Source organism: Myotis myotis, unplaced genomic scaffold (genome assembly GCF_014108235.1).
Source record: "Myotis myotis isolate mMyoMyo1 unplaced genomic scaffold, mMyoMyo1.p scaffold_m19_p_5, whole genome shotgun sequence".
NCBI classification, from domain to species: domain Eukaryota; kingdom Metazoa; phylum Chordata; class Mammalia; order Chiroptera; family Vespertilionidae; genus Myotis; species Myotis myotis.
This window is the reverse complement of record NW_023416357.1, coordinates 29,815,377-29,958,964: the sequence shown is the minus strand read 5'-3', so window position 1 is coordinate 29,958,964 and position 143,588 is coordinate 29,815,377. Positions and strand designations below refer to the sequence as shown.

General features: G+C 47.9%; 2 protein-coding genes and 2 pseudogenes across 2 annotated transcripts; all 4 read left to right on the top strand.

Annotated features, from left to right (window-relative positions):
- The first annotated feature begins 54,599 nt into the window (after nucleotides 1-54,599).
- Nucleotides 54,600-133,405, top strand: PLEKHG4B (pleckstrin homology and RhoGEF domain containing G4B). The gene is made up of 24 exons (XM_036310697.1): nucleotides 54,600-54,810; nucleotides 82,626-82,823; nucleotides 92,991-94,110; nucleotides 98,269-98,448; nucleotides 98,984-99,107; nucleotides 101,933-102,026; nucleotides 106,088-106,174; nucleotides 108,082-108,198; nucleotides 108,552-108,650; nucleotides 109,264-109,406; nucleotides 109,929-110,067; nucleotides 115,070-115,186; nucleotides 115,267-115,428; nucleotides 116,184-116,935; nucleotides 120,070-120,322; nucleotides 121,910-121,999; nucleotides 122,076-122,306; nucleotides 124,482-124,652; nucleotides 125,297-125,477; nucleotides 126,697-126,813; nucleotides 127,010-127,237; nucleotides 129,925-130,091; nucleotides 131,058-131,118; nucleotides 131,240-133,405. The coding sequence occupies exons 1-23, from the start codon at nucleotides 54,763-54,765 to the stop codon at nucleotides 131,097-131,099; spliced, it is 4,860 nt and encodes a 1,619-aa protein (XP_036166590.1). The 5' UTR covers nucleotides 54,600-54,762; the 3' UTR covers nucleotides 131,100-131,118; nucleotides 131,240-133,405.
- On the top strand, nucleotides 59,705-60,137 carry LOC118655890 (annotated as a pseudogene).
- On the top strand, nucleotides 70,343-71,731 carry LOC118655889 (annotated as a pseudogene).
- Nucleotides 133,406-135,691: 2,286 nt separating the features above from the next.
- LRRC14B (leucine rich repeat containing 14B) lies at nucleotides 135,692-141,514 on the top strand. Its single transcript, XM_036310957.1, has 2 exons — nucleotides 135,692-136,612; nucleotides 139,970-141,514. The coding sequence occupies exons 1-2, from the start codon at nucleotides 135,723-135,725 to the stop codon at nucleotides 140,613-140,615; spliced, it is 1,536 nt and encodes a 511-aa protein (XP_036166850.1). The 5' UTR covers nucleotides 135,692-135,722; the 3' UTR covers nucleotides 140,616-141,514.
- The last annotated feature ends 2,074 nt before the right edge of the window (nucleotides 141,515-143,588 follow it).

Sequence of the window (143,588 nt, the reverse complement as noted above, 5' to 3'; positions counted from 1 at the left end):
TCAAGATGAAATATAACTGGCCCCCAAACAATCAGACTGCAGATAAATAAGTAAAAATCTAGAGAATAATATTACCCTATTATGTTTTTCTTTACTGGCAAACTCATACATTAAAAGCTGTTATTGTGACTCATGGAAGTAACTAATTCTGGTTTGGCAGACAGAATGGCAAATATTTTAGGTTTTATAATCCATGTTGTCTAATCACAGCACTTAGATGCACCATCTAATTGGAGTCCTTTCTTGTTGCAAGAGGAGCAAAGCAGCAAAGGGATTCTCTTGTTTATGAGAGCAAAGGTGATTTTCAAGGTTGAGGACATATGAAGAGAAGGTGCCTGTGAAAGTCCAGGCCCCACACGGAGGCAGCACTTGGCAGAAGCCAGTGTACCTCTGTCACCAGCCAGTCGGGTGGTTTCCCATTTGAGGTTCCTGTTGCTGGGGTAAAGGCACCATCATACATAAAGTCCCATGTCAGAAACTGCTTTTTATTTTTTTGCTGTGGTGTTTTATTACATTAATTTCAGATGCTTGGGCAATATTTTGAACACTTAAGATCTGATCCTTTTCTTTGCAGCAATTTATTTTGTCTAGTTAGCCTCCAATGATTTGCTGAGAAAGCAAATGGAAATATTAATATAAAATGCATAAATCAACACCGAAGTGGAGACTCCTTGAATTTGATTACAAATCCTAACATATTGTCAAATTCTTGGATAAGAGGTAAAGTCCAAAAGTTACTTGACAAGATCAAATTCAGGAGTCTCAAAATCCAAACTCAGATCTCCTTCTAATGGTTTCAAAAAACACTTACCTTAAGACTCAGATGTTCCACTACTAGATATTTACCCAATAGAAGTGAAAATTTATTCATACAAAAACAGTACGTGAATGTTTATAGCAGCTTTATTTTAGTCTCTCTACCCCCTAATAAAAACAACCCAACTGTGCCTCCACTGATGAATGGATAAACACAAACTGTTGTATTCAGCAATAAAAAAGAAAGAACTCTTGCCCTAGCCAGTTTGGCTCAGTGGATAGAGCGTCAGGTCCTGGGTTTGATTCCAGTCAAGGGCACGTACCTTGGTTGCAGGCTTGATCCCAGCCCCAGTTATGGCATGTGTGGGAGGCAAGCAATCCATGTATCTTTCCAGTCGATGTTTCTCTCTCTGTCTCTCCCCCTCCCTTCCACTCTCTCTAAAAATCAATGGAAAAATATTCTTAGGAGAAGGTTAACAAACAAAAAAAGGAGGAGGAGGAACTATTAACTAGATGCAACAAGAATGTCAGATGCACCATGCTAAGTGCAAGAAACCAGACTCACAGGCTACATACTATTGATTCTATTTATATGGAAATCTGGAGAAGATTGTATGGACATTCTGGAAAAAGCAAAACTCTAGGGACAAAAACTGATCAGTGGTTTCCAGCTGGGGGTAGGGTAGGGCTTGACTACAGAGGGATGATGGAAATTTGTTGTATTTGATTAAAATGTTCTATATCTTTATTGTGGCGGTGGTGGTGGTGGTTACACAACTTGTGTATTTGTCAAAACTTCTAGAATTCAAAGTAAAAATGTCTAAGCTTTATTGTACATAATATTTTTAAATGGGAAAATTTATATGTGTAACCCTAAGTCATTGGCACAACATCTGACATGTAGTCAAGCACTCAATAAATGTTGAGCGTCATCTTTATTTTTGTAAGTGTTAAATGATACAAACACCTAAAACAAAAGTTAAACTTTAATTTGTTGTAGGTTATTGACATTTTCCTAGCAGCTATTGAGATAATGAAAAATTCCTAAGATAGTAAAAAGAAAAAAGAAAGGAACTAGAGTTGGGAGTGGTTGATTTAAAAGTTTTCATGACCTTTAGATATCTTTGATTTGTGGCAGATGTTTAATTTTTTTCTTGATTTGTGTTGGGCCAAAAGGAGCCCAGCTCATTTCGATTTATATAGGAAGGAGGGAGCCTCTTAAAAGGAGTGACTGGGTCACTTAAAGGAGCTGAAGTTTCCAACTGAGCCTGTCAGAGCCACAGCGCTGATTGGAAGTAACATGGGAAAAGTAAGCATAAGGTTAGGAATTTTTCCTAAAACTACATCTAGTCAACCTAAAGGACTACCCTTTATTCTGACATCAGGTGCTTTCTTTTTGTTTTGATAGTCAAATGGTTTTTATTTTTTAAATTGTGGTTGTAGTGGATAATTTTTTAAATATTTTGTCGTGTTTAAATCTAATAAAAAGAGTCTGCAATGCTATTTCAGTCATTGTCTGTGACTCTGTCTGTCTCAATCTCTGTTTCTTTGTCTGTCCCTCTCTTCCACTCATCTATCTTAACCAGTCAGTGAAGTCTAAGAATCTGTTTGGAAAATACCAGGTAAGCGCAGAGATGATGGTGTTGTGGACTGGGGTTGCTGACACTGGCCAGCCCCACTACGGTCATGGTTTTCATTCTTCACTGTTCCCGGGCTCTGCCCAGGACCTTGCACCAAGCTGACGTCAACAAATGCAGCAGTCTAGCAGGTCTCAGAGCTGTTTGAAAATCACAAGGTATTTTCTAAGTTTCAAGGACGTGCTCAGAAGTGTTGGATTTAAGTGATCAGAATCTAGGCTTTACAAGTCACATGTTTCCCCACATGAAAAACAGAGTTCACACCTCTTCAGATACTTTTCTCTCCCCCCCCCCACCCCCTCCCCACCGTCTGCCTGAAGAACAAACAAAGCAACCCACTTCCACCTAGGCCATGTTCGGATCATGCCTTTTTTCAGGGGCTCAAACAAGGATTCCAGTGTACACAAACCCCACAGATGCTGCTTTCCTGTTAGTAGACTTCACCTGCCGTAGAGAGGTCCTTCCACAGGCCTGTGAGAACATGCTGCCACCTTTATGTAATCCTTTTTAAAGGCATTCTCTGAGTTGAGTATCATCCCACTGCTGCTGTACTGATGGTCGTGTTTGTTTTTGCAGCCTGATTGAGACTCACTAGACTGCCTATGCCATGTGACAGGCTACCAGTAAGGGAACCCAGAGTTCAAACTCAGAGGTAGTTAGTAAACAATACTCACTGACTGCATTACTCCTATCTCTGCCTCTGTGGATATAGTGCCTTCCATCTTCTGTCTGTGCCCTATTTCTCGCTGCCTCCCATTTATAAGGATGCATGTGATTGGATTTAAGTCTCACCATGATAAACCAGGATAATCTCATCTCAGGATCCTTAGCTTAATCTGAGATGGAAAGACCTGGTTTGCATACAGAGTAACATTCACAGGTTCCAGGGGTTAAAATATGGACGTCACTGGGGGAGGAGGACACTTTCTAGCCCAACACAAGGAGACAATTGTATGGCTATTCTGCATTTCTCTGCTCCTTCATAACAAACCTCTATCACCGAAGGCCTCTTATTGACGTTTTACTCCTACCACACTACATGCAATGGAGGATACAGAGGCACGAAACCACAGCCCTTCCTCTCAGGAACCTTGCCATCTATTTTAGGAGAACTACCCTGTGCTCAGCAATAAGTACTCAAATTAATAGAACTAATTTCCATTGACACTGGATTCTTATAGTCCTTATATTCCAAGAGGAGGTAGAGAAAGTCAGTGGGCTGGAATGGTCAAGGGAGGCTTTAGAGCAGCGGTTCTTAACCTGTGGGTCGCGACCCCTTTGGCGGTCGAATGACCCTTTCACAGGGGTCGCCTAAGACCATCCTGCATATCAGATATTTACATTATGATTCATAAGAGTAGCAACATTACAGTTATGAAGTAGCAACGAAAATAATTTTATGGTTGGGTCACAACATGAGGAACTATATTTAAAGGGCCAGAAGGTTGAGCACCACTGCTTTAGAGAGTTAAGACTTGAACCAAGCCTTAACATTTTGTTGAACTTGGCTATGTAGAGGGAAAGAGAGTCTCTTAATCCATTTTGGCTGCAATAACAAAAATAGAGGCCTGGTGCACAAAATTCGTGCACAGGTAGGGTCCCCAAGCCTGGCCAGCAATCAGGGCCGATCAGGGCCTTCTGGCTGCTGGGCAGGCCTTCCTTCCTCCGGCTGCCAGCTGCTGTTCTGCACCACTCCCTGGTGGTCAGCACATGTCATAGCGGGTGGTCAAACTCCTGAGTGGACAATTTGCATATTAGCCTTTTATTATATAGGATGCCACAGACGGGGAGGCTTATAAACAACAAAAATGTATTTCTCATAGTCCTGGAGGCTGGAAGTCCAAGATGATGGCACCAGCACTGTCGTGTGAGGGTTGTCTTCCAGGTCAGCAGTCACCAACTGGTGGTCCGCAGACCACTGGTAGTCCTTGAGGTCCGAAAGGTTGGCGACCACTGTTCCAGGTCACAGAATTCTTGTTGTATCGTCACATGGTAGAAGGGACTACAGAGTCTCTTTTGTTAGATTAGTAACCCCATTCCACCCTTGTGATCTTCTGCCACCCTTATGTTGAGCTTTAGGGTTTCGATGTGAATTTGGGGAGACAGTAACATTCAGGCTATAGTAAGAGTTCAATTTATTTTCTCATTTGATTTTTACAATTGCCCTTCAGGGTTGTATCTTTCAAACATTTTTGTCCCAGCTCATATTAAGAAATACATTTTACATCATGACTGGGTGTTGAAATATATTTGTGAAATAAAAATTTCATAAGGTAACATTTCTCTTTAACACCCGTGAGGTCTGATTTTTTTTTATTCTATTCCATTCCATTTCATTAAAAAATGCTGACTGAGGCTCACTAGCTCACTAAATTGAGTCGTGACCATTAGAGTGGTTTGAGACATGGACATTTGAAAAATACCACTTCAGTGCAAATACTCTCTGTCATGATCTGACTATTCGGTTTATTAGTTATCTATTGCTGCATATGACAAATTATCCCAACACTTGGTGGCTTAAAACAGTGCCCATTTATAATCCCAGTTTCTGTGGATCAGAATCTGTGCATTGCTTAGGTAGGCGCATCTGCCATAAGGTCTGTCACAAGGCTGCAGAGTGTTGTGCAGAGCTGTTGTCTCATCTGAAGATTCCGTTAAAGAGCAGAAGGACTCACTTTCAAGCTTACTCACTTGGTTGTCAGGATTCAGTTCCTTATGGACTTTGAGGTTCTCAATTCTTTGCTGGCTATTGGCCAGAGGCCTCGCTCAGCTCGTTTCCATATGGACCTCACAGGGCAATTAGAATAGGACACTGGCTCTATCAAAGTGAGTAAATGAGAGAGTGAGCAAGACAATGCTAGCCTTTTAGTAGTCTCAGAAGTGATATACCACCACATTTTCTGTATTCTAGTTGGAAAAGAATCACTTGGTTCAGCCCACACCTAAGGGGAGAGAATTATGCGATGGTGTGAATACCAATAGGTGCGAAATCACTGGGGACCATCTTAGAAGCTCCTACCACACTGGTAAATCTGGTATCAGCAAGAGGAGTTAATGGCACTTGGGGGGATTGAGCATAACCGGTAGTCTAACTCGCTTAACCCTTTAGTTAGCTGTACTGTCTTGTCATAGTATATCCAAGGTCTGATTGTTGTTTACAGTATGACCCTGAGGAACAAAATGACTGGGAGTATGGCTTTAAGATAATAGGGAAGCAAGAGTGTTCCCTTAATTTAACAATTGTGGAAAATGAGTTGTGATGATTGATTTGTTCATGCTCACATTATGAGTTAGTGATTATATTGTAGTTACAACTGAGTTGTCCTATCTAGAGAGATTAGTAACTTAACTAAAGTTATCCTGTCCTCCTGACTTAATAAGTTATTAATTTGACCATGGTTACACAGCTAGGTGTTAACACAATACCATACTGTCTCATACCAAGCTAGAAGATCGAATAAGAGGAGGAACTTATCCCTTTTGAGTTAGATTTGCCAATTTAGGAAATTTTGCTTTCTCTGAGGCAAAGGAGAAGACATAAATTATGTTTTTTTCAGATTTCACTGCAAGAGGTAGGCACTATTCTCTTCCACCTAACCACAGTCCATTCTTTATTGATAACAAGAAACTCTATTAGTCTTTGGAACTTGATAATAATTTTTTTAAATCTTGAGAAGTCTTAAGAACAGGATGCTATATCACACAAAACCTAAGGTCTTGCTATCTTTTATTTATTCAGGGAATTGAAAAATTGGCTTTTGGAAAAATGATTTCCAATTCCTAGATTCCTCCTTTCCAATTCTTAGAGGGCTCCATTTTAAGCCTATCTAGTGTTTTAGGAATGTTCACATGCGTAGCTGGTGACTCACTGACATATCTATTTTATATATAGTATTTTGTGGTACAGGGAATGCAGTCTAGGTACAAGGAAGGTGAGGGTGACTTCCAGCCTCACAGGATATGGAAGAGGCTGAGTTTGAGAACTCAAGGCCTTTTCTCTAGCATCACCCATGAGGGAACAAAAACACTGCTCTTTGCCCTGTTCATGTTACCATGGCAATCTGGTCTCTACAGTCACAGTAGCCAGAGACAATTGTGTTCGGACTCATTGATGATCCTCTCCTCATGACAACCGACTAGAGAGATTTCAATGACAGGGCTCACCAGTGATGCAGGCTGCATTCAGATAATGACATTAATGGCTTTGAATAGAAGGTGGCGCTGTCATGGAGTGACAAAAAAGAAAAGGAATTTTGTAAAGAATTTTTTTCCTTTGAACTAGGAATAACCCTGGGGTTTGAGAGAACTTCCTATCTTTTCTTCCTGTTCTCACTATGATCATGACTCTGAGGTCCTGGTAAAAAAAAAAAAAAAAAAAAAATCTGCCCTGAGCTCCCAGTTGGGGAATGAATTGAGTGGGAAAGAAGATTGAGGCATGAAACTAAATGAATGTGGGTTGTTTTGGGGTGTTTTTTCCTGTTTTTCAGAATTATAAAAGGGTGGGAATATAATGGTTTCTTTTATCTTAGAGAGCCTTCCTTTTCTCTGGATGACAAGACATGGAAAAATGGAATAAAATTGACCTGTGAGTTCAAAAAAGGAGACTGAGAAGGCCAAATAAAGAAAGTTGTGGGTTTTTTTAAGGTACTTTGAAATTTATTCAAAATATAATAAAAATAATCTGGAATGATTTTTTTCAAGTAACATAAATTTACCCTTTTATTCTTTGTTTTCAATAAATGATGATTCTTTTTAGTGAGGGGGTCTCTGGAATGCAAGGGTCTTGCCTGATAGAGATATTGATAGAACATCTACTCACAAACAATTTCTTGAAACTACTTGAATTTTTCTTTCAGGATCTTCATTCTTATCTCTTTTTTTTCTTCTCTCCTTTTTCTTCCTTTCTTCCAGTTAGTTAAGCATTTTGTCCTCTTTTATTAATATGGGTTGGGAATGGAGTTTCAAGTTTTGCCAATGGGAATCTCAGCCAATAGCTAGCTGGATCTTATGGAAACTCAGGAAGAGTTGAATCATCAGGCTCCACAAAGAGAACAGGAAGACTGGTAACACTGAGCCTCATAGGAGGGGTCAGGATAGCAGTTTGGATCCCACACACACACCTCCAGGCACCTCAGCAGCAGCATGCAAGGTTTCTTCACTGTGTACGCTGGCTTTCCTATGGTTCTGCTATTCTCAGTTTCTGTTTATCCTTGTGTCTTCTTGCTTTTTCCCCGCTGCTGATTCTCTCCACATTTTCCAATTCCATATCTTAAGGAAGGTTTGGCTGGCCATCTAATTATCATCATCTCTCTTTTCACAGGTTTTTGTGCAAGACCACATCACAGGTCCCGGGCCAATCGGGGGATTGGTAATATCTATGCCAGTCAGTCATGTGGCCTGAACATTGCCAGTCCTTCTGGAATTACTGGTCAGGGCTCCTTTCTTCAATGGGGCAGTTTTTCTCTAAGGGACTGGGAGTCTTGCACAATGACTGCCATAAATAGCAGTTTTCAATGAAAATGCCCATGGCTTGGACAAGTCTTGTCCCATATGTTTTAATGTGACATAAGAATGATTTTTCATTCACTTTATGACATTTCCTTTTAGTGATTCATTAAGCTTCCTTGAAGGAAATATTCAGGGGGGCAGGGGCAGAGAGGGAAAGGGAGGCAAGATTTTATTTCTTTACTTACAAAGGAACACAATTTCAAGTGAGAGAATGCCAATGGGATTTTGAAAAATGTTAGTGAGACCTCCTCTAATCTTGCTTTAGATTGCTGGTTACACTTAGCTAATCTCTTCCTTGGTGTGTGAGTGGACATAGGATAAGAGACTGACGCATGAGCTTATGCATGGACACTGTCACCATCTGTTTAGTCCAACAGTCCACCTAAACGGGATTAAATTATAATGACCTCAAACTGTGAAGTAATCTGTGTCTTTACGGGTGTTTCTCATTCCAGGTCAGTTTGTAACCACCTTCATTGCACCATGTGGCCAGGAGGCAGCAAAACACGGGAAAGGCAGGGACGGAAGGTTGGGCAGTGCCGAGGCCAGGTGTGCGTGGCAGACTTGGATTTTTTCTTATATTTCTCCTTGCATGGCTTCCTACATATCTTGTTTGGGGGTCAGGAAGGATACCACTTGGGAAAACATGCTGTCCTCTTGAAAATGACTGCTATAAAGAATAATGTTTTGAAAAGTCAGCCATTTCAGGAGGTTTATCAGAGTTTCCTCCTTGACCTAGTTTACGTCCTTTGCTGGGCTTCCTATTTCAGCCGTTAAGAATTAGGTTGCTGTTAAATATCTTCCGTTTAATTTGCTCCAGAGGCCAATGCCCCAGCATCTGGTCCACAGCAAGTGACAGAAAGACCTACATTTCTCAGGTTGTCCTCAGTGTAACCAGCATCCCTCTTCTCACGGAGGCAATCAGCTTTGAGCCCTGTGCTCTCAATGTGAGCTCATCCTTACACAGGGAGAGAATACATTTCTGTGAACTTGTGTTCTACACCTCTATTTATACATCCACGTTTCCTACTTCCTTTCAGCATAGCAAAAATGGCTTACATGACCTCATTTCATCTGCTTGCTGCTGCTTGTTCTTCAAGATTGTATTTAAAGAGTTAAAAATGGGCAGGGGGTGGCCAGGATGAGATGCAGGTAGAAATTTGCATTTGCAGTTGAAAATGCAAAATAATGAAAAAGTGTCTGGGTAGAAAATTGGAAATAACAACTGACGGCAAAATGCTTAAGACTGTCCAATAAATCATTTTGTGTAGACTTAATGTTTCTGAGTTCCAGTTTAGAAGTATTCGTCATTGGTCCCTTGTTACAAATGCAGAATCTCAGGTTCCATCTCACAACTGAATACAAATCTGCATTTTAATAAGTTCTCCAGGTGATTCTTAAGCATGTTAAAGTTTGAGAAGCACTGCCCTCAATGCCTTATTAATTCTCAGAACAACCTGATCACATCAATTCCAACAGAACTGATTTTTGATCCGGTACGATCACTCCCTGCTGGATAGTCTGCATGACCTCCTCATTGCCGGCAAACCAAGCCCAAGTTTTTGGTTTGGCCATGAAGGTCGGGCATGATATCTGAAGCCTATGTTTCTAGCCTTGCCTTTCATTGCTCCCCATACACACATTTATCTCCAATCAGACCACGATACCTCATTATGAGTGTGTGTGCCAGAGCACACACTCATGGTTGCTTGCCTTTCATTATGCTGTTTTTCTGTCCGATGCATCCTCTTATCCATTCCTTTGTACATGCTGACATCCTGTTAAATCTACAAGGACCACATAAAATCCCAAATTCTTTGTGAAGCCTTTCCACGAATAGATGGGGTTTCTCTCTCTCTCTCTCTCTCTCTCTCTCTCCTCCTATAACACTTGGAGTAATGCTCTTTTATGGTGTTCTTCTCATTATGGCTGATTTTACTCATAGAGCACTCATCTGGACTTTTTCCACCCCTGCGCCATGTTATAAGCTCTTTGAAACGATGGCTCCATCTTAACTCATACTTATTGTCCCTGAAGGGATGGGCTTCGTACCTTGCACAGAAGGGGCAGTCGATACATTAAATTCCCAGACAATATAATTTGGTGAATATAAAATAATCATATATTAGGCCTCACCTATAAGGAAGATGCTGCTCAGATTATCATCTGTGCACATCATGAGCTGGGCTTTTAGTCGCCGAAAACATGCTCTTGCTCAGTTCCCTTTTGGAGTAATTGCTTCAGTGGCCAAGGACAAGAATGAACTCTTGGCCTTAGGATATTGGGAGGCTAATTGGTCCCAATATGCACTTAGTCTATGGTTTGCCTCCAGGAATGTGGGGTGCTAACCAGGATAAGGAGCCTCATGTGTGAATCTTGGTTTTGTGGCTTCGTAGGTTCATCCCCTTGAGCTCTCTAAGCCTCAGTGTTCCATATAATGCAATGGGACGCGGGAAGCATTTGATACGGTATCTGGCACACAGAAAGCACTTCAAACAGTCGCTATTTTGATGATTTCAAAAATAATGATCATTATGATTAAATTAATATTACCACCTATTTTATTATCCTAAAATTTTTTAAATCATCAGATATTAAGATCCTAGCTAGCCCTAACCTGTTTGGCTCAGTGGATAGAGTGCCGGCCTGCGGACTCAAGGGTCCCAGGTTCGATTCCAGTCAAGGGCATGTACCTTGGCTGCGGGCACATCCCCAGTAGGGAGTGTGCAGGAGGCAGCTGATCGATGTTTCTCACTCATCGATGTTTCTAACTCTCTATCCCTCTCCCTTCCTCTCTGTAAAAAATCAATAAAATATATTTTTTTAAAAAAAGATTCTAGCTGCGCCTGCAATGTTCATCTTCTATGGTGGACAGTAGCAGACAAATCTGAGCCCATGTTTCCTGTACAGTTAGGTGGAATTACTCCCAAATGGTACAGTGCTGTTAATCATGGAAAAAAATATTTTTCTCTCACACCATTTAAAATTTTCTCTGAATAATGTATTTATTATCTCTGAATCAAATACTAAACAGAATAACACCTACAGTTTCCACCAACTTTAAAGTAGGAAAAATCTATGTGAAATAAAGTAAATGAAAAAAATTTACTATCGTCACTCTGAACACGGAAAATAATGGAGGTGGAGAAAATAATTAGATTTATGACGTTGTCACCATCACTTGCTTCCCCTTGTGATGTTGCCATGGTGATGGAGGAACCAGTTAGCTAGTAAAATCTTTTCCATTCTTGTTTGGCTTATCCTATCACCTGTCATGTTGGAAAAAGCAGCATACTCACTAGCTCGTCAACTTTAACATAGAGATCTTGATTAAGTTGATAGATTTCTGCTTTTTTGAAACATCCATCATTGACTAGTTCTTCCTTCTCTGACATCTCAATTTTCCAAAAGGATTTCCTTTTCCTTTCTATCCTTCAACTTTGCTCATTCTCTTTGACCTCAGATCTTTGTTAAACTACATCATCTTCTCATCTTTCATGTTTGTTACTTGCTTATTAAATTTCCAACTATTTAAAAACGTTATTTAATATTTCCCCTGAAATCAATTTGTTTCTTAGTTAAAGCACATGAAACCAAAAGGAGAATTTCAAACATTCTTTGCTGGCAATTCTCGTTAAGTAGGGTCTCAAATTATCACTGTATTTGGAGGGGACTAGAAGTTTATAGTAAAAGTGAAGCCAGTGTAATCTTACCGGGTCTAAATAGCAGAGATTCGAAGATTCTATGGGGCTCTCAAAACCTGTTTGCTCTGCCTACTATCCAGTTCTTCCTTTAGAAACTGCATCTCGGTTTCCTTTTAGGGGTGCTACTTTCCCACTCTCAGATCATGTGATGGACGTGGGCTGACTGCATCCCCCCTCTATTGGCTGGCACAGGGCCCAGACCTGGTCAACGAGGTCCCTGGCCGGAACTCTCTCTGAATCCAGTGCGAGGCATTTTTCCAGCTGAGAAAAGATAGGTACGTTATAGCGGGAGTTGCTAGTGTCTGTCCTTGTGGTCACCTTAGAATGAAGCCACACAGAGAGAAAGCAAAGCTGAGATGGAGTGAAAGTGACCCATGGGCTCAAAACCAGGCTTTTTAGTTACATAAGCTGTGTAAATTCCTGGCTTAAGTCAGTTTGAGTCTTGTTCTATCTAATAATGTAACTTTGATTCATTCATAGCTTTCCGTGGCCTGAAAAATTGAGGAGGAAATTGAGTGCTTCCGATTCCCCATGTGGGTTTTATCACATAGGAACCCTAGGAGAGTCTGGCTTTGTCCTGGAGGCAATTGAGTACAGTGCAGGCTTTGGAATAAAAAAAAATACTTGGTTTCAAATTCGCCGTTGCGGCTGTGTGGCCACGGGCACATTACTTAAGCCCTCTGGCCCTCTGATCCTTTCTGTGTAAGTGTAGCTGTACAGATGAACTGCCATGCCCTGTAAAGAGCTTAGCATGTGAATGAATGGGGGGTGGGAGCAGGGGGGCATTCTGGGAGTGGACGAGAGGAAACCCCGGGTCCCAGGGGTGGGAAAGGACTCTGTTGCCTCACGCCCCAGGAGCCAGGGTGGTGCTCTCAGTGCGGAGCATTTACACCCCGGGTCAGTAAGCGTGCTCGGTAGAAACCTTTGCAGTCAGAGGGATCATTCAAACACCTAAATCCAACCCTGTCACTCTCCTTTTGAAGATCCTAAACAGCCACCCATCGCCCAAACTTCTGAACTTCTAAATAAGCCTCTCCCCCATCTGCCCCAGGGCCACTGATAACCCACCGATGGCCAATGAAAGACAGACGGTATCTTTGTGCAAACTGCATAAAGGTATGTAAGGAAGGGGTTGCATTACAAAACGACCCTTTCCTGGGTGAAGGCAGAAACTGTATGCCGTGGCACAAACAGTTCGACCTTGGGCAGGAGGCCCTGGCTCGCCTTCATCTGGCACTTTGGTCTCTTCTCTTACGCAGGGGCTCCGCCTTCCTGGAGGCTACCGGGCTGAGTGAGCGCTCCTGGTGCTTGCTTCCCCGTGATTGTTTAAAACCAGAAAATCCTCACTAGAGCCTGGTCGGCAGAGAGCGTAGAGGGTGCCCTCTGGCGGTCACTCCGTAGAACTGCAGCATTTATCCCACTGTTTCTGGGACAACCATCTGTTATTGTATCAGAGGTCGCCCCTTCAGGCCTAGGGAACAATTCCAGAGAGAAAGGTAAACTCATTACACAGCAATGCTTGAAGGAGAGAGTGGCCCAAAGGAAACAAAAGGGTGGAAGAGACAGAGGAGAACAGGGGAGACAGCAGACAGAAGAGCAAGACCGATGGCTACAAAAATACAAATCTGTACTTAAAGGGCTCAGTGTGACTAAGACACTGCCTCCTGGGTTCGACTTAGCCACACCCATCACCAAAAAACCAAACAGCCAGAATGGAGCAGGCCTGGGCCATCTCTCTTCCTGCGTCCAGGGTATCATCACAGAACAGGAATGCACATGGCTAACCTTCACCTCCCTGAGAAAGAAATTCTCTTTCAAAAACTTGCTACCTAATCGCAGAGAGCAGAGCCTGAACTGCTCTTCTCTGCCGGAGGAATGACGTGACTTCTGCTGCTCCCGATCCTGTTCATCCTTGACCAGTTATTCCTCTGGGGGAGTTCTGGCCGCCAGAAGGTTTGAACAGACACAGCGGTTTTCTTGGGCAGCTCAAGGTCACTCGCCATAACGTCAGAGGAAGCTGCTCCTTGGGAAAATGGAACTGAACAATGGCAATTATGCTTCCCAACAGATGCCTGTGTCCTTAATTTGCCCGCTGCGGAGTGAAACCGCAGAGATTGGAATGGTCCCAGGATGAGGTGTCAGGACTGTCTGCTTTGATTAAGATGCATTGGCTTATCACAAGGAGTCTCCCCTCCCCTTTGAAGCACAGAGGGATAAAGTACGTCAAGGGAAGCTGGCAGAGAAAAGCAGGCCAGGGAAGAAGGGAAGTGATGTCTGAGAGAGGGAGGAAGGGAGGCAGGGAGGGACCGAGGGTGAGAGGAGAAGAGAGAAGGGGCGGCGGGGGGTGGCACAGCACAGCAGGAGTCCCTGTTCTTGAAGATAGAGAATTTCATCAGAATAGCAATTAGGAGTAGGAGAGAGGAGGGGGTTGGGAGAAGGGCCCTGCAGAAACAATCACCTTCAGAACAAAGAGAGAACAAAGATCTGGGGATCCTCAGGCTTCTGTGACAGCCCCGTGGGAGTTTGCAGGATAGCAGAGGCATTGGGCTGGCAATTCAGGTCTAAAACTGGAGGCGGAGCTGGAGATGAGCAGATGGGGGTTTCTACCTCAGTGTCTGTGGCTCGCCCTGGCCCTGCGGGGGCTGCTGCAGGAGCAGGGTGAAAGCTGGGTTAAATGTGCAGACAGTCTCCTGTGAGCCACATGGAGGAGGGTCATTGGCCTTGCGGAGTGTGGATGGGCAGCAGGACAGAGTTGAGGTGACCTCCAGGGTCCCCGCTCACTGAGTTTTACTGTGGTCATCACCCAGGGGAGACAGTGGTGTGGTGGATGGGGACCAGGATCTGGGTGCAGGCCACCGCTTCACCTCGCATTCAGTTTGGAACCCTGTCTGTCTCATAACTCCTCTAGCCTCACCTCTGTATCTGCAGACTGGGTACGCTCCCCTCGTCTCCTTATGTACTCGTGCCTGACTATCCAGTGAGCAGCAGCCACATGCGCACTCTGCTCCATGCTAGGCCTGTACAGTGAATCGATTCTGCCCTGTGTCCAGTGCTCACCCAGCCCTGGGCACTTCGATGTATCGACTCACTCCCACAGCCCTCAGGGGGCACTGTTAGCATGATCTCCGTTTCACAAGGAAAGAAGCTGAACACAGGATCCGTAAGCACCATGCCAAGGGCACACGTCGGCTAAGAGTGGGAGAGTCTGAACTTGAACCCAGACAGCCTGTACCAGAGCGCAGGCTCCCACCCTCCGCTCTACCTCTGGGTAATCACAGGCTTGCCATTTTGTCTGGAAAACGGGTGTGCTTGGCCACATGTTCTCTGAGGTTGCTTCTAACCTAAGGCTTAGCAGGTTCCACCAGGAAGTATCATAGGTTTAGGAACAACCGCCTGCAGCCGAGGTTACCCCACTCTCCATGTCCACGCTGGGCTTGCACCTGCAAACTGGAGCAGACACTCTCCCTGCTGCACTACAACTCCCAGCCTCTGAGCCCTGTCCCCACGGGCTGTGGCCAGGAGTGGACCACAAGTGATTCTGTTTGAGCACAGAAGTGAGTCATTGTAGCTTTTGAAAGGGAAAGAGAGAACACTAGGTTTGGGGGCTGCCTAGGAGACGTCTATCATACTTTCAAAAATGTTGTGCTCAATGTCATCTCATCTGTTAAAACTGGGGTTTAAAGGCTGACAAAATTATATACCCTAAAATCGATGACAGTAAGCTGTTACTTGAAGCAAAAAAGCAGTAAGTCCACTTTGCTCAATGTTCGTGTTTTTCTCTTTTTCCAGAGCTAGTTACACTTCCAAAAGAGGACTGTTTTAGCTCTAGCCCAGAATCCCTGGTTTCCTGGTCTCCGCGTGTGGATCCCAGAGTGGCCGGGAATAGGTCATCAGTTAGGGTGGATGATGGAGGAATTTTCAGACAAATAAGACAGCACCAGCACTGGCCTACCTCCAGGGGGGTGGGAGGGGGGCATACCCAGCACTGTATGGCGTGTGTGTGTGTGTGTGTGTGTGTGTGTGTGTGTGTGTTGTGGTGTTTGAAGGAGGAAAAAGGGATGTGTGGTTGGAAACAAACAGTCAACAATGCAGTTGTTCCAATGTTTTTAAAACCCCGAGAGGAGATCATCAGGACTTTTTGAGGAGGAGGATGGTTGTCCTCCACATGCATTTCTACTAGACACAGTTCTCCTGCAAACACCCATTAGAGAAACATGAGGAGGAGGCTCTGTAACTGGGTTTGGACACCCTAATCAGGGACACTAATGACTGGGGAGGAATTCTTGTCAGAGTGTTAATTGGCTTTTTTTAAAAAACTGATTTAGCCCAGCTGGCATGGCTCAGTGGTTGAGCATCAACCTATGATCCAGGAGGTCGTGGTTTGATTCCGGTCAGGGCACATGCCTGGGTTGTGGGCTCCATCCCCAGTGTAGGGCGTGCAGGAGGCAGCTGATCAATGACTCTCATCATTGATGTTTCTATCTCTCTCTCCCTCTTCCTTCCTTTCTGAAATCAATAAAAATATGTTTAAAATAATAATAAAACTGATTTATCTGAGGCAAAGAGAGGCTGAATAGGTCCAGCAAGGGGTACTAGGGACCGCCCAGCGTCAGAGGCTGGGGGCGGGGTGTGGACAAGAGAGAGGAGATGGAACACAGACAGGCAGGCTTCTGGGAGCAGAGCCCAGAGACCGGCTGCCAGGGTGAAAATGCCAGTGGCTGCCCAGACAGCGTTTGTGCCCCAACGACAAAGAGCTTGGATGTGAGGCCAGCAGGGAACGGTTCAGCCACATCAGAGAATAAAGTTCTGCCGTCAGATTAGAGGGTGTAAAGCTACGGGTGACCCCTCACCCCACAGCAAGGCGTGGGCCCTCTCGGAGGGAATGACGGTGCACAGGCTGTGTCAGAGGCCGCCTGAAGCTCTGAACCCGGCCTGGAGTGGGCTTGCGACCTGCGTCTGCCTCCACCAGAACCCGCCCACCCACCCACCAAGCCAGCTGCGGACAGGAGCTGGTGACAGGGTGTGCTAGAGAAAGGGAGTCCAGGGCAGCTTTCCACGAAGAACCTCCCCCCGCCCCGCCCCGCCACCCCGCTTTTAGCTGAGAAACCCACAGAAGCAGGGAGCAATCCGGTGGCTGTTCTGGGCTTGGGGGACACCTGAAATCACTAGACGCTGGGAGTAGAAGGACGACACGATAAAGATAACCTTTAAGTCAAAATTACAGCTGAGTTTAAAAAGAACAAATGCTCCTGGAAAGCCAATGATATCCTGAAATCAAACTGAAGAGTGAAAAAACTAAGTCAGGTCCCCCTCCCCCAACCTTTAGGGTTTGTGGGGGGAGAACTGTTATTAAACCCGGGGCTGGGCCTCAGAGGGCAGGAAAGTGGCAGTGCCGGCAGGCCGGGACCACAGTGCGCCTCCTCAGCCTTGGCCGAGGGTGCTTCTCTCGCCCCATCAGGAGGGAACAGGCACATTTGGCCTCACGGGAACCTAACCTAACCAGGCTGCTGACGTGCCTTTCGGAGGTGCTGTGCCATTTGCAGATGAGCATGGCTCTCCCTGCCCCGGCCCTGGGTGGTAGCTGTGACTTGCCTTTTCTCTCTCTTTCTGAGAGAATAGACACACACACACACCACCTCCTTCAAAGTGTCTCAGTGTATGATCAATAACACTCTTCAAACCCAGTCCTGACAACAGTGGGGACCAGCTTCAGGCAACTTGAAAAGGAGAGACAACCTGGCTGGTGTGGTTCCGTGGTTGACCGTTGACCTATGAAGCAGGAGGTGACGTTCATTTCCTGGTCAGAGCACATGCCTGGGTTGCAGGCTCAATCCCCAGTAGGGGGCATGCAGGAGGCAGCCAATCAGTGATCTCTCATCATTGATGTTTCTCTCTCCCTTCCTCTCTGAAATCAAATATATATTTAAAATAAAAAAGGAGAGACAAACTCCAACAACCTTCCCACAGGAACCTTGACTCAAGATGGACTTCTGATCGGTAAATCCATGGGCCGCAGCCTCGGGGTTTGGGGTGCTCTCTGTGGACCTATGTTTGCTGGTACCCAACAAGAACGCATGTGCATCTCTGTGGGTGGCAGCCAGAAACACCAGCCTCTGCAATTCCAGTCTGACCCCTGTGCTCCCTCTAGTGGCTCTTCGGAGCACTTCTTTTCATTGCCAGCCATTAAATTTAGAAACAGGTAATTCCAAAGACAACCCCTGTGTGAGCTCCTAGATCTCTGTTTAGATTCTTTCATTGATCGTGACAATTGCTAACTTTTTAAAACACTAATTGCCTATCCGATCCTACATGTATTAATCCTCACAGTTGCCTCCCCACTTTACAAAGGAGGAGATGGAGGTGCAGAGAAGCTCCCTAATGTGTCAGCAGCACACCAGGTGCTGGAGCGGCTCTGAGCAGCCCTGCTCTAGAGCCCAGGCCCCAGCCCTGCCCTCTCCTCGCTCCCTCCGCTGTGTGCGGAGCCCAGGATGCCTGCTCACCGCACAGACACTCAGCCTTCAACAGAGGGACACTCAACGGATTCTGTAACTAGTACTTAGGTTTCCTTGTGAATCACCATTTTAAGCTAATGTGTAGCCACACTTACTGTCAAAAGATGGTTCCCTTTACAAGGCAAACTCCTTGGACAAGGCTCTAGGTTTGATTTTGCTATTATAGCAAAAAGCATTTCAAAGTTAAAGAATTTTATGTTTTTTATAGGGGTAGTACGTTACATAATGTAATATAACACATTGTTCCCGCTCTCCCCTACAGATACGTTTTATAGACAAACTTAATGAATCTTTGGTTTTTGAAGGGCCAGCTATTAAATAAAGATTTGAAGCTATATTGTTCCCCTGTTCTTTGGAGAGCTAGATTCCTGAGATTTGAAAGTATACTAGTTTGGGAGCCAAATAAAATCAAGCTTGCATCTGGCTTTGTGTTTTAGCAACTTAACATTTCTGGATTCGTTTCCTTATCTATAAAATGAAGGAATTTAACCAGATGAATTTTAAGCCTCCTGTTAGTGGAATGTTGTGAGTTGGTTGGTTGTGAGAGCAAAGATATTAAGAACAATAATGTAATGATTAGCAGATGTTGATAACTTTACTCATGCAATTATATAGAGCAGGTCGTGGAATATTGTTTAGCTCAAATGTTGATGAGATGCCGTAAGAACTTAACTCTTGTTTATATCACTTAGTCTATGATATGATCAATCTCTTTAAACAGGCATACCTCAGAGATATTGTGGGTTTGGTTCCAGGCCACCACAATAAAGAGAGTTTTGGGCCCTGGCCGATATGGCTCAGTTGTTGGAGCATTGCCCTGTGGACTAAAGTTGCAGGTCCAGTTGCAGGTCCAATTGCATATAGTCAGGGGCACATACCTCAGTTGCAGGCTCAATCCCTGGCCCTGGTCGGGGCACGTGTGGGAGACAACCAGTTGATGCGTCTCTCTCACATCGGTGTTTCTCTCTGTGTGTCTTTCCCCCTCCCTTCCATGCTCTCTAAAAAAAAAAAAAAAAAAAATGGAAAAAATAACCTTGGGTGAGGATTAACCAAAAAAAAAAAGGGAGTTTTGGTGGTAAAGGGTCTTGCCTTTCATTTGTAAGAAATGAAGCATCTGTGAAGTGCCATAAAGCGACGTGAAATAAAATGAGGTTTGCCTGTATGTCCTTTTACCTAGACACATTTCTCCTGCAAACACTCATTAGAGAAACATGAGTGTTTCAGAGCCTCAGAGCCTCTTGAGGACAGTAAGCGAGGATTTACTGCACCGCATGCTCTATCTTCTAGATTCAGATACGTTTAGCTCCTTATTGTCTAGATCCCTATGTGAAATGGGCTAACTGGGTTGGGATTCCAATAAGGAATCTCAAGGTAGAAATGGAATTTCCCCTGTTCAGTCTCTGAGTAGTTCACGTGAACATAAAGAAATTGGAATACATTCTCCAGGCCCAAGGGCGTAAACACTGATATGTACATAGCTACATGTGTTCTTCAGTTACTTGTGCACAGTCGAAACCCACAGTATATGCACAATAATATAGGCGACATGTGTTCCTTTAAAAGGAGTTTCCTCCTTTTTTCGTATTTGAGTCACAGTCAGCCTCTTCTGAAAAGCGGCAAAGCCCAGGGCCAGAAATAGTGCTGTCTGTGTGGCTGTTCATGATTAAGTTTTATAGAACGAGAGGGCAAGGAGGCAGGAATAGGGTTCCTCCGGGAACCACTAATAAGCAGGGTCAGGCCAGAGTTCCAGGGAGGAGGAGGACATTTGGAGACGGGGTGTCCTGCAGACCATGCCGTGAGCAACTGAGTATTGGTTGTGGAGGGGCAAATGGAGACCATCCACCCCCTTTCCTTTCCTCTCTTTCTAAAAATCAATAAAAAACATATTCTTGGGTGATCAATAAACTAACAAGGATTTATAAGAATCTATACCTGAGGCAATGCTGGGGCCAGAAACAAAGTGCTGTAAAAGGAATCATAAGCTGCAGGTGCTGGGGGAGTCCAGGGAGGGAGGGGATACCCAGCCCCAGTGGGGATGGCTCTGGGCAGAAGTGGAAGTGGAGCCCAGCAGGATGTAATCCTTCTTTCTTGGGTGACATTTGAAAATATCTTAGTGGAAGGGAAAACTTCAGCAGGTGGAAAGGAGGGTTTTCCAGCTAAACGAACATGAATCAAGGCTTGGTACAGGATATGGTGAAACACATTTGGAGAAGGAGGAAATGCCCAGTTGTGGAGGGTTGGGTGAAAGGGATTAAAGTGAGTTCAGCCTCTAGCTATTTTTGTGTGTGTCTTTCAACTTCATTGAAGAATAATTGAAAAATATGATTGCAGTTTGTTTTCAAAGTGTACAACATATGGAGATATATATATATAATGATTGCCAAGGTCAAGGTAATTAACACAATCATCTTCTTACATAGTTTATTCTATTTTTTCTTGTTGTGAGACCACTTACGGTCTACTCTCAGTAACTTTCAAGTCTACAATAGCATCTCTATGATTAACTACAGTCACTATGCTGCACAAGAGATCCTCGGGACTTACTCATCTTATAACAAAGTCTGTACCTTTGATGACCTACTTCTCCCCATTTCCCCCTCCCTGAGCACCTGGCAGCAACCACCATTCTGTTTCTATGAGCTCATCCTTTTCTCCTCCTCCTCCTCCTCCTCCTCCTCCTCCTCCTCCTCCTCCTCCCCCTCCTCCTCCTCCTCCTCCTCCTCCTCCTCCTCCTTCTTCTTCTTCTTCTTCTTTTCTTTATTGCACATATAAGTGGTACCATAACAGTATTTGTCTTTCTCAGGCTTTTTTCGCTTAGCATAATGCCCTCCAGGCCCATCCATGTTGTCCCAAATGGCAGGATTTTTTTTCTTTTTTTATGGATGGGTAAAAATATACTTAGTACAATTTAAAATTTTCATTTATCCTTTGAAGGACATTTAGGTTGTTTCCACATCTTGGCTGTTGTGAAAAATGCTGCACTGAATATGGGAGTGCAGATATTTTTTTAAGATCTGATTTCATTTCCTTTGGATATATACCCAGGAGTGGGATTTCAGGATCATATGGTAGTTCTAATTTTAATTTTCTTATGAACCACCATACAGTTTTTCATAATGGCTGTATCAATTTTATATTTGTATAAACAGTGTATAAAGGATTTTTTTCTCCACATTCTTGCCAGCATTTGTTATCTTATGTCTTTTTTATAATCATCCAAAAGTGTGAGGTGCTATATCCTTGTGGTTTTGATTTGCATCTCCCTGGTCATTAGTGATGTTTAGCACCTTTTCAAGTAACTAATGGCCATTTGTAAGTCTTCTTTGGAAAAAATGTTTATTCAGGTCCTTTGCCCAATTTTTAATTGGATTATTTCTTTTTTACCAGTGAGTTGTATGGATTATTATGGATATTCACGCCTTAACAGATATATGTTTTGCAAATCTTTTTCCCATTCTTTAGGTTGCCTTTAATTTCCTAACCTCTTCTCTGCAGAAACTTGTTAGTTTGATGAAGTCCAACTTGTTTATTTTAGCTTTTGTTGCCTGTGGTTTGGGTGTCTTATCCAAAAAATCATTGCCAAAACTAATGTCAAGGAGGTTTTCTCTGTGTTTTCTTCTAAGACTTTTGTGCTTTCAGAACTTACATTTAAGCCCTTAACCCACTTCAAGTTAAATTTTGTGAGAGGTGTGACTGGGGATCCAGTCTCATTCTTTCCCATGTGGATATTCAGTTTTCCCAATACCATTTTTTGAAGAGGCTGTTTTTCCCAGTGTGTGTTCTTAATGCCCTTGTCAGAGATTAGTTGATCATATATCCAATGAGCTTGTTTAAGGGCTCTTTTTTCTGTTCCACTGGTTTATATTCTTGTTTTTATGTCAATACCATACTGTTTTGATTACTATAGCTTTGTAATATAGTTTGAAACCAGGAAATGTGATGGCTCCAGCTTTGTTCTTTCAGTTATTTGTTTTTGATTTGGCTGTCTAGTGTCTTTTGTAGCTCCACATAAATTTTATAATTTTTTTTACTTCTGTGAAAAATGCCATTGGAATTTTAATAGAGATTGCATTGAAACTGTATATCAGTTTGGGTAGTATGGACACTTTAAAAAATATTAATTCTTCCCAAACAAGAACATGAATATTTCTCCATTTATTTGTGTTTTCTTCAGTTTCATTCATCAGTGTCTTAAAATTTTCACTATACCAATCTTTCACCTTCATAGTTAAGTTTATTCCTGAATATTTTATTGTTTTTGATGTAATTGTAAGTAGGATTGCTCTCTTTATTTCTCTTTCTGATCATTTGTTGGTAATGTATAGAAATGCTTTCATTTGTTAGGAGATTTTTTATTCAATCTCTTTGCTTATTATTTGTTCAGATTTTCTATTTCTTCATGACTCAGTTTTGGTAAGTTATGTTTTTAGGATTTATAGATTTTTTTCTAAGTTATCTAATTTTTTGGCATATAATTTTTCATAGTAGTCTCTTATGATTCTTTGTATTTTTGTGGTACAAGTTGTAATGTCTCCTCTTTCATTCGTTATTTTATTTGTGTCATCTCTTTTCTCCTAGTCCAGATAAAGGTTTGTCCATTTTATCATTTCAAAAACTCAACTCTTATTTTTATTGATCTTTTCTATTGCCTTTCTCTTCTCTATTTCATTTGTTTCTTTTCTGACCTTTTTTATTTCCTTCCTTCTGCTAGCATTGAGCTTAGTTTGTTCCTCCTTTTCTAGTTCCTTGAGATATAAGATTAGGTTGTTTATTTGATATCTTTCTTTTTTTCTTAATGTAGGCATTTGTCACTATGAACTTCCCTTTTTGAACTGCTTTTGCTGCATTCCATAGTTTTGATATATTATGTTTCCATTTTTGTTTGTCTCAAGATATTTTTTAATTTCCCTCTTGATTTCTTTTTTGTCTCATTGACTCTTCATGTTTGTGTTGCTTAATCTCCACATTTTTTGTGAATTATCAAACTTTCCTCCTGTTATTGATTTCTAATTTCATCCATTGTGATCAGAAAAGTATTTGACTTGATTTCAATCATCTTAAATTTGTTAAGACTTCTTTTGTGACCTAGCATATGCTATATCCTGGATAATGCTTTTTGTACATTTGAGAAGAATATTCTGCTCTTATTAGATGTAATTTTCTTTATTTGTTAGGTCCATTTGATCAAAAGTGTAATTCAAGTCTATTATTTCCTTATTGATTTTCTGTCTGACCTATCCATTGTTGAGAGTAAGATATTAAAGTTTCCTATTGTTATTGCTTTGCTGTCTGTTTCTACCTTCAGATCTGTTCACTTTGAATGCCTGGTGGAGAGTTTCAGATTCAGTTCACTTTGAGTCCTGAAAGTACATGAGCTAGAAAAGGATGCTACTATAGGATGCTTTGAAAGGGGAATCCATCATCTTGGGTGAAGCTGGGGTTCAGTCCAGAGTCATTCCAAATGTACAAATAACAAGTAAATCGAGCCTGGACCAAGGGAGCAGAAAGGGGAATGAAATGAGGGGCTGGTTTTATGCTATGGATTTATGGCCACCAGCCATAGGTGCCATAAGTCCTTAGCAAATGACAACCTAGCAAGGAAAGAATTTAAGATTCAGGCTTTAGGACTAGGAGAATTATGATGCATTAATAGAGACAAGCCAAGAAGAAAAACTAGTTGGAAAAAAAGATGTGCTGGTAGTTATTACTCAGTTTACAAATGTAATCTTTTGCGGAAAGATCCAACAACATGGTTTTTACTTTTAGGAGAGATGAGGCACACATATATAACAGGACAAAAAAGTAGAGGTTGGTGAATGACATATGAGTGGCACAATAAAATTGCTATGAGAATCCAAAGGAAATGGAATATATTATAACTGAGAGAGAAGGTTGCATCAGAAAGGTGGGATTTAAGCTAGGCATTGAAGAATAGGGAGGGTTTTGATGAATACATATTTGAAAGAAGACATAGGAAAATCAAGTTGGTCACATCTAGTAAAATTGAAAATTGCACATGGTCAGCAACATGCATTTCCACCTATAATTTTGCACTTTAGAGAAAACATGACTTTTATATATACAAGTATACATACACAAGAAAATTTAATGAATAAAACTGAAATCTACCCAAATGTCCATCTACATTGTGTTTCATACAATAAAATACTACATACCTCCTAAATTAAATAAACTAAAGCTTCATGTTATCACCATGGATGTATCATAAAATTATTCGTAGTGAGAAAAAAAATATCCATCTCATCAGAAAACGTGGTACTCTCATGGAGTTTAATTGAAGATAATTCAGTGAAGAGACTATATCCAGAGGTCGTGGATGGGTTAAGGGAACAAGGGGTTGGTAAAACACTAGGGAACTAGTAACAAAGGGAAGGCTTGACTACTTCTAGGCTTCAAGTGGTAAAGGGAGAGATTAGAGGTAATGGAAGCTGGTGGAGCTAAGGCCATAGAAGAGAACCTGCTGGAAGAGGGTGACTGCCAAAAATGAAGCCACTGCCAGATATGCAGCCAGGCAGGGAGATAGCAGAGGGAATAAACATCTTGTCTGTATTCATTTTCTATAGGAGCTGTAACAAATTACCAGAAACTTAATGGCTTAAAACTTAAAAATTATTCGGCTAACAGTTATGGAGGTCAGAAGTCCAAATTAGGTGTTATTGGACTAAAATCAAGGTATCAGCAAGGCTGCATTCCTTCTAGAAGTTCTAGATGGGAATATATTCTTTTCCTTTTTCTATCTCCTAGAACAGTGGTTCTCAACCTTCTGGCCCTTTAAATACAGTTCCTCATGTTGTGACCCAACCATAAAATTATTTTTGTTGCTACTTCATAACTGTAATGTTGCTACTCTTATGAATTGTAATGTAAATATCTGATATGCAGGATGGTCTTAGGCGACCCCTGTGAAAGGGTCGTTCTACCGCCAAAGGGGTCGCGACCCACAGGTTGAGAACCGCTGTCCTATACGCTGCCTGCACTTCTTGGCTCATGGGGGGTTTTTTTCCATCTTAAAGAGCCAGCAATGGTTTGGCTGGTGTGGTTCAGTGGTTAAGCGTCGACCTATGAACCTGGAGATCACGGTTCAATTCCTGGTCAGGGCACATGCCCAGGTTGCAGGCTTGATCCCCAGTGGGAGGCATGCAGGAGGTAGCAGATCGATGATTCTCTCTCATCATTGATGTTTCTGTCTCTCTCTCCCTTTCTCTCTAAAATCAATAATTTTTTTTAAGAGCCAAGTAGCCAGTACTGTAGCATCCTCCAATCTCTCGCCCTAGAACTGACTCCTTTGCTTTCCTTTTACAAGGACATTCATGGTAATCCAGGATAATCGTCCCCATCTCAGGGTCCTTAACTAGTCACATCTGTGAAGCCCCCTTTGCCATATAAAGTAACATACTCGCAGGTCCTGGGGGTGAGGACATGGACATCTTTGGTGGATCATCATTTTGCTACCACATCATACTTGCTCTTCTGCCACTCTTCTGTCTTCTGTTGTTTCTCTCCAACCAGCAGCAGAAGGCAAGGCAGCCTGAAGATGCAATCTGTGGAGGTCACCTTCTTGGAATGGAATTAAAGGAAAGAGCTGGAGTCTAACCACTGAAAAAAGCTACTTGTATAATGAAATAAATCTACAATATAATATAATTTACACAAATTAGAAGATATATGGAACATTTAGAACAGCGCTATATTCTGTCAATGGTTGTATCCATAGGTGGTAGTAATGTTTTCAAGATAATCTTTTTATGTTAGAATACATTTAGATAGAACAATTATGAGAACAGTGCAGATTGTTTCCATATACCTGTGCCCAGTTAATCCTCTTATTAACATGTTACATAGCATGGTACATTTGTCACAAATAATGAATGGATACTGATGAATTCTTATTAGCTAAAGTCCATAGTTTATTGACATTTTCTTTGCCATTTGCTAAAGTCCTTTTCCTGCTTCAGGATCCAACTAGCATATATTACATTTATTAGTAGTCATCACATCTTCTTAGGCTCCTCTTTGCTGTGACAGTACCTCAGACTTTCCTGTTCTTGGTCAATAACAGTATTTAAAAGTGCAAGGAAGTCGCAGACATTGGTTACCTCTGGGAGGTTGTCAGGGCCCTGGGATCAAGGGAGGGATACATAGGTACTTCACATGCATCTGTAATATTTTATCTATTTAAAGAGATGTGAAGCAGGTGTGGCAAAATATTTAGACTTGATAGCATTGAGTAGACGTTAAGTTTATTATATCTTTGCTATGTCCTGTTTTATTTGCTTGAAATATTTCAGTTAAATAAAGGAATGGGCTGTGGTTAGATGGAGCCGGAGCACGGGGTTGGCAGATGCTGGCTGAAGGACCTGTGGCTGGAACTGAGATGGGGCCTGTGGTAGGTGCTGCTGGCAGAGGGTAAACAAAGCCTCTCCGTGAGCAGGGGCCACTGACAACTTGTGGGCAGTGACGTGGGATTAGCAGGGTTAAGCTTTGGGATGTGGAATTGCATTGGGGGAAGATTAAGGAGTCAGCTCAGCTAGGAGGATGGTACAGAGGTTCAGGTGTTTAATCAGAAAGGCCCGCATTGAAAAGGTAGCAAACACTTACTGTTTACTTTTCTGGTGCTCTGTGTGTTATATAATTTAATCCTCAAAACAGCTCATTGAGGTGAGTACCTATTATTAATACCATGTCTCTTGTGCAGATGAGGAAACTGGGCCACAGGGAGGTTAAATAACTGCCCGGCGGCCATCCACCGAGGACCGGGGGGCACTGGATGGGAATGCCGCCAGGCTCCCTGGGCGGCGGGCATGCACCTGCCTTTCATTTTCTACTCCCGCCCTAGGCAGAGGGCAGTGGCAGGAGGGAGGAGACCTAGGCATTAGGGGTAAGGAAGAAGTAGGTAGGTATGGGGCAATTAGTGGCTTCAAAATCAGGAGGAAAACCTTGAGTAGTTGGCTAATAAGAAAAGTTGTGTTTCATGATCTCACTCATATGTGGAATCTAAGTAACAAAATAAACTGATGAAGAGAGTGGATCCAGAGGCGTGAAAGCATGGAACAGAGTGCGGGATCTCGGAGGGAAGGTGGGGGAGGGTGGGAGGGTGGGAAGTAATCAACCAAGAACCTTGTATGCTTATATGCATGGCCCATGGCCACAGACAATGGGGTGGTGAGGGCCTGGGGCGGGCTGGAGGGAGTCAATGGGGGAGGGGGGGGTAATATGTAATACTTTCAACAATAAAGAATCATTTTTTAGAAAAAGAAAAGAAAAGTTGTGTTTGAGAGGCTGAAGCAAGGTCGAGCAGGCAGTTGTAAAACCAGGGGCCAGCTGCTTAGCAGTAGGAGAGTTAGTGAGCCGGAGTGTTTCTTTATGGAGGAGAGGAAGGAAGGAAAGCAAAAGGCAGGAAGCAATCAAAACTGTAAAGATAGAAGCTGTTTTATAAACTTGTTTCGTTAAATATTTAGTAGGCTTTTTACTTAAGTAGGCAACTTCCTCCCACATGGGTTTGGGCGAGCCTGAGTGAGAAGTAGTTTCTCCTTTCTTTTACAACTCCATCCGCTTACAGAAGGCGTTCTTGGTTTGGAGTGAGTTCTAGAAGGATAAAATAGCATGCTTTACCCCAGTTTATGTCCTTCTTATTTATTTATGTTATTCTTTTTAATTTGGCCCAGCACTTTTCACTTTCATTTACAAAATAGTACTTTTTTTTCAACATTTTTGCTTTATGTAAACTATACCTATCTTGAGGTGAGATAACAAATAGAAGTTGAAATAAACAATTTAAACATATCAGGTGTTGTGGGCAGAACACTGTTGACTTTTGATATTTTAAAATCCATATTTGATTTCAAAATGAAATTAAGATTTTATATGCTTAGTTTATTGTCCACCTGAGGAGATAGTTGGAAGGGATTCTGTAGCTTGTTTCTTTGTCCTACAATGGTACAAAGGTGAGGGCTACTAAGATTCATTTAAAACACAGTAAGGAATGGCCCTAGCTGGTTTAGCTCAGTGGATAGAACACTGGCCTGTGGACTGAAGGGTCCCAGGTTCGATTCTGATCAAGGACATATGCCTGGGTTGCAGGCTCAATCCCCAGTAGGGGGCATGCAGGAGGCAGCCAATCAATGATTCTCTCTCATCATTGATGTTTCTATCTCTCTTCCTCTCTGAAATCAATAAAAATGTATTTTAAAAAAACACAGTAAGGAATGAACATCTTTTTTCATGTTTATCAACAAAGTGGTGAATCTATGCATGTCATAATATGTTAGATTACTGTAAAACATGAACTTGCTACTCAAGTATGTTGCAAAAGATGCATTTACTGTAAAACTACATTAGGGGGCTGTCAAACACAAGTCAGAATCAGGTAGGAGTCTTTTTCTTCAGTTATTTCTGAAGAAAATCTAAAAAGAGGAAAAGTTGAGGGAGGAAAGTGTTGATATAAAACTTGACTTTTGTTCTTATTCTCACAGAAAGAAAGATTTTGGAATGTCAGTTATTAGTCAAATCACTTTGCAATCCCATGTAGAATTACAAAGGATTGTAATTACATGGGATCAGAGAAAGTAAAAGCCAGTAGCAAGGAAACATTGAACAAGGAGTCAGGAGACTTAGTTCCATCCCTAACTTGCTATAACCCTGGACAAACTAGGATCATCTCTTTCACCCTCAGAGATCCCATTATTATTGAATGATCTTGGGTGAGGCCTCAGCTCAATATGTTTAAAAACACTTCCCAAGTGATTCTACTAGGCACCCGGGGCTGAGAGCCATGGCACAGAACAGCAGTTTGGTATCACCGACACACTGCTGTGTAATGGAAGAGGAGCTGTGAGACCGCCAGTGCTTATGAAAGGAGAGACTGAGGCAGAGCTGGAGGGGGAATACAGTGGGCATTACAATTGACACCCAATATCCATTTCACTCTAGATGCTTAGTCTCAGCCAACCAGGGGACCCTCATTCTCTTGACCATGACAAGCTCAGGGTAGAGCATAGAACCCAATTCTGGTCAGTGAGACCTGAGAAGTCTGCTGCTGCTGCTGCTGCTGCTGCTAGTTGAGGACCAGAGGCATTGTTCTTGGAAAGGTCTCTCTCACCTGAGAGAAAGTCCCTGATGGAGATATTCTCTTTTCTTCCTCATGAAATTTGTTTGGATTTGATGTTTGGTTCCACTGAGGCTCTCTGGCTCCCCGCCTATGGAGGGAGTAAACATCAAAGCTCAGAAGATCCTGCATCTTGATAACATTGTTAAACCACTATATTGACCTGCTCTGGAGCCCATTCTACTTATGAGATTTTTACTAAATTGATATTGAAAGCCTCTTTGAGTTCGATTTTGTTATTTGCAGCCAAACGCACTCTAAATGACACAGCAGAATATAGTTCATTCTGGCATAAATTCAAAGGAGAGTTTTCTATTGTGGTTGTCTCTGGGGCCATGTCAGAGACTTCTTGTGGCTTTGGTTGAAGGCAAAGTCTGGGTCCTGGACACAGTGGTAGACTTGCCATATGATTCAAGTGCCAAATTCGGGGGCAGGGGGCTGAGAGCCATTGCATAGAGCAGCAGTTTGATATCACCAACGCACTGCTGTTTAATGGAAGAAGAACTGTGAAACAGCCAGTGCTTATGAAAGGTGAGCATGCTGGGAGAGGGCAAGGGGACATGCTGGGAGAGGCCTGGAAAGCATCTTGCATGAGGATGTCCTAGCTCATGGAAACGATCCAAATGTCCATCACCACCAGGATCAATAACATATGATATAAGCCTAAAATGGAACACTATACAGCAACAAAAAAGAATGAACTACAGCTACACACAAACATGTAGATGAATCTTCAAACCTAATGTTGCCCAAAGGAAGTGAATACAAAAAAATACATGCTACATATACAAAATCAGTTAAAACAAAACTATAGTGTCAGATGCCCTATTTTTATTGAGTTATAATTGATATACAACATTATATTAGTTTCACATGTACAACAAAATGATTTGATATTTCATATATGTGAAATGATCATCACAATAAGTCTACAAACTCCCTATTTTTTGTGAGTAGGCAGGAACCAGAGAGGTCATTTGACCTTCCTAAGCTCACACAGCAAGTTGGTGATATGACTATGTCTAGAAAATCCAAAAGGTATTGTCCAGTAAAACTGAGTAAGAAGTAAATAAAATATAAAAAATAAGCTGTATACTTTTAATATGCATCTATTTGTTGTATATTTTCCATGTGTACAGCAATACCATGTCCCCGATATACACAGTGATACTAAAAATGTTTCTCACCAAGCTTAGATAGCCTAAAATATGGGGTTCAGGTTGTCAAGTTATTATTGGGTCTTACTGTATCAGAAAGATTTAAGTCTGAATAATCCATATTTGCCAATCAAGAATAATTTGATTGGCAAATTATTGCTCATATTCCTTTTGTTCCATATTAGAAGCCACCAGGGCTTGGTTGAACCTGTGCTCTATGCTGGAGTGAAGTGGGTGTCAGCCTCCCTTTCATGATTTTGCAGAAAAGTAAACAATACACCTGCCTTTCAGATTGCCTTCCCATCCTTGATATTACACTACAGTTAGCAGTTTATTCTGAGGCCCAGTCTGATATGAAAATGCAAATGGCTCTGGAAGGGAGGGTATTCAAACCCATGCTTCCTCACTGAGGTAATCACGCACCAATGCGACCTCCCAAGGAACAACATGGCACACCTTCCTGGAGAACAGGCTGGGCCTGGTGGTAAAGATTAAAAACAAACAAATAAAAAGATACTGGACAAAACCCCATTTTACAGGGGGGTCTGCTCAGTTCGTTCTGCCTGGGGGTAGTTTGGGTGGAACAGTTTAATAAGCACTGATAAGTTGCTTTTCCTTTTTGGATAACTTTTTTCTCTCTAGAATTTTCACTGAATATTGGCTGAACTTAAATACGGAGCTGGCTATGGTCAGAGTCCCACTTACTATGTGTAGCAAATTATGTCAAAACGTAGTGGTGTAAAACCACAATTTGTTATGCTTATGGATTTTGTGGGGCAGGAACTCGGACGGGTTGCACTGGGACCCAGATGTGAGCCCTCATCAGGAAAGCTCGCAGACCAGCCTGAAGGCAGTGTCATTCAGAGGCCTGCTCACTTTCGCACCTGGGGGTTACTGCGGACTGCTGGCTGGGAGCATGGGTTCCTGTCCACATGGGCTCACGTGACCTTCCTCACTGTGGCCACATAGTGGCCCTAAAAGACAGAGCCAGGCAGAAGCTCTTCCTTTTTTGATAACCTAGCCTCGGAAATCACTCCTGCGTGTGCCCAGGTCACCTCACGGTGCTTGCCTGAGGGGTCCAGGCGCGCCCCGCTAGCACTGCATCTGCACCAACCCGTGGCAGTGAGGCAGTCCCTTCCTGCTAGGGACCCAGGGACCTAGGGACTGAAGGACCAGGTCATTTCTTGGAGGGTGGGGCTGGGGTGAGGGGTTGAATAGTGATGGTGAGGGGCAGGTCGGTTGGCGAGCTGGGGAGCAGAGCTGTGCTGGGGATGGGGTAGGTGCTGGCGGGAGGGCGGGGTACGGGGGGAGTTTCATGGAGTGGGGATTTGAATGCAGAGACCCACCCTCCCCCAGGGACATGCACCTGGCATTATAGAAGAGAGTAGGGAGCCCGGAACCCCCATGGGAGCCCGGAACCCCCATGGAGGAGGCCCTAGCCAGGGTCTGTGGCCAGGGGCCAGAACTCTCCCACCACCTATGAAAGCCCCTAAGTAGGTGACCGCCTAGAGAGCAGTTCTGTGGCCACCTCCGTGTGGCCACCTCCGTGTGGACGAGCAGAGCTCTGCCCTCAGTCCTCCCCCTCGGAGCAACCGTCTCTCCTTTCCACCTGATTGAATCGCGCAGGTTCCTGCTCCTCTGGGTCTCTGCGGAAGGACCTGAGGGTGAAAGGTGGGGACCCTGGGGAGCGGTGACCTGAGGCCAGAGTGCATGGGGTGAGGAAGTCGGGGGCCAGCGTGCCTTCCTAATCAGAAGTTTGTGGAGCAAGGTCGCTGTGTCAGCCTAACACCTCGGCCTTCGTGTGGGGTCATTGGGGGAGAAAACCCCAGGGTCATCTCCAGGCAACTTGTAACCCTTTTCCTTGTAACTGGGTGGAGGTGCGGAGCTGGAGCTCAGAATCCATTTTTCTGTGGAAATTATAGGGCCTAGGAGAGGTAGAAACACTGTGTTCCATCACTGCGTGGGTCAGAAAGAACTGGTCTGGAAAGGCCTGGAAAATTAACAAAATCTGACCTTATTATAGGGCGTCCCTGCTGGTAGGTCTATCAGCAAAGGAAAGGCTGCATCGCTGGGAGCACGGTGCTCCCCACCCACTGTTTGAAGGAATGGAGACAACTTTCCAACTCCCCGTAGTCAGTAAGCATCTCTCAGTGCAGTGTAAGAAAATAAAAGTGCTGTGGACATGCAGCATGTGCTGAACCAATGGCGGGACATGGAGGGGGCTGTCCATGTGAGAAACTTCCAAACTTGTAGAGGATTTTTATGACTTTATTTGAGCCAAACTGATGACAGTTGATGGGGAGCAAAATCTCAATAGATTGAGAAAATGCTCCAGGGCATGGCAGTTTTGCAGCTTATTTTATATATTGCGCTCAAAGGAGGACATCTAAGGGGAGGTTATATGAAATTCACTGGTGGTAGATTAGGAAGGCGGGAGAAAGAAAAATGGAGAAATCTCTGAGATTGGATAAAGTAACATGGAGACACATGTGCTTATTTTATACTAGAGGCCTGGTGCACAAAATTCATGCACTGTTAGGGTCCCTAGGCCTGGCCAGTGATCAGGGCTGATTGGGGCCTTCCAGCTGCTGGCTGGGGCCTTCCTTCATTCCACACCACCCCCTGGTGGTCAGCGCACGTCATAGCAAGCGAACTCCCAGTCTCCCGGTCAAACTCCCATGGGGACACTTTGCATATTCGCCTTTTATATATATAGATTGGTGGGTAACTATCCTGTGATAGTTAACAACATTTGCATAGAGATGGTATTCAGGGAACTAGATAACAAGGAAGGATTCTGTGGTCTGGTGCTCTGGTGCAGTGGATGTACCCTGAGGGGTCCTGAAAAAAGGGACCCCCTCTGACATTCCAAAGGTATGTTATCTTAGATGCAAAAGGATAGTAGACAGGCTCACTTAAGGCAAAGATTGACCTTTATCAAGGAAGCTACAGGCCTAGGATGTGACTATCACTGACTTGCTTTCACTTAGGAATTTTTATGCTCAGACTATCTTACAGCTGGACCTGTTTTGCCATCCCAGGGGAAGTGAGCAGGGGATGAGACCTCCTTAGGCCTCCAAGTGTCTTGCATACACGCAAGCTGTTATGGCTCTCAGAAATGACCCCCAGCTATGTGCTACCTGTAAACTAGATTTCTATAATTGCTACAAAGCCCAAAATAAAAATATGCCCAAATGGAAAGAAACATTCCAAAAATGACTGAATAAATTTGTTAGTCCTCTGCCAACATTTGCCAATCTTTAAGTTATTATAAATAAATTTCCTTTATTTTTACAAATAAAGTCTTTACAGGGCCAGAGTTGTGGCTCTAAAACATCAAAGCTCAGTAAATCCTTTCACCTCCCCTATTTGACTCAAAATGCTTATAATTGTCTTTATGAAACCAGCATCCTTCTAGGAAAAGCTTGCATTTCTTCCCCTGTACCTTCGAGATACAAATACCTGGTCTTCTTCAAAAACTCTTATCTGGACCATCTTTTAAAATGCCATTTTCTGGGAGGTAAGCCTTATGGAAAGCAAAAAAACCTTAGCCATCTGAGCAAATCAAATTAGCTTATTTCAACTATTAAATATTGATTGCTAGACATGTCTTAAGTTCACCTACTTTTGTAGAAAATAAATTTGGAGCTTTTAGTGAATGTCTTATATTTTATTAGAAGTGTCTTTTAAACGTGTGTTTGCTAGTGGAGGAAACGTATGTTTCTAGAAGTTGTAAAATATATTTGCCAATCTGAAAAATGCTAATTGCTTACTTTTTAGTGGGCACTAAAAAAAATTAAGGTTTCCAAGAATTAAGAATTCTAATTAATTGGAAATAAATTGTATGATTTTGGTGATAGAAGTTATTAGGTATGGAGATTTTTTTTTTTTTGAAAGGAAGAAAGTTGTTATTTCTGAATTGATAAGAAGGTTTGTAAAAGTTATAGAAAGGTTTCTCAGAGTTGTAGAAAGGTTTATGAAGAAAAATCTTAAAAGGAAATCTATAAAAGCCTAAGCAACTGTTACGACCGATAGACCAAACGACCGGTCACTATGACGTGTACTGACCACCATGGGGCAGACGCTCAATGCAGGAGCTGCCCCCTGGTGGTCAGTGCACTCCCACAGCCACCTCCCGCAGTCCTGCCCTCTGGACTGGGTGAGATGGCCCCAAAAGGCCCCAATCGCTGGCCAGGCTGAGGGACCCCACCCATGCACTAATTCGTGCACCAGGACTCTAGTTATAAATAAGCTGAATGCTCAGCCAGCATGGCTCAGTGGTTGAGCATTGACCAGTGAACCAGAAGGTCACGGTTTGATTCCCAGTCAGGGCATATGCTCAGGTTGTGAGCTTGATCCCTGGTGCGGGGGGTGCAGGAGGCAGCCAATCAAAGATTATCCCACACCACTGATGTTTCTAACTCTCTCTCCCTTTCTCTCTGAAATCAATTAAAAAATTTTTTTTAAAAATAATCTGAATAATAAGTTTAATTAAGTAAATAAATTTATAAAGAACAGTAAACTAATACAGAATTAGAGTTTGTTTTCTTTGTTTTGTTTTGTTTTGTTTTGTTAAAAGGACAAGACTTTTCCTCTAGCTTTTCAGTTATAAGAAGACTTTTCTTAAAGCAATTTATATATTTATAGATTATATATTTTACTAGGGGCCTGGTGCATGAAGATTCATGCACTGGTCGGGGGGGTTGGTGGGGGGGTGAAGGGGGGTCCCTCAGCCTGACCTGCACCCTCTCCAATCTGGGAGCCCTCAGGGGAGCCCTCTCCAATCCGGGAGTTTCTGTCTGTCTTTGCAATCATATGAGCGAATTGTCTGAGACCCCCCTACCCAGTTTGGTTTGTTGCTCACAGAATAATAGAGGCATTTTTTTTACTTTGCTCCATTGGTGGAGATTTGCTGGAAGTTTTAGGATATCTTCCCTTTAATTTTCCTTAGACACTCTGATTTTACTTATGTCTCTCACCTTTGCTTTCTCTCCATCCCCAACTGCAACAGTAACTTGCTCCAGGCTCACTTTGCTGTAGTGCAGTGATGGCGAACCTATGACATGTGTGTCAGAGGTGACACGCGAACTCATTTTTTTGGTTGATTTTTCTTTGTTAAATGGCATTTAAATATATAAAATAAATATCAAAAATGTAAGTCTTTGTTTTACTATGGTTGCAAATATCAAAAAATTTTTATATGTGACATGGCACCAGAGTTAAGTTAGGGTTTTTCAAAATGCTGACACGCCGAGCTCAAAAGGTTCACCATCACTGCTCTAGTGTCTAGGAGAACTACGATTCCCAGCATTAGTGGTGCTCCCTGTGCTCTGGGCTTCTGCTTCTTGTCCTGGGGCTGTCATCAGAACTATGATTCCCAGCATTCCTGGTGCTCCCCTCACTCTGGGTTTTCCCTGACCAAGAGAGCCACATTCCCCCAAGCCTCTGGCTCTCCTGCTCTGCTCTCCGTCCGGTGACCAAGGGAGCCATGTCCCCCCAAGGGAGCGACCAAGGGAGCAACCGAGGGAGCCACATCCCCCCAAGCTGACGGCTCTCCCACTCTGCTCTGTGTATGCAAATTACCTTCCATCTTTGTTGGATTAATTTGCATACTCACTCCTCATTGGATGGTGGGCATAGCTTATGGGTATGGCATATGCACATGGCTTGAGCATAGCTGAGGGATGGTTAATTTGCATGTTTCTCTTTTATTATATAGGATTTTTCTCCCTACCTTATCCCTTCAGAATTTGGCAAATCTTAATGAGTGAGTTATGGCAATATGTTTCTTTGCATGAATTCAATAAGATCGGCTTCCAATTGTGGTTTTATTAACCAAGACTTTTTCTGGAATGTCATGTCTGAGAAAGACATGCCTGGCTCTGGATGTCCTCAGAAAGTCTTAAGGAATGAACCAATAAAAACCCCTTTAAAACCAATAAAAGCCCCTTAGATTAGAGAAACAGCCTGGTACCTTGCTTGGTCATATGGTTCATGACAGTCCTTCCAGATAAGAAGCGAAGGTTATTTTCCTGAGAGATGGCAAGGAAGGAACCTCAAGAACTTGAGGAATTCACCCAAGTCTACCTGTATTGTAGGCAAACCTGATGGCAACTAGGTGGCTTGTCTTTGCCCTGAAAGGTTAAGTTTAATCATGAGATTCCAGCAAAGCTGATTTAAAGGAGCCTATATAATAAATTGCTATTCTTATTGTGTTCATGCAAATAATCAGGCCAAATTGAAACTAGATTTAATGCAGTAAATTGTTCTTAATTTTGCTCTAATAAAAATGAGGGTAATTTTAGGGGTAAATTGTGTTTCAATAGTTTCTATAATACAAACTTGTAAATATTAGACTGTTATGCCCAGATTTCAAGATCCCCAATAGACCACCAGGGAGCCAGCTGAGTCTGATGCAAAAGCAGAGAGTCTTTATTCAAACTAGTTTGGGCCCCCCGTCAGCCACACTCGCCGACGCAGCAGCAAGCGGCCGAGAGAGCGCAAGAGCCCTGTGGGAAGAGGGTTTTAATAGGGGGGTTGGAGTAAGGGGAGGAGAGAGGACTGTGGGCCCTGCCAATTGGCCAGGCGCAAGTCGGTGTCTTGTTACACAGGATGTGGTCATATCTATGGTGCGCATGTCCCTTGATTGTCATTGGTTAGTTTAAAGAAATCCTGGGTGTGGCTAGCAGAGGCTTGGGCTTCCGGGAAGAAGCTCCTTGCCGAGCACATGGCTAGGGCTGCTGCCCAAAAATGGAGGATCCGGGGTAAGATGGAGGGCGTAGCCCTCGCCCTTTCAAGACTCCAGTCCAATTAAAAGCTTTATTTTTCACCTATAAAGTAAACTGGATCCTGAATTTTTCTAATTTTCTTAAATATTTGATTACAACCCTGCAAACTAATGCTTCCCTTTTCTCCCGTTCTTTGACTTAGAACTAAAACTTTTTTCCATGTGTCAAACCATTTGTCAAAATTCTTTTTGTTCTAACTTTTGCCCCAATATAATTAAAATTTATAACAGTTTGTCTCCACCAGGTTACAAGTCCTACTCACACTCAGGGAATACCACCTCTAGGCACCATAGCCACCTCATTCTGTACCCAGGCCTCATTGTCCCTCTAACAGAGAGCAAGGATCTCTTGGCTCTGAAGGAAAACTTTAACCTCTCATCAGGGAGCAGCTACAAAAGGGACCTTGTTCCCCCTTTCTCTGAAAGAATTCAGAGCCAAGATCCTTTAGTGTGTGTGTGAGGCGGGGGGCACAGGGGGGTGGTAATGTGGTAGGAAGTTAGATAGACATGAGCAGAGCAAGGACATAGGCCAAGTACATAAAGTCACCAGCATGGAAAGCCCCAGGTGCCTAGCAAAGAACAAAAGCCCCAGGGTGACCTTTCCTCCCCTAGCATACCACTGGTCCTTTGGTTTGGAACCCTTGACCTTTCTTCCCTAGAGATAACATTTAGGCCTCAGTTGTATCTCAGCTCCAGTCCCAGAAAAGCAGCAAAACCAGATAAGCCACACCAAGGCTGACTTCTGGACCAGCTGCATTGAATAATGACCCCCAGCCCTGACACCGACCAGTCAATCAGTGGAGACCCTGACTTTGAAAGGACACACCTGTAAAGCTGCTGAATATTCTATTGAGATCTTCCCCTGAGACCTCCCCTAAAATCTCCACCCTGAAAACCCTTAGGACAAGAACCCAGTGCACTCTCCATCCCAGGAGCACACCGGTGCCTTTCCCTTTCCCCTTTTCTTCCTCCGTCCCCTCCCCATTCCCATCCTCCCAGGCATGTTACCTTTATCTTCCTCACTTATAAGCTCCAAGGGCACTTCCTTTATTTCTATAATTTATTCCTAAACCCAGTTCTTCTACAAGCTACTTCTTCTACCTCTGTGATTTTATAAATAAGCTAGAGGCCCAGTGCACGAGATTCGTGCACTCAGGGGTCCCTCAGCCTGGCCTGTGCCCTCTCGCAGTCCGGGAACCCTTGGGGGGATGTTGGACTGATAGACATCCTTAGCGCTGCCTCCGCTGTGCTCACCACCCATAAGCCCGGCTTCTGGCTGAGCGGCACTCCCCCTGTGGGAGCACACTGACCACCAGGTGGCAGCTCCTGCATTGAGCGTTGGCCCCCCGGTGGTCAGTGCACATCATAGCGACTGGTCAGTCCACATTCGGTCGATTTGCACATTAACCTTTTATTATATAGGATGCTTTTTTATAGTTTGAGTCTTAGCCAGAGCTCAAGTACAGAGGTTGCTGAACTCAGGTCCGGTCTGACTCCACCAGTCTAATGCCTGGTGCCATTCCCACCTTCTACAATAAGACCATCCTATGTAGTTATTTTTGGTCCTTGAGTTTGTAGGGCCCACCATGCTGGCCTCTCCTGAGTTTGTCTGGTTTAGTAGGTGGCCCCCTTTTCGTCCACACTGCTGGTTACCTGAGGTGAGCCTGTACTTCTCACCAGTGACTCAAGGCATCCACATTCTCTGCTGGTTGGTTGCTGCCAGCAAGCTGAGGCTGCCTCGGGATTGTAAGCACAGTGCATTTTGGGTCAAGGGGATCATTGGGGCTACAATGAGGCTAGAGAGCCAGGGGTTGCCTGTCTCCTGTGTCTTCCATTTCTCTCACTCGTGGTGTCGGCCACATTGTCCTGGGAACCAAGTTACTCAGAGTGGTAAGTTCCCTGAGAGGGCACCAGTGGCCCCGAGGTCTACGCAAGGACAGCACAATCTCCAGGTTGCCCTCCCTGTTCTCCCAACCCCCAACATGATATAGTCTTTCTGAGTTCTGTCTTTTCTTTGACTTGCTCTCCTTCTCCCAAGTTCTGTGTCCTGGGTTTTTGGTGTTATTATTATTGTTTGTTTATTTTTGGTTTAACTTCCCTCAATTTCTTTTCTTTCTAATTCTCCATACTTTTTGCACACTCATGTTTTCTGTGAAAGGAGATGATTATAAGTCTTGTTACTATGAAGGAGTGTCTAAGGAATGTGCTTGTCTAGCATGTATATGAGGCAGGGATTTGCGGGAGGGCCAGTGTCTGAGAATCTGTGTGCATGTGGTTACATGATCAAATTCATGATCCTAAGGGAGGCCAATGTATTTATGTGGGTTTTGTGGGGTAGGATATTTCCCAGGGTGGGTGAATGATATCGAGGGGAGTTTGGGGAGACTCTTGAATCCTGGGCCTCCCCCCATCCCTGGGTAAGGGAGGAATGGGATTTTCCCTCAGGTTGGCCAGGTGCCAGGCAGTGAGTTAGGTATTTCCTATTTCAGTGTAACTTAGTTTTCATTGCAGTTTTCATTCCTGTGAGTCAGCCTCAGGAAACAGCTGAGAGAAAGTCACCCAATTAAAGAAACACATCACTCCCTGCTGTAGCCTCTTGGGATTGGGGAGACATCCGCTTCTACCTCATCTCACTGGACCTCCCATTTCAGGGCCAGACCCCAAGCTCTGTCCCACCAGAAAACATTCCTGGAACTGGTGCCTGTGTGGTCAAGGTCACGACCCTCCCATCTAGCCTTTCTTCCCTTCCTAACTTGCAAGTCACCACTTCCCCATGCCTCCTGGCTGGGCCTGTGTGTGATCCCACAGGCGTGTGGCTGTGATCCAAGGTCTGCAGGTACAGTGTGGGGCAAGCTTAGGCAGAATCAGGGCTATGGTATTCAAACCAAGGCACCTTTGGAAGGAGTGTTGAGTCTGGAGTCAAGAAAATAAAGATTCCTTCCTGATGTGGGTAGACAGTTGTGCAGGTTTGGAGTCCTCATCTCTCAGAGGAGGGGTTCAGATGATAAAATGGCTAAGTCCTGCAGCTCTAACACCTTTCAACACTCTCTCAGGCCAGGATCCTTGCTGGGTGCTGGGGAGCCACCCAGGAGGAGGTGAGAAGAGGAGGCTGGGGCCCGGTGGGGGTCTGGTGCAGGGAGAGGCAAGGCACAGGCCCTGGGAACAGCTGGCCATTCAGACTCTGGCTGTGATGCCCACAGTCTCAGAGCCTCCCCTGTCGCTTCCTCAGGAAGGGAGTTGCAGGAATTAACTGATGGTGCACAAAAAGTGGTCTATATAAGACCAACACCTGGTTGTTAGGGGAAACCCACAGTTCTATTAGGGTAAGAGGGAGGAGACACAAGACAGGAAGAGGGGATGGCTTCTTTCCCACAACGTGGGGCTCCCAGGATGGCCACTCAGAGAGGGGGATGGTAGTTTGTGGTATCAGCCCCCCCGTTCCAGCCCAGAGGGCAGGTACGTCTATCTGTATGTGCATTTGTGTTTGCATGTGCATGTGTGTTTGTGTATGCACTTGTGTATTTGGGTGAATGTGTACGTTTGCATGTGCCCTGTGTATGTTTTGGAGAGGGGCAGCTCCCAGCCTTAGCACATGGCTCCCCTGGTTGGCTTGGCTGCCCCTGAACTTTGGGGTCTTCCCCTTATGGCCTCTGGGACCAGCCTTGCTGAAAGCGGGGTGGGCCTGGCCTGGAGGCCCCATAAAAGGTGTAGGTTGTAGCAGTTCTAGAAAGCTGTGCTGCTTTTCATCCCTGCAGCTTTGGTCTCAGCAGGGCGCACCCTGAGGGCTAGGATTCTCCAGGGGCTGGGACAGACCTGGGCCTGGGAGGAGGAGTGGCCTCAGTCCTGCCTGTCCAGCTGCAGCACATGTGCCTGGGGCTTCACAACTGGGGAGAGTCTTAATTTGTGCTCTTTCGTCATTTCTCTGTTTGGGCCCTGATCTTTTCCTTGTCCTATTTTCTTCCCCACCATTTTATTGATTTGCCTTCAGAACACCTGTTTGTAAGCTAGCACTGGGGTTTTCCAAGGAGAGCCTGTCGGGCTCTGCTCACCAGGAGATCTCTGTCCTGTCTTTCCGACTCTCCCTGCCCCCTTCCTTCAGGAAACACGACCACCACCAGATTGGAGCTCACAAAACGTCCACAAGTTTCCACACTTGGTCTTCCCAGGCCCCGGGGACTGTTGGGCAGGAGTGTCGCTCCATCCCGCTCGTCCCATCATCCCCTCCTGGGTCTGCAGGTTCTGTTTCTGTCTGGGCCTTCGCCTCCCCCCTCACTACTCACGAGGTGCACTGGGTCGTGCTAATGCCACCCCCACGGGAGGAGCATCCCTCCAGCTTCTGAGCATGTCCCGAATGGAGGCACACCGGCTGGGCTCTGCGGCGGAGTGGCTAGCGGGATGTTGACTATGACCCATGCAGGTGCCGCTAAGGAACGGAGCGGGTATCATCGAGGGAAGAACACCATTGGGAAGGACAGCAGAAGCCCCTGGGTCAGAAGAAACACTGTAGATCCCAGGTGCAGTGGGGTGAAGCTTCTGTAGAAATAACAAGCTGTTGCCCTGGCCAGTTGCTCAGTGGTTAGCGCGTCGGCCCACAGACCAAAGGGTTGCAGGTTCGAATCCCAATCAAGGGCACGTACCTCGGTTGCAGGTTCAGCTCCTGGCCCCGGTTGGGAAGCAACAAATTGCTGTGTCTCTCTGATTTCTCTCTCTCTCTCTCTTTCTCTCTCTCTCTCTCTCTCTCTCTCTCTCTCTCTCTCTCTCTCTCCCCCTCTCCCTCTCCCTCCCTCCCTTCCCCATTGTCCTTCCTCCCTTCCACTCCTTCTAAAAAATCAATGGAAAAATATCCTCAGGTGAGGATTAAAAAAAGAAACAAAGAAAGAAGCTGTTTTCCACAGTGAAGAGGGGAAACTGGGCAGAGAACTGAACACATTTTTTTGTGTGTGCAAAGCCTTTCCTTGGTTGCTTAGCCTGCATTCTGCTTCTGTGAGAGACTCAGAGGAACCCACAAGGGCTTGTTGTGAAGATAAAGACTGGATGACAGGACCACAGAGGGGATAAAGGGCCCTGTGAAAGGGAGCAAGAAACAGTACATGTGGGGGGAAGGGAGAAAACTGTGCTAGGAAACAGCATCAAAACTACCACCCAGGACAGTGGCAACATTTCTCAATTCACTGGAGAGCAGCACGGTGCTGATTCAAACCGTCAGCATGAAATCTGCGGTGATTTTCAGTGTTATGACATGTTTTGCATGATGTGGTTGCTCTAGGAATGCATACTGATCCACTTGCCTGTTCTGCTCTAGACACGTGATTATGGAAAGGTTTTCAGCAGCTTAAAGTTCAAACGCTTCATCTCTGTCCCTTTCTTGCTCCTGTCTCATCATCACTCCGAGTGGCCTCACTTCCCATCTTTGGGACCTTTAATAGGCACCTCTACAGGACGGTCCCGCCTTTGACAGCAGAGTTTTTTTCAATCTTCTTCTTTTTGAGCTTCATCCAAACAGGAGCCAGTTGTGAAATCCAGAGGGAAGTGTTGACGTCGCATAATTAGAACCAATGTTTCCAGAGTAGAAACGTTCAAGAAGTTCAAGAGGGACTGTTTGAAAGAATTAATAGAGAGAAAGTTGTTTCCTCGCGTAGCATCATACGTAATTGCCACGCAATAACGGTTTTAATGAAAATCGTTAAACTCATGTTTCATGAATAAAATGGTTATAGTGTAGGAATGTTCAAATCATTGCACTGAGTTGGCTTTTAAATTGTATTTTAGCTCCGAGCGTCAGATTGAACTGTCAAGGTAGTTTTGTAGCTTCATGAAAATTCCTTCCTTTTTGACTCGTTAACAGGACCAGGTGTCAGTAAGCTCAGGTGGGATCCTGGAGGCTGGCAGTGGGGAAGGGACAAGGCCAAACGGTGGGAGGAAGGTGCGGGGTTTGGGTGGAGTGACATGTCCTCAGTACGCAACCAAGGATTAAAGTCAAGGCAGGACCCCTACCCCTCAGCAGAGCAGGAGGCAGAAATGGGTCAGGTGGGCATGGCCTGGGGGTGCCTCTGTGGCTCCAGGCCAAGTGTCGTGGGCAATCTGAAGTGCAGCATCCAGGATGAAGCCACAGCCACACGTGCTGCTGAGCAGTGGAAGTGTGGCTGCCCCAGCTGTGAATGTAAGAGCCACTTGGACTTTCAAATCCAGTGTGAAAAACAGGACGAAAGAGCTAAATCATTTCTGTATTGACCACATGTTGAATTCTGTTATTTGGCTGTTATGTTATATAAAATATGTTATTAAATTATAACACATCTGCTTATGTTTACTTCTGTTGACCTTTTTATAATGTGGCTGACACATTTTCAGATGACAGCTGTGGTGCATTCTCTTTCTAGACCCTGCTCTGGGATGAAGGGCCTGACTCCCTCACCCGAGGTCATCGCAGTACATGCTTCCAGCTAGGATGACTTCTGAGTGACCGAAGGTCAGTGTATACATCAGTGTGTTGATTGACTTGGGCCCCAGGACACACTGCTGGTTGCCACTGGGAGCCACTGGATGCCTCTCGGATTGTCCACCCCGTGGGGCTTGTAGCATCTCTCTGTTAACCTCCTTTATCCCCATGGCCATCTTCCTGGAGCACCTGTTTTACTTGATAAGAACTCACAACATTATAATCATACTGTAGAAACTGCAACTGTGTCATGGAAGCTAATGCCAGGTTCCCACGGAATTTCAACATTAATGTCTGGGCTCCACATACGTTCTTGAAGTCAGAGTGGCCTGTGGACAGAATGTGTGCGGAGCGTCCCTGCAAGGTCATTTTCAGTGTGTTCCTGACTTCCTTCTCCAGCAGCCCCTTCACCTCTCTGCTCCTCACCCATCTTTCCTCCTCCTTTATCTCATCTCCCTTCTTCATCTATTTTAACTTCCCACCACTTTCCCCATGAAAGAACCTCTAAGAATCAATCATCCCAAATCCACTACAGACTATTTTGGTCTCGTGAAAAAACATGCAGGAAGCCACAGCCTTTCTGTCCCTTTCTTTAAAAAAAAATGATTTCAGAGAGGAAGGGAGAGAGAGAAACATCAATGATGAGAGAGAATCATTGATTGGTTGCCTCCTGCTTGCCCCCCATTGGGGATTGAGCCTGCAACCTGGGCATGTGCCCTGACCTCCCTGACCAGGAATCAAACCGTGGCCTCCTAGTTCATAGGTCGACCCTCAGCCACTGAACCTCGCCAACTGGTCTCTGTCTCTGTCTTGTGGTTGGTTCTCAAACCACCTGTTCCAAGGAGCAGTCGTTTGTCCTGTGCAGAAATCTAACTTCTCATGGCTTCTCCTAGTGAGGTGTCTGTCACTCTGTGTGAAGAGTATTCATGGTGCCACTATTCTTAACAACCAAGAAATGGAAATGACACAAGTTTGCCTCTGAGGAGGATGGGCAGAGTGTTGTGTCTCATATCATGGGCTGTGCAGGTACTGAGGAGGAAGGAGCAGCTGCAGCTCAGTGTGGATTCATAGACGTCCATGTCACATAATCACATCCGTCAGACACAGCAGAGGGCTCTACTGTGTGACTGCATGTGTGGGTGGGGAGGCAAGGAAGGGCTTCCACCTTGAGGACAGTGATGGCTCGTTGTGGGGAGAGGGAACTGGGACCATGGTGCATTCCCCTGAGTGATGGCTAACAGAGGAGGTATGGATCGAGTTATGTACTTTTCTGATTCCATGACATGTCACAATAGAAGAGAAAAGATAATTAACAGGGACAAAAATGGGGCTCTGAATTTGGCTCCTCACAGCCAAGCCTGTACAGTCAGGACGTGAGCTCTCCCCGCCCCTTCATGCAGGAGCCACTTCCTGTGTTTACACACGCAGGCCCCCCCCCTCCCAGCCCCCCCCCCCTCCCATCCCCACCCCTCTGCCGTGAAGTCTGACTCTCCAGATGCCTCTTGTCCCACCTTTGTGCTCCTGGAGAAGGCTGAGTACCCAGGCCTGCAGTCAGGGGTCAGGCCCTCCCGACCACAGCTGTCCATCTGGAAGGTGGCACTGCCGCCCTTGCCACCTGGGCTTTGTTTTGCCTGGGCTGGCGGCTCTCTCTCAACTCCCTCTCTCAGGGGTGGTGTCAGCTGGCCTCCCCCCTGAGCTCAGCAAACAGGTCACATTCTTAACTGAGGGGGTGTTTAAAATACACAGCAAAGGTTCCATTTCTGCCACACCTCCCTCCACGTTAAGTACTTGGGATTTTGGGAGGGAGGACAGGTGCTGCCCTCCTGGAGCCAAAGTCCGAGACGGGGAGGCAGACGTTAGTCCAGTGGTTGTCAACCTTCTGGCCCTTTAAATACAGTTCCTCATGTTGTGACCCAACTATAAAATTATTTTCGTTGCTACTTCATAACTGTGATCTTGCTACTGTTATGAATCGTAATGTAAATATCTGATATGCAGGATGGTCTTAGGCGACCCCTGTGAAAGGGTCGTTCGACCTCCAAAGGGGTCGCGACCCACAGGTTGAGAACCGCTGCATTAGTTAGACAACAAGAGAAATAATGTGCAAAATTACACCAAGGCCTGTGCCACCGCAGCAGGCTGGTTGGGGGGGGCAGGGCGTACTTTGCAGAGAGCTTCAACTGACACCTGCAGTTGGGTGAGGGCAGGGGTGGACAGCAGGAACAGCCTATGCAAAGTCCCCATGTCACAGAGTGTGCTGGTCTGCAGGCTCTGTGAGCCCTTCCAGTTGTTTCCTCCCCCTCATGCTGCACTAAAGGCAGCCAAAGTTGGCAGGACCAGCAACTCAGACCTGACTTTAGGGCAGTAAACTAACTTCTGTAGGAATGGGAGGTGGGTCATCGCCTGTCTCTGCTCTTCAGACCTGGCTGATGTGCCCTGGCTGGGGCCGGCAGAGTCTGAGCCCACAGCACAGTGTTCATTTACACAGGCCTCTCTGTCCTCCAGGCAGGTCTGCCCCTGGGGGGAGACACAGAAGGCCCTGCTCTGAAATAACTCACATTCCAGGGCGGGCAGGGCCTGAGTCTCCCTTTGTGTTCTGCTGCCCGATTCTGTCCGAGTGAAATCCTGTGTATAATGGAATCGGTGTGGGCAGCCGCCGCAGACTGCTCCCCATCTCCCACTGAGCTCCCTGGAGGGGCCATGGGTGTGCGGGACTAGCACAGGTGGCTTTTCTAAACCTTCTCCTAAGATTTGGTTTTAACTATTTCTGAACTGAAAACAATTTTAATTCATATGCTCTATGATTTACTGCTAGTGATTGAGAGGTATAGCTGCTTTTTGTTTCTCAGAAGAATTAGCAAATTAACATGTTAAAACATTTTGTCACACATTTATCTCACTGGATTTAGAATTTTAATATTTAAATGCAAAATACCAATAGTTTGAGAACAATTATTTAAACATCACAGCAAGACTTTTAAGAGGTGCCCCTCTTCCTGTATATCAGTGAGACGTTCACTGCTTCAGACAGGCATTGGCTTGGCATCTGTTTCCCTACTTTGTCCGCACTGAGCACATATTTAAGTGGTTTTTAAAACAAGCATAATCGGGTAACAGAGGGCATAAAGGGTTCCTCTCCAGGCTCCATGTGAGCTGTGTGAAAAGGGTTCTCAGAGACAAACCTTCTCACAGAATACCCAATGTGATCGGTGACCCGTGAATGGGGTCAGGGGCCAGCACTGCCAGGGACAGGGACAGACCCCAGGCCTAAGATCGCTGCGCTGCTGGGACCGTGAGCAGCACTCCTATTTGTCTGTCAGAGGTGCTTTCTGTGGGAACATTCCTCTGGAAAACTAACATTTTCTGTTATTATATTCTTTACCAGGGGTCCTCTAACTACGGCCCACGGGCCACATGCAAATACAAATATTGTATTTGTTCCCGTTTTGTTTTTGTACTTCAAAATAAGATATGTGCAGTGTGCATAGGAATTTGTTCATAGTTTTTTTTTAAACTATAGTCCGGCCTTCCAACGGTCTGAGGGACAGTGAACTGGTCCCCTGTTTAAAAAGTTTGGGGACCCCTGTTCTTTACTGTAACCTACGAGAACAACAAAGGATAGAAAAACATGAAATGAATATGCCCCTTGTAAATTTAAATGGTATCTGTGAAATAAAAAATGTGGGGGGAAAAAATTCTATGAAAAGTATGTAAAGGACAGAGTTCACAACAGATTTGGGTCCTGGTTGCTCAACACTTCTCTGTAAGACTTCTATATGCACAACAGCAGAACCTAAATGCTCCGAAAGTGAAAGCCAAGCAGTAGCTTGGCCCGCAGCCCTGTCCCAAGGAGCCCCCCATTCCCAGATAATTCCTCTTCCTGCCACAGACAGCCAAGGGATAGCCAGGGTCACCTCCCCAAGGACAGCCCAACGCTACACAGGCCATGTCCCCAGCCCCTCACCCCACCCCATTCCGCTGGCAGCCACACTAGCCCTTTGTAGTCCCACAATACACTGTGTCCATTCTGCCTCCAGGCCTCTGAGCGGTGAGCCCCTGAGCGAGAGCTCTCCGAGCTGCAGGTGCACAGCTGAAGGTGCTGGGCCCACAGGTGTCTTCCTCATCTCCTTGCTGCTTCTCTGGGAGGCCAAGCCCAGGCCGGCCTGGTGTGTGTGGGGGTCATGGGTGAGCTGCAGTCACACTCACTCCCCAACACACTTCCTCTGCTTGCTGCCCTCTGCATTTCCTTTATCGTGGGGGATAAACGGTTAAAAATTCATTGGATAGAGAGGGCCTGGGAGGAAAGGCCTCTGAAGAAGGCTGGACCTGGATGGGGCTGGCGCGGGCTGGGAGCAGGCAGCAGCTCCACAAAGCGCACCAAGCCCCGCACGGGTTCCACGGATTCCACGCAGCGACTCTCCGCACCAGCGAGTGTGCGCGGCTCCAAGGCCACCCTCCTTTGTCAGGCGCTTGGGCTAGGGTGTCCTCCCCAGAACAACCAATCGCACACGTAATTGCTGTCTGTGACAGTATATTTCCCATCATAATCTCCGGTTAAAACTTAAACTCATTAACACTAAAACTAGAAGCTGGAGCAAATGCAGAATAGAATAATAATGAGGGGCTGAAAAGCAATTGGAGCCCTGAGCCCAGCCTTTGGCAGTTCCCACAGCGGAACCGGCACAAACTTCCCGCGCATAGAAGAGCATTGCACGCGGTACCCGCAGCCGATCTCACAGAACCCTCTTGGGATAAACCTCCGTGTGTTGTCATTCTAGTGACGATTTTATGCTTTAAGAGTATGAGCATGTGCTGATAAACAGTCCAGAGAACCTGGGGTATTTCTAGGGTTTACATAAATACGGGCCACCGTTCTGATCCTTTTGTAACTTGCTGGGTGTTTCTCACTCAGCATTGCCTTTGAGGCCTCTCTGTGTTCATTTGTTTTACCTGCTGTGCTCCTTCGTGTAAGTGTCACAATTCGCTTTTCCATTCCCAACTTGATGGGCATTTAGGTGTCTCATCCTGGGCCTTCACTGTGCTGTAGTGAGGACTTTGTCCCTCTCCGCTCTGCCCCTTCAGGGGACTTGATAAATGTGAAGTTTCATGGTCACGTCCACCAACACTCTCAGCAAACAGCAAACATTTGGGAGTATTAGACCTTAATATTTTAAACTATTTATATTTTAGCTTTATATTTTATAGAAATGTTTAAATTTTAAATGTTTTTAGGCCTTAAACACTTTTCCAAAGGAAAGGTTTAAAATGAGAATTGTTTACACTTGCATTTTTTTAATTACTGGAAAGATTGAACATTTTTTAGTGATTAGAGTTTAGTCTTTTGAAATGACGATTCATAACCTTTGCCAAATATCCCATTAGGCTCTATTGTTGTTGTTGTTGTTAGTTTTTAGGAACTCTTTATATATTCTGGAATCTGGTCATTAACTGGCTATAAGAGTTCCAAACATTTCCCATTGTGTGGCTCATCTTTTAAATTTATCAGCCAGCAGTAGAAAACTTTAATGTAGTCACATATATCAATCATTTTACTTATAGTTTGTGGTTTGTGCATCTCATTTATTAAATACTTCCCTATCCCAACTTCATAATGGTCATTTTTTTAAGCTTTAAGATTTTTCTTTTTATATTTAGTCCTTTGATCTACTTGCAACTTATTTTTATTGAGGTAAAATTTATATAGCGTACAAGGTCACCATTTTTACCATTTTAAAGGGTACAATTTAGTGGTATTTAGTACAGTCATAATGTTATGTAACCACCATCACTATCGAGTTCCATCAGTTTCACTAACCCAAAAGGAAACCTTGTACCAATCAGGCCCTCACTACCCATCAGGCCCTCTCCCCAGCCCTTGGCCAACAATCGTTTACTTTCTATCGCTATGGATTTGTCTACTCTAGGTAGTTCATATAAATAGAACCGTACAAATATGTGCCTTTTGTGTCTGGCTTCTTGGAGTTGGCGAAATGTTTTTAAGGCTCATCCATGTTGTAGCATGTGTCAGAACTTTATTCCTTCCTGTGGCTAAGTAATATTCCCTCGTAAATGGCATTTTGCTTATTCATTGATCTGGGGACACACACTGCATTGTTTCCACCTTTTGGTGGTTGTAAACAGTGCTGCTGTGAACATTTGTGTATAAATTTTTGTGTGAACTTATATTTTCACTTCTTTTGGGCATACACCTAGGAATGGAATTGCTTGGTTAATGGTAGCTCTATGTTTAACTTTTTGAGGAAATAAAAAACTGTAAAATTAACCATTTTACATTCCCAAGAGCCATGTAGGAGGATTCCAATTTCTCCATATCCTCACACTTACTATTTTCCTCTTTTTATTACAACCATCCTAGTGGGTATGAAGTGGTGTCTCATTGTGGTTTTGATTTACATTTCCCAGTGACTAATGATGCTGTTGAACATCTGTATTAGTTCTTTGAAGAAATATTTATTTCAGTCCTTTGCCCATTGTTCAATTGGATTATTTGTCTCTCTGTTGAGTTTTAGAAGTTCTTTATACTAGATTTTTTTAAAAATATGCTTTTATTGATTTCAGAGAGAAGAAGGGAGAGAAAAAGAAACATCAATGATGAGAGAGAATCATCAATCAGCCACCTCCTGCACACCCCCCATGGGGGAGTGAGCTTGAAACCTGGGCATGTGCCCTGACCTGGAATCAAACTGTGACCACTTGGTTTACGGGTGGATGCTCAACCACTGAGCCACACCAGCCGGGCTATATATTCTGGATTTTAATCCCTTGTTGAATATATGACTCAAAAATAATTTGTCCCATTCTGTGTGTTGTCTTTTCACTTTCTTGATATAATCCTTTAATTCATAAAAATTTTTAATTTTTATGAAGTCCTATTTATGTATTTTTTTCTTCTGTTGCATGTGCTTTTGGTGTCACATCTAAGAAACCATTGACAAATCCAAGGATATGAAGATTTTACCCCTATAATTTTTTCATAAGAATTTTATAGCTTTAGCACTTACAGTTAGGTCTCTGACCCATTTTTAGTTAAATTGTGTATATGGTATAAAGTAAGGGTCCAACTTCATTCTTTTGCATGTGGATATCCAGTTTTCCCACAACCATTTGTTGAAAAGACTGTCCTTTCCCATTGAATGTCCTTGGAACCCTTGTTGAGAACCATTTAACCATATATGTGAGTGTTTATTTCTGGGCTAATCTCTTTCATCGATTTATATCTCTGTCCTTGTGCCAGAACCACACTTTTAATTGCTGTTAAGTTTTGAATTCAGGTTGTGTGAGTCCCGCAACCTTGTTCTTTCTGTCGAGATTGTTTTTGCTATTAAGGGCCTCCTGCAATTCCATGTGAATTTGAGAATCAGCTTTTCAATTTTCATGAAAAAGGCTGTTGAAATTTGGATAGAAATTGTGCTGAATCTGTAGATCACTGTAGATAGAATTGACATCTTGAAAACGTTGTTTTCCTATCTAAAAAAACCATGTCTTTCCATTTATTTAGGTCTTTTTAAACTTCAACAATGTTTTCTAGTTTTCAGCATAAAAATCTTTCTCCTCCTTGGTTATATTTATTCCTAAGCTATTAATTCTTTTAGATGCTATTATAAATGGATTTATTTTCTTAAGTTTTTTGAATTGTTCATTGCTGATATATAGAAATACAACTGATTTGTGTGTGTTGATCTTGTACACTGCAATTTTGCTAAATTCATCCATTAGTTCTAGCAACATTGTGGTGGGTTCTTTGGCATTTTCTATGTATGGGATAATGTCACTGTGAATAGAGATAGTTTTACCCCTTTCTTTCCAAATTGAATGCCTTTTCTTTCTTTCTGTTCCTCTAACAGCTCTGGCTAGAACTTCCAGTACAATGTTGAATAGCAGTGGTGAAAGCAGGCACCCTTGTCTTGTTCCTGATCTTAAGGAGAAAGCTTTCATTCTTTCATCATTGTTTATGATGTTAACTGTCTTTTCCATAAATACTGTTTATCACATTAAAGAATTTTCTCTCTGATCCTAGTTTTCTGAGAACTTTTATTATGAAAGAGTGTTGGATTTTTGAAATGCCTTTTCTGCATCCATTGAAATGATCATTCCTCCACCGCCCCCCCCCCCCCGCATCGTTCTGTTACTGAGAAGTATGACATTGATTAATTTTCCTATATTGAATTACCTTTGCATTTCTGGGATAATTCTCATTTGTTCATGGTGAATAATCCTTCTAATATACTGTTGGAATCTATTTGTTAAATTTTTGTTGCATCTATATTCATCAGGGATATAGGTCTGTCGTTTTCTTGTGTCTTTATCTGGGTTTGGTATCAGGGTGATGCTGGCCTCATAGAATAAATTAGGAAGTGTTTCCTCCTCTTGCATTTTTTGGGAGGAGTTTGCAGAGGCCCATGTACTGTTACAACCTCTAAGTGTTGGCATGTTCCCCAGCTCAGTCCTGGTCCCTTTTTCGTTCTGTTCACACATTCAGTTTCCTCATCTCTTTACACAGCTATGTGTAGATGCTTCCAGATCTGTATTTCCAACCTTACCTCTCCTCTCAGCACCAAGCTCATTCAGTAACTAGTCCACTCTACAGGTCTAACAGGCTTCTCAATGTTAATATGTCTTCTCCTCCAAAACTTGCTTTTCCCCTAGTCTCTCCTATGTGAGTAAGTAACACCGACTTCCAGCTGCCAATCAGCCCCTGAATCCTTGAATTGCTGTCTTGGTGCTAATTCTCACCTGCAGACGGGAGAATCCACTGGAGCTAATTTATGCAGTAAGGGATGTAATAGAAGATATTAGGTAGATTATAGCACCAATGGGAGGGCCAGGTAACAAGAACAGCCAGAAACATCAACAACCTGGAGAAACACCTGCCCATGCTGTGGGACTGTGTTAGGAAAATTCCCACTGCCTGCTCCCTTCTACTCAGCACTGCTGCTGCTGGGACCAGGACCTGAACTGCCCCAAACAAACCAAACACGTCTACCACCATCAGCTGTGACAGCTACTACTTCCCGTGGCTCCTTCCACATCTTATGTGGTGCACGTCTTAGCAAAAACAGGCATATCTGTGACCTCAAACGCAAGTGACCCGAGGCATGTAGCTTTGCAGTCTCCAGCTTCTGCGTGCAGGAGGGCACACTAGAGGCAGTGGGCATGGGTCACGCGCAGCTCATTCGTAATGCCTCTCAATGTCCTCCTTGGCTTCTCTCTCCCTCACTCTTCACAGCCGGCTGTCAGCCAGTCCTCTCCGTCCTCTCTGCCTCTAAGCATATCCTGCTTTGACCATTTCTCACAACCTCTGTCATCACCACTTTGACCAAGCCCCATCACTCTTACCAAGATTGTGGCAGTTGCTTCCTGACTGCACTCCCTGCCTCAACCATCTGTGGTCTCCACACTGCAGACAGGGGTGAGATATTTGGAATGTAAATCAAATAGTGTCACTTCCTTTCCAGACTCTCCCCACAGTGGTTTCCCACGACACTCAGAATAAAACAGAACCCATAACCACGACCTACTTATCCCTGCAGCCTTTCCAAGCTTGTCTGCTTTGAGGAGCCCTCATTCACCGTGCTCCTATGTACACCAGCTTGCCCCAAGCACACCAGATCCGTTCCCAGCCCAGGGCTTTGCACAAGCAGCTCCCTCGCTTTCTTCCGGTCCCTGCACAGTCTGCCCTGCCTTGACCATCTGCTTTATCCAGACTTATGCTCTCTGTTCATTGGTTTATTATTTGTCTCCCTCCATTGGACCTGACGGGGGCTGTGCAGCAACTAGCCAAAAGTAGGTGATCAGTCAGTACCTTTTGAATAAATGAAACAATCTCAGTTGCCCAAGTTTTGGGGAAAACTTCTTAGAAAATATCCTTGACTTTGTGGATATAGCAAGGAAGAAAACAGATGCCTAGATATTGTGGCTGGAGACAGCACATGGAGGACTCCTGGGCCTGCCCTGTGCAGGTCCAGCTTTCCTCTGCACAACAGAGGTGTGGCAGGACGGGCTCCACCTGCAGGCCCCAGTCTCCAGTAGGATGAGAGCCCAGCCCTGCCAGTGGCTCAGTGATTGAGTGTAAACCTATGAACCAGGAGGTCACGGTTGGATTCCTGGTCAGGGCACTGTGGGGGCTCAATCCCCAGTAGAGGGCGTGTAGGAAGCAGCCCATTCATGATTCTCACCATTGATGTTTATATATATATATATCTGTCTCCCTTCCTCTCTGAAATCAATAAAAAATATATTTTAAAAATTAAAAGAATGAGCGTCCAGGACTGCACCTTGACCAGGGGTCCAGGTCACTGTTGACCTGCCTACAGTCAGCTTCCGGATCCTGGAGGAGCTGCTGAGGGACAAAGCCACCTGCTCTGGGGGTCAAGCCCCTTATTCTGGGACAAGGCCCGGAGGGCTCAGTGGAGAATCCCCGTAAGCCATGTGCTCACTGGGACGGGAAGAGAGGCCCGCAATCGAAGTCCACTTCATCTACACCATCTATACCGGTGGAAATCAGGGGTCCAACTGCCTTCCCCTGCCCATCTGTCTACACTGGGGGAAACCAGGGCTCAATAGTCTTCACTGTTAGAAATCAAGTCTGTTGGGTCTACACGGGCAGAAACCGGGTGCAGAGCCACAGCCACTAATCTGATAATAAGATGGCAAGTCCCGAGTCTTTGGGAGAACAAAGTAGAAGCAAATGCCCCCGTCCCGCCACCCCGCCTCCCCCGCTCTTCACCCCTCCCCCGCCCCCCTCCCCAGCTCCAAGAGGCAGGAGCCCGCGGCCCCGCCCAGGGAGAGCGCCAGGTCCGGGCGCTGGCACTCCGGTCGCCCCGCACCCGCTAAGCCCCCGGGTGGGTGGGAGGTCAGGCCCCGCCCCCTCCCTCCAGGGAGCCCCGCCCCCTCCTGGGAGCCGCGGGGTGCGGGGGTGCAGACCCCGCCCCCGCCGGGGAGACCCCTCGAGGTGAGGTTCCGCCCTCGGGGCCCGCCCACCGCTTCCGCCGCCGCAAGGGCCGGGGGCGCGGCCGGGAGGGTCCGCCGGCGGACTGCGGGCCCCACTCCCGCCTCGGCTCCCGCGGCCGCCTCCGCGGGGACACTGGCCCCCGAGGCCGGACAAAGGCGGCCCGCCATGGCTCTGAGCGCAGACGGCTCCGGCGACAGGGGCGCGGGCGCGCAGGTAGGGGCCGGCCGCGGGTGGGGAGAGGGGGGAGAGGGTCCTGGGCGCCGCCGCCGCCGCAGGGGAGGAACCTTGGCTTTCCGGTCTTTGGAACGCAGTTTAGCAAACTTTTCCCTTCGCCTCATGAATATTTATGAGGAAAATGCGCTTTCCGAGACGGCTGTGCGTTCCCGGGGTCCGGAGGGAGTGCGGAGGTGGGGGTGTGGGACCAGAAGACGCTGTGGGGTTGTCGCTGGGAATCTCCCAAGTTACTCCTTAGCCCAGCGGTGGGACCAGCCGGTGAACGGCGGTGCACCGGGCACAGAATCTACACCGAGAGAACTGCCAGGATTGACTCAGGCTGGGAGGTCAGCTGATTTAAATAATGATCATTGACGAGTAAAACAAGACAGCCGTTTCCGATTTGGGAAAGTGCGATGGAAGCTGCTTGCATGGCTCCGCGCGCAATGCAGAAAGTGGATCGGGTTTGTGCTTCCCTTTTTCCTGTGAAACGAGATGGGAGAGTTTCGGCGAAGTAATTACCCTCGACTCCTGTTGCCCAACAGCACTTTTACTTAAAAAGTTTGGTTGGCACTTTCGGGCGTCTAATTAACAATTAAAACATATAATTCAAAATTAAATTAAATGGAGTTGAAACTGTGCATAATTAATACCTTCCGAGATGGCTGTGCTAACCGGGCATCCGGCGCTGGCAGGAGGGTGAGCCTCTCAGCTTCGTGCAGAGTTCAAAGTGGACAGAAGTGAGGCCGGGTCTCTCGGTCGGGAGGAACTTTCCAGGCACTTTATGGGAAATGTTTGCTCTCTGAAGCATGTTCGGAGGCGGAGATGTTTAACCGCTACGCGTTTCCATTCACGGGATGGGATCCTGTAGGCAGAGCTGGGCATCTGCCACCCGGACAACAAACCCACTTTTGCTTCTGAGGTGGGGCCGCGTTCTGGTCTCTCTGTGCTGGGTCTAGTCTGCAAATGTGCCAGGAGGCCTGGGTGGGGAGCAGAGTGGACTGTTCAGATGGGCCCCAGGGAGCAGAGTCCTGCCCTTCCCACTGGGTGGTGGGCCTGGATGCTGGATAGCCTGTGGCTAGCACGACAGCCTCATGTTTGATTCCATGGGAGGGGTCTGGTGTGGGTCTAGTCCAAATGGCCTTGGTGAAATTAAGACCTTTGTGTCTGTGGTGTCTGTTCGTTCACGGTGGTGGTCTCATGTGGATACTTGTGAAAGCTAAGGAAATAAAGTCGGCCTTGAATTTGAGCTAAGATGTGTGTTCACTGGTTGAATCATCCAACCCAACATAGGAGTCCCCTGCTCCCTGGATCGCAGTGTTTCTTTTTAGAGAATCATTCCAGCTCAGTTCACATGCCACTGCCTCCCTCCGTGCACACAAAACTAATGTGTCCTCTCTTTATGCTTGTAGAGCAGTCATGTAGAGCAGGAGTGGGGAACCTCCAGCCCGAGGGCCATGTAAAGCCCGAGGAATCATTTGTTCTGGCCCTGCCAAGGCATTAAGGGTGAGTTAATTAAATGTTTGATCAAATATAGCCGGCTAATTTTTAACACATTGCGGACCAGTAGTTTTATTGCTAGCTTTACCCAGATAAGTTTCTATTGAACAAGTACAAAAAACATTTTACATAAATGTTAAAGGCACGCTTTAAAATTAAATACCCATTGCATTTTGAAGTTATTTATTACATGTTCTTACAAGCTAATATCTTTTTAAAGAATTCTCGTGATAGGCCACAAACCTTAGAACAGAAAACACGAGAATTCTCGTGATCTGTCCACAATGTGTTAGGTTGATAATTATGTATGGCTTGTGAATGAGGTTATAAATATCCAAATGTCCCTTGGCAGAAAAAAAAGGTTCCCCACCCCTGATATAGCACCTGCTAGGCCCTAATTGCAGCCCACCCAGGTGGGATACCCATTCTACAGATGGTGGAAAGCGAGGCTTTTTGTTGCCTTGTGTCTCCCAGCCAAGATGCAGCCCTAAAGCAGTGAGGTGACAGTTCAGTGTTGAGCTCGGGGCTTCTGTGTCCTGTCCAGAAGCTCTGGGGGTGGGGATTGAGGCTTCCTCACTGCATCCCTGGGCCGGGGCTCATGGTCCAGCTGAGGAGAATGAACCCAGCACACTTGTGAGGGGTGGGGAGTCAAGAGAGGAGGCTGGGGTGAGGGAGGTGGGGCTGGAGAGGGTGGGCTGAGAGGTGCAAAGTCTTGTCCTACGCGTGTTGATCCTGGGGTGTGTGGGGAATCTGGAGTTCTGTGAGGAGAAGGCATCCCACCTTCACTATGTACCTTACAAAGGGCCAGGAGAACAGGTGCCTGTGGAGAGGGGAAGAGGCACCAGAGAACATGCCTGGGGTCTTAGAGATTGGATGTGCATCCACATCCACCCTGTGTTAGCTGTTGGTCTTTGGCCCAGTAGTTCAGCCTCTCTGAGCTTCAGTCTATGCATCGTGTATAGGAATAACACATGGCCCCAGTACCTCTTGGAGCACCATAGGGTCTAATTTAAAAATGGATCTGTAGATGCTTCTGGAAAGGAAACTCAGTTCATCATTTAGCTAAACGTCCTCAAGTTAAAAGCTGCCTCTGTCCTGATATCTGGGACACCTTTCCAGGTGTCTCTGTTCACATCTGGGCCCAAATTCTCAAACACAGAGCATTCAGATACTTTTAGACAAGTGTCTGACCTAACAGAATTTTCCCCAACTCAGAAAATCAGATTGTGCAAAAGATACCTTGTGGTGAATTTCATTTACGTCACTTTAAAACTACTTATGTTTCTGAGACTGAGGAATGGGGTTAAATCTAATGCAACAACAGTTAGAAATTAGCTAATTTCAAGTTCTACACTAGAATTGGTCAAGTCAGCCAGGTAATAAGTAGATGTACCTCACCTGCGCACAGCCCCCTGACCCAGGGACCCCCAGTCCTGGTAGGCATCGCCCTCACACCTCCCCCGCCCAGCCCCTTTCCTGCTTGGTTTCTCCATATGTGGGTCTTCTCCATACGAGAGTCTAAAAATCACCGGTGTCTGGCTCTCCTTAATTGCTTGTCTCCCCAGGCTTTGTTTCAGTCTCCTTGTTTCTCTGATGCCTGGAATAGTGCATGGCACACAGTAGGTGTCACATGATGGTGACCCTTCCCCCTCTTCTAAAGCCCACTTTCACTCTTCTGTCCAGCCCCCAATTTTTCTGGGCCACACAGATGCAGAGCCTGCCCTGTGGGATCTGAGGGAGCAGCCAGGGAAACCTTGTTTGTCTAAGTGGGATATAGTCAAAGCCGACCCAAGACAATTACAGAGAAAGGCTCGGTAAACCCTGGTGTGACGTAATGAGTGTGCTTTGTGTGTGTGTTTTGGGGGTGGGGATGATGGTGAACAGAGCAGAAAAGAAATGCCTGAATTAATTTCAAATGAATGGAAAGGGCAGCTAGGAGGATGACCCCTCCCTTCATTGTCAAGTGGAGGAGATGCGGTTTGGCTTAGTACAAACTCTTTGACCTGTAATGAGCTGTGGCCATCAGGTGACTTTGCCTGGAGAGTGACGGGGTTGGAATGAGTTTCTGAGAGCTCTTGACTCTGTCCCTGCTAGAATGAAACAAAGGGCAGTGTGGCACAGAGGCAGTGGCTCAGTGGTTTGGATGTAGGCTGTGCAGCTGGAGGGGCCTGGGTTCAATCCTGGTTTCCCCATGAGTGGGTGAGCAGGCAAGCCCCTCCACTCACCATCTTTAGAATGGGGATGAAAACAGCATTACCATATGCTTAGAAGAGCATCTGCAGTACCTGAAAAATGTTAGCTGCTATTCTGTGATTCTATAGAGAGAGAGATTTTACCTCAAATAAGAGGTAAAGAGGATTAAGTTTTAATTTGTTGTCAAATCACTTAAGGAAAAATATTCAATGAAGTTATCTTCAAGGCATTTTTGTATTCAAAGATATCAACTGAGAAGAGGGATGATAATTGCTATTATGTGCAGTTTCGAACAACATAATCATCAATTTTTAAAAAAGAAATGTTTTATGAAAGTGCCCAAATCAATAGCCATGAACTTGGTTCCAAGGTCTCAGAGCTTTTCTTCTGGATTATTCAGACTAATCCAGTGTGACTCAGTGGTTGAGCACTGACTTTTGAACCAGGAGGTCACAGTTGGATTCCTGGTCAGGGCACATGCAAGAAGCAGCGGATTGATGATTCTCATTGATGTTTCTATCTCTCTCTCTCTCTGAAATCAATAAAAATATATTTAAAAGATAAAGAAAGAAAACCTAATTGGAGCAAGCATTTGGTCAGCGTGGAGCACCACAGTGGGCAAAGGTGTGAGCATTTCATTCTCAAACTGACATTTGTGTGTCCAGAGACTCTACCATCCTTGACTGTAGCACAGAGACTCACAGTGGCCAGTGACATGTGCTGACTATCCTCGGAGACTAATGTAACCTGTCCCCAAAGCACAACATTACATAGGAAAATCATGTACAAGGGTTGGGTATAGAGAGCAACAGCAGCAAAGGAGGAAAAAGATCTTAGCACAATTTCTGGAAGGTACTATAAATAATTTAAAAAAATAATTTATAAGGTGAAATTCACATGATATAAAATTAACCATTTTAGAGCAAACAGTGTAGTGGCATTTAGTAACATTTACAGTGCTGTGAAACCACCTCTATCTAGTTTCAGAACATTTATGTCACCTCAAAGTAAACCCCCACACCTATTAAGTGTTTTCCCCCCATTCCACCCTTTCCCAGCACTAATGTGCTCTCTGTCTGTGGATTTATCTACTCTGAATATTTCATGTAAATGGAATCATACACTATGTGACTCTTTGAATTGTGTTAAAATACATGTAACATGGAGCTGCCACAGAGCCACTGGACCTGCCCGCCCTACTATGGCCGAGAGCAACGGGGACACAGTGAAGATGCTGCACAAGAAGGGCCCCATAGCTGCACATGCCAAGTCCAGGCAGGCCATCTTAGTGGCTCAGAGAAGAGGAGATGTGGAAACTTCCACAAAATGGGCTTCCGGCCAGAACAAACAGCATTCGATCACCAAGAACATGCCAAGCCGGACCAGGAGACTGAGGAGCTGCACCACAACTGGGTGGCCCTGGAGGTCGGCAGGGTGATCCACAGGGCCAGGGACTGATGCAGAAGGATCTAGGGATGAAAATCAATGAGAAGCCACAGGTCATTGCAGACTATAAGAATGGACAAGCCATTTCTAATAATCAGCTTCTGAGCAAATTTGAGAGAGCCATCGACCTAAAACTCCAAGACAAGGACATTGGGAAGTCGATTGAGAAGGGGCCAAGGGCAATATGAACACAAAGCCTCGAAATCAGTGCATTCTGGTTGATCTCATCTGGCTGTTCCCCATGACCACCGGCAACCAGCATGGGTCTCTTCACATGGCCGAGTAGAACACAGGGTATCAGTCCTGGCTAGGAACCCCCTCTACCTGAACCTACTGTCAAACACATACCCTGCAACTTTGCTGAATCCATTTATTAGCCCTAGTAGGTTTTTTTGTAGATTCTTTGGGATTTTCTATATATAAGATCATCTGCAAAAAGAGACAGTTTTACTTCTTCATTTCTAATTTGAGTGCTTCATTCTCAGTTTCCCTCCCCAGACTTTGTTCATAGACAACACATTTCTCAGTGCTCATTGGTTTTAAATTTAAATACTGTTGGTGAATCAGCATGTGAGATGGGAGAACAGCACCCCCGCCCTGGGAGGAGAGGGGCTTTGGACAGCACTGACCAGAGAACCCAGGTGCATGTTCTAACCACACACCTCTGTTTCCCCAAATGTCCCTGGATGCAGGCACATGATATCTACATCCTCACAACTTGCCCATGTCCACACATCTCTGCACTGTGTTCCACCATCACTCTGTATTTGCTGCCATTATTTACAGAATTCCTGCCAGATCCTTGTGAGAGTTCAGCAAGCCTGATCATGCCTTCTGCAGTTGACACACTGTCCTGAAAGGGTTCACAGGTCAAATAATTTACTAGTGACTAATAAAAATTCCTCACTCAACCCTGGCCAGTATGGTTTCAGTGGTTGGAGCTTCCCTCCCTTCTACTCTCTCTGAATATCAATGGAAAAATATCTTCAGGATGAGGATTAACAACAAAAATCAATCAATATCTCTCTCTCTCTCTCTCTCTCTCTCTCTCTCTCTCTCTCTCTCTCTCTCTCTCACTGGAATAGAACGTGTGACCCTTCAATCCACAGGCTAACGCTCTACCCACTGAGCCAAACCAATCTGCACTCTTCTCTCTCTCTCTCTCTCTTTTTTTTTTTTTTTTTTTTTTTTTTTGCATAAGGCAGAGGGTTTGGAATTCGTACCAAATGGGGGGAAAAACAACTCTACTTGGACACAGAGCAGTCCAGGTAAGACCCCAGAGGCTTGACATAGTGTACAAGTTCGGGAATTATGATGTGTTCCAAGGATGGAAGTATTGGTTTTGGGTGAAGATCCAAAGTATTGTGATAGGACAAAGTTCACTCTTACACCTTTTTTTTTCTGGTAGATTCAGCTGAGACCAGTGTTTGAGGTTAAAGCACTCACGTTTGCCTCTTGTTGATCATTGAGAGAGAAAGAATTCCAGAGGGCCCCTGTAGTTACATTGTGAAATCCCTACATGAGGAGAGAGAAAAGGAGAATATGTCATTTTTTTCCATGTCTCTAATATTCAGAAATATTCCCCTGAGAACTTTGAAAGAATAACAGGATAGCTCCCTGTGGACTAAAAGGCATCTCTGGTCAGCCTCGGTCTGGAAGAAAGTCTTCGCTTAATAGTCCTTTTCCAGAGAGCAGGTTGCACCATGTGTATGTTTTCCATCCCATTCCTTTGACTTCATCCTCTTAGATTTCTTCTCTGCAAAGCCAATTTAACAGTTGTATCTCAGACTCAGGCTCAAAAACCTCTCGGATGAGTTGTCACACCTGTATACTACTATCACCTCACCCTAGCATAACCACGTGTACATGTTTATTTACATTAAAAGATGATGAGAACATCAGGAGAGAATATTGGGAGAGAGATGGGTATATTGACTACTTATTATCTCATCCTAATCTCTAATTTATTATTGCAGTTCTTCCAGAACACTAGTAGTTTGCTGTGCTTTTCTCTGAAGTTTTCCCTGCCCCTTTACTTCACCATTGACTGTACCCACTCTACAGGGACTGTAATGTGTTAAATGCACAGTGTAACTATTAGAAACAAAGAGTGCAATGCCCCCTCCCCTGAGGTACTCCTTCTAGATGGAGTCTCTCACTGATGGTCAAAGACAAACAACAGGGTAGATGGATGGTAGAGGGTTCAGTGGGAATGGGTAGCAATTAGAGAAACAAAACCTTAAAAGAATGGTTCTTTTTCTTGTTCTTTTCCCTTTTTCTTTTTGGAATGACCCACCTGTTGCAACTCCAGTGTGACTGGTTGAATTAGAAGGAACTGGGATCTTCTTTCACCTGTAAGAATGAGCTTCCCTTCTGAAATGCTAATCTACTAAGACTTTATGAAACTCTGACGGTGGGGTTGGAGGGAGAAGACTGCTTAGACCTGCCAGTAGAGGAGGAAAATCATGTTGAAAGGGAGAGGAAGGTGACATTATGTCCTTCTTGTGAAAAAATCAGCCCTTAGATTCTGAGAATATGGGGTTCTCTTAACAGAAATAGGGTGGATGAACAGCTTGGAAAGAAAGGTTCTGAGTTGGATTATATATATGTTGATTTTATTAATCTTTTTGCTGGACATAAGTAGGTGGATTGTTGGTTCCCAGCAAACTTCTCGTTGAAAATACCCTTAATAACTCACCCCTTTCTCTGGGGAATCCTTTTTCTTTCCCCCACCTTCCTCTCACACCTACACATAAAGCAAAAATGCAGTCATGTGATTTGTCTGGAAGCAGCCATTCTCTTACTTGACCCTGTCTTCTTGACTTTTATAATGGAATAAGAAGAGCACTTGACTCATTCGAAACCTCTCATGGTCTCCACGGTGATTGGATCTGGGATTGACACATGACTCAGCCTGAGCCTACGAAATAAGGGTGTCCCAAAATTCACGCAAGAAGTAATTTTGATAGAAAACACAGGTTTACCATTACAAATTGTAATTTTTTTATTGATTCATAAAGTATACAGTATAGGGTTATGTACTGAATAGATCTCTGGTAAATGGATTATCATGTCGCGATAGCGAGCACCATTAACTGTTCTTGCCTGAGCAGCCGCATTAAAGGGTGACGGCATTAGGAAGGTTGAGAAGCACTGTAATTAGAAAAGAGGACCAGAGTGGTTATTTCCGTCCAATATGCCTAGAGCCATGACAGAGAGAAGCACAGGATAGCACTGGGCCCCGGGGGAGAGGACCTGGCACAGACAGGAAAAGGTAATTAGAAAGACTCTCCTGGAGTACATACCCTTGACCAGAACCAAACCTGGGACCCTTGAGTCTGCAGGCTGACGCTCTATCCACTGAGCCAAGCCACTCAGGGCTCTTCTCCTCTCTTCTTCCCTAGAAGAAGGAAAGGAGAAAGGCAGAGGGTTTTGAATCCGTACCAAAAGGAGGGAAAAAGAAATCTACATGGACACAGAGAAGTCCAAGTAAGACCCTAGAGCAGCCGTGGGCAAACTACGGCCCTCGGGCTGGATCCGGCCCGTTTGAAATGAATAAAGCTAAAAAAAAAAAAAAGACCGTACCCTTTTATGTAATGATGTTTACTTTGAATTTATATTAGTTCACACAAACACTCCATCCATGCTTTTGTTCCGGCCCTCCGGTCCAGTTTAAGAACCCATTGTGGCCCTCGAGTCAAAAAGTTTACCCACCCCTGCCCTAGAGGCTTGAAATAGTGTACAACTTGGGGAATTATGATGCGTTCCAACCATAAAGTGAAAGAAAGGACAGAAGGAGATGAGGTTGGAGAAAGGGGGGGGTCCCAGGCTGTCCTCACGTGGAAGTCATTACAAAGCCTCTCTTTCCCACACTCCCTCTTCACTCTCTTTCTCCCTTTCACCAGGTTCACCTATTTGCTTTAAAATAACCCCTCAATTGAAAATTGAAAACAATTCAGGCCTTAGTCAGGATTTTCACCTTTATCCTGAGAACAATAGGAAACCATTTGGCAGACTTAATTAAATGAGTGGTCAGAGCAGGTTTTCTTTTTAAGTTTATTCTCGTTGCTGCATTGAGAATGGTCTGAGAAGGAATGGACAAGAAAGATTTGGACAGAGCAGTCAGGTGGTGATAGGTAAGAGAGATCATGGTGAACTGAAGTGGTGGTAGCAATAAGATAGAAGGAGTATTGGTCAGGTGTGGAAAGTATTTCTAAGGTAGAATTGATAGGTCTTGCTGATGAGTTGAATGATCTTTTACCCTCTCTGCGTCCACCCCCTTGGGCATTTAACTTTGAAGTGTCCTCTGCCTCTGTCTCTGGACTTGACCATGTGCCTGGCTTTGGGTAATAGAATGAAGCAGAAGTGCAAGTATGCTGCTTCTAAGTCTACCACTCAAGAGGCCTTGCTCTTTCTTGTGTTTCTGTCATCTCCATGAGAACATCTCCTGAGGTACCCTACTGACATGGAACAGTTACGTGGCAAAGACTTGAAGTGGCCAGTCAGGCCAGTTGAGGCTCGTCTAGATCAGTGGTCGACAAACTCATTAGTCAACAGAGCCAAATATCAACAGTACAACGATTGAAATTTCTTTTGAGAGCCAAATTTTTTAAACTTAAACTATATAGGTTGGTACATTGTTATTAACTTAATTAGGGCACTCCTAAGCTGGCCTTTGCTAAAAACATCCTCAATCTGATTGAGGTATGTTCGCTGAGGTTGACCCCTTCCAACTCTCCCATCCACACTTGTCTTGTATACTTGTTTCGTCTATCTCCTTTCCGAAAACCGACTTCTGCGCACGGGCCACAAAGTTTCAATCGCACTGTACGTGCGCGCCCGCATGTGGTATTTTGTGGAAGAGCCACACCCAAGGGGCCAAAGAGCCGCATGTGGCTCACGAGCCGCGGTTTGCCGACCACTAGGCTAAGTAGTCACCAGGCCGTTAGACCTGCTCATCTTTTTAATTTCTTCACCATCCCTCTCTTCCCCCCATTTTAGCTCCCTATGGATCTCAAGGAAAAAATTGTCCAAAGGCTCTGCTCCAAAGCTCCTGGCTTGATGTTCACATGTAAGGGCTGAAATTAAGCCCCTAAATTGACTGTGTTTGTTCCTTTAGAGTGAACATTCAGTCCCTCCTTCTCCATGGGATCTAAACACTTTCCTGGTAAAACTTGTGTGCCAGAGCTGAAATAAGCTGCTAGCAGCAAGGAAGGAATCCAGGCCAGCGGCTCCAGAAGGAACAACAGGGAAGCCAGGCTCTGCCAAAACACCTTCAGCAGCCAACCAGGTTTAGGTTGAGGACCGGACCACCTTTGTGTTTTGTTCTTTAGTCTGTTGGTTTACCTGACATCCAGGTTGAATGTGGCTCCGAAGAAGGCCTATGGGGTTGCTGCTGGTGCATCTCTGCCTCTCAGGGGCATGAGAACAGACGGGCTGTGGTGCCCAGAAGGTCACCAGCAGTGCCCCTGTTTGCCTCACACCCTGCCTGCTGAGGACCAGAGTAGGTGATCACTGAATGTTTGTTTGATTTTCTTTTAATGTCCAATGCTAGATCATTCCTATTTGTCACATGGCTACTGAGGCACCTATTGCAGCTGTCAGGACAAATCTGTTCAGCCTTCCTGCTAATCTGGGTGTCTTGCCTTCTTGCATCCCAACTTTCCTCTCGTATGAGTGACATCCAATTGCTAAATTTGGAATGGTCCCTGAATTGGCATTGTCTTATATGGACCAAGAGCAATTCCCCTGAATCATGGTTAAAGTCATCAAAGCCAGGTTGGAGGTTGGGAAACCTGTCTTCGAACCAGTAGTCTGTTCCGTATCTCTAGAGGAAAGTCCTATTATAGTGCACAAGCAATGGACAAAAAAGCAATGGTGTGTGCTCTGGGGAAGCATCATTCAGCCCTCCTATCTGTGACAGCCACCAAAGGCAACAATGGTGAAGAGGAGAGATATGGTGTAGACAAGCTAATGGGAAACACCTTTTGGGGACTTTGCTCACAGTGACTTAGCCCCTGTCCTGCTCTGCCTTGATTCTAGGATCCATTGAATCACCTTGAACACAAGTTAATCCAAATCTAAGAAGATGAAATTGGAAGTTATTATTTTCCATTGTTATGACTTCTTCCAGTCCTTATGAAACTGTTCATCTTTTGCAATATTTTGCTTGTCAGTCTCACTTTTCAGTGTTTATTCATTCAACTACAGTGTATGGTGTGATGTATTAAGGAATGCATTGAGTATCTATGCAGGTGGCAAAAGGTATGCTTAGAAATACCCACAGGAATATCCCTTTGGTGTGCTCAGTCTTTAGACTATCTCCTAATCACAATCGCAGAGATACAAACACAAATCCATGAAGATGGTGACGATGGTAGAATGTTTAATTTCATTTTCTTTCCAAGGCTTTTAATTTTTCAAAATGATGACAGCAAATTTCTTCTAATTATTAAACTAATGCATGCTCATTTCACTGGGAAAGAAGAGAAAAAAAATAAATCAAGTAATACAGAAAGTGACATGCTAAATCTGTTATTCAGAGTTCAATTGCATATTATGAGGTAGATCCATCCATGCTTTTTCTATGTACATGTGAATATATTTCATTGTTAACAATGGGATCACACTCTACATGCTATTTAATAACCTGCTTTTTTTATTTACTATGTCATGGATGCCACTCATTTTATACAGATCTGCATTCATTTTAAGTGGCTGTATGAAATTTCTTTATTCAATTTCTTAATTGAGGCATTAAGGTTGCTATTATCATCATCACAGAGAAACCTTAAAATCCCAGCCAGTAGGTTTATGCACCTCTCATGCACCTCCACCCTCTCTCACCTCCCTCTTACCTCCATCTTTTCTCAAGGACACCCTCCCTCAGCTGTACCACTCACTCACCTCCACCCTCCCTCACTTCCACCTCTCACTCACCTCCACCCTTACCCACTTCTGCCCTCACTCACCCACCTCCTCCCCACTCACCTCCACCCTCACTCACCTCTACCCTCATTTACCCTGACTCTTCACTCACCTTCACTTCTACTCACTTCTACCTCTCAATCATCTCTATTGGCATTTGCCTCCCACCCTTCATTCAAAGGTTAGACCAGTTGGGAGAGAAGCAAATTGTGAAAATACGGGGTAATTAACCTGTGATCACTTGAGCTGAAACTACCACCTTATGGGCTCAAGGAAGCCCACATCTTATAAGCAGAGTGGTCATATTACTTATTGTCCAAATTTGAACACTTTGAAGGGGGAAAAGAGACGTAATGCCAGGATCACAGTTGAAAACCCACATTCATTGTCTGGGGAACCCTGTGACTTGGGGCATCTTTTCCTCCTGATGCTGCATTGTAAACCATAAAGGTTGGTCCCAACTGTAGATGGGGGTGCTCATAAACTGGGTGTCTCTGTAGTCCCTTCCAAAGCTAGGTGCTGTAATTCCGGTGGGAGCACTTCAGAGGCATGCTGTGCAGACATGCCAACTACACAGCATTCAGCCAGCCCCCAGCAGATGTGGACATCCCCTCTGTCCTCACAGGCCAGCCCACTCTTAGGTCTCTGCCAGGTCCAGGCTGCTTGTACACTGAGCCTGGCCACCACTGGGCATTACACCTCTTGTCAGTGGTTTTCCAGTTTGCACCAACACCTTTCCTCCATGCTGTGTTTTGCTTACTTGCATCAGAGTTCCCCTGTTCTGGAATACCAACAGTTGGTAAGCTTCCTGCCATGCCCATTCCGAGTGTGGATTTGGGCTCCAGGTTTTCTGGCTTCATTTTTAGACTCAGGATCCCCAACAGTTTTCTTGCGCATGTCTTTCTTGGTCCCTCTTTGTGCCCCACATTGGAAATGCCAGGAGCCTATCCACATTATGTGCAGCCTACGTGCCAGGCCTGCCTTTGCCTGGTGGCTTTCCTGGGCAGGGAGGCCATGCAAAGGACTACTTAGCACTCCAAATACATACATCATAGGTTTCTCATTAGAATAACTTTGGTTATTATCATGTGTATAGAGTTTGCATTTTCCATAAAATACCTTAAATTGTGCTTTACCATCTGCCACTTCCTGCACTTCCATACTGCCTCCTGAGGTGTTCCTGCACAGCTTTCCCAGCCAGACATGCAATTTTGAAGCCTTCACTCCATCCTCCTTCTGGAAAAAAAACAAAAGGTGCTTCAGTCCAGGTCCAGCACCAATTCCCAGACAACCTCAGCCCAGGGTCAGCAGTCATCACTTGTCCCACCAAAATGAACGATTAAGTCAAAAGCATGAGGTCCTTTAGGAAAAGCACAGGCATCATGGGTAATTTAAAGCGCATGCCCATCTGTGCTTTCCATTAATGCCATACATTGGGTCCTCCTTACCTTAATTGTTAAAATCAAATTAGGACCTTGGTACCAGGTACCTTAAAGGCACCATCAAGCAGAGAAACACTGCCAGTCTGAGAGGGACTTTTCTAGGATTCCTGTACTCCCATTTTGAAGAACCCCAAATCAGATCGATTCCTGACTTTAGTCACAGCTGTAACATCCCAGCTGTGGCCGGGACCCCTGCCCACAGAATGCTTAGGAAAGATATCAGGTGACATTTTTAAACTAGCAGTGCAGATATACAGTGTCACACTCCCACTCAATGTTTTTGTACCTACGCCCTTTTTATATATGTTGGCATGTAATCTGAAAGAGTGTGTGTTGGGGGTGGGGGAGGATCACACCTGTAATTGGTGATTTCGGTGGAATCTGCTGTCAGATCTACAATTTAGAAAAATTAGTTTCAACCCTCCCACAAGAATATCAACTGGAATTCGTTGTTTCTCTGTTGGAAATTGCATGGGAAAGGTGTGGGGACGCCAGGTGTGCTGGCTGAAGACCGGATGCTAGGCAGACGCTGGCAAAGCAGCTGGACTCAGACAAAAGGGAACTTAGTCTGTTTTTGAAGTGGTTTGTTGTGGCTCATTTTAACAGTGATGTGAACCAAAAAGGACAACAGAACACTTGGAGGATGAGAATAAGTTTTGCTCTTTATGCTTGAGAAACTATACATCCCATTGCACGGACACATATCAAGAGCACTTTCCTTTCCTGACCAAGGGCTTTTCAGGTAAATGAAGCAGCAAAGAATAGACCAGGCCTTGATGGACGGCCCAGTGCAGAAAGTTAAGTTTGGTGTCATTAGGAGTACAGGAGATGTTTTAAATTGATATAATCTTTATGGTCCGGCCATGGTTTGGAACAGACAGAACTCTTACTTCCAGCTGAAATTACATTCGACAGGAGAAACCCAGTCTGGGCTGATTGTGGTTAATAACAGTCTTGTACACTTTTATCAAATACCTTCAAAGAACTAAAAGAATTAAAGTCAGCCAAAATCCTTGAAAACCAACATCTCATTGTCAATTTGCCTTTTTGTATTAAAAAAAAAAAAGCTTTAAAGTCCTTTTGAAATAAAATAAATTGTTACCATGGTGGAATAATTGATGAATTCGATTTTAGTAATTTTCCTGTTTTACATATGAAGAAACCAGATGTGCAGAAATCTTGGGGACTTTGTACTATAGAACTCCAGGTGACATTTACATGTGGTGTCATCATCCCGCCACCCCCACCACCATCACCTTTGCCTTGGGCCCTGGGGACACTGCCACTGCCTAGCCAGCCTCCTCTTCATTGGCACCTCCATTCGGACCCCCTTGGGCCCTTTGGCCTGTTTCTCATCTTGCCAGCTCTGTCTTCTGTCTGCTGAGGGCAGGACTGGGTCTGTTGACCAACCACTGCAGGATCGGCACGTGAACTGTAAGGTGGAGTCACTTCCTGGTCGCTGCTGGCGTGATGGGCTCCTGTGCCCATGGCAGGCCTTGGTCTGGGAGTTAAAAAGTGCTTGCAGCTGCTTTTGTCCTATGTACAGACCAAGTGATCATACAACAGGTGGCGAGGGTTGTGCTCCACTTCCCATATGCAGCCATCATTCCCTAACATGCCACACAATAGGGACACCCCAAGACTTTCATAGCCCCCCCCCCCGCCACCCCCATTTGGGAACTCTCCTGTAGCTTATTAGGATTTCAAATACAAAAAAAAAAAAAGGATAACAGACTTTAAATGACTGCTTTAGACACTTTCCATTTACTTGACCATGAGTAAAAATGAGCGAGCCCCAACAGACAGAACCATGGTGGCCATGCCCTCCATCGCAGGCTGGGACCATCGACTTGCCCAGCCTCAGAGCACACGGAGCAGAGCTGTCCTAGGCTGAATCATGAAGGGTCACATGTCACTGACAATTAGTTGAAACTTGAATGTTGAATTAGAATGGTGTGAGCAGAGCCCTCCCTCCTCCACGCCTTCACCCAGAACTGCAGTCATGCTGAGCCAGGCTCCACACCATGGGGGCGCAGCAGATGGGAAGGTGGGTGGGGCTGCCCCTCGGCTGCCTGACAGGAATTCCCTCCCTGAGAGTGGGGTCAGCAGATTTTCTGTGAAAGGCCAGACAGTATTTTAGGCTTTGAAGGGTTACATGGTCTTGATTACAACTACTCAACTCTCCTTTTATAGCACAAAAGCAGCCATAGGCTGAAGGTGTCTGTGTGCCAATAAAACTTTATGGACACTGAAATTTGAATTTCACATAATTTTCACGCCACAAACTAGTGTTCTTTTTTGTTTATATTTCAACCACTGGGTCATAGATTGCCGACTGCTGAGCATTTCGTAGAGAGCAGCAAGGACAGACCTGGGGTGACACAGGGTGCCCCACACATCCAGGTGAGATCCTGAGGCAGCTTTTCCAAAGAACATCCAGAGGAAGATCCTGAGTGTGCCAGGTACAGGCAGATTCACCAGGAGATAAAACCCCATCAGGTCAAGGCCCATTCTGTGTGGAGGTAGGTTTGATAGAATGGCTGATGATGTAATTGCAGAGTTAATGTAGAGTTGTGGGGCTGGGTTGCTTTGCCAGTCATAGAAGTTAAACGTGTGAATGTGGTGGTAAACTGTGAAGTTCCCTCAGTTATCTCTATGGTGGGTGTGGCATTACAGTTTGGAGGTTCAGAGGCCACATGGTGGGCAGTATGTGGATGACCTGATGGCCGCCTGGGAGGGTCCGAGTTCTTCCTTCAGAAGAGCCTAACCCCGTGGTTGGCAAACTGCGGCTCGCGAGCCACATGTGGCTCTTTGGCCCCTTGAGTGTGGCTCTTCCTAAGCCTTAGGAGTACCCTAATTAAGTTAATAACAATGTACCTACCTATATAGTTTAAGTTTAAAAAATTTGGCTCTCAAAAGAAATTTCAATCGTTGTACTGTTGATATTTGGCTCTGTTGACTAATGAGTTTGCCGACCACTGGCCTAACCCATTCATCCTATCGAGGCTGCAGTAGTAGCAGCTGTTCTTTGAGTTTCTCTGTGCTGCCCAAGGAGAAGAAGAAGAAAGATGCTGGAAGGTTGGCCAAGAAAGACAAAAACCCAGGGAACAAATCTGGGGCAAGGCCAAAATGAAGAAGTGGTCCAAAGGCAAAGTTCGGGACAAGCTCAACAACCTAGTCTTGTTTGACAAAGCAACATCTGACAAGCTCTGTAAGAAGTTCCCAACTATAAGCTCATAAACCCAGCTGTTGTCTCTGAGAGACTGAAGGTCCGTGGTTCCTTGGCCAGGGCAGCCCTACAGGAGCTCCTTAGTAAAGGACTCATTAAACTAGTTTCAAAGCACAGAGCTCACGTAATTTACACCAGAAACACCAAGGGTGGGGATGCCCCAGCTACTGGTGAAGATGTGTGAACAACAGGTCCCACCAGCTGTACATCTTGAAAAATAAAACTTTATTAAATTAAAAACAAGCAACCACAATAAAAAAAAGAACAGTCTAGACCAGTGATGGCGAACCTATGACACGCGTGTCAGAGGTGACATGCGAACTCATGTTTTGGTTGATTTTTCTTGGTTAAACGGCATTTAAATGTATAAAATAAATACCAAAAATATGTCTTTGTTTTACTATGGTTGCAAATATCAAAAAATTTCTATATGTGACACAGCACCAGAGTTAAGTTAGGGTTTTTCAAAGTGTTGCCACGCTGAGATCAAAAGGCTCGCCATCACTGGTCTAGCCCTAGCTGGTTTGGCTCAGTGGGTAGAGCGTCGGCCTGTGGACTGAAGAGTCCCGGGTTTGATTCTGGTCAAGGGCACATGCCCGGGTTGCAGGCCCGATCCCCAGTAGAGGGCGTGCAGGAGGCAGCTGATCAATGATTCTCTCTCATCATTGATGTTCCTATTTCTCCCTCTTCCTTTCTGAAATTAATTAAAATTATATTTAAAACAAACAAACAAACCCAGTCTAACCCCAGCTGCACCTGCCAGTTCCACAACAGGAAGTTTAGTCTGGGCAGCTGGGATAGAAGGAAGAACTTGAGATCAGTTTAAAAATAAATTGGGGCATAAGCCACCTGGCAAGTCCTTGCTCCAGGTGGATCTGAGCATCTGAGGAGGGAGAAAAGAAAAGAAAGTTGCAGTACTGCCTCATCTGCTCATAAACTTGAAAGAAGCCCCTCTGGCAACCATCCCAGCACGGTTCTGGGCGTAAGATTGCAAAGGGGAGTTGTTCTAACACGCTGGCCGGTGGAGACTGTGGCTGGCTGAGTGTTTAGCACTGTTAACGGATTTTCATTGTCAGTGATCCCTGGCACCCCATAATCCACTGTAATCCGCACACCAGCTTAAAGTTGCTGAAGTCAGGTGGTTGTATGTTTCATATTTAGTAAGTTTTGTATAAATTCAGAGAAGATGTTTTCAGTGTTATATTTGAAGACATTATTTTCTAGATTCTCCTCTTGGGCCTGTTACACAAGGTACAGCCCTGAAGAATGACCCAAATGGTTCCTTTCTTTTGGCATTCTCCTAATTTGGCCCTGACAACTGTAAAGTGTTCATACCATGGAAAAGCAAAATCTGTGGGTGATGAAACTCAGAATTGAGTTGTTTTCAGAACAGTCTCAGCCGTCTGGAAATACAGACAAGATCGAGAAATGCCAAATGGACCTTTCACCCTGGAGCCACCGTGCCAACTGTTGGGGGACAGAGCCCCAAGGTCCTACTCCTCAAGTTACCTCGTGGGGCTTGATCTATCCAGGAAGCCTCTGAGAACCAGCTCCTGCTCAGGATGCACTGACATGTCGGTAGGCAGCTCAGTCTAGGAGGGCGCCTCGGTAGAGGTGTAACCTGCGCCAAGGTGTGTGCTGTGGCTGCCCTACGGGGCGAAGGCCTGAGTTCAGTGTCCCCTGGATCCATGTTCCAGGCCCTGGAGAGCATCAGTCAGGATGGGCAGGTGATGCTGCAGTAACCAATGACCCCGAGTCTCAGTGACCAGCACAGTGATGACCCACTCAGGCTACCCAGCCATCACACTCATATCACATCAAGTGATTCAGGCCTCTCTCTGGGTTGTTGACTAACAAATGGTGACACATGTGCTGGCTCGAAAAGCTTCTTCCAGAACTGGCATCTGCCACGGCCACCGCATTTCTTTGTCACATGGCCATGCCTGATGCCAGTGGGCAGGGATTCTGTGAACAACACAGCCCACCACAGTGTTTGCTCTGGCTTATGCCAGATCAGTGCCTTAGTGGAATCCAGGCATTTCCTGTCCCTCAGAGTCATGTTCACATAATGACACTCTTTTTGGAGCCCAGCCTTCTTTGTGGTAAACACTTGGGCAAACATTCCCTGTCTCTCTCTTCTAAAGATCCTCTAAACCAGTGGTTCTCAACCTCCCTAATGCCACGACCCTTTAATACAGTTCCTCATGTTGTGGTGACCCTCAACCATAAAATTATTTTCGTTGCTACTTCATAACTGTAATTTTGCTACTGTTTTGAATCGTAATGTAAATATCTGATATGCTATATGTGTTTTCCGATGGTTGCGACCCACAGGTTGAGTGTTTAGTAAACACTCCTGTGTGTAACTCCTTGGTATACATGCAGGGCCTGAAAGCAGAGTCTGGTTTTGGAGACATACAAGAAGATGAAGCCATGTGCCAAGTGAGCAATTTTGAACTTGAGAAAGAAGCCCTTACTTGGTTAGGAAGGCCAAGAGTGTTTTTGGAAGGTGTGAGGTGAGTTACATCTGCTGGAGTGGCCAGAATTTTCCTGGAAGCAACTGCCTTTGGCAGAATCATTCTACCCTTAGGCCATCTTGACACCCATAGATGTTTAGAGACCTTTGTGTCTGCTAGGCCTGCTGGTAACCTTAACAATACCATTGTCACTGACTGACAAATAGCTTGAAGGTCCAGTTGTGGGGCTGGTGGTTGGGGGGGGCAGGGGGGGGGGGGAATAGGGTGGGAGGCACTCATTACAGGACCCTAACCTGGAAGTATTAGGAAAAGGGAGAAAGGGACTGAAAGGGCAGTCACAGCTTAAGGAGTGGCTTCCTCTGCGTTTATTTGCCTTTCAGCTGCTGTAAAATGTCAAGAACCCTTGTTTGAATATGAAAGCACTGGGAATAGCCTGTTGCAGTTCTTTCTTAATTATGTTCAGGTACTTGAAGGAAACAGGCGGCTCCACAGCCAGCTCCCTGTTTTTATCAGGTGAAAGTCCCAGTCCTTAGGAATTTTACTCTTGGGATTTTAAAAAACAACTTAGATCTAAATACACGGTGTTGTTCTTAAATAATTTACATACTTATTTATTTTAATATATTTATTTTTAGTTTGCAAGAAAAATCTGCAGGCAGTATTTAGTATCCCAGGTAATGAAGATTTAGCACTGCACTTTACAAATAAGTTTCAAATTAGAGAGTTTTTTCTCACGACTGCTATGCAAGTTTCAAGCTGTGCTGAGATTCACTCTGATGCTCTGCTGTTGAACAGGGGCTGAGAACAGATCTGGGTGAGCAGTGAGGCCGAAAAAAATGAGAGGTTGAGTCCAGGGGATGCACAGACAGGAGTAGGGTGAATTTCCATGCACTTTCTGAGCATGTGTGTATATGTGTGTGCCTGTGCATATGGGTGTACACACATGTGGGAGACTGTCTCTGTGTATGTTTGTGCATGCATATATGCGTGTGTGCATCTGTTTGTGTATGTGTGTGTGCACACATGTGCATGCAGGAAGACCAAGGTGCAAGGCACCATCTCAGCAAGCTGGAATGTGCAGCTTTCTGAGGTTGTCCACTGAGACCTGCTGTCACAGACCCATCTCTCTCAGGCTGTGGGAGTTAAAGATAATGGACTCATTATCAGTGCTGAGTGGCTCTAAAGCCAGCTTTAGCCCCCACCTAGCTCTCTCTGCTGGAGGAGGGCACCAGCCCTGGTGAAGAGTCCATAGGTGCCCATGGGATCAGCCTCCAGGGTCCACTGGACAGCACCCTCTCACTGTTGACTCTTCAGAGATCTTCACTTCCTCCTGGGAACTTGGTCCCACAGACACCCTGCCTGGCCTACTGGGCTCTCTTCTCTGGATTGCTTGTCCCTCATTCGAATTGCTTGGCCTCATTCTGTCCTCTGTTGTGGGCTCCTCCAGAAAGCCCATACAGCCCCTAGCTGTCAAAGGGGATGGCTGGGCACCCTGCAAGAAAGAAGAAAGAATCACTAGAAGGCTCCTTCCCTGATCTGCCCACCTAGTGAGACCTTGCTCATGTCTATGCCCTGTGTCTATGCAAAGCTGGCCTGGATCCAGCTTGGCCTGTCTGCTCAGTCTGTGCTCTCACCCTGCCCTAGACTGGCCTTACTCCCTGGTCTGTGGTCAGTCCTTTGGGGTCCTCTGACCCTTACACTGTTAGTGGAGGGCTGGGTCACCCTGGGCAGGGGCTCAGAAGAAGTGAACTGGACCAGCCATGGGGTTTCCTGGGACTTTAAGCTGACAGACGTCCCCTGGTGTGGGAAGGAAGGCTTTGGCCAGATCACAGTGGTGTTGTCACCAGCATGAAACATCGCCACAAGACCTAGAAGCTCACCTGGGCCCCCCCCCCCCCCCAGGTCCTGGTTGCCTGGTCCAGGTGGGGCTTGGACATCAGACCTAGATGCACCAGGTGTGCCTGTTTCTGGGCTCTAGGGAGTACAGACATTGGAGTGAGAGGGGTAAAGTGGGGTTCTTTCTGCAGCAGTCACCACCCCAGGCTCAGTTATAACGGAGAGGTTTAAAAGGAGGCTGTGGAATCAGGAGAGAAAGAGCCTCATTGATAGAGGAGTCCCCAGAGCTGCCCCCAGCTGCTGGCGTCTCACGTGTCTGCTAGGCTTCCTGTGCCAATTACGGGTTGGAAAAATTATGTGTCAGGTGAGGCTTCTCACCAGAGCCTGGGAATCTCTAAATTCAGCAGAATTAGTAGTGTGTGTTGCTTTTGTTAATCACCGAGCTCTTCCAAGTGTGTAGACTCGTAGACCTAAAGAGGCACCGCCACTTTTCCTTCTGGGCACCAGCTTTGGGCCAAAGGAGTTTTTACTCCTTAGAAACATCTCAGCCTCCAGCTGTGAGGGTCAGGAGTCCCACATACACAGCAGCTGTGAGTGGAAGCAGGGCCGGTATAGGCAGACTGGGTGTCGCTGGACTAGATGTACACGGGCCTGGTGTAGACAGACTAGATGTAGACAGACCGGGTATAGACAGGCCGGCACACCAGTCGATGAGGAGACCAGCCTTTTTAGACAGGTGTCTTGGACTCACAGGTGGTTTCTGGGTCTGTGCACACAGGAAACCAGCGATGGCCATCGATCCCCTGGGCAGGACGCCGGGTGCCGTCACTGGGCCCTTTCAGGAAGGAGGCCCCTGTTAATAGCACCTGAGCAGCTCTAACCAGGTTGGCTGCGCAGCGCAAGCCTCCTGGGAGTGTGGGTTTCACACAGAACTCCTTCGCCTACAAAGTTGAGAAAGCGGCTATTGATGGAAAGTGGGGCAGCGCAAGGCCCCTTTGGACCTGGGTCCTGCTTGGAGGGGTTGCAGGATGCTCCAGTGCACATCCTGGGTTTTGTTTATAAGTTCTGGCCAGAGGCAAAGGCCACAGCAGGGAACTAAAAGGCAGCTCTACCTTCTGGGCTGAGAGTGTCTGGGTGACAGGCGCCACCACACCCCTCTCTCAGGATGGCTTCCCCCTGGGCTGCAGCATGTTATCACTGGGGGCTGGTGTTGGGGCTGCAGGCGGAGCCAAGCTCCCAGACCAGATTAGGGGCCTTTGTGACCGCCACCCCCACCCTCATCCACCCGCCCAAGCCTTGCCTCCTGGATGATGATCCCAGCCCACATTCTGTGATCCCTTCGAGCCCTCAGCCAGCCTTGGGCAAACTACGGCCCGTGGGCCAGATCCGGCCTGTTTGAAATGAATAAAACTAAAAAAAAAAAAAAAAAAAAAAAAAAAAAAAAGACCGTACCCTTTTATGTAATGATGTTTACTTTGAATTTATATTAGTTCACACAAACACTCCATCCATGCTTTTGTTCCGGCCCTCCGGTCCAGTTTAAGAACCCATTGTGGCCCTCGAGTCAAAAAGTTTGCCCACCCCTGCCTCAGCCCCACATTCTATCTGCTCTTTACATCCTGACGTCAGCCTACTGTGGATTTTCACAATGAGACAATATGATGGTCCCAGAGGAGCCCCCTAGCCTAGCTGATGGGGGGTGGAGAGGACTGTGCCACCTTTCGCCACCACTGCTGCTTGGTCTTCCCCTCGCCCTACCCGGGACCTTGTCCTAAGTGTCCTGTGATCCTGTCCTACACACACCCCACTGTCCCTGGGGCACAGGGACCCAAACATCAAGAAACCACCCACAAGAATGGGGGTGGCCACAGGGAGGACGTCCCCAAGCTGGTGGGTCAGCAACCGGCTTGTGTCTGCAGGGAGGGTGGGGAGAGGGTCTCCAGCCCTGTCTGTGTGATGCCTCACTCTTCAGCATTCTGTCATGTTGAAGTGTCCTTCTCAGGGAGGGGAGGCGGGCTCAGTAAGCCACTGCAGACCTTCTCAGCAGTTAAAGGGGTGCTGATGTCTAGGTCCAGCCTGCTGACAGCCTTTCCTGAAGCCCTGGCTCCGTCCAGGGCTTGCACCTTCACTCACCCTTAAGGATATTGTGCTTGAATTAAAACGTGAGCATGGATGGGCATTCCTTGCTGGGACAGCCTCAGCCACATCCCTCCAGCCTGCTAGGCCCTGGACAGGGCACCCCTGCTTTTCCCTGCCCAATTCAGCTGGAGCTGGCCTCCTTTAGGTCAGCAAACCCCTTCAAAAAGAAATTCCCTTTGCTTTGACGGTGAGTGAGTTACCTGCCCCCTGCCCCAACCACACCTTTCCTATGAGGAAGGGTGTGGCTTTCCCAAGTTCCAGAGACCGGCCTCCAATGGGTGGGCACCAATGGACCTTTGACCCCAGGCTCTGCCTTCTCATTTGGCACACGTGAGGCCTGGAGGGTCGCATGGAGACCATCATCTCCTGAGAGCCCAATGCCAGGAAGAAAATGCTTAGTCCCTTGGAGAGCAGAGATATGATGAGAAACAAAGATCTTGACTTTAGCCTGGCCAGCATGGCTCAGTGGTTGAGTGTCAACCTATGAACCAGGAGGTCCCAGTTCGATTCCCAGACAAAGCACATGCCTGGGTTGTGGGCTCAATCCCCAGTGTGGGGCATGCAGGAGGCAGCCGATCAATGATTCCTCTCATCATTGATGTTTCTATCTCTCTCCCTCTCCCTTCCTCTCTGAAATCAATAAAAATATATTTTTTAAAAAAGGTCTTGATTTTAAAAAACATTCTCATTTCAATAAAATTTCACCTAAAGTTAATAGAGGAAAATAAACCCGTTGTTGAAGAGTGAAGCTTTCAAATGTCTTTACAGGCATAAATTTTCTGTTGTTAAAATGCAAAGGCAGTCCTGCAGTTGGCCAAATAACACACTGAATTCACAGATCAGCAAAATGGTGATTAAATGCTTTTATGCAAGTATTGTACCTGCCATTCCGCCAACATGTGCAGCACATAATCCCATTCTAAGTCACGGTAAGGTTTATCATCAAGTAAACAGGCAAAGGTTCTGCGTTTTGGAGCCAGCCTATCTCCGTGTATGGGTTTGCTTGAAATGGGAATCCTGAGCTATATACGGAAAAGAAATTAGTGCTTTACTGTCAGCGTAGTCATCAACATTTGTCTGTCTCCTCTCCTCTTATTTTTGGATGTTTTGATGGCATTTGAGGTTTTGGTGAATGTGAGGGCAGGCTGAAATGGTTAGCTGTGCTCACACAACATTCGCCCTGACCCTGCGTCCACCTCTTTCTCTTCCTCTGCACACAAAGGCCTAGAACTATTTTAAGAATTTGCCAACACATATTTCTCTCGACTCACCACTTCTGTACTCACGTACACACGCCTTCAGAAGTCCTTGTCCACAAACCCTGGTCCTCAACACACTCAGCCCTTGAACACACATGTGGCCTCCCATACAACTAGGCCCTCACCCACACACCTGGCCTCAAACATACACACTGACCCTCCCACACACCCACACACTGCCCCCCCACCACCACCACACACACACAGGTTCTCACACAAACACGAGGGGAGAAAATGCCAAACAGAGTAAATGTTCCAGATGATTGAATTGGACCCTGTAAGATGCCAAGACATTGTTCTCATCTTTAAGCATTTATTTTGGAATCCTTTCTAAAATATACTGTATATTTTCCTGTTTTCTGAAGCTGCCTTAAATATATTCCAGGAAGTTTGGGCCAGGCCCTCTTATGTCAGTTAGGGCATGTTAGCATGTGAGGCTGGAGAAGACCACAGTGAGGTTTCACCTCACACCTGTCAGAATGGCTGGTGTGAGAAATCAACAAATAGCAAGTTGTGGATGGGACTGTAAGTTGGTGCAGCCACTAGGGAAAACAGTATGTAGATTCCTCAAAAAATTAAAACTAGAGTATGACGTAGCAATTCCACTTCTGGGTATTTATCTGAAGAAACTCAAAACACTAATTTGGAACGATCTATGTAGCCCTATATTCACTGCAGCATATTTACAATAGTCAAGATATGGAAGCAAGCTAATTAGTGGACAATTGGCTAAAGAAGATGTGGTACAATACGAAATGGAATATTACTCGGCCATAAAAAAAGAATGAAATCTTGCCATTTGTGACAGCATAGATGAACCTAGAGGGTATTATGCTAAGTGAAATAAGTCAGACAAATACTATATGATCCGACTTACATGTGGAATCTAGAAAACAAAATAAACAATAAACAAACAAACTCATAGATGTAGAGAACATTTTGATGGTTGTGAGATAGGAGGGGGATTAGGAGGATAAGTGAAAAAAAGTGAAAGGATTAAGAAACACAATTAGCAGTTATAAAGGTCACTGGTTGCCCTGACCGGTTTGGCTCAGTGGATAGAGCGTCGGCCTGTGGACTGAAGGGTCCCAGGTTCGATTCCGGTCAAGGGCATGTACCTTGGTTGCGGGCACATCCCCAGTAGGAGGTGTGCAGAAGGCAGCTGATCAATGTTTCTCTCTCATCGATGTTTCTGACTCTCTATCCCTCTCCCTTCCTCTCTGTAAAAAATCAATAAAATATATCTTTAAAAATAAAAATAAAAATAAAAATAAAAATAAAAAAGTCACTGGAATGTACAGCACAGCGTAGGGAATGTGGTGAATAATAGTGCAATAACTATGTATGCTGTGAGATGGGTACTAGACTTATCGGGTGATCATTTCATAACTAATATAAGTGTCTAACCACTATTATACACCTAAAACTAATATAATACTGCATGTCAGCTGTAATTGAAATTTCTTACTTTTTAAAAAAGAAGCTGAAGTTGTTTCGCTTTGGCTTACCCAAGGCTTCCTCAATATACTTGACCTGGGAACTGGCCTCTTGGCCAGCAGACAACTTCCCTTGGGCAGCTCTTGCCAGAACCAGGCTCTTAGTGAGGACAGCTGCACAGGGAGTTGGATCCAGGGGAGGGGCATCCCCCGCCTGGGCCATGTGTGGGGGCCGAACGCAGTCCCAATGGGAACTGAAGGACAGAGAAGCAGCCAGGGAGGCTGGGCTGCCCTGTGAGTGCCCTGGGCTGTCTCTAGGATCTCAGCAAACATCGATTCCTCTCCTTCAATGTTGGACAGTTTTGAGAAGATAAACTAGTTGAGGTGGAGGCCAGGAGACCCACCATCGGGAGGCTGCTGGACATGAGAGGTCAGGACCTGCCCAGTGGGTCTGGAGAGGAATGGGCCTGGATTTGGGCATCTGAGCAGCGGAAGGACAGCTCTCTCCCTGGGAGAGTCCAAAGTTTGCATTTGAGTTCCTCCAACATAGGTCATTAGAGACATGTCCCCTAGGATTTCATTCTACTTCCTTCCCAGCAGTCTCTCATGTTACAGTTAGCATTTGCTTCAAATATCTATAAGGAGCTGCACTGCTTCTGGAGGGTGGTTCCTGCCACTTACTCTCATGGACTCGATGCTTGCTTCTGAATCAGGTGTGATTTGAGTTTTTGGAAATCAGACCACATTAGCCTTTTGTGGACAGAGTCAGTATTATGATAATTCCTATTGAAGAGCCAGCAGAGCCAGGCATGTGGAGGAAATGGAGCAGTCAGGCATGGGAAGCCTTGTGAGGGGTGTGGGAGCTCCAGAGGGCATCACCCCGCGTAACTCAGAGGTGGGAGCTGAGCTGGCTCCGGTGTGCCTCGCGTCATGTGGTTTCTAGAGGCTGACTTGACTGCAGCACTTACCGGCCCAGTCTCTGTTCGGCCTGGTTCCTCGGATAGGACAGGCATCTTCCCCCTGAGCCCACCCACGTCAGGCCCAGAGGATTCAAGGTTTTCTCTTCAATTTCCTTAGGAAATTATTGATATGATTAGCTGGTCAGAGGAATCTCAGATGTAACCGTTATCCCTTTAAAAATCCACTTGGCAATTTTAACCTCTTTGGCTTTTAACTGTTATTTGTAGCCTTGCATTTATTTCCTAAACAAATGAACCTTGTGGCATTTCCTCAGGAAATGTTACATCTAAAAATAGCATTAAACTTTTTTTAAAAAACTAAAAGCATTCCATCTTTACATAAAAGCATGTTGTACCAAAAATGTAAAGGGGAATCAGGAACCAGTGATACTGTTTTCAGAATGACTGAAAGGGCACACTTCTGTGATTTTTGACGAAGGATGCCGTAATGGTTTCTATTTAAAATTTTAAAACATCATCAATACAATTTAAATGTATTTGCTGTGGATGCACTTATTTCTAAGCATAAAATGGTATGTGGACTAACTCTGTTCTCCCCACAGGCCCCTCCATTCCATGTGCAGACCCAGGTGTGCCAGGGAGGGGGGAGCCACGGCAGGGGAAGACCCCCTGGAAATTTCACATGCTCCATGGAAGATCTAAGATGTAGCATTTAATGTGCATATTTCAGAATTTGATTAGATTTGGAACTTATCCCAAATCTAAACCTGATTGTGCCTCGTGTGGTGACGGTGACAACCCTCACTTACAGAATGTTATTTAGGGCCACCCCCAGAGGCAGAGGTCTCCAGTCTACCCAGTGCAGCTGCGGGCACTTCCCTGGTGCTACTGCTGAGTGACAGCGCAAAGGACAAGCAGATGGTCCCCAACAGGGACTCCCTCTGCGCCGAGGACTCACCTATACCTTCCCTATTTCACAAATATGACACAGGATCCTCTCTTTCGTTTCAGGATCTGGAATCCCTCGACACCTACATCCAGAACACACTCTCTGACCTCTACCCACCGTTTGAGGCCACGGCGGCCACGGTGCTCTGGCAGGTGTTCAGCGTGGCTGAGAGGCTCCACGGAGGCGATGGGCTGCGCTGCCTCACTGACTTCCTCATCCCTGCCACGAGGGCCCTGCAGCACCTGCAGCAGGAGGCCTGTGTGAGTACCGCCCTCAAGGAACAGAGCCTGTGTGAGGCACACACACACCCTCAGGGGACAGAGCCTGTGTGAGACCCTCCCCTTAGGGGACAGAGCCTGTGTGAGGGGCCCTCCCCTTAGGGGACAGAGCCTGTATAAGGAACTGCCCTCAGGGTACAGCCTGTGTGAGGACCTGCCCTCAGGGGACAGAGCCTGTGTGAGGACCTGCCCTCAGGGGACAGAGCCCTGTGAGGACTTCCCTGCAGAAGGAATCCTGTGTGAAGACCTCCCCTGCAGGGAACACCTTAACTGGTCTTTACCTGGAGAAGATTCAGGCAAAGACACCTGGTACCTGGAAAATATTTAAGCTGAGGAAGTGGAATTTCAGAACCAGGGAAACATGCCACTGATGGAGGCGAGGGAGAGTATTCGAAATTAAGCCAGAAATTAAACCCAACATAATTCAAGTGAGCATTTGTCGTTTTCTCTCAAAAAAAAAAAAAGCTGTGAGATAATGAAAAAACAAAACTGTATTGTAACCTCAGCCATGTTCTTACAGAGTTTAAACACATAAATGGAGAAATCTTCCCCCTCTCCTCTATTTGATGGTCCATCAGGCACTGGCTCATCTCCTTTCTAGCTTCTGGCTCCTCCTTTTCCTCGTCCCAAATGATGGGTGAAATAAGACTGTGTCCAGGAGCCAGGCTTCTCAGGCCGGCCAGGGAGCGTAGAGCCCCCTTCGTCCGCAGACATCCACTCTGGCTCCCCCCAGTGAGCTTCCACTTGAACACAGGAAGTAAGTCACACTCTGGAGTAATCATCTCAGAGCCAACTTATTGGAGCAGTTCCAGTACATACAAATAAACTCTGTTTAATTAATATCTCATATGTTTAGTTTATTTCTTGGGATATTTTTATCATAGGTTATTTTGGATGCAGTGCTAAAATTAATGACAGCCAAGTTGTGGGTATATTGCAGTGAACTGCTGGAAAGATTATAGCTGAATCTTTAAAAAAAGCATCTATTTATCAGCACCTTTTATTACTCCATTGATATTGAATTACAGCTTAAAAAAAAAAAAAAAAAAAAAAAAACAGAGATAACTAAGATGGCGGTATAGGTAAACACGGGGAAATTGTCGCCTCACACAACAATTGAAAATTACCGCAAAGGACTGAGCAAACATCATCCAGAACAACAGGAAGGCTGGCTGAGTGTAAATTCTACAACTAGAAGGAAAGAAAAGCATGCTGAGAGCCAGAGGCGCTGCGGAGGTGAAGTGCAGAGGTACGGCGGCTCGCGCGTGCGAGGAAAGGGGGTGGCGCCTGAGGACGCGGCTGTCTTTTTGGAATCACAAGCTCCCGACTGCTCTGAACTCCGGTTCCGGGAAGTCTCTGGGGACCCAGGACTCATACGGGGAGAGGCTGGTCTGTCCGGCAGCGGGCGAACTTGAGGGCGGCTTTCCCTCAGAGGTGCTTGCAGCCGTTACCGGGACACTGAGACGCGCGACTCCGGGCGGAGAATCGGCCATAGCTGCTTTCTCCGCCCTTTGATTCCCTGAGACCCCGCCCCACCCAGGCTGCGGCAGAGGCTTTTGCATGTGAATGTACCTAACTGCAGCCGAGCCAGGCAGACCCGGAACTTCCAAGAGAAGGCCCAAGGCCCCGCAGCGGCTTGCATTGCTTCACAGCTGAGCCTCTTCGTGGCTCCTGCTGTGTGGTCTCAGGCAGAGGCTGAATTAGCACCTCCTTAGATCCAGGAGCCACTGTACCCAGTGGTCAGAGGGGGACCATCCAGACTGCAACTCCTCAGATCCATAAGGGACACACTCAGGGAGCAGACTCAGTGAGCACCAAAGCCCCACTGAAGCAAGTCTTGCCCCAGAAGGGTGTCTTCAGCACAGAAGTTCTCCCACTTTAGACACAGCTGATTCTCACAGCCAATTGGCCTGGAGGTCAATTCCTCCCAGTGATTCTACAACAACCAAGGCACCAAGAGTGCACCAAGAGTGTCCACCCCAGGTAACTGGGGAGGCTGAGCTACTGGGCCCTACAGGACACCTGGCGCACAGGGCCACTCTATCAACACAGGGAAGCTGCCAAAATGCGGAGACAAAGAAACAGGTCACAAATGGCAGAAATGGAGGAAAGCAAACGATTGGATATAGAGTTCAAGGCCACGTTTATAAGGTTTTTCAAGAATTTTATGGAAACCGCCGATAAATTTAATGAATCCCTCAATAAGTATAGTGAGACCATGGAGGACATGAAAAAGGACCAACTAGAAATTAAGCATACACTGACTGAAATAAAGAATAATTTACAGAGATCCAGCAGTAGACAAGAGGATCCCAAGAATCAAGTCAAAGATTTGAAATACAAAGAAACAAAAAATACCCAACCGAAAAAGAAAAAAGAAAAGAGATTCCAAAAATATGAAGATAGTGTAAGGAACCTCTGGGACAACTTCAAGCGTACCAACATCAGAATTATAGGGGTACCAGAAGGAGAGAGAGGGCAAGATATTGAAAACCTTTTTGAAGAAATAATGACAGAAAACTTCCCCTACCTGGTGAAAGAAATGGACTTACAAGTCCAGGAAGCGCAGAGAACCCCAAACAAAAGGAATCCAAGGAGGACCACACCAAGACACATCATAATTAAAATGCCAAGAGCAAAAGATAAAGAGAGAATCTTAAAAGCAGCAAGAGAAAGACAGTCAGTTACCTACAAGGGAGTACCCATACGACTGTCAGCTGATTTCTCAACAGAAACCATGCAGGCCAGAAGAGACTGGCAAGAAATATTCAAAGTGATGAATAGCAAGAACCTGCAACCAAGATTACTTTATCCAGCAAAGCTATCATTCAGAATAGAAGGTCAGATAAAGAGCTTCACGGATAAGAAAAAGCTAAAGGAGTTCATCACCACCAAACCAGCATTATATGAAATGCTGAAAGGTATTCTTTAAGAAGAGGAAGAAGAAAAAGGAACTCTTACCATTTGCCACAGCATGGATGGAACTGGAGAGCGGATAAATACCACATGATCTCACTCATTTGTGGAATATAATGAACAACATAAGCTGATGAACAAGGACTGATCCAGAGACGGAGAGGCATTGATTGGACTGTCGGGACTTGGAGGGAAGGTAGGGGAGGGTGGGGGTAAGGGGGAAAGATCAACCAAAGGACTTATATGCAAGCATATAGGCCTAATCAATGGACATGGACAACGGGGGGGTGAGGGCATGAGCGGGGGGGGGTGGGGTAGAGGGTAACGTGGGGACAAGGACACATATGTAATATCTTAATCAATAAAAAATGTATTTAAAAAAAAAAAAAACAACTACCATTGTGCTACTTTGATTTATTAAACTCTTTGAAGACCTTTTAGCTAGAATGAATACAGTAGAGAAATAACCAAGAATACCCTAAATCTGATTCTTTGTTTGAGGTAGTCTACCCAAAGGATATTTTCCTTTGTGATTCTGTACCTTTTGCACATTGGCATAGAGCAGCAGTAGAGAAAGGTGCCTCTCGGGAGAGGTGAACAGCAGCATAGGGAACCAGTCTGCTTTAAGTCAGATTGGAAAATACCTGTCCCCTTTCTAAGGAGTGTCTTGACTTGAAAAGTTATTCTGACCTAATGTTTTGCCTTTATTCTTCTAAGTTTGTTTTTTCTTTCTTTTTAACCATGCCATCCCTTCTCACTTACAAAAGTGCCTATTTTCTGGAAAAAAGACATATATATATATATATATATATATATATATATATATATATATATATATATATATATATATAAAGACATATATATATATATATATATATAAAGACATATATATATATATGCCTAATATGCAAATCGTCCCCTCGGGAGTTCGACCGGGAGTTCAATTGCTCGCTATGACATGTGCTGACCACCAGGGGGCAGTGCGGAACAAAGGAAGGCCCCAGCCGGCAGCCGGGGAAGGAAGGCCAGATTGGCCCTGATTGCAGGCCTGGCCTAGGGACACTACCCGTGCATGAATTACATGCACCGGACCTCTAGTGTGAATAATATTACCCTTTAATATGGATGCATATTTACAAGTGTTTAATAAGCACAAAATGAAATTTAGAGGCAACCTTACTATTTGCATATTACTATTGCTATTGCTTTTTACTTAAAAAAAAAACTTTTTTATTGATTTCAGAGAGGAGGGGAGAGAGAATCATTGAATAGCTGCCTCATGAATGCCCCACACTGGGGTCAAGCCCACAACCCAGGCATATGCCCTGACCAGGAATCAAACCGTGACCTTCTGGTTTATAGGTCAGTGCTCAACTACTGAGCTATCCGGTTAGGAGCTTTTTACTTTTTAATAAAGAACATAAAATTTGATCTTTATGGCATAGGAGAAAATGAATATATCCTAACAACTATGAACATAAATATATTTTAGTTAACATAAATTCAAAGCAGTTTTTATTCGTTTAGCCACTATGGTCAGAGTATGTGGCTTAGGAATCATTATTAATCATATTACCTTTAAGATAAGTTGTTTTAAACTAATATTTCAATGACTACCATTCTTCTCTAGATAGAAGAAATGCTTAAAATCTCTCATTGACTTATAATTTTGTTTCATCACAGTTTGGAGTTTGGATCAGAAAATGTCTGGAGAAGTTTAAAGAAAAGAAATTGGAAAGATATAAAAGTAGAATGTTTCTACTAAGAGGGGAAAGCAGTAGGAGGGGAGTGGAAAAAAGAAAATGAAATAGTATAGAAATAATAAAAGGAGGGAGTAAGCAAAACAAAGACATGGGAAATAAAAAGCACATCTTACATAACAGGTTGAAAGTAAAGTTATTAAAAATAGTAGACCAGCAAATTCTAACCAAACAATAACTCATATAATAATATTTATAACTAAATATAGTAAAAGGCAAAATACATTGTTAGGGCTAAAGAGATTCATTCAATATTAGTATCAGTCACAACCAGGAATACATAAATCTGTAAACACAACAACATAGAATGAAAATGTTTGAAGCATAATGGAGCAAATTACAATTTCATAATTCATAATGAAATCAATGTTTCAATTAATTTCAAAGAAATTATACAGAATATTTTTTCTAACCACAATGGTGTTAAATCTGAATTAAATAACAAAAAAAGATAACTAGAAATGCCTAACATATTTGGAAATTAAATAACATATTTCTAAATAACACATGGTTTAAAGAAATCACAAGGAGAATTATTGTAACTGAGTCATAATGAAACACAACATGTAGAAAATTTTTATATACATTTAAGCAATGTTTAAAGTATGATGTATAAGTTTTAGGGGGATTCTAATATTAATTATTGAAATTTCTGCGTTAAGCTAGGAGAAGAAGAGGTAAATAAATCCAATGTAACTGAAACCTAAAACTGATTACATATGAGTGCAATCATAAAGAAAGCTTTTTCTGAGAAAATGGAGTTGAATGTTCTGCAAAGATTTATGAAATGTCACTTTAAAAAGTGCTGTCACAGCCCTAGCTGGTTTGGCTCAGTGGATAGAGCATTGGCCTGTGGTCTAAAGGGTCCCAGGTTCGATTCTGGTCAAGGGCACATGCCCGGGTTGCGGGCTGGATTCCCAGTGGGGGGTGTGCAGGAGGCAGCCAATCAATGATTCTCTCTCATCATTGATGTTTCTATCTCCCCTCTCCCTTTCTCTCTGAAATCAATAAAAATATATATTTTTTTAAAGTGCTGTCACATTAGGTATAAGCAAGACAGCTGAGAAGACAGGGATATTTGGGGGAGGAGGAATCCAGAAGAATTCTACATTCCTATGTCTTCCCTGAAGGTACCAAAGCAGTGTGGGTGTGCTCAGCCCAAGGAAGACAGTGGAGCCCTCCAAGTCAGCAGAGAAGAGTTGGGCCTCCTGAGCACATTAGTCCCATCAAGAGACAGAAACCACACAGACATTTAATCAGGGCTGCTTAATGTTATTAATGTTATTATCTAATGACACGGGATTAACTCTAAAGGGGCAACAAGAACTGTGAAGAGCCTCTGAGGCTGAGGGAGGGCACCAGGAGAAAGAAACCTCAAAGGGGGTCCCCTCCCTAGCTCCCACCAGGATGGGTGTGTGAATGTGCATTTATATATGTAAAGCAAAAATTAAACGTTTAGAGATGTATGACCATTCTTATGAGTGATAATCTGCTTTAACAAGCCAACTACCCGTCCTGATCACTCAGAGCTGAGGGAATTTAGAACACACAGTCGACGCTAAAATCATCGGTGAGGGCCTTGCGCATCATACATCTCACACCCTGAGTCCAAAACAAACCCCTCAGCCAAACCCTTCCCTGATTCCTGACTCACGAATTGTGAGCCAAATAGCGTTTTTAAGCCACTAAATTTGGGGATAGTTGGTTATACTAGGGATAGTAATAGGTCAAATTGCTACATAGCAAAGAAAATGAATGAACTGCAGCTGTGTCTAACAGTATCGACAATTAACAAGTAAGTCGGAGAAAGACAGACTGTGTGACTCCATTTCTGTAAAGTTCAGATACATGCATAACAAGTATTTATTGTCGGAGTCAACATGTGGCAAATACAAAGAAAAGGAGGGGACTAATAAAGAAGTTTGGGAAAGTGCCTGCCTCTGACAGGTCACAGGCATATGCAGGAGACCTCAATGATGATGGCAACATTCTTTTCCTTAGACCGCTGTATCGTGATATTTTATATCTTCTATAATGAAAGCGTTCTTTTGTGTCTCTCTTCATACTTAATTTAAAAACTTTTAAACAATTGCTTATTGCTGAAAGCAGATAACTTTCTCACAAAGATGGGGAAATGCCTGCCTCTCCCACAAGACCTAGGAGACGTAGCTCACACAGGACGGATCTTTGCGCCCCGTCGGAAAGGAGTGTGGGAGCCCCGTGTGGTGTGGGAGGTTCTCACTGGACTGGAGACTGACAGGGGACCTGTGGCTGGAGCACCAAATGTCAGGCTCCTCCCCTTGGCAGGGCAGCCCAGCTCCTGCTCCTGTGGGGCCAGTTTTCTCCGCCTCCACCTTGGAGCTTCCTGTCTATGGCCCTTTGGGTGGTGGGAGCAAACCCAGGATGTGGACAGTGGAGTTGAATTCATACCAGGAGGGGAATCAGCAGGACTGGGGTGTGAGGGTTGCATGGTCATGGGCCACCAAGGGGCAGTCCACCCCGGCCCTGCTCAGCCCCTCCAGAAAGGAGTCACCTCGGTTGGCCTTGGACCCTCTGATTCTGGAACTTTCTGTCATGAAGAACATTCCTGGGGCTCAAAACACTGACCCCAGCTGCACACCTTTAGGCCACACCTCAGGTTGAATTTCTCTCTCTGATGGCCGCTGGGTTCCCTTCACTGCCAGGCTGGAAATCTCACCATTGCTGACTGAGGGGCCGGGCAGTGTCCTGTGTCTTCATGTCCAGTGGTGGGAGATCACTGGTCACTCAGCAAGGCGCGGGCCCACATCTGCAGCTACCCACACCAGTGGTCACTGGCTCGCCCCAGGGGCCTGGAGGTAACCATACTCTCTGATCTGCTCTGAGGCCTCAGATTCCACAGGAGCATCTGAAATCTGGGCTGGGCTCCAAGCCCAGAGATGTTTGTGGTATTTTTACCTGTCAGAGCAAAGTTCGGGGGAGCTGGGATCCAGCAGTGCAGTGATCTGTGTGAGGAATTTCTAGTGGCTCAGGAAATGCTGATGAAATCATGTTACATGTGAAATCAAGATGCGCAGCTATACTTGTGATGTCATCTCAACCATTAAAAATGCCCAGAAAAAGTAATGAAGTGAAGCACGTTAATGTCCACAATGCTGACCTGGGGGTTGGTCTTGGGATTATTTTATTCTTTCTTTTCTTCTGGATTCTCCAGTGTGCAATGCACAGTATTCTTTTTTCAATGTGAAAATCTTAATTTTTAATCAAATGTGGCCACAGGTGTGAGGGCGGTTGGCGGGTGCCCGGTTAATGCCAGCGGCACCTGCATCAGAAGCGCCCTGTGCTGCCCTCCTCACAGGCCGTCCACCTCCGCTCCTCGTCCAGACCGTCCGCTCCTCCTTTCTGTGTAACATGCATGGCACAGCGAGCTCATAAGTCAGCAGGGACATATCTAATGAGACCTTCACGCTTAAGAACACACTGGTGTGTTTGAGATATAATTTTCAAAGTAAACTCCAGATATATGAAATATTAAATATTTTTTAAACCTGAACCCTTAGAAAAACTAAATAAAATGTGAAAGGCAAATTTTGGTAAGATACGCAGTTCTAAGTTTTAAGGCAATAGAAGATATCACCAAAAAACTCAAGAAATGAAACTTGCATAGAATTTAAACTTCTATAGAGAGGAAAAGAACTTAACTAAACCATGAAGCAAATGAACTGGGAGGAATATGTGTAGCAGTAGATAGATTACAGAAACATTTGCTAATGGGAAGGGCAGAAAATTGTTAAAAATTTTTAAAAACCCACGGTACCTCATAAGGCAAAAACAAGACAACAATTGGAGCAAAAATACATATAGAATATTTACAGGAAACAAACATCAAAAAAGGGTTGACTTCACTGTCACATATATGTGAATTAAAGCAACAGCATTCCACAGTATACACACCAATTTAGAGAATGATTTTTTTTTAAAAAAAATATTTTTTTTTACTGATTTCAAAGAAGAAGGGAGAGAGAGACAGATAGAAACATCAATGATGAGAGATAATCATTGATTGGTTGCCTCCTGCACACCTGTCTCCGGAGTTCGAGCCTGCAACCTGGGCATGTGCCCTGACTGGGAATCGAAACGTGACTTCCTGGTTCATAGATCAACACTCAACCACTGAGCCACACCTGCCAGGCTAGATAATGATCTCATGGCAGAGCCTCATGCTGCTGAATGATGGCAAACCTGTTACAGCGCCACTGCTGACAGTGTGTCTCCTTTGAGGGCAAATTGGTCAAAGTGGAAAGAATCATACAAGATGTTCATAACCTTTGATCCTGGAATACTAATCCAAGAAACGTATCCTAAAACAATCATTTACAGGAAAAAGACACTGTATCATGTAATTGTTCTTTGCATTTATTGTTTAAATAGAAAAAGAAGCATCGTAGATTTATGAAAACAGAGGAACAGTTAAGTAGCCATCAAGATGGTAACTGAGAGTGACATAGAGAAATGTTTGCTAAGGTGACTGCAGATGAGAACGTCAGATTACATCTACGCTATTGTTACAGTTTAGAAAAGTTATTTCCTATGTGAATAAGGGCAAAGAAAAGTTTAAAATCTCTTGAGATCTATTGGGTTGAGATTTTTCTTTTTCTTTTCTCTATTGTAATAACGTGTATGCGGTAAGGCAGTGCTGGGATGGGGAAAAGTAAGTTGCAAAGCACAATATTTTGGAACTAAACTCTGACTGTGGAATGTGGTTTCATGTTAGAACATGTACCTGAAGCTACTGACAAGTCAGGGTCCCACCCCTTGTTCCCTAGCTGCTGGACACTCCCATGCCCCATGCAGACGTAGCCCATGTTTGTGTCTCGTCTGTCCGGAAGCTGAAACCTTTTCTAGATCAAGTTCTTTTCAAGAGTGCTTAAGAACTCTCCTGGTAACCGACAGCTTGCTGTAGGCTTCATTGACTCCTTAATAAGTAAGAACCGCCCATTCCATTATGTGGGAGTTGGAGGCCGATATGGTGTCGTGTGCAGGTCCCACATTTTCTCACTGTGCCTCCCTCCCTGTGATTCTAGAGGCCATGCTCTTTGCAGGAGGGGGCGGGGTGCTCATGGGCGCCCAGAAGCCTCTGGAGTTTAGACAGAGGGTGGGGGTTGGGGAGCGAGGGTATGGAAGTCCAAGTGGGACCACCCTAGGAGTCACTTCCTGCAGGGTCCCCTGAGCTCGGCTGCATGAGACTGTGCTTGGGTGGCTTCCTTCCTCCTGTCCTGTTGCCCACCTCCCCCAGCCTCCCAGAAGGCGCTGTAAAAGTGAGGTTTTGACTGACTTCACTGAATCGGAAAGAACCCCCCTGTTTTCAGCCCTGATGATTTATTTGGGGTTCTGGGGTAGAAGGGGGGCACTGGTCACTCTCCTTGCTGCATGGAGACCAGGGGTCCTGACAGGCTCCATGCCAGCCGCTAATCTCCCTCCCCTTCTTGTCCAGGCCAGGTACACAGGCCTCATCTTCTTCCACGAAGGCTGGCCACTGTGCATCCACGGGAAGGTGGTGGTGCAGCTGGCGTCCCTGCGCGGAGTCAGGCTCAGGCCCGGGGACTTCTACCTGCAGGTCACATCGGTGGGGAAGCAGTCAGCCAGGCTGGTCTTAAAATGCCTCTCTCGGCTGGGACGAGGCTCAGAGGAAGTTGCTGTGCCTGAGGCCATGTATGGCTGTGTCTTCACAGGAGAGTTCCTGGACCGGGTGAACAGGGAACGCAACAGTGTCCTCTTGAAAAACTGCTTGCTGACCTCAGGCTCTGCTGTCTACCGCACCCCATGGAGCAACGTCACAGTCCCTGTGTTTGTACCCATCAGCGGAAGAGTCCTGCCCCACTGCTCCAGCCATCCCGGGCCTGAGCGGCCACCCAGCAGTGCCTCTGAGGCCCCGGCCCCAGCACCAGCCATGGCCAGCAACACTCCGACCCTGCCTCACTGCGGGGGGCACAAGGACAGTGACCAGCCCAGCCACCTTCCTTCCCTGAGAAGAGCTGAGTGCAAAAGCCCCGGGACCCTGCCCGGGAGCTCTGATGTCAGCCCGTGGGAGCCCCGTGCCAGCCCTGAAGGACCAGGAGAGAGACTGGACCCCATGGACAAGAAGGATGGCCCCCAGGCTCTCACCTCCCCCGAGGACGCAGGCAGCCTGAGCTCCAGCAGGCAGACGCCTGGGGCTCCTGCCGCTGTGGAGGCCAGACGCTGGTTCAGGAATTCCTACATGGAGGCCCTGCAGAACCCCATGCCCCTGGGCTCCAGCTCCGAGGAGGAGTCCCTCGTGGATGATGCCTGCAGCACCCAGAGCAAGAGGGCCACGCCAGGGTCCAGCCAGCCCCAGAAAGAAACCCCCAGCCCCCAGGGAGAACGCCAGGGGATCCGGAGACGACAGAGCTGTCCCAGAGCCGCTGGGAGGACCCTTCCCAGGAGGTCTCAGTCCTGGGACCGATCCCTCAAGAGCTACCGAGGTGATGCCCCACATTCGGCCAGCACCGGACCTAGAGGTCACCTAGGAGGACAAGCTGTGGGAACCAGAGACTTGGGCTGCAGCCACCCCTCTGGCTGCACCAAGGAGGAAGGTAAACGCTCTTCTCCCCTCCCCCACTATCCCCTTTCTTCCTCATTTCCTCCCCTCCCCTCGGCTCCCTGTCTCATTTAGTTTGGTCACTTGGCTGAGTAGAAAGAAGCCTGTCTCCACATCCTATTGACTGTTGAAAATAATGCTCACAGGTGTTCCTTTCCTGTGGCTGCTACACCAAGTACCATAAATATGCTGTCTTAGGATACAGAAATTCATCCCTTCACAGCCTGGAGGCCAGAAGTCTGGCTTCACAGAGCCACAGGCTCTAAGTGAGGGTCCTTTCTGCTTTTTCTGCTGCTGGGGGTCCAGGCTTTCCTGGGCTTGTGGGCGCACACCTGGCTCTTCTCCCTGTCCGTCTGTCCATGCCTCAAACGACTCTCTCCTTTCTCGTATGAGGACACTTGTCGTTGGATTTAGGACCCACCCTAAACTTTATGGATTCACATCTGCAAAGACCCTCTTCCAAATACGGTCACATTCACAGGTTCTGGGAGTGGAAACATCCTTTTGTGGTCACCATACACCCCAACGTTGTATTAATACTTGTCCGTGTAGGTAAATCAGGCGTAATGTTCATTTTTTAATGGCACCGGGTTGATGACTTTATGCTCCTTCATTACACTCACTTGAAGGCCCTCAGTAAGTTTCTGAGCATCCATTCTTAGAGAACTTTTCCTTGGGCTCTGGAGGGAAAATAATTATATAGAGGAGCGAGTGAGGCGCATAAAGAAAGGTAAGGAAAGAATGGCAACCTATTTATAAGTCAAATATTTTCTTTCGTTCTTTCTTTCTTCCTCCCTTTCTTTCTTTCTCTCTTTCTTTGTATAATGTTCTATGGAGAACAAAAACAATGACGTTGGAAAGAAGCAAAAAATATAAACATGCCGTAGGCCTCAGCAGGTTTAGTGCTAGCAGCCCCATCCAATAAATACAGTAATGCGTGTAAGGGCCCCTCGCTGGTCTCCCCACCTGGCCTCCCAGCTGGCCCAGTGTGGGGGCTCCGATCTTGTTTGCCTCGAGGGCTTTTGGGGTCCTCACAGTGCTGGGTGGGACTGTCTGCCACACCCGTACAGGGCCGCTCCAGAAATTAGGCTGTGTGCTCCTGCCGGGAATTCTGACAGGATTCGGATAGCATGGCACACACACTGGCTTACTACAGAGTTTTAGAGTACGATTATTTACTTAGGGCTGACACAGAAAACATTCTATTGCCTCTCTGCAATTCAATTAAAATTAAATTAAAATGAAGCAGTAACTCCCTGACCTTTGTTTCTAGGTCCTAGCCTGTCCTTTATTGTCCATTTCCTTTCCCATTCATATTGGACAGAAAACACACACATTTCCCCACACACACTGGGTGACACTATGAAAACTCCTGTCTGCAGCAGAGCCGCAATAGGAGACAGAGCTTATGTTTTCACCCCAAGTGTCCACGTAAAACGTAATCACGTAAGTTTCTCCCCTCGGACAAATGCTGGCTGTGCAGATGCTTCTGTGGACCTCCAGGCACAGCGTCACTGACAGTGTTGTCGCGAGGGTCACAGACATTCGACGACAAACAGATGATATCACACAGTGACAAAGGCGGCAGGTTTAGCTTAAACAACCCAGCACTGCCGAGCAGAAACGGGGCCAGTAGACTCCCTGGGTGTAGAGTAGCACATCTAAGAAGATTCAAGTCTCATGATCAGAAATGTGGTATTCTCAAGTATAATCATTTCTCTCAGGCCTAGTGGGTGTCATCTACTCACTATCCAGAGACTCCCTGTGAGGTAACACGAGGGCGGCCTGGGGGACCTGACCTCGGAGTTTACTGCCTGGAGACAGTGCCCCTTCCCTACTAACTCCACTTCCTCTCCCTCCTCACTGATGAAGCAGAACCCACCTGTGTGGTGTCCAACATCCAGGAAGGAAGGAAGACACTGAATAAGTGGAGGCTGCTTCTACCCATGAGGAGGTGGACAGTGGTACCAAAGGTCTGGTCAGAGGGCCAGGACCATTCATTACCCAACCAGTGACCAGTGGACCAGTGGTACCTGCTTCCCCTTCACACCCTGCTGTCCCAGAAGTCAAGTCTGCGGTGCGGTCCCAGACACCGTGTGCTCATTAACATGGGAAAATGCCTCAGCTGGAACCCCTTGCTGACGCCTCAGTTAAACAAGTGACATTTAGCACATTCACTCTTCTGTAGCCACAGGCACCGCCTGCCCCTCCCCTGTCCAGCCTGCTCCTCCCCTGCTCCAGCTTGCTTCTCCCCTCCTCTGACTTGCTCCTCCCCTGTCCAGCCTGCTCCTCCCCTGCTGTGGCTTGCTCCTCCTCTCCTCTGACTTGTTCCTCCTCTGTTCCAGCCTGTTTCTCCCCTGTTCCAGCTTGCTTCTCCCCTCCTCTGGCTTGCTCCTCCCCTGTCCAGCCTGCTCCTCCCCTGCTGTGGCTTGCTCCTCCTCTCCTCTGACTTGTTCCTCCTCTGTTCCAGCCTGTTTCTCCCCTGTTCCAGCCTGCTTCTCCCCTCCTCTGGCTTGCTCCTCCTCTGCTCTGGTTTGCTTCAGCTCCTGAGACTTTACTTTGTCTCCTCTTTAAACATAAAATTAATATAATTTAGCATTTCAGAATTTATTTAAGAATATTATACTCAGATCATTCATTGTTTATTCAACCAGTGGTAACTGAACAACTGTTTCTCATTAGCCACATGTGGGCCCTCCCCTCCCCTCCCCTCCCCTCCCCTCCCCTCCCCTCCCCTCCCTTCCCTTCCCTTCCCTTCCCTTCCCTTTTAATATTATAGCCCCTACCTCAGACCTCTCCTCCCACTGTCTCGTGGGGCAAGCCGAATGCAGGACAAGCTTACACAAATGACCATCTCAACTAGGATGATGTCTAATGAGAAAAGGCTCACATGAAGGTGATGTCTGCTCCCCTTGTCCATGTGAGAAAGCTTGGGTTCGCTGCAGAATTGGTCTTGCCCTTGGCCAGTGATGTGTCCTAAAACATGTGAGCATACATGAAAAATTCACTCTCAAGGACACTGTGCGATTGGAGTCGATCAGCTAGTGGAGGGATAGACAAAACTGGTCCATCAGGCAGTGGAGTAAGACCCACACAGGAAAGAATGAGGCTCTGGCACAGGCAACGCCGTGGGTGAACCTCACAAACAATTCTGCTGACTGAGAGCAGCCAGGTAAGAGACCACATCGTGTTTGGGTCCATTGATATGAAGGGTCCAGAACAGGTAGATTTACAGACAGAAGGTAGACAGGCAGGTCCTGGAGCTGCGGTGGGAGAAGAGGTTTATCATAAATAGGCGTTTTTCAAGGGACAAAAATGTTCTAAAACTGATTTATGGTGATGGTTGCAGACTTGGTAAAGTGTCTCTGAATTGTACACACGTGAAGTGGATGGATTTTATGATATGTAAAATATATCTCAATAAAGCTTTTTTAAAACACTATGTACAAAGGAATGCTGTGGACTTCTCAGGCCTAGCTCTAGTGAGAAAGCTGTGCAGTTACATGATGTTAGCACTGAAGGAAGTTATGGACAAGGCTTAGGGACAGGAAAGCAAAGCCTGTACAGTGGGGCCTTGACTTACGAGTGTCCCGACTAACAAGTTTTTCGAGATATGAGCCGTCTCTCAGCCAATTTTTTGCTTTGAGTTGCGAGCTAAAATTCGGGTTACGAGCCAGCTTCAGATACCCCACCGCTAGCTGGCGCAGCGAACGTCACAGTGAACGCCACAATATCAGCCCAGCATCACATGTCTCACTCGTTCACTTCTTGATTTCACATATGAGTAATTTGAGTTACGAGCTCTGTCACGGAACAAATTAAACTCGTAAGTCAAGGCCCCACTGTATTACAAAATAAATGAGTATGACACCATCCAGCATAAAATGTTCCTCCCTGAGGTCTTCAGGCAGTGAGCACTCGCGGTGGAACGGAAATATTTCACTGTTCGTGTTTATCTATGCCCCGCTTCTCAGGAGCACACCTGTCCCAGATGGTGTGGCACGCCTGTAGTTCCACCAGCAATGGGGGAAGTTCTCATGGAAACCCACTGTTTCCACTCACGTTTTTATCCTCACGTTTGTAGCAAGCTGAGCATCTGCCTTCAAACCAGAGCAATTCTTCATCTGTGACCAGGTCTCTTTCTGTTGTCCAGGCGGTGTCCCCACAGGTGACTGCAGCTCCCGAGGACACGACCCCCGCAGGTCTCCTGACCTGCTTGCTGAGCTGCTGTGTTCCGAGGATGAGGGACAGCCCCCCAGCACAGGAGACCTGCCCAGGCAGGTGCTGGAGATCAACTCAGAGCTGCTGCAGTCTGGGGCCGTCACCCTCCCAGGTGAGCACGGCTGTCTTACTCTGTTTGGGCTGCTATAACAAATGCCACAGACTGGGTAGCTTCTAAAAACAGAAATTTATTTCACAAAGTCCAGAGGCTGAAAGTTAAAGATCAAGGTGCCAACATCAGGTTCTGGTTCATGGTCGGCCCCTTTTCACTCTATCCTCATGTGATGGGAGAGGCGGGGGAGCCTTGTGGGATCTCTTATAAGAGCACTAATCCCACTCACGAGGGCCCCACCCTCCCCATGGAAGCACATCCTAAAGGCCCACTTCCTAGCACCATCAAATCAGGCTTCAGGGTTAGAGCATGTGAATGTGGGGGAACACGGACACCCAGATGATAAAGTGGCCATCGCGCTCTCAGGTGCACATGGTCTTCACCTGCCCAGGTGGGGGCCAGGCTCTCCTCTCCTGGCCGATCTCACATCTAAGTCAATAACTGTTTGCAGACCCAAGCTCACTATTTCTCAAGCCTGAAGCCATGTGTGCCCCACTGGGGCTGCCCCCTTTCACAATGCCCTCTATTCCTGCAGGGACCCGAGACCGCCAGGGGAGAGCAGTAGTGCAGGTCTGCACAAGAGGCCCACTCTGGTCCAGCCAACATATGTCCAGTGCCGAGCTGACCCTCCTGCTGAAGTACCTCCATGGCATCCCCAGGTGGGACTGAGCCAGGTTTCCACCTTTCAGACCCCTTTGGGGACAAACCCATGCAAGTGTGCGTCCTCACGCAAGCGTTTTGGTCTGTCGCCTCCGGGACCCTTGTGACCTGGATAGCACACTCCCAACTGCCCCTCAGTGTCCTGCTGTCTGGCTGCTCTCTGCCCCACCCCATCTCCCATCTCCCCACTTCCCTCCCCCACACATAGTCCCTTCAGCTCCCCCTGACCTCTGCCCTCTGAACTGAGGCTCTGCCACACACTCAAGCCCTGAATTCTGTGTCGCTCTGCATTGGTCAGCATTCCTTACTTACATGTTTTATACTCCACCTCTTTCTAAAACATACTTGAAGTGGCCTTGGATAAAGATATCAACTGATATGAAGATAATATTTAGAATAAACGGGTGAAGAAATCATTCAAATGAGTAGATCCTGGTACTAGGAAGGAGGAAAGACCGATTCGTGCTAATGGAGCCTTACGTTCAGCGGGCAATGCCAAAGGCCAGAAAGAAGTGTGCCAGCTCCTCAAGAGAGACGCGCCCTCCTGACAGAACTCGCAGAGGACCAGGCCCCCTGGGTCCTTGGGAAGGTCACGGTGTAGAGCAGGTCTGCCTGGAAAGCAGCATGTTTGAGGCCTTCTCCGGGGCGGTGATTTCGGGTCTGTCTATGGACCAAGGACAGAGATGGGAGAGCTAGAGCCCAGGATGGTTCAAGTGCATTATTTAGCCCCCCCCTCCACCACCACCCGCCCCCCGCCTGATTTCATCAGATGCTGACACACTTTGGATAGTCCTCATAGCTGCCAGACCAAGAGTCCCCCGGGATGCCGGGTGGAAGCACCCCCAGAGGAGGATGGGCTCAGCCATAAGGGCACCGGCCCGTCTCCAAATCCTGGCTGAGCATGAAACAGGATGGTGACAGCTGCCTCAGAGGCCCGTTAGAGGCTTAGAAATAATCTCCCTGAAGTACCTGGGCTGAATCCAGAGTATCGTCTTCTACCACATCACATCACGGCAGCCACATAGCACACATCATGCGATGTGATCACATATGAGAACATGTCATGTGATGCACATGTGAGCTTGTGGGGCACATGTTATGTGGCACACGGCCATGTGATGTGAGAACCTGTTCCATGGCACGCTATCCCATCACATAATGTGAGCTCATGTGGGCACATCCCGGGGTGCATCATCACCTGTGATCTCATGTTCTTGGCAGTGTGTCGCTTTCTATTTTAATTGCTTCTGAAACAGCATAGGTAGGATCAGTGCAGGAACATTAAGGTAGAAAAAAGAATTAAAATATTCTCCCTAACCCTCCTTGCACAGAGCAGGTTCCCCATTATCTGCAGGGCACTAGTTTCGCTGCCTTTGGGGGAGACTGGGATTTCAAATTTTCCTTCAGCACAGATTCCAATATATATTGAAACTACACTGAAAAAGAGAACAGCTCACCTCTCACCTTAGTTTATTCCTTGTAAGCTTCAGGTAAACACCGCCAAAGCCTTCAGATAACGATGCTTTCTGTTAACAGAAGCTTCTTTAGTGCGAGCCGCAGTGGAGAGCTGTGCGCTTTGGGAGTGCCCGCCCTTCAGCATCCTTAGCCTCACAAAGCTGGTGAGCAGTGCTGGGTTCTCCATTTATAACGACGCATCTGTGAGTTGAGGCTGAGGGTGCGTATAGGGTCAGCAGGGCCAGGACTTGTACCTGGAAATTGAGCCCTCTGCTTTTTCTGCCTTAGCACCGCAAATTCAGGCAGCCCGCGTCTCCTCATCAGAGAAGGCATCCTCGCCAGCCCACGACGCTCTGGGAGAAAGCCTCTGTTAGGATCATTCCTAAAGCACCAGGACAAACTCGTTCTGGGGCCCCTGGTTTGGCTGGTTCTTTCCCTACAAGCGTAATTTTGTTAGCATCTCGGTAGAATACTACACCTTGAGAAGCCGAAATCCACTCACTCACCATCATGGGACGTGACACCGCCTTCAGCTCTCTGAATGAGGTACCTGAGATGTCCACATTATTAGGAAAAGCACCCAGCAGTATCTTGTTACTGCAGGTGTGTGACAAGGAGCATTTGTGCAGTGGGTGTGCCTTATAAATGCACCACCATCAGACTCTTAGATACACAAAAATCTTAAAATTAGGAAGAATGTTGGTTGTCATTCATCCGACCTATGCAGTGAAGGAATCCATCCATCCATCCATCCACACTTACCTGGAAATACAAAAGAGAATAGAATATGGCTCCTGCCGTCAAGGAGACACACCCGGGAACCCAGTTTACCGCAGCTCCCAGCATAAGACAAGTCCACGGTGCTGGGAAGGAGCTGCATCCCCAGCAAGGGAGGAGGCTGCCCCACGTGCTGTGTCCGGGAGGAAGGTGACTGCAGACAAGAAGAGGACGGCTTTCCAGGTAGAAGGAAGAGCACACACAGCCCCAGGGCAGTCGGCCACTTTCTGGTGGCACTGAGCGAGGCAGGAGTGTGAGGACCAGAGACAGTGCAAAGGGAGCAGGTCCCCTGGGCCAGAAGAGCATGCTGACTCAATGTGCAGTGGGAGGAGAAGCGGAGCAGTGGTGGGAAGACAGTTCTGAGACTTCAGCAGCTCCCCTTGCTGGAGATGCTGATGCACCTGAGGCCTGTTGCCTGCTTCCAACCGATGAGCAGCTTGATTCCTCAGGAGGCAGAGGGTGATGTGTGTAAAGTCAAGACTTCTGAGTTCTAAAGACGGGAGGATCTGGGTGAGGACGTCTCATTGAGAGATGGAGAAACACATCCGGCTTAACCTGCAGTGGTTAACACCATCTGTCTTCCTCTCTCCAGGAAGGAGGTGCGGGACCTGGGGCTGGTCATCCTGGTGGACACACGCAAGAGTCCGGCCATCCCTGCCCTCTCCCAGGCCCTGGCAGCTCTGCAGGTGAGTTGGGGTCACTCCCATCCTCAGTGCCCGAGTGTCTCAGGGCTAGGTGGGCCATGGGCACAGAGCCCTCTTGGAAGGAGTGTCCAGCCCGCCCCCTGGTCCTCGCTGCAGACCTTAACAGCAGAACCAGCAGGCTCAGCCTGTGCGGGCCTTGTGGTGTCATCTGCCTCAGCAGGAATGGTAAGGACCCCTTCCTTTCATAGCACGTCTGTATCCAACAGTGCTACATCAGGGTACAGCCCAGACAGGATGGAGGCCTGGAGGGGTGGCTGCCACTTGCTGTGAGGATGAGGGCCCTGGACCTTGGGTGCCTCTGGGACTAGTTCAAGGAGGTTGTCCAGCAGGTTCACGGTCCCCCCCAGGAAGACCACACCCTGGATTCTGGTTTATGAATAAAATCCAGAGAGGATTGGGGAGTCCCTGAAACGGGGATAAAGGCACCGCTGGGATGTTCCAGGTACCCAGGGCTAGACAGGAACCAAAGAGCATCAGCTTCCCTCAGACGTATGTACACAGGGCCCCTTGTGTGCCAAGCACTGTGCTGGGGACTGGGTGTCGAGGCTCCTGGAATCTTCTCCAGCTGCCCTAGCTACTCCCTGAGCCAAAACCAGTGTCCTGCGTTCTGTCTCTGCTAAAGGTGCAGAGACAGAACCAGCCGCTGTTCTCACCCAGTTTCTTAAATTTAGTGGCCACGTGCAAGTTCTTCCCAGGAAGGACTCAGGAAGAGCGGTTGGGAGATGTCTGAGTGTAAGTGTTGGGGCCAGTGAGGCCAGGCCGGAGAGACTGGGGAGATGATGGAAACCTCCAGGCTGGAGACACGAGGCCCGGAGCTGAGGCCAGGCAGCGGGATGGACAGGTTAGCAGAGCAGGGACATCCCTGGTCCGGGCATCTAGGCGGTGGTGCTGCTCCTGGCCTGACCCAGGAAGAAAAGCCAGCGAGCAGATTCTGGGAGGGGAAACAAGGCTGCTGGCCACCCAGCACTCGTGAAAGGGTCTCAGAGCAAACCTGATGGGTGAGTCTGCATTTCAGAGCGATGTACGTGCTCAGTCTTAGCTTTCTGCAAAAAAAAGGCTCACATTGCATTCCTGTAAAGCCTGCGTTATCTCGTCTGACACAGCCACAGGTTTGACGTGACAAAATTCAGTTTCCATGAGACATTTTAGAAGCACACCATCTGTTTGCTCATATCCCCTGCTGTCAACTAGCCGTTAGGCTCAAAAGTCAGAAACCAGGTTGTCATCCAGTTTTGTGTTCATATTCTGCTCAAGACTGGGAAAATTCCTTAGAGATCCTGGCCTTCCGTAATTACACGCAATTTTATATAACAGTAATGACTGAGAAATTGCCAAGTAAAGTTTTTTAAGAGAATAGATAGATGATTGCTTTCCAGAAAGATTTTGAAGGAAGTTCTGTTTAAAGATGTAATGGAAATGTTGATGACCCTAAGATGTCCTCTGAGTCCTTCGATTTTGCTAAAAGATTGTTAATATGAACTTCCTGGTTGGTTGTGAGCCAACTGGACAATAAGACAACATGTGTTAATAACTCAGAAATGCATTTCCCTAAAGTTAGTGGTTGAATGCCTCAGGTAATAATATCAGGTCACCATCCATATAAATAGCAACTTAGGAGTAAAGCAATTTTGTTTTGCCTCCAAACCCAAACTAAAATGTCACCATTGATCAAATATTTTGAAAAATGTAACCAGAAGCTTTGAGCAGATTCCTAGAAATCCTTTTATTTGCTTCATGCAGCTTGTTGGAAAAAGCGTTATAATCATGAAAGAGCTGTGAGAGCTACCAGACCCATGTGCCACACAGGAAGTCCTGGCTGGGTATACCCATGACCCACCTGGGTTTCAGACACTCCAATGCTAGTGCCCCAGTGGAAGCCTTGATGAACCCCCAAGGCCAAAGCAGACAGCTGCTCATGGCCCCACCAAGCCCCTCTGGAGGGTCCTGGCCTGTCTCCTCCTCATGGGGACCAGCCCCCCACACTCACCCTTGTCTACAGGTAGCCCCTCAAGTAACTATACTTCAAATTATTAAATTATTAAAGTTCCAATACCATAAAAAATACCCCATTTTAAAAGGAAGTAATGATTTTTTTTCCCTTGGTGGAAGAAAATCCTAAGAATTTGCTCATCCCTCACACACAACACATAACTACTAAACACTAATTGGGGTAATTGTTATCAAGCATTGATTCTGTTCTCATTTGTTTGAGAATTAATATTAATTTGTTTGCAATAGAACAAATAGGAGTATATGAGAAATATAAAACACTCTGCAAAACTGTTTTGAATGCATGATAAATCAAAAAGTTTAGCTAAATTAAGTGAGAGAAATAGAATATGGCTCTATAATGAGAAAGCAAGAATGATTTTTTTTTCTTTGGGCTTTCTATGGTTTATTTATTCAATAAATATTTATAAAATGTCCTCCATAAGAAGCCACTAAACAAAAGTAGAAGTATATCAGATGAAATTAATACAAATATCAGTTAGTTCTGAGGCCCATCCAGTAAGTTCATTTCAACATAAGAAATTACCTAAAACCTGTTTATCACACTACATGAAACTTTGAAAAAGTAAAGCTTCAGAGAATATGAATGAAGAAGCACTAATAAAAAGTGCTTTATTGCTAAATAATCTGGCCTCAATATAATAGCAAACAGAAACCAAGGATGTTTGATTAAAGTCATAAACACATCAAAAAATAAGATTTTTCAGTCAATAGGATTAGAACAATTGGACATCTGTATGCAAAAGAAAAGGAAAAAAAATCCTCAACATATACCTCATACTATATATAAAAATTAACTACAAATGGGTCATAGACCTACATATAAAATCTAAAACTACAAAACCACCAGAAGGTCACACAAGGTCATGGTCATTTTCATGACCTCGGTTTACACAAAAATTTCTTACCTCTCACCCCAATAACATAATCCATAAAAGGAAAAAAGGATAAATTGAACTTCATCAAAAGTTAAAAATTTCTCAAAAGACACTGTTACTAAAATGAAAATTCAAACTATGGACTGTGAAAAAACATTTGCAAGACACATATTTGATATTCTTGTACCCAGAATATATAGAGCCTCAAAACTCAAAAAAACAAACAACCCAATAAAATATGGGCAAAAGATTTGAATACACTTCACCAAAGAGGATGTACGAATAGCAAATAAGCATATGAAAATATATTCAACATCAGTAGTCATTGGAGAACCGCAACTTAAAACCAAAGTGAGTAATACACATACCACAACAGCAAAACTTGACAAGAACAAGGGCTTGGTATTGCTGGTGGGAATGCAGAATGGTCCAGCCCCTCTGGAAAACAATGGGCTGTTTCTTCAGAAGTCCAACACAACTAGTCATAGGGCCTAGCAATCTGCTACCTATTTACCCAAGAGAAATAAAAACGTACATTCACACAGTGTGTATCGTGCCTTTACTTATGATTGCTAAAAGCTAAAAGCAACGCAATGTCCTGCAACTGGTAAATGGAACAACAAACACGGGTTGTACCTTCGTGCAGTGGGATACTACTCACCAATGAAAAGGGGTGAACTGCTGATATTCACGACATGGATGAATTTCAAGTGCACCATGCTAAGGGAAGGAAGCCAATACTTGTGTGATCCCAGTTATCTGACAACTTGGAAAGGTAGATTTATTGAGACAGAAAACCGAGCAGTGATATCCAGGGGCCAAGGAGCTTGACTGCAAAGGAGTGTGAAGAAATTTGGGGAATGCTAACCTGTGCCTTATCTTCATAGTGGTGGTGGTTACATGACTGTAAGTTATGTCAAAACTCAGAACTGTACACTAAAAAGGGTGAACTTTATTATATGTAAATTACAACCAATAAACCTGAATACATTAAATAATTCATAAGGGCAACTAATTTACACTTAGAGCAAAGGCATTCTAGATATTTTGGCAAAATATCAAAGTGGAAGTAGCACCAATCAAAATTGGACAATTCTGTCAACTCAATGAAGTTAAAAAATTAGAAAGTTAATTTTTTTTTTTTACTTATTTCAGAACATATCTCCACCCATAATTCATAGTATTTTGCTGTTGGTGGATAAAGATTCCGCATTCAGGCCTGACAAGGATGCAGCAATTCAGGTAATGGTTTTAGACCCTCATCAGCATTAGATCTGACTTTGAGTGATGCATAAGATTAAATAGCAAGGCCCCCAGATGAGATACAACATTTGAAAGAATTTATGTGAGTTCTGGTCTCAGCCACAAAGGAGCCTGGAGACCTGTCTCTGGCCCTTCCGTTCTTGCTGGAGCCGAGCAGAGCATGACATCAGAACACTTTGAAAATCGGATCTTCTTCTCTACCTCAGTTGTTTTCTTTCCTTTTCTTTCTTCTTTCTCTTTTATTTGAAAACTTGTTTGCTCTCTTTCTTGAAGGATATTTTCACTAGATATGGACTTTTGGCTTCACAGTAGTTTTTCTGTTTGTTTGTTTGTTTGTTTTTCTAGCACTTTAAAGATGTTATTCTGTTTTTTTCTGGCCCTCCTATTTGCTGATGAAGAGTTCGTGGTATTTCAGGTAATGGTTCATCTGTTGGAAATGACATTTTCCTCTGGCTACTTTTAAGACTTTCTCTTTTTTTCTTCAGCAAATTGACTATAATATGACTAAGTATGGTTTTCATCGTATTTATTCCACTAGGTATGGCTGAAATTTTATGTTTGTCACCAAATTTAGAAAATTTTCAGTCATTATTTCTTGAAATGTTTTTTTCTGCTTACTTGGGGCAAATCCTCTCTTTCTAGGATTTCAGTTACACACACTGATGCCATCTCGTAGGTCTCTGAGAATGTCTTTTTTAAAATGTTTTTTCTCTCTCTTCTTCAGATCAGATTGTTCCCACTGACCTATCTTAAAGGTCGCTGACTACATATTCTCATCTCCAGTCAGCTATTAATCCCATCTAGTGAATTTTTAAGTTCAAATATTGTGTTTTTCAGCTATGAAATTTCCAGTGGGTTTTTAAATATAATCTCTGCTGAGGTTTCCTATCCTCTCATTAATTGCAAGTGTTTTTCCTTTACATCTTTGAGCATAGCTATAACAGTTGCTTTAAAGTGCTTGTCTAATAATCTGGGTCTTCTCAGTGTTGGCCTCTGTTGATTATCTTTTTCTTTGAGAATGAGTCACATTTTCCTGATTCTTCGTGTGTCAGGTAATTTTGGATGGTATTCTAGACATTGTGAACATTCTTTTATAAAGACTCTAGATGCTGTTATAAACCTCCACACGGTGCTATTGTAGCGTGAATTTGACTTGGTTAGACTCTGAACTGAAAACCATCCCTTGCATAGGTTCAGTTCAGATTTTGCCTTCAGTTGCTCAAGTCCTCCCGTGTACACATGGTTCAGGGTCAGTTTACAGACTTCCGGAGCTCCCTTCCCCCACTTTCTCCCTTGTGAGAATTGATCTTCACGTTCCACCCCATCTATCCTCTGGTTCTTTGGGCCAGAAAGATGCCAATTTTCTATCAGAGCTTCAGCCACTCCAGTCTCACCATTAGCAGCCTGCTTTCCCGCCTAAGCTGTAAAAACGGGATGCTCCCTCCATGCTGGTTCCTTCATCCACTTTCCGTTGCTCACAATAAGCCCGGCTTTGTTCCCCCTTCAGAGCTTTCAAACAGTTGCCATTGCACCTTGTCCAGAGTGTGTGGTTTTGTCTGTGAAGAGTCAACAATGCCTGCCAGAAACAGCACATCCTCACTTGTTTCCTCACGTTTCCTTTCCTTTTCCTGCCTTTTCCCTTCCCCCCTTATCATCTTGCCCTTCCTTCCTTCCCAGTCCCCCCCCCCTTTTTTTTTGTCTTTTCTTAAATGGGATTTCTCCTTCATTTCTCTTTGCTACCCTCTCCTTTCACTTCTTCTTCCCTTCAATCCTGTATCCAACCACACACAGTCCATTAATGCCACCAGCCAGGCAGCGTAGCGGAACCCATCAACAGCGGTTCTCCCAGGAAGGAGCCATCCAGCGGTGTTTCCCTCTCCTGGCAGTGTGAGGTGGTGGGCTCCCTGAAGGCCCTGCACAAGTTTGTCGACAGCTCCCAGCTGACCGCAGACCTCGAGGGCTCCTTTCCCTACAGCCACAGTGACTGGATCTGCTTCCGCCGGGTAAGGAGCAGCTCACAGCAGCTGCGTGCGCCACAGTCACCAGGGGACTCCACCTAATGGATGTTTTTACTCAAATCTGAAAGGGCATCGCCACCCCTGGCCTCGCACCTCTCACAGGTGCCATTTGTAGCCTGTTTCTAACGACCATGCTGCACGGGCTTAAGAATGCCGCTAAAATCCAGCCCTGGACGGGGAGGGTGCTGCTCCCAGCTTCTGAGACAGCCAGAGGTCTCTGGGTGACACCATGACAGGCTTACTACCTGAGGTCAGTTTAAATATAGAACGTCACAGTTGCTTGCTTCAGTCTCTGACAGACTGTGTCTTTTTTGTCTCTTCCTCTCAAACCACAATAGAAACTGGAGACCTTTGTCACAGACTGCCAGGACGCCATTGCTTTCTTACAAAATTTAGTCAGCTCCCTGAGCACCCAGAGGACCCTCAGCACGGCTCAGGTAGGTCCTTGGTATTTTATTTTATTTGATGGGTAGAAACATAGAAGTTTAGTCAAAACTTGAAAGTTAATATTTGGTTTCACCACCATCCATAGCAGAGATTCTCAAACCCTTTGGATTTGTAGATCCCTTTTGGTTAGCAAACAACATCCAAAGGACCACTTCCTCCCTGCTTATGACCAAAAAAACCCACCCTGCCAAAAAGAGAAACAGCACTGCCACATTTGATGCTATGCCAGCAAGGCATGAGTGAGTGCTGCTGGGAGCAAGCAATTCCAACACAATGTAGAGAAGGGCTGGCCAGAGGGGCCATAATAACCAGGAGACACCTCATGGATGCCCAGGGTGTGCACACCTCCAGACACCAGGTTCTCCTATGCTGAGTTTCAGTTTCCCTCTGGCCCTGCCCATGAGTCTCAGTCTCAGACTTCCCTCCCCTGGGTGAGGATTCTGGAATCTGCTATCCACCCTCCTGCTAGGACTGAGTAGTGGGTGTGGCCACCCTGCTGTGCTCTCAGCTTAATTGGTCACATCTAATTCCTACCCAACATTAGACCTGGGAGGACTGCCTGGAGAAGGGGGTTTTTATGCACATTTCTTCCCACCCCTGCAGGAGGTCACAGAGTTAATCAGTGAGCACAAGGCCATAATGAAACGAGTCCTGGAAGATGCACTGCTGGTCACCCTCCGCCTGGAAGGTGGTACTGTGCTGGCACGGCTAAGGAGGAAAGAGCAAGGGGCCAGTGAAGACAGCCGGTGAGTGTCAACGCTGGGGCACATTGGGGTGAAGTACAGCATTCTGCCCCACAGGGGAAGCCCTCTCTGTCATAGGCAGCGTCCAAGGGGCCCAGACCACCATTCCTCTGACAGACAGGCTTGACTGGACCAGAGCGTGTCTCATTCAGGGACTCCAAGGAAAACTAGCTGAGTCCTTGGAATGCTTGAGTGGAAGACAAAACTCATTATAGTGGGATTCAGAGTCCTGACCAAGTGCTTCCTCCATCCTGGGGTGCTGTATCCACCCACCCACATTTCACCCCACCTTGGAGGTGCCTGCATGGATGTGGCCAGCAGGTGTCACAGCTTATAGGTACATTTAAGTTCCAGCTCAGGCCCTGGGCCCCATCTGGACCTTCCATTTGTCAGATGGGAAGGACATAAGAAGAGTGCAGTTGTGTGTTTTAAGTAGGTTGTCACCAACAGCACGTTCCTAAGGGGACGGCCTGTGAACAAACCAGTGATCAGGATGCGACCCCAGACAGCTGCCTTCTCTTCCAGAGACAGCATTGAGGCTGCCTCCCAACTGTACAACCAAGTGGATGAAGAGGTGCACAGGCTGGTCCTCACCTCCAACAGGTGTCTCCAGGAGCTGGAGAGTCTGCGGGAACTGAGGGCACTCCAGGAGGAACGTGAGCAGGTCAGCCAGCATCGGGGAAGGAAGGGACTAGGCCAGCCAGCATCTGGAAGGGAGGGGACCAGGCCAGCCAGCATCTGGGAGGGAGGGGACCAGGTCAGTGCTCCAGGAGGAACGTGACCAGGTCAGCCAGCATCTGGAGGGAGGAGACCAGGCCAGCCAGCATCTGGGAGGGAGGGGACCAGGTCAGTGCTCCCGAAGGGAGGGGACCAGGTCAGCCAGCATCAGCACACATACATAAGCCTTGTGCTACAAGTTACCATGGCTATGACGTCACTAAGTGAGAGGAGATTTTCAGCTCCATTGTATCTTAGGGGACCACCATCAAATATGTGGTCTGTTGGTGACTGAAAGTCATTATGCTGCACATGACTACCTACTTTTAAGTAAAATCCTTATTATTTTATCAACCACTGTTTCCATGCAAATACTGTGAAGACGGGAGCCTGCACAGCCAGGTGTATAGGGCAAGGTGAAGATGACTGGAAAATGTCCCTGGATCCTCAAGTTGTCAGATCACCCCAGGGTGGTCAGGGTGGAGGATTGCCACTGCCAGGGGGCCCCAGGGTGGTCAGCAGGCATGATGGGGTGTGGCTACTATTTCCCCTTCTCAGTCTCCCCACAACCAACCCCAGCTCCAGTCATGGGCCAGCAGGGGCAGGGGGCAGGGACAGAAGACCTTCAGCACAGCCAGGGCAAGGCAGGTACAGACAGGAGTGAGCCAGCTCGCTGGGACTCTGGGTGGTGGCAGCCCGGAGGATGGCTGACTTGGGACACCCCAAGCTGAAGGGGCTGCCCTGCCTGGGGTCCTCTGACCTGTGGATCGCCCTGTGGAGTCTCTGCTTCCTTCTCCTCCATCCTGCAGAGTCCCCTCTCTGTCCTGTGGGGACTGCTATTTCCCATATGCCAGATTTTCCTCTTTCTTTTTCCTGTTGTTTTGAACAGAATACCCACCAGGACTTTCCAGAAAAAGGGACGGTGGGATGAAAATTTCTGAGACCTTGGATATCTGACTGTCTTTTTCCACCTTCACATTTCACGGTAGCTTTAAAATTTCCCTCCCGAATTTTGGAGTCACCGTTTCATGTCTTTCCCTTCATGCATTGCAGTAGAGCAGTGGTTCTCAACCTTCCTAATGCTGCCAACCTTTAATACAGTTCCTCATGTTGTGGTGACCCCCAATTTCATTGTTACAAATTGAACATAATTAAAGCATAGTGATTAATCACAAAAATAATATGTAATTATATATGTGTTTTCCGATGGTCTTAGGCAACCCCTGTGAAAGGGTTGTTTGACCCCAAAAGGGGTCGCAACCCACAGGTTGAGAACCGCTGCAGTAGAGGATCCTTCTCTGTTCTGCTCGTGACCTTGGTCTGGGCCCTGTTTTATCTCACTGGACGCCTGTTCACCTTGGTCTCCTCGGGGCACTTTGGCCCCAGTGACCACAGGGCTGGGGGTTGCTCCTTTGCCAGTGGTTGTCCTGAACACCTAAAGGTTTCGAGGGTTCTGTTTACAGTCAGGTCAGGTGTGTACAGGGGATGGTGTGTGTGGGGGGGGGGAGGAGTGCAACGGGCAATCGATTGATGTTTCTCTCTTCCCCTCTCTCCAAAAAGCAATCCTATATCTAATCTAATAAAAGAGAAACATGCAAATTGACCACACCTCTGCTATGCCCCAAGCCACGCCCATCAGCCAATCAGAATGCCTATATGCAAATTAACCCAACCAAGATGGCGGCCAGCAGCCATGGAGCTGGAGCAAGCAGAAGGCTTGGTTGCCCCGGGGATGGAGGAAGCCAAGCTTCCCGCCTGCCCTGGCCGGCTGTGGCCTCCACTCAAGGCAACAAAGTTTCAATTATAGAAGATAAATAAATCCCAGATACCTGCTTCCAGCCAGCCTCCACTGGGAGCTTGGGTGGCTGGGGGCCATGGCCAGCATGCAAACAGCCATCAGCCCCTCACCCAGGATGGCCACACCCTCATGGGGTGAGGGTTCCCGCTGGGGGGCTTGGCCAGCCTGCAAACAGCCATCAGCCCCTCACCCAGGCTGGCCAAGCACCCCAGCAGGACCCCCCTCCCTGAAATGGGTGTGGCCAGCCTGAAAACAGCCCTTAGCCCCTCACCCAGGCTGGCCAGGCACTCCAGCAGGGACCCCCACCCTGAAGGGGGTGTGGCCAGTCTGAAAACAGCCCTCAGCGCCTCACCCAGGCTGGCCAGGCACCCAAGCGGGACCCCCACCCTCCTCCAGGACACCCTTCAGGGCAAACCAGCTGGCCCCCACCCATGCACCAGGCCTCTATTCTATATAATAAAAAGGTAATATGCAAATTGACCCTAACAGTAGAATAACTGGGAATGACTGGTCACTATGACACACACTGACCACCAGGGGGCAGACACTCAATGCAGGAGCTGCCCCCTGGTGGTCAGTGCGCTCCCACAGGGGGAGCTCTGCTCAGCCACAAGCCAGGCTGATGGCTGCCAGTACAGCTGTGGTGGTAGGAGCCTCTCCCGCCTCCTCAGCAGCGCTAAGGATGTCTGACTGCAGCTTAGGCCTGCTCCCCGCTGGCAAGTGGACATCCCCCGAGGGCTCCCGGGCTGCCAGAGGGATGTTTGACTGCCAGCTTAGGCCCAATCCCCCGGGGAGTGGGCCTAAGCCAGCAGGTGGTCATCCCCCAAGGGGTCCCAGACTGCAAGAGGGCACAGGCCAGGCTGAGGGGACCTCCCCCTAGTGCACAAATTTTTGTGCACCGTGCCTCTAGTATATATATGTATATATATACGTATACACACACACACACACACACACACATATGCATCCATCCATCCATCCATCCTTGGGTGAGGGTTGTTTTTTTTAAGTGTGATCATGCTGCACACAGTTGCTTCTGACCTGCTTTGTCTGGTGGGCTATATGCTATATGCTTTTTGCTGTCATAAACAGCACTATGCCTGCCTCTCTCACTCTTTGGGTTGTTCACTGTGGACAAATTCCTCGGCTCAGCACTGTTTTTACACATTTGGCAAGTGGCCCCAGTCAGCCTGCCCAGCGTGGATTATCATCACGTTCATCTGACGAGTACAAGTTCAGGATCTCACCAGTGTTTGCATTTGGGATTTTATGCTGTAGTGGAGCTCTGTCTTCATGCATTTATTGGTTATTTGTATTTATTCTTTAATAAGTTTCATTATCTTGCACTTGGTCAGTTTCTCTACTGTTTGTAATAGTTTCATTGTGTCACTTCTTCTGATCCTTTCATTATGTTGCAAATAATTTCCCCGGTTTATAATTTGTCTTTTAACTTTGCTTATGGCTGAAATGGCCTTTTCTACTTTAAGGTTACAGAATAACTAATGTATTCCATCATACGACCTTTATGGTTTTAATTTTCTCATTTAAATCTTCAAACCAACTAGAATTAAATTTGTTCACATGATTGGAGGGCGCACTCCACCTCAGAGAGGCCTCTGCTATGCTGTCCATTTCCTGCTCCTGCCCCCAGCAGCTCTGACATCACCGGTGCTTCCTTATAAAATTCTTATTTTATGAGGTATCACCTCACACCTGTCAGATGGCTACCATCAAAAAATCAACAAAGGACAAGTGTTGGCAAGGATGTGGAGAAAAGTACACTGTGGTGGGAATGCAGACTGATGCAGCCATTATGGAAAACAGTATGGAGTTTCCTCAAAAAACTAAATATGGAACTGCCATTTGACCCTGTGATCCCACTTCTAGGAATATATCCTAAGAAACCTGAAAACACCGATCAGAAAGAATATATGTACCCCTATGTTCATAGCAGTATAATTTACAGCAGCTAAGATCTGGAAACAGCCCAACTGTCCATCAGTAGATGAGTCAGGGGAAAAAAGCTGTGGTATATTTATACCATGGAATACTATGCAGCAGTAAAAAAGAAGAATCTCTTACCCTTTGTGACAGCGTGGAGGGACCTGGAGAGTATCATGCTAAGTGAAATAAGTCAGTCAGAGAAAGACAAGTATCACATGATCTCACTCATATGTGGCATCTAAGTAACAAAATAAACTGATGAACCGAGTGAATCCAGAAACATGGAAGCATGGAACAGAATGCAGAATCTAGGAGGGTAGGTGGGAGGGAGGTAATCAACCAAAGAACTTGTATGAATACATGCATAACCTATGGACACAGACAGTGGGGAGGTGAGGGCCTGGGGTGAGAGGTGGGGATAGGGTGGAGGGGATCAATGGGGGAGGGGGCAAGGAAGGGGACATATGTAATACTTTCAACAATAAAGATGTTAAAAATTAACAAATAATAAAATAGAATTCTTGTCTTGATATTTTTCTCCATGACTCTCCCCACAAAGAATGTCCAATGATCTCTCTCCTCTGCCTGTACAGCTGGGAGCACTGAATCCAATCCTTGTGGTCATGGTGCAGCCTGATCCCACTGTTTTTAATAACAGACCTCTCTTCTTGGGCACCTAACAGCCAGGGGTCCCTGGCATTGCTCTCCAGTGAGAACTGTGAATGAGGAAGAAGCATTTCCCTCTGACATGTTCAGTCTGAACCACGAGATAGTGCCATGAAATTTGTCTCTAAAATGAAAACCTGGACCTCATCACACTGTCAGGTGCAGGCAGGGCTGCCGCCGGCCCCTCTGTCACTCCCAGGCAGCCCCCGGTGTCCAAGCACCACCAGCCTGAAGACTATTTCCTGGGTATGTTTAGCGTAGTAAGAAGTATCAACACTTGAGAGTTCTGGATCTATTTTTCAGTGATCTCAGTTTCCAGTTCCAAGCAATGAAAATAGTTGTAAACTGGAGCCTTCACTGTGGCCCTCACTGTGATGTAGCTACTCACGTGTTCGAGTGAGATGCCGTGTGTGCATCAGGAGAAGGAGTGTCGGAACGCGCGGGCCAGCCCCCGGGGTGGCACCTGACGCCTCCTTCCTCCACAGTCTCAGAGCCGGACTCCTTCACACGTGTGAAAGTAAAATCTTCTTTTCCCACGTAGATCAAAGCATGGTTTGAAAGAGAGCACGAGACGTGGCCGAGCCCTTTGGAGCTGCTCCCTGTTGAGAACGTGAAGCTGCTGCAGCCAGAGCTGCGGGCCAGGCACCCCAGGCCGACGGTGGGTGCAGCCCAGCCCTCGCTCCAGGACCCCAGAGTAAGTGCCCAGCTTGTGCTGATGGTTGATTCCTTGGGCTCCAGCAGTGCCGTCAGGAAGGACGACAGCTGAAGGAAGAGAACAATTCAAGGGGCACAGAGGACACGGTGCAGGACGCCGGGGGGTATCTGAGCGCCACAGCCGGCCAGGAGCGGACGGAGGGAGAGCTGGCCCAGCGGGCCCGCCACTCCCAGTTCTGCTTAGCGGTAAGAGACCCAGCGGAGTTCCACTCCGAGACCCACGTGTGCTGCCCTCCTCCTTTACTCCTCGGACATTTAGTGAGTGCTGTCCCCTGCTGGTCTGGGTGGGCGGGGCGCTGGGACAGCTGGCCAGCACTCCTGTCAGACCATGCCCCTGGTTCTCAGGAGACCTGTGAAGAGTTCATTCATTGTTCTGAACACATGGGCCAAATGGGCATGTGGACTTTTCTGCTTGTTTACCAGCTCAGTTATAAAAGTCCACTTACTGCCAAGGTTCCCAAAATAATCGCCACAATACAGCACACGGCTGTGACCTCACAGCACCCTAGAATTGCCTGGCCACTGGGGACCCTGGGGCTACAGCCCTCAGGAGCACCGCCCCTCTTGACAGAATCCAAGGGGTCATGGGAGGCCAGCACAGGGCAGGGCAGAGGCAGGCGATCTCTGCCTGCTGCCGTGCCTCTTGGGGCCCCCGCACCAGGCGGAGATGTGGAATAGCTGATTTCGCAGACATCCCCTGGTCCTGGGACACCGTCACGGTGCCCTGGGGGCTGTGGAGGACTTGTGTGAGCCCTCTGGGTGAGTCCAGATGGCAGCTGCCCCCATGGGCAGAGGGATGTTCCTCTCACTCTGGCTGCCTGGCTCACCCTGCTCCGCGATGTGGGTGCCTGGATGGCAGAACAACATTGGGTGGGGCCTGCAGAGCCATTGGGCTGTGCGAGCCCGTCACTGCACTGACTGCACCCCCCTTTGCTGCACAGGTGAACAGGGGGATGCTGCACGGCGGTGAGTGCCTGCAACCTCTGGGCCCAGAGCTGGTGGCCGAGTGTCTGAAGAGCTGTCCCCAGGATGCCAGGGGGGTGTCGGCAAGCGTGGCGGTGCTGGGCCTGGGCAGCCAGCAGGCGCTGCAGCAGTGGCACGCCTTGTGGCTACAGTGCCAGCAGATGCACCTCTGCTCCCAAGAAGCCCTTTTTGAGGCTGCCCTGGGCCCCGGTGCCCCCCCTCCAGACCAGGGGCCCTTGAAGCATGAGCTCATCCAAGGGGCCGAGATGAGGCTCCGCGAGCCATCCTGGACCCCCCTCATGGACCCTCAGGGCTACGCTGGGGAGCGGGCACAACTGCTGTCCAGCCTCCCCGGACAGGTCACTTTCTGCGGGCAGGACGGTGAGCACTTGGACTCAGGTGTACACACCCCAGACGACAGTTCCACCTGCTCCTCTGAGCCCATCCAGATGCCCATCATCCACCACAGGAAACAGCCCCTGAAGAAGATAATGAAGAAAACACTCACCTCGGCGATGACACAGCTTGACAGTAGCCCCAGGGACTCCCACTGGCCAGCCCACACTGGAGGCTTCATCAAAGGCCTGGAGGTGGCCAGCACGGTGGCCTCAGAGAAGAAGCCCCCCCTGAGGCCACATGCCAAAAGCCCCCTGGTCACTCGGAACTGGAGCCTGTCCTCTCCCTCCAGGATCCACGCCTCCGAAGAGGACAGGAGGAGGCCAGCAGGAAGGTGAGGTGGACGCTCTACAGACTTAGGGCCTAGTGGTCAGTGGGGATGTAGAAATGCAAAGCCATTACATTTGCTCTGCAAAATTGATGTCCCTCCAGGCTACTCTGACCTGTCCAGGCCAGACAGACTCGTGTTTGACCTTAAGCAAGATGTTGACTACCTCCAGTGTTCAGAACAGAATCGTTGAAAATGCCTTCTTTTTCACAGCATGTGGTGACCTGGCACACCCACTTTGATGGTTAAACAATGAAGTCTAGTTACTCGGAGCCCATTTATAGAAAATTACAATGAGCAAATCAAGCCCACAATACCAAGAAATTACCTTAAAAATTGCTTTTTAAAAAGCCTCTAAGCGCCCTGGTCAGAAGTATGTACTTGTATATGTATTGCCCAAAGATAGATGAAGATAGATGTCCATTTTAACTTGTTAATCTTTGAGATGTGTTTTGTAAAATGATGCTTTTTATTAACTGTTTAGATAAAATGGCAGGAATTCCGCGCCCCTCACCGCCCCCCACCCCCCACCCCCCACCATGCCTGACAGTGACGCTGGCCTGGTGCACAGCACCGCTGTGCTGCCTCCTCTTTCCCAGCGAGCCTTGCAGCCTGGAGGCGGGGCATCCCAGTTTATTGGCTGGTTTGTCCTGTGTTTCCTCCTCATGCAAAGCAGCTTTCATCTGAACTGAGATGGTTACAAAATACTCTTCTGAAGCATACCTTTAAGTTTCTAAACCTAGGGCAGTTACAGTGTGCCTGTTAAAGGGAAAGGGCTCATTCTTACAGGGGCAGGAGCAGTGCAGGGGTGTTCCCTGTGGCTGGACTCCATGGGAAGGTGGCAGTGGGTAACGCGGGTTTGTGGATGGCCTTCCAGTTCCACTGTGCTCATGTAGAAAGTTCCAGGGCAGCAGAACAAAGGGGCGGAGCCGTCCACTCACAAGAGCTGCCCCTGGTCACCCAGAATGGACATCCTGGGTGGGGAAGGCAGCAGGTTTGGAAAGCCATCCTGCCTTTGCCGCTGGGGACAGGTCTCCTCTCCCACCATTCATAGGCCACAGACTACCACCCCGGGGTCTAGTAGCGAGGAGTCCACGCTATACCCAGAGAGGGAGCAAGTCCTTCTCAAATGCCAGGGCCCGGGGGTTGGGGGTGATGATTAAACCAAACTCATCTTTCCTGAAGACCCAGACCTGCTAGGTGTCCAGGGGGAGCTCCTGTCACCTGATCAGCATCATTTCCCCAGAAATTTCTAGCTATTACGGCCTCATGAGTCTGTTTCCATTTAATTTGGTCCAGCTATCCAGACTACTCTCCCTTTAATTTTGTGTCTGAGCATTTAAGGAGAACACTTGTTTTCTGTGAGTGTTGGCAGGAGGTGATTCTCCGAGGCCTGTGCTGTGCACCAGGGGCACGTCCAGGCTGCCCGGCAGCAGGTGCCCCGGCTGGCCAGATGTGCTGCCTTCTTAGGAACAATAAGTGTTTATAAATTCTGGTATGTGCGGTGGGGACAGGGAAGGCTCATAAACGGGATCAGTCAGGAACATTTCTGACCACAGGTGTATTGACATCATTATTTGCTTTTAACATTTTTCTTAATTAAAAAAAAAAAAAGTAAAGCAGGCAAAAACAACAACAAAAAAGCTTGCCATTTGCCATTAGTGTCATTGGGATTAAGTAATTTTTTACATTTTTTTAAATATATTTTATTGATTTTTTACAGAGAGGAAGGGAGAGGAAGGGAGAGAGTTAGAAACATCGATGAGAGCGAAACATCGACCAGCTGCCTCCTTCACACCCCCTACTGGGGATGTGCCTGCAACCAAGGTACATGCCCTTGACCAGAATGGAACCTGGGACCTTTCAGTCCGCAGGCCCACGCTCTATCCACTGAGCCAAACCGGTTAGGGTGGGATTAAGTAATTTAAGGAAGTTGACAATAGCATGCTATCAAGTAGGGAGAAAGCACGTGCCTTGCTATTAGGGGGTGGGGCCAGGCCACCACAGACCCCTTCTGGTTTCCCTGATGAAGTACCTTTGGTGCAGTTGATGGGTGGCACGTAAGTGCTAGTTCGCCACATCGAAGGAGCGCCAGGAGCCCTTCCTCGGCTTTGTCTCCTTGCTGTCCTGGGCCCCAGGCCCTGCGTGGTGTCCAGTTGCTTCTCCTCAGCCCCTGGGTGGGACGTCACTGCAGTTTAAAGCTGTTTTGTTTTTCAGAAATCTCTTCTGATAGCTTAGCAGTCGGGGTGCATCAGAAACTCGTTTTCTCACTGATCTCCAGCTCAGCCTTCCTTGCACAGGGCTCGCTGCTGAGGGTCAAGTCTTCTTATTGCTGGAGCCACCCCACCACCCCCAAGCAGGCGCTCACCAGGCTGTCTGGGAATGAGAACCCGCAGGACTCAGTCAGGGAGCCTACGAGTCTCCCCTTTTCCGTTTCCTAAAGGATTTTCATTTGGAAAGGCCATGACCAGTAACATGGGAATACACACCTCTCCCCTGTACCTCTTACCTTTTCTCACTCTACATCAGGGAAGCAGCTCCCAGGAACCAAGCATTAATGCCAGGGGTCTTGATCCAGCATCTAGAAGGGGTTCAGGAATCTGGAGAAGGCGCTGTGTGTAAATTAATAAAGAATCCAGAGACGAAACATAATTTTGGAAGGCATTTTGGGGAGCCAGAGACGCCTTAGCTAAAGAACCCAAGTTCTGCTGTCTCTCTGGACCCCTTGCTTTTTATTAACACAAATTGTCCTAAAGCAAGGTAGATATACGTCTCAAAGGCCAGGGTTTAGTATACAGAATCCATTGTCAGATTTGGGAGAAACTGCCTACAGCTGTTCAGGTGTTGACCAGTAGGAGGCAATAACATGTAGATTGAAATGCCCTCAGCTGTCTGGCAGCAAGCAATCATTATGCATCCTTTTCAGGTTTAGGGAAATGCCCTCAGCCATTTCCAGATGATTCAGCCCTGCTGACATGCTGGAATTGGCTTCCGGCAAAGCATGACTCGGGTGTGGGGCAGGCTTGACCTTACTCACAGCCGAAGACAGAAATCTTATCCAGAAAGATGCTGAGCCATGCGTCTCCCATCCGTGCACCCATGTGCATCCCTCAGCACCCCACCTGCTCTGTGTCTTCCAGCAGCCGCCTGCAGCACATAATGGCCGAGATGATCTCCACGGAGAGGGAGTATGTTAGGTCCTTAGGATATGTCGTCGACAACTATTTTCCAGAGATGGAAAGAGTGGACCTGCCGCCGGACCTGCGAGGGAAGCGCAGCATCATTTTTGGGAACTTGGAGAAGCTCTACAACTTCCACCAACAGCACTTCCTCACAGAGCTGGAGCGCTGCCGGCACTGCCCCTTGGCCGCCGGGCGCGGGTTTCTGAGACACGTAAGTCCCCCCCTGTGGTGGGCAGCCAGTGCTCGCCCTCGGAGCAGCAGGGTCTGGAGAGCCCACCCTCATTCCAGCCCATCGGGAGCCCGCAGTCCAGGCTTAGGACATGTGTCCCCAGAGCAGACAATAAGCCTGTACGTCCAACAGCACAGACATGGTACTCCCACGTCTCCTGGCAGCACCCTTGTTGAAAGCCACAGGGTGCTGGGGGCTTCATCCACATCGGCCACTTAATTCTATTGACAGCCCTACTTCCTCACCGAATCAGCCAAAAAGAACTCCCAAAATCAGTTTGCTTCCTGCACGGTGAAGCCCATGGTCCCTTCACACCCTCCTGCCTGGGGCCTAGCCAGCTCCCCTCCAGACGGGCCCCAGGACCAGCCTGAGTTCTGAGAGCACCTGGTCGGGGTGCACAGACCACCTGCAGGGAGCTGCCCTTCTTTGCTAAGTCTCTTCTCAGCCATGAATATGGAATAGCTCCCTGTTGGGGTCTCTGATAAAATTCTTAATTCACCCTGAAAAGAAGATTCTTTCAACGAGTAGCTACGAGGCACAGCTGTAGGCACTGGGCTGGGCTGTGGGCGAGGACACGTTTGCCTCGGTGGTGTTAAATACAAGTGACCACCAGAAACTCCATGGATGACAGAAAGTCCACATTGTGCCTTTTCAGCTATTTTTGAAAGGGCACTTTTAGCCATAAGGTGCAACTTGTATAATCCTGTATAATAAAGAGGTGATATGCAAATTAACCCTCACGCCCTCACAAGATGGCTGCCTACAACCAGGCTGGCAGGGGGTTAGTGAGAGATGGCCAAACGACTGAACAGCAAGCTGCGTGGGGCGACCAGGCCGGCAGGGAGTTAGTGAGGGACGACCAAATGACTGAACAGCAAGCTGCGTGGGGCAACCAGGCTGGTGTGGGGGCCATGTGGGGTGACCAGGTCAGCAGGGGGGACAGTTGGGGGCAACCTGACCAGCAACGGGAGGCAGGGGTGATCAGGCCGGCACACAGAGGCAGTGAGGAGCAACCAGGGCAGCAGGGGGAGGGCAGTTAGGGGTGACCAGGCAGGCAGGCAAGCAGTTAGGAGCCAGCGGTCCAGGATTGAGAGAGGGACATCACCCGAGAGGTCCCGGATTGGAGAGGGTATAGGCTCGGCTGAGGAGACCCCCCCCCCCACATGAATTTTGTGCACCGGGCCTCTAGTGTTTCGTATTTGTAAGAATTTTAAATGTTTGGACAACTTTGGTTCTTGACCATTAATAAAAATGGTCACTGAGACAGCCTCAGTCACTTCATTTTGCATTCTGATAAATTTCAGCACTCCCATGCTCCTCCCCTGCCCGCCTGTGAGTGTTCCTGCCTCTTCCCCCAAACACTGTATTAAGACCCATCCAGGACTCTGGCATTGCACCCCAGAGCACTCAACATGCAGGGGGAGCCGAGGTGGCCCTAATGGAACACCGTGTCCTTTTCTCATGACCCTTTTCTCATGATCGTGTTGAAAACTGTGCTGCAGGCTGGGGCCGCGGCCCAGGCTCTGGCTGGAGCCCCCACTCAGGTGCATCGTGCCCTCCCTTTTGCAGGAAGAACAGTTTGGTATGTACGCGCTCTACAGCAAGAACAAGCCCCAGTCGGATGCCCTGCTCTGCAGCCACGGTCTCACCTTCTTCAAGGTCATCCCTCAGCCCGCCAGCCTGCTGCACCACCCCTGGCCTGGCCCAAACTGACCCTGTCCCCCGGCCCTTGCAGGACAAGCAGCAGGCACTGGGCGACAAGATGGACCTGGCCTCCTACCTGCTGAAGCCCGTGCAGCGCATGGGCAAGTACGCCCTGCTGTTGCAGGACCTGGTCAAGGAAGCCGGGCGCTGCCCCACCCACGAGCAGGAGCTGGCGGAGCTGAAGGCCGCCGAGGACATGGTTCGCTTCCAGCTGCGCCACGGCAACGATCTGCTGGCCCTGGATGCTGTTCGCCGCTGCCACGTAAGTTCCCCGAGGCCCCAACAGGCTCTCGTGGTTCAGGGCTTTGGTTCGATCAAGGGGAAGGACGTGCCTGGGGTCAGGAGCACAGAACTTCTCTTTAGGGATGTTCCCAAAGCTTAGACCCCCTAGAGGCCCCCACCCAAGGGGGAGAGGGGAGCAGAGAGGAGCTCAGTGTCCAGTTTTGGAGCAGCAGCAGTAGGATGTGAGATCGGGTGGGCTCCGAATGCTACACAGTTGTAGGTACCAGGGCTATTTGAAAACAACTGGATGCATGAAAGTTGAGTTGGGCCATTGGGCTTGAGGCCTGGCCTGGCCATGTATAGGCTGGTCTCTACTAGGGGGCCGAGGCCTGGCGTCCACATCCCCCACACCTTAGCATGGCAGGACCACATGGGCAGGAAAGGGAGACTCCCGATTAGGCAGGATTCCTTGTCTCTGGTTGTCAGATGGATGGCTGTAGAATTTCCAGATCACAGTGAAAATGCGGGCACCTTGCTAAGAGCAGCATTCTAACCTGTGGACACACACAATAGTGCGGTGAAGGCCTGGGAAGAGGGTGGGATTGGGGAGTAAGGGCCAATGAGAGGGGGGAGGGGACATCTGTAATACTTTCAACAAGAAAGATAAATTTATTTTTTTATTGATTTCAGAGAGGAAGGGAGAGGAAGAGGGAGATAGAAACATCAATGATGAGAGAGAATCATTGATTAGCTGCCTCCTGCATGCCCCACACTGGGGATCCAGCCTGCAACCCCGGGCATGTGCCCTTAACCAGAATCGAACCCAGGACCCTTCAGTCTGCAGGCCGACACTCTATCCATTGAGCCAAACTGGCTAGGGAAAGCAAGATACATTTTTTACAAGAGTTTCAAGAGGACAACAGAGCAACAAACCATGGGATCATCACCAAGAACCCACAGCCCCTCAAACTCTCCCAGTCCACTTGGCTGAGCAATTGGGATGACTGGGATCCACGCAGCATCCTCAGGCTTCACCCAGGACAGGGCCATACACAGAGGGAAAGTCATAGGAGAGACAATGCTAGGTTGTCTGTCATTGGGATCCGTCCACAAAGAGCACTAGCCTGGCTGGGGCACAGCAGGTACACCCCCAAGTATCAGCTCAGAGGGATGTCCATGGTGTGGAACAGCTCAGGTGAGGTAACTCCTGGGGCCACCACGTTGGGCATTTATACACAGTGAGTGAGATTCCAGCACTTCAACAAGGGGGTTTCCGTTAAAATTAACAAAAGGGCTGCCCTGGCCAGTGTGGCTCAGTTGGTTGAGCCGATGCATGCATCAAGAGGTTGGTGGTTCAATTCCCGGTTAGGGCACATGCCCCGGTTGACGGCTCAGCAACCAGTAGCAGGCATGCAGGAGGCAGCCAATTGATGGTTCTCTCTCACATCAATATTTCTCTCCCTCTCCCTCCCTCTCTGTCTCTAACATCAGTGAAAACATTTTTTTTTAATGAAGAAAAGGGCTTTGAAGTGGAAAGTTTAGTAAAATTGAAGGCAGAGGCTTGTATTGTAACATCCACACAGATGAACATGAATGTGGGCACGAGGGGACCCCACCGGGAGGGTTCTGCACCCAGTTCCAATGTGGGGTTTTTCCCACACATCCAAGCAGTTCTTGGAATCAGCTGGGTGTCCTGTAATTCCACTCACTTCTGAAACCACCTACCCTTCGATGACATAGATCCTACAGGCTCAGTCCAGGAGACTCCTTCCCACTTCAGATGCTGATCAATCGCAAGTCCAGGCTGTCACCTGTTCTTCTGACCAACCAGCTGTAGACGGGAGGTTCCCACAACCCCCTCCTGGGTTCCATTAATTTGCTGGAGTAGCTCTGAGAACTCAGGGAAATAGCTCCCTTCCTGGATCACCGGTTTATTATACAGGGTACATTTCAGGAACGGTGAGACGGAAGAGATGCACAGGGCAAGGCATGGGAAAAGGGTGTAGAGCATCGCCTACCTTCATGTGCTCACCAACAGGAAGCTCTGCAACCGTCCTCATGGGATTTTGTGGAGGCCTTGTTACATCGGTGTGACTGATTGGATGATTGGCCTTCAGCTGCCCCCCCTCCCCGCCCCCCACCCGCCTCCAGAGGTCAGGGTGGCCTCAGATCAAACCCAGGGTCCCTGAGGGAGCCTTGCTTGCTCTGTCCGCAGGTGAATTTGAAGGAGCAGGGGCAACTGAGATGCCGGGATGAGTTCATCGTTTACTGTGGAAGAAAGAAGTACCTGAGGCATGTCTTCCTTTTCGAAGATCTCATCTTGTTCAGCAAGACCAGGAAGGTGGACGGAAGCTACGACATCTACACATACAAGCAGTCCTTCAAGGTAATGTGCCCGCCTTGTGCCTCATGCCACTGGCGTTGGGCTGGTCCCTGCTGGTCTTCATAGTACATGTTCTTTCCTATGGTTCTTTGGGTTTTGAAAACCTGTGACTCCCAAAGCTTCCAGGCTTTCTGGGTGCTGGGTCAGTGGCTGGAGAACAGTGTCTCCTCAGTCACTTCATTTTGGATTTTGATAAAAGCAAACACCAGAGAAGCCCTCCCCTTGGTGGGTCTCAGGGTGGCCCTCCTGCCCCTACAGGAGGCCCTGAGAGTAAAGAGCTTTGGGGGCTCCGGGGAGGAGCCCAAACCCATAATCCCTTACCTGCCAGCACTGAGGAACATGTCAGAGTGTGATGGTGTGAGACCCCACCCAGTGTGTGACAGCCAGAGGGCACCACAGACCTTCCAGTATTGTCCCCATTTCTCCAGTGGGGAAACTGAGGCCCCAAGAGGGAGCCCAGAATGGATGGGGTGAAAACTTGATCGGTCCTGTCCAGAGCTGCCCCCCAACCGGCCTCGTCCACACCATTTGGTGTCCTGGTGAAGGGGCCTACAGCACTGAAGGGGCCTTGGAGTCAAGGGTCAGCCCGAAAGGGGTCCGTTGTTCCGAGGGCATCTCTGAGGTTCACTCCCACGCTGTGACTGCAGATGGCTGAAATCGGCTTGACAGAGACCGTCGGGGACAGTGGTGTGAAATTTGAGATCTGGTTCCGCAGGCGGCGGAAATCCCAGGACTCCTACATCCTCCAGGCGAGCTCTCCAGAGGTCAAGGCCATGTGGACCGATGTGATAGGGAAGATCCTGTGGCGGCAGGTTCTGAGGAACAGAGGTGGGCGAGGGGGCTCGAAGGGTGTGTGTCGGGGGGGGGGGGGGGGGGCCGCGGGAGGCCTCAGGCAGCACCATTTACCAGGAAGGGCCCGGACCCATCCCATCAGCACACAACACTTATTTCTCCTTAAAACAAATATAAACAATACCCTGCATTGCAGTACCTCATAGGCTCCCCGACCCCTCAGGCCATGGAGGTCAGCTGTCTGCCCTGCCCGGCTTGTCAAGGCTCCTGACTGACCGGGTCCTGGGCTGATGGTCAGCCTGTGGTCTCCCTGCCCATGAGGGCCCCTCCTCAATAAGTTACCTTTTCCTTTCACTGGGATCCCCACCAGGTTTCTTCCTTCTCAATTCACCCCTTTGTTCCCTCTTCTGCACCGATTCCGTCACTGAGACACCTCTGTCTACACTCACAAGTAGCCATCCATCCAGTCTGGCCACTATAAATGCCATTTTCTTAGCGACCCCTTAACCTGGCCTTCCTGTGGCAGCTTGGACTCTGCAGGGCCTGAGGAACACTACAGGCTCTAACGTCCAAATGGCTAACACAGCCACCTGTCCCCTCAGTAGCTGTCCCATGCCCAGAGCCTTAACCTATCATGGAGATGCCCCAAAGCCCCCCACTGCCATCTCCTTTGAAGCATAGACCACCCCTGCGCACATGTACACACATGTACGCACAAGCATGTACCCCCCCATGTGTGTGCACCCACATGCATGCACATGTGCATGTGCTCACGCTGCACAAGGCAGCTCTGCTCAGGGTGCCTGGTGGCTCCTTGATCCCTTGGAGTGGACCCAGCCCTTACAAGGAGTGGAAGGCCCATAGCTGGGCTCCCATCCCCTCCCCAGGCTCCTCTGCTCCTGCCCTTTCCTCTACATCCTCCCACCAACTATAATTGTTTCCTTTCTTTTCTTTTCTTTTTTAGTTTTACCAAGAAGTAATTCATTATTAGATTCTCACCCTATGCTTAGGTCTCCTCTCAGTATTCAGAGACACACAGATATCTGTCAGTGTGTCCTTCTTGTGGCCATGTGCCTCCTGGAGGCCTCTGTCACCCCATATTCTCTGGGAGAGGCCACTGTGAGGTCGCTTGGCCCCCCATCATCACTCTGGGGAGCCAGGTCTGAACTGAGGGTGTTGGGTGCAGAACACCATCGAGGGTGGTATTAAACCCAAGGAGTTGCTTGGAAAAGTGTCCTACATTCTTCTATTTCAGAACTCAGAATGCAAGAAATAGTGTCAATGGGGCTGGGCAGCACACCGTTCCTGGACATCAAGCCCAGCGATGCAGCCCTAAGTGATCAAGCTGCCGAGTACAACATGAATGGAACAGGTAAGGCGGCCCCAGCCCTCCCGCACTCTGCCCTGCCAGCTGGAACCCAGGCCCCAGAGCGCCAGGGCAGCACTTAGCAGGGCGGCTGCTGTAGGCAGAGAACCTGGCCAGCCTTCCTGAGGGCCCCGTCTGGCTCTGGCGTCCAGGCTGCACTTCTGCAGCAGGGGCCGACGACTTGCTTTCTGTCTCCTTCCAGAGTCAAGAGCTCACGCATCCACAGCTGTGCCCGCCCGTAGCCACCCCACCCCCTTCAAGAGACCGCACTCCACCATCTCAGACAGCAGCACCTCCTCCTCCAGCAGCCAGTCCTCTGCCGCCCTGCACGTGTCCACCAGCCACGCCCACTGGCCCTGGCCGCACGACGTCCACGCCTGCATCGAGGAGGACGAGCCGGAGCAGGAGACGGGGAGCCAGCCTGCGCTACGTGAGTGCACTGTGCGCTGTGGCCGCCTGTGCTCCAGCCTCTGACGGCTGATGTGGTTCGGGGCCGGTGTATGTGTTCATTTGCTTCGCTTGATCTTATACACTTCCACCGTTTTCAAACAAATTAGCATGTTTCTTTTACTTTAAATAAACCAACCTTTCACTTCCACCCAAAATGAAGTAACCGTTTAAAACAAATTTTAAAAAAACCACACAGACAGACAAAACCAAACCAGGAGAAGTGTATGGAATGAGAGATTTCAAAACACAGAACATCTGACAACAAAGAGCAGTGACCCTGAGAGGCAGAAAGATGAGGTGAGCCCTGCGGCTGCCCTGGTTTCCGCCTTGAGTGTCCCCGGACATGGTGCACAGACTCCCCGCGTGGAGGAGACCAAGGTGGCGGGGTTTGCAGGACGGGGTAGGTGAGGCCTGTGCAGCAAGAGGCCTTGGGAGCCTGACAGATGGTTCCCCTCCAAAATCCAAATCACGTGGTCAGCACAGCACGTGAGAACCCCCAGAGCTGGGGAACCTCTGACAGGCCGAGAGAGCACTTTCCACAGTCACATGGGTGCCTATCCCACCAGCTGGACGGGACACATGTGGTTCGCAGGGTGCTGGGCGAGCCGTTGGAAGGGCCTATCTCAAGGAGGAGGGAGCATTCGACTGACCTCTGCCCCCGATCCACCCACCAGATCATGAAGCAAGACCCAAGAGGACTCATTTCCAGGTAACCTCACTACATCCCAGGACCAAGCTCCTGGAGATTTATAGAATCACAAAAGTATCCAGCACCCAACAAGGTCAGTTCACATTCTATGACATCCAATCAGAGCAACAGGCAAGCAAAGAAGTAGAAAACATAAACCGTAATGAGAATAACCAATCCAGGAAAACCAGCCGAAGCTGACATGGACGTTAGAATTATCCATGGTGGCCCTCAAACCATTGTTATAGCCATTCTTGATGTCTCAGAAGTTAATTAATGACATGGAAGATATGAAAACAGCAAGAAAGGACATAGAGGGGCAAAAACTGCAATATTTGAGATGAAAATGAGCCCGGATGGGGTAACAGAAGAAAATGTTAGTGAATTTGAAGGCACATCAGTGGAAACACAGAGAGGCAGAGAGAAGGAGGAAGGGCACAGTGTCCATGGACGTGGGGTTCTGTGCTGTTTGTGAACTGAGTGATATCACTTGAAGGCAAATTGTGATCTGTTAGATTATAAAACCCAAAACAACCACTAAAGTAAAGCAGAGAGACAGCTGAAACACCAACCAAGGAGACAAAATGAAACTGTAAGAAAAAAGTCCAAAGAATGTAGAGAAAGAAGAAGAGGGAACAAAGAACAGCGGCCTGGCTGACTGGTCAGAGGCGGACCCGTGCTCAGTGTGTCAGTGACCACACTGAACATAATGGGCACCAGCAGCTTTTGGTGAGCGACACACATGTTCTCTCTGACTGGTGTGTACACATGTAACCTCACAGTGCACACACATGTCCAAAGATGTCCGTTTGTACTTTAGAGGTGTGCACGTTCTTGTGTTGCTTACATCCCAATGAAGCAGTATTTTGCACAACTTCCACGTGGAGGAAGGGGTGTGTCTGGAATTCACCATGGTTGGTTATTGGCGTGTGGCCTCCTGCCCAGATGGGGCCCATCCTCAACCACACTGCCTGGGACAAATGCCTTCCCAAGCCCAGCAGGACAACACCTGAGGGCTCTGCAGCTGACTCCAAGCCATCTCTGTGCCCGATGGAAGGCATTGCGCGTGAACCCTGCCGGGGAGCACAGGTGGCCAGGTGCTGCACACCTGATCAGAACCAGAGCAGCCACTGCAGGCTGGGCCCCCGGAGTACAATGGGGACATGTGGCATTGCCAGCTCAGAGCAACTGCACTTCCTGGACTCATACTTCTGGCTCCAGGACTGCAGGTAGCTCGCATCTGGGCTGGCGCAGCCTCCAGTCAAGGCCGAGCCTGAGGCCGGGGAGCCCAGATGTGAGGACAAGGTGGAAGGGCCTGTGTTAAGGCTCATCTTGGCCATCCTCAGCTCGGTGCCCAAACAGCACTCATGATCCCGCAGAGAATTACAGGGGAAAGCCACCAGCCACCCATGCAGGAGGTTGAGACTGCCCAGGCAGTGGCCTAGAACACTCGTCTCAGCTGTGGGGAGTAACCCCGGGCCTGGACCCAGTGGCTTCAGCTAGGCCAGCCCTACAGTCCTGCAGGGGAGATGGGGCAGGGTGGGCGGTGGGTACAGAGGGAAAGGGAAGGGTGTCAGGTCTTGTTTGTCCTGTTCTGGCTCCTTGTTTAAGGGTTGGGGCCTTCTTTGGTCTCAGTTCCTGCTTCCCCTTTGACTTGCATGTCCAGTGGTCACAGAGCCCCCAGCATGAGCTGGAGACCACTTACTGGTGGAGAGGTTGTCTGGGCGCCGCCCACCCTGGTCTATTAGCTACACTGGCTCAGAGAAGTGGGTCAGGAAACACTTGTCCATGAGCATAGGTGGTATCTACCTTCCTGCCACGCCATCCTGCTCTGACCCAGCCTCACACGCTGCTAGAAGCTCGCACATGGAGCAGAAAACACCTAGCTTTTGATTGACAGGCTCTGAGGCCCCTGAGCATAGAAGAGGCCGGGCAGCTTCACCCTGATGGACCCGCCCTAATTCCGCTCCTCTCCACAGGTTCCAAGAGCTTGGAGTCTTCCCAGTGCAAGTCGGGGGACAGCAGCCCTGGCCAACCCGAGCTGTCACAGCCCCTGTTCTCTGATAAAGGCCCCCAGAGCACATCTCCCCCCCTTCCACAGAGGGACCTGCAGCCAAAGCTTGACAGAGGCCAGTTCACCACAACCGTAAGTGTCCCCTCTTCTGAGACCCCACACGAGAGGCCCAGGTGCTTAGGGCGCAGTCAGCACCTGCCCAAGTGATGCTGGGCTGCCCAGGATCACTCAGACCCCACCCCGAGGGGTCATTATGCACGTGAATCTGCTCCCCGCCTGCACCCAGCACTGCACGCTGGGCAGGCTGGCTAGAAACCAAAGGCCTGGCTCAGTTCTTGGACACTTGGAGTCCCTTAGCCAGGGTAGTTTTAGGGCCTCCTCATTGCTGAGATTTGGCCGGCCACCTGGAGGCCTGACCTGTACCGTTTGGCATTCACTGGTTCCATGCAATGGTGCCCCCACTCGAGATCCCCGCAGTCCTAGGTGTAAGAGGGCTGATGGTCAGCAGAAGCTGTTTCCAAGCAGCCTGCCGAGGAGCAAGCTGAAATCGGAAGATGCAGGGTGGAGGGTCAGCAGGGGCTCTGCCTGGAGTCCAGCCCCTCCTGGGACACTCACAGGACCCCCAGTCCTGCCCTTCTGAAGGGATCACATACCTGGCAAATCAGTGTTTCCCCAAATTGATACAAATGTGAGTTTTTATCTCGGGAGGGTGTCTGGGGCCCAGCCTGTTGTAGGAGGAGGCCCCGAACATTGCCCGGGATGTGCACTCAGACGTCTTCCTCAAGGGGAGGGACTGACGTGGCCAGGAGAGGGGCCAGTCAGCACACACGTTACCTTTGCAAAGAGGCCTTCTCACAGGACGTGCTGGGCCTGTGGGGTCAGCGCCTTCGCCCACCCCACGTCATCCCCATGCATCTGCAGGCACATCCCCAGAGCTAGAGAGAGGCCCTCAGCCCGCCTCCCAGAAGCGTCAGAAGGGAAGGTCTGATTTTAAGGGTGCGCTGAGCCGAGAGTCGAGGGAACGAGTTCCCTGGCCCCAGATCATTGGTGAGGCCCAGTGACGCTGGTTCTGTAGTGACTTCCATCCCTTTCTGTCAGAACAACACCCCTCAGGTCTTCGGCGTCTGGACAGCGGTTTGAGTGGCAGGCAAAACACTCTGTAAGTAACGATTTTCCCAGCTTCCCCCACGGACCAGGGGTTCTCTCGCCCACCGTGTTCCCTAAGGCGCCGGGCACCCCGCCACCCCCAGGCTGCCTGACCCAGTCTCTGCCTGTTGCAGATGCTTCCAAATCGCGATCGCACAGCCGACATTGACAGCACCACGAGAGGGCGCACCGGCCAGACAGGGCTGCTCCCCCATCTTCCCATCTGACCACCCTCTGTCTGGCTGCCTAAACCCCCTGGCGACCTGCAGACTCAAGAGGCCAGGATTGGCCGCTCGGAGAGCTCAGGCCTTTGTCCAACAGGAGGGCCAGGCCCTCAGCCCCTACTGCAGATAGTCTCCCCCAGAGGCCCAGCCAAGGCATGGAGACTACCCATCCCGCCCTGCCTCCAGGGTGTCCTCCAGAGCACCCCCTGTCAGCAGTGGCTCAAGGGGACCTGGCACCCTCTCCTGAGAATGGGGCCTCCCACCTACCCGTGCCCTGTGCCTCGCCAGCAGTTGTCCTCAGACAAGGCTGCCACTCATTCTGCCCAATACTCCGTGCGGGAATTCCATGCACACACCGAATCCACGTCGCAGCAGGCACGAGGTGCTGCACGGGCACCACTGCCATGGGTGGGAGGAGGACTTGGCAGCAGATTCCTTGGGTGTGAAGCCACTTCCTCCACCAAGATCTCAGGCCTCGGTGTTCCGGGCGGGCAGTGGGGGAGGCACAAAGGAGTGCAGGAGACATCTTGGCCTGAGCTCCATTCTCAGACTCCGGAGAAGAACCCCTGCCCACCCCTCCCGCCATCCCCACCGCCTCCCACAGTTTCCCTGCACTGACCACCTTCTGTGTGTGTGTGTAGGTCCCAGAGCCACTGACAAGTCTGCAAGTCCATGTGAATCCCTTGTGCCTCTAAAATAGACTCTTCCACAAAACACATGTGAAATCATCTAAGTGATTTCAGTTCACATGAGCAGCTGCTGGTGAGACACACAAACTCACACACCCATTCCAGGATCAGAATGGCAAGCGCAGATGGACACATTTCAGGGCCAAAACCCTTTCACCCACAGACGCCCTGTGATGCCAGCTGGGGGCTGCCCAGCAGCCACTCCCATCCAGGCCCAGACCTGCAGCTCAGACCAGCGCTGCACCTGCCACAGAGAAGTCAGCTCACAGGCTCGTTCATGGGGCCCTGTCCTTGACCTTGCCTGGCCCCAAGTGCTTCTTAGAAAGTTGTGTCCATGAGCCCCAATTGCCTTTTGTGGTGTGAGGACCCCCATAGAGCCTCATAGACAAGGACTCAGTGCTCTTACAGACCTGGGGGCTCAAGGCCGGTGGGAGGAGGCCAGGGGAGGTAACAGGGTCATTCTTTTGACAGCTCTGAGACCTGGATGGGATGTGGCTACTCCAGGCAGAGGAACCTCAGCCTGGACCTGTACATGAGGTCTGAGGATGAAACACAAGCTGGGCGCTCCTGACACACGACCCCCAGCCACGGGATTCTCGGTCACATGCCCCTTGGGACCTACGTCATTCCCATCATGGCACCCCCCGCCCGCACCCAGCCTGTGCATGGCCAGGCCTCCGCTTCATCCTTCCTGTATGGTTCTTCCTCCTCCGTCCAGCACTGACACCCCATGCGGCCCAGCTTCTCTTACTGTGGTCGGAGCACACAGACCCCCTGTCCCATGCGGAGGCCCAAACACACGTGGGCCTCAGAGGAGGGTGAGCCCTCTGGGACTGTGTCTCCCCACCTTCCAGGCAATTCAGGCCGTGGGTGATGGTCCCCAGGTGGGGTCCCAGATGCAGGGTGAGTATAATGGGATCCTCAGTCTGTTTCCTGTGTAACAAGTTGTACTTAGTCAGCAGAGCGATACTAGAGTTAGGCTCAGGGGTCACAGGGGGAGCCTGTGGAGGCTGGGTGGAGGCTGCACCCTGCTTCCCAGGTAGGCGCCAGGGTGGGGCCAGGGCACAGCAGGTGGGCCTGCAGCTCTGAGGAGCCAGTGCTGGAAGTCGGTTGGTGTGGACATTGCCCGAGAAGACAACCCTCACCAGATGAGTTGAATCAGAAGCAGGAAGAGCCTGGGAGACTCCAGACCCGTAATGAGCTTCCTGCCGCAGACATCTCACCCCCCACAACCCCACACCCACACCCCAGCCACCACCACCACCACCACATGGACCTCCAGGACTAGGAGCGGTGGTGGCAGGGGCCACGCCTCTGTGATTTGCCAGCTGTGGAGACTGTTTTGTTACATGTTTAGTGCTGACTTGTCCCAAACTTAGGTACAGAAATAAATAGGATGTGTTTTTACCATGTGGCTGCGTGTTTCTACAAGGTCTGTTGTGTCCAAGGACATCTGCATATGTCACCTATGTCACCAGGAAGCCCAGCTCCTGCAACCTGAGGGCACGTGGCCGGGACAGCAGGACCTCGCTCTGAGGTCCACATCCACGTCAATCACCTTCTGGTAAAGTCAGGTGAAGTCCCACTGCTCACACACCCCTCACCTGCCTGACTGTGGTGGGTTCCACCCTGGGAGCTGAGGCCTCCCCAGCCCCCAGCCCCCTGAGGGAGGCTGCGAGGGGACAGCTGCCTGCAGGACCCTGAGGGAGCGTCCACACCCCCCACGCACTCCCTCACATGCCACGCACCTCAGCAGGTCCTTTCCTCCCACTGCCCTCTGCCTCTCCCCCTCCTTCTTTTGCTCTCTCTTCCTGTCCTTTTTCTCTGTGTGTGTCTGTCTCTGTATCTCTGTTCCAGCTGTGACCCTCCCAGCCCAGAGCTTGTCCACGTGGCCTGTGAGCTAACCGCTCCAGCCCTGCCCCAAATGATGGCGGTGTGTGTGTGTGTGTGTTGGGGGATAGGAGGGAGATAGCCATTTAATAATTATTTCACAGCCATCAATGCCCAGGCTTTGTAGGGAGGAAATATTTCTCCACCCATTTTAGTAACAAAAGGCAGATTAACAAGAGAAAAGCAAACAGGTTTATGTAACATAATTTTAGGTGACATGGAGCCCTCACAGGAAGCGAAGACCCAACGGGGATAAGCCCACGCATTTCTCTATCAAGTTGAGTAGAGGCAACTGTGGAAAGTAAAGGAAGACAAGTTACTTAGTGAGGTCTGTTTGCTCAAATTCTCTGGCCTGACCCCTCCCTCCTGGTGCAGGAAGGGTGACTTACATGCAGCTTTATTTTATTTTTTTAAATATGTTTCTATTGATTTCAGAGAGGGAAGGAGAGGGAGAGAGAGAAACATCAATGAGAGAAATATTGATCGGCTGCCTCCTGTACGTCGCCTATTGGGGATCGAGCCCACAACCCAGGCATGGGAATTGAACCAGCGACCTCCTGGTGCACAGGACGATGTTCAACCAACTGGGCCACACCCGCCGGGCTCACATGAAGCTTTAGCTCCTGCTTTTAGGAAGAAAGGGGGAGGTTAGCACCTGCTGTTGTTCACGTGCCTTTAGCTCAAAATAATCCTGATGCCAACGTGGCGTATTTGGCACATCGTATTCTGCCACCCTTCAGAGTGGAGAGTTGAACTCCACAGTAGGGAGGCAGCATGGCTCCCGGGACTCCCACCCGACCTGCAGCAGCGCCTGCCTCCTTGGTCTAGGCTAGGGCAGTGGTTCTCAACCTGTGGGACGCGACCCCTTTGGCAGTCGAACGACCCTTTCACAGGGGTCGCCTAAGACCATCCTGCATATCAGATATTTACATTACGATTCATAACAGTAGCAACATTCCAGTTATGAAGTAGCAACGAAAGTAATTTTATGGTTGGGTCACAACATGAGGAACTGGATTTAAAGGGCCAGAAGGTGGAGAACCCCTGGTCTGGGGTCAGCGATGAGGACACTGCAGAGGGGAGGGAGGGTGCTGAGCCTGCATCTCCCAGCGGCGGCCAGCCAGGCCCACAGGGACTGTCTGCATGTCCTCCCAGCTCACTCAGACCATGGCTCCCTCCCATGGAAGTGGGGAGGCCACAGGCTGCACCGGATCCTCGGAGAGAATAAATGAAGAGAAGGGACGAAGCAAAGTGCCGATGCCTATGGGCTGGCACAACAGTTGTCAGAGGTGCCTACCCCCATCCTTGGTACCAGTCCCTGTTCCCAGAAGTAAGGCCAGGGGGGACTCCAGCCCCCAGAGGTTCTGTGAAAGGTTTGTTAGCCCAAGGCTGACCTTGTTCTGTGCTCCTATATGTGTGGACGGGGTTAGAGCTGGGGCAGATGTGCTCCACCAGGAGACTGCCCTGGGACCAGCTTACTGCGGCTCCCAAGCACAGGCCACCTACCCCTGCAGTGGGCACAGGCGGCACTTTTCTGGGGCCCAGACCTTCCCTGACCTAAGCACTCAGCTCTGCTTTCACCAGCCGAGCTCCACGAAGATATGCCAGCTGCTCCCAGACACCTCGCCCAGAACCAAACAGGCTTCCAGGACCAAAATAACCATCAGATGACACAGGGCTGGCCGGCCACCTCCCTCCCAAAGGCAAGCTGCTTCCAGCAGCTGCAGCTAAAAATAGTGGCGGGCATACACGTGTCTTCGGGAGAATCACAAGGGGAGAGCCCTGTCCTGCCATTGCCACCGCAGGTGGGCAGGATGAAGTCACTGCGCTTTGCTTCTGCCGAGGCCCTGGTGTCCCACCCCCAGGTGGCCCTGCAGAACCTGGACAGCGTGGCCCACAACCTCTACCCACTCCTCTTCAAAGCCAGCTACTTGCTGGAGCGGGCGGAGGTGATCCGCGCCCTGCTGCAGCGGTGGCCACTGGAGGAGTTCCGGCTGGGCGCGCTGCTGGGGCCCAGCACGGACCACGCAGGCGACCTGCGAGACCGGGCCTGCAGGGCCTGCCTGGAGGCCTGCCTGAGGGGCCTGGCGGACCACGTGCTCCAGGGCAGGGGCCAGCGGCGGCTGCAGTTGGCTGACCTCACGGGAGTCCGAGATGTGCAGGTGCAACAGTGCCCCTGCGGGAGGCCGCTGGGCCGGTGGGGCCGCACAGAGCTGCTGGCGAGGACCTGCTGCGAGCTGCAGGCGGACCCCCAAGCCGCCCAGCATTCTGTCAAGGTCCTGGCTGATATCTTCGTCACGGATGGAAACTTCCAGTTGGTGGTGCAGGCCCTGGGGCCGGCAGCTCCCGCCCCACTGCGCCTGCGCTGCCTCTCCTTCCGGGCGGACAGCTTGGACCCCAGCCAGCTCCTGCAGGTGCTGTGTCTGGCGGGGCCTGGCGAGCTGCGCCGGCTGCAGGTGGTGCACAACGTGCGGCTGCACGCGGGCCACGTGCAGCAGCTGCTGGCCCAGCTGCACTTCCCCCAGCTGGTCTCACTCACCCTGCCTGCCAAGGCCTTTGACACGCCCCCTGCCTGCGCCCCAACTACCGAGGGTGAGGACCCCCTCCTCACCTCCATCGCCTGGGAGCTCAGCCAGATGACCCAGCTCAGGGAGCTGAGTGTGGCTTTCTCCACACTGACCGGGAACGTCCAGAAACTGCTCGGGTGAGTCTGGGGTGACCAGAGGGAGGTGGCAGGGTGGGTGCAGTCTCAGCTCACAGCCTCTTACCTGGGTCAGGGTGACACGGGACCCTCTAAAGCTAAAGATGCACCAAGAGCCCGATAGAGGATGGGACCTTGTTACTTACAAGAGGCCCAAAGCAGGAGGGGGCAGACATGGGAAAGGGGTGGGAGTGGAGCACTGGGAAATCACAGGGGACTGTTTTCAGTTAGTAAGCTACAGAGAAAATTACTGATTAGCAAACCAGTAACACAGAAGTAACTATATTAGTGTGTTATTACTTGTTATGGTAACAAATTACCCCAACACTGGGCTGAACAAGCTTGCCTCTGGGCTGCCTCCGGCTGTTGGTGGACTGTGGTCTCCTTGAAGGCCTGGTGGGCAGAAAAGTGGGCGAGCTGCCTCCAGGTTCACTCACCTGGCCCCGGGCAGGTGGCCTAGGCTCCCCCTCACACAGGCTCTCCACAAGCCTCTGGCTCCCCCCCCAACCTGCGACGCCCCCCCCCCCTCAGCCAAAGCGCCCCGGGGGGAGGGCTGTCCTCCTCTCCTGTGTCCTCACTTTTGCATATTGTGCGGGTTAGGAGCCAGTCACCACACAAGAGTGGAAGCACCAGGGGGGCTGTGGGGCCACCTGCCATGAATATACTTATAAAAATTTATAGAAAATAGAGCTTCTCATTTCTTGAGCCAGGGAGCGTGAGGAGCCCTTTCCTAGTTTAGGGAGCCCTTTGCTTACAGGTGTTTCTCTTTTATGCAAGTTAACCCAGAACTGCCAGCCCAGGTGGCTGGAGGCCACACTCCCTCTCCCTCTCCTACAGGTACCCCGGCTCCCCCAGGTCACCCATCTCTGTTCCTCCACCCCAGTCTGCCAGGTAGAGGACTGAGGGCTCCCTTCCTCCTGGCTTCCACAGGACATCAATCTCCTACACAGAAAAGGTGGCCGCCAAGCCCACGTACTAGTAAAACTCTGACGGGTGACTAGCTCCCTGGGACCTTCTGGACAGTCCTACATTTGGCTGGCTTGGTCCTCAGCCCAGATGTGCTTTTGTCCTAGGGGAATGTCCCACAGCCAGAGGGACCCGTCACAGGCCTGGCAGGGTTGTCATGTCAGCTCTGCCCCTGATTTGCCTTCTCATCGCCTGGCACACCCTGACCCTCCACTGGATGGAGCCCGTGCTCCATAGCGTACCTCAGTCAGGCTGGCTGCTGAGCACCTGAGGTCCCTGGAAGGTCCAGGTGTGGAGGGTCAGGGAAAGCACACTCCTGAGGTCACTTTGAGGCTGAGGAACAGGCTTCTGCACAGCAGTGGAGAGGGGACCCGGGGTGTGGCAGGGTCAGGGGTCAGCAGGGAGAGGGCAGTGTGAGGGAGGTGGCAGGGGAAAGGAGGAAAAGAGGGAAGGGCTCCAGCTTTTCCTGAGTGAGCAAAGTCCCGGAAGTTCTGAGCAGGAAGGTGGATGATCTGTGTGTATTATCTGTGTGACAAGGGTCACTCTGACCTCTTTGGCGCACACAGTGCACCTGGGTGGAGGGTTAAGGAGACCCACGTAGGAGGCGTCAGGCACCCACGACCACCTCCGTTTGGTGAGTCCTAGGAGGATTTAGCGCAGAGTAGTCCTCACAGCTGTGATTTATTAAGAAAAAGGACACAGCACAATTGCAAAGGGAAAGGCACGTGGGACAGGACTGGGAGGCCTGGCAGGAGCGCCCAGGTCCTCTCCCAGTGGAGTCCCTGGACTCGCTTTATCCCTCAGCACCGTGTGGGGCCCTCTACCAGGGATCTAGTTAGACGGCCATGCCCAGGGTGTGTTGTGGGAGCTGGTAGGCGGGCTCTTCAGCTGGGCGCACACCCAGACTCCAGGTCCCAGAAGGAAGCAGGGGCTTGGTATGAACCAGCTTGTTTGTACAAACAATCCAGGGCCAGGGACCACCCAGCCCCAAGTCCCAGCCCCAGATGCAGGCCTTCCAAGGTCGACAGTCAGGCCCGTACTGTTGGCCCTTTGGTACACAGCAGGCCCTACCAGTCCAGGTAGGAGAGGACTAGGCTAGGACCATCTGTGAGCAGGGCAGGTGGTGAGCAGAGCTCAGGCCTGGACTTGATGTGAGGGAGGATTGACAGGATTTGCTCATGGGTGGGTGTGGCATGAGAGAAACAGAAAGAGAAACATTCACCCATGGAGCCCAGCAAGGATGCAGAGAGGGCGCTGTGAGGTAGACAGCAAGTGCTCAGCTGTGCAGGTCCATGGGCAGACGCCAGGCACCGAGCGCACACATAGTAGAGGTGCAGGAGGTGGGAGGGGAGGCAGCTCCAGCAGGGGGATGGGCAGGACAGAGAACTGGACCCCGGGCATCCTCCTGTGCTCAGCGCTCACCTGGTGACACCAGGCACAGGTCCTGAGTCCCGGGTATGGCTGGACCAAGAGCATGCGTCTCTCACAGGACCCTGGTGCATGCTCTTCCTGACTGAGGACCGCAGCCCCGAGCAGGGTCACACCGTGGGGCCACCTACATCAGAAAGGGAGAGCTTTTAGGTCCCAGGCAAGGCCACGCCTGGACTAGATGGCTCCAAGGCCCTAAAACTGTGTGGCGTTCACTCTTGAATGAAACCCGGGCATCTCATTTCCTGCCAGTTCACACGCATCTCACTGCCCCAGCCAGCTTCTGAGCAAACCTTCTCTACAGAGACCTCTGTGGTCACTTCCCCACCAAGAGAGGTGACACAACCGATGCATCCTTGTAGGAGCTGTGGACAAGGCCAGGCCTGTCTTTGGTGAAGTGAACTCTTCACTGCACGCAGCCACACCACTGTCAAGGATGCAGTCTGGCCCTGGCCGGCTTGGCTCAGTGGATAGAGCATCGGCCTGCGGACTGGTTCAATTCTGGTCAAGGGCACATGCCCAGGTTGTGGACTCTATCCCCAGTGGGGGGCGTGCAGGAGGCAGCCGATCAATGATTCTCTCTCATCATTGATGTTTCTATCTCTCTCTCCCTCTCCCTTCCTTTCTGAAATCAATAAAAAAAAATTTTGTTTTTAAAAAAATGGATTGCAGTCTGCCTTTCCAGCCCCAAAACAGCCACAGACAGTAGATCAATGAGTGAGGCTGCGTCCCAATAACAGTTTGTTCATGCCACTGAAATTTCCTATCATTTTCTCATGTCACAAACTATTCTTTTGATTTGTTCAACTCTCAGAGCCATTTTAGCTCCCAGGCTGAGCGAAAGCAGGCAGCTGGTGGATTTGGCCCTGCAGTCATGGCTGCTGACCCCTGGGACAGTCACCTAACCGCCCCCAGAGCTCCTCACTGGGGAGCCTCTCACCTCTGCTGTTTTCCACCCACCTGCAGCCCCCTAAGGACCCCGCTGAGAGTTCTGGACCTGGCCAACTGCTCCCTGAACCACGCGGACATGGCCTTCTTGGCAGGCTGCACCCATGCCGCCCACCTGGAGGTGCTGGACCTCAGCGGGCACAGCCTGATCCACCTTTTCCCTTCGAGCTTCTTCAGGCTGCTGGGCCGGGCCGCGCAGACGCTGAGGGTGCTCACCCTGGAGGAGTGCGGCATCGAGGATCGCCACCTGAGCACCCTGATCCTGGCCCTGAGCCCCTGCCAGCAGCTCCAGGAGCTCCGCTTCCTGGGGAACCCGCTGTCGGCCTCCGCCCTGAGGCGCCTCTTCCTGGCTCTCTGTGAGCTCCCCAAGCTGCGGTGGGTGGAGTTCCCGGTGCCCAAGGACTGCTACCCTGAGGGGGCCGCCTACCCCCAGGACGAGCTGGCCATGTCCAAATTTGACCAGCAGAAATACGAGCTGATTGCCGAGGACCTGCGTGGGGTGCTGCTGAGGGCCGGCCGGGATGACATCCAGGTCTCCACACCAGTCTTCGGAAGTTTCGACCCAGATATTCAAGAAACAAGCAATGAACTTGGTGTTTTCTTGCTGCAAGCTTTCAAAACGGCCCTAGAAAACTTTTCCAGGGCTCTGAAACAAATGGAGTAGGTGGGCCCTGCAGCAGGCACAGCGGGTCTCACCTTTCAGCCGATGGATCCGTGACCCCGGGGCCGGCAGCTTGGGCCCAGTGTTTGCACCCTCACTACCATCATCCAAAGCATTTCTTAGTCCTGGCATCTGTTAGGCGCTATAGGAGATGAAGCCCTGCCTTCCCGTAGATGTGACACGAGGTCACTTTAGGCTCAGAGCACAGCGGGTATGCAGGAGGGGAAATGCCCCGGGGTCAGTAGAAGCACCCATCACAGCGGCGGGCACAGAGAAGCACCAGGGGACTGAGAGGGGCTGTCCTGGTCATGGTGCACCCCGCGCTGCGTGCGAGGTACAGGCTGGTAGTGGTAGCGAGGAGGAGGTGGGAGAGAGGACATCAGCTGGCATGAGAGGGAAGAAATGAGAGTATATGTCACAACCAACTGGGAAAAGAGTGAAAGTGGAGAGCGTGGGAGCCCCATGCTGTCCCACCCCCTCGCTTGTCCACAGTGCTGACGCTTACAAGGTGATGTCTGTTTGAATATTTACAGCAGCCAATCGCATGGACCGTGGGCTTTGGTTATCAATGGCTTTTGTCTACTTTTGAGGAGGTGAGCAGTGCCCAGGCTGCTGGCTGAGCCTGAGAGCACAAGGTGAAGGAACCACAGGGCCTGCTGGGAGGGTGTCTGCCGCCGCAGGGAAACCACAGTGCCTGCAGGACCCCACCCGCTGCCCTCAGACTCTCGGGCCCTGAGGAGGACGCTCTGCTCTGATCTAAGGGAGCTGTCCTGGCGCTGGAGAGGAGGACGCAGGTGGACTTGGTTTCCACGAGCTCTGATTAGTGCAAAGGTGATTATTAGGATGATTAAATACAAATAAAACAGAAATGTGTCTTATTCAGATATGATTTTAATTTCAATGCGATTTAATTTTAATTTCAATGTGATTTTTAAGTTCAGAATTTTTAAAGGAACCTATGAAATAAAACATTTTTCTCAAGATAGAAGCTAGTACCTGGTCTGGCCAAATCCTCCTCATGCCACAACCATCCCAATGTTCCATGAGGGTTTGCATCACTGTATGAACAGGTGCTGCTCCCTCCCCTAGTATGCCCCTCCCCAGGTGTGTCCCCACCTCCCAGGTGTGTCCCCACCCAGGTACTCCTGCCCCTTTCTCCGGTGTCTTCCATGCCTTTCTCACACAGTGGAGTGGGGCCTCTGGGGTTGGGTCTCCAGAGTGAGAGCCATCTCAGGGGTCTGCCTGCTGAGGGAGGCAGGAACCTTCCTTCCACTGAGTGGGCAGAAGCAGGAGGGAAGGGGTGACCTCCCATCAGATCTGCTCTCTGCTTACCTGCTGCATGTCTCAGCTCTGTCATGCTGGTAGTCTCTGGAATCCTATCTCAGGCACATGGAGTTTGCTGTTGTAAGAAGCTCTCAGCAAATTTTTTAATGATTTGATTATGCGAAGAGCAGAGTAGGTTCCACTGTTTGGGTCTGTGGAATTCTCTTGATGACAGACTTGGCCTCTGAGTGCCAGCCAGGTGGGACCCTAGCACATGTGTGGCTGAGCCCAGCAGCTGTGGTACAGAAGGGCCCAGGGGTGCTGCGGTGACCTGGGATTTGGGGAAGGGCAGGCACACAGGTGTCTGCTAGTGGCAAATGTGCCCTGGGGCCCTAGGGAACAACCCATCCTTATGAAGCCCAAGAGGCTGAGAGGCTCAGGAGAGCCACCAGGAAGCCAAAGGAGCAGCCTGAGCGGGACCATGCCTCTGCCCAGTCCCAGTGCAGCAATAACGTGTTCCTGTGGACCTGCTCAGCCCCAACCCTGAATGTGCCACTTCCAGCCACGAAGGATTTTCATTGCACCTGCTCAGCCTGCAACTTGTGGCTCTGACAACGCCTGATATGGCAGCAACTGTGGTAGATTTCTGCCAGGGTCCAGGAGCAGAAGATGTGGCCCCCACACAAAAGCAAACTGGGCATAAGAAAATGCACCCAGAAATGTCTAATCACTGTGCTGTACCAGGGGCCAGACAGGTGAATCGAATAGAGACTTGATGGGACCACCATGTTGGACACCATGGGGACCACTGTGATGGCTGTGGTAGGACTATCATCCTGCACTGTGGGGACCACTGTGATGGACGTGGTGAGACTATCATCCTCCACTGTGGGGACCACTGTGATGGAGATGGTGAGACTATCATCCTGTACACTGTGGGGACCACTGTGATGGAGATGGTGAGACTATCATCCTGTACACTGTGGGGACCACTGTGATGGATGTGGTGAGACTATCATCCTGTGCACTGTGGGGACCACTGTGATGGACGTGGTGAGACTATCATCCTGTGCACTTTGGGGACCACTGTGAGTGACGTGGTGAGACTATCATCCTATACACTGTGGGGACCACTGTGATGGACGTGGTGAGACTATCATCCTGTACTGTGGGGACCACTGTGATGGACGTGGTGAGACTATCATCCTGTACTGTGGGGACCACTGTGATGGACGTGGTGAGACTATCATCCTATACACTGTGGGGACCACTGTGATGGACGTGGTGAGACTATCATCCTGTGCACTGTGGGGACCACTGTGATGGACGTGGTAGGACTATCATCCTGTGCACTGTGGGGACCACTGTGATGGACGTGGTGAGACTATCATCCTGTGCACTGTGGGGACCACTGTGATGGACGTGGTGAGACTATCATCCTGTGCACTGTGGGGACCACTGTGATGGACGTGGTAGGACTATCATCCTGCACTGTGGGGATCACTGTGATGGACGTGGTGAGACTATCATCCTGCACTGTGGGGACCACTGTGATGGACGTGGTGAGACTATCATCCTGTGCACTGTGGGGACCACTGTGATGGACGTGGTGAGACTATCATCCTGTGCACTGTGGGGACCACTGTGATGGACGTGGTGAGACTATCATCCTGTGCACTGTGGGGACCACTGTGATGGACGTGGTGAGACTAT

Coding starts and splice junctions, on each gene's coding strand:
- PLEKHG4B (XM_036310697.1), top strand. CDS start 54,763: ATGGCTCTGAGCGCAGACGGCTCCGGCGACAGGGGCGCGGGCGCGCAG. Junction 99,108..101,932: donor TACCTCCATGGCATCCCCAG/GTGGGACTGAGC, acceptor TCCTCTCTCCAG/GAAGGAGGTGCGGGACCTGG. Junction 124,653..125,296: donor CATACAAGCAGTCCTTCAAG/GTAATGTGCCCG, acceptor CTGTGACTGCAG/ATGGCTGAAATCGGCTTGAC.
- LRRC14B (XM_036310957.1), top strand. CDS start 135,723: ATGAAGTCACTGCGCTTTGCTTCTGCCGAGGCCCTGGTGTCCCACCCC. Junction 136,613..139,969: donor AACGTCCAGAAACTGCTCGG/GTGAGTCTGGGG, acceptor ACCCACCTGCAG/CCCCCTAAGGACCCCGCTGA.